Source organism: Talpa occidentalis, unplaced genomic scaffold, assembly GCF_014898055.3.
Source record: "Talpa occidentalis isolate TD23 unplaced genomic scaffold, MPIMG_talOcc4v2.1 talOcc4.10, whole genome shotgun sequence".
NCBI lineage: Eukaryota > Metazoa > Chordata > Mammalia > Eulipotyphla > Talpidae > Talpa > Talpa occidentalis.
Window position 1 is genome coordinate 103,776,902 of NW_023600993.1, and position 140,119 is coordinate 103,917,020.

A 140,119-nucleotide genomic window follows, 5' to 3' on the forward strand; every position below is an offset into this window, starting at 1 on the left:
GAGCAACCGAGGCTGAATTTGGTGTAGAGAAAGGTCGGCATGGAGGGCAAGGATTTCTCTTCCCTAGGATTCTAACGGGAAATTCTAAGCATCTATGGGAAGAAGCCAGCGCTCACAGCCCGCCCTCGTCGCCACAAGAGGTACGTGATAGCTGGATGCCCACTAGGTCAAATGAAATACAAGTGAAACGGGTCCAGACACAGGGAAAGGTCCAGAACACTAAAAATGGATCTACCATGTGATCCAGGGGTTTGACTCCTAGGAATCTACCCTAAGGACACAAAAACACTAATTCGGAAGGAAACCCGCACTCCTGTTACGGCACTATTCACAGTAGCCAAGACACGGAAACAGCAAATGCCCCACATAGACAAATGGATCCAAAAGTCGTGCATATTCACACGATGGAACACTGGTGAAATAAGTCAGAAGGTAAAAAGAAAAATACCGGATGTGTGGAATATAGCGAGACCAAAGAAAAGGTCAAGAAATAGACAAAACTAGCTAGTTGACCATAGAGCTGAGGCATGTGGTTAGGGAGGGGTCAAAACAGGGCAGGGAAGAGCACAAGGGACTGTGGTGATGGGTAGGAGAAAGGACCGACAGGGTGACACCGAGAAAAAAGGTACATTTCTCAGCCTGCCCTGCAAAGGCCCACCCAGCAGCCCCATGCGGTGACTTCCCCTCACATCTCGCCAGCCAGTTCTGCATGCCAGGAGTCATCTAGACTTAGTCATTCCACTGGCACATTATTACTCAGAATAAAGTCAGGTTCTCCTAGGAAGGCCAGAGCAAGAAAAGGAGAAGGAAATCGAGAAGAAAAGAAGGAGGTAATATTGGTTATGCACTGCACCTGGCCCTGGGCACACATGGTGTGGGGTGGAGCCAATTTGCAGGGTAGGAAATTCAATTTGCTCACTGGGGGTGTGGGTAGGGGTGGGTGTGCCGCCAACAACAGTGCTATAGAGACCAGGCGTAACAACAGGGAGCGGTGGGGACTGTGGCAAACTGTGGATCTATGCCCTATCTCAACGCTAGCGCCAGCCTGTCAGCCCCAGTTTTTCTTTCAAAGAGCGTTGAGAAACCTCGGTGGTGAGTATCATCTCTCAAATTTTGAATGCTAAATTTTCAAATGTTTAAAAAATATTTTTAAAAAATGTGAGCAACAAATACAGTTGGCAAGGCCATTTTTACACTTTGATCTCAGACGGGGAAATGCAAGAACCCCACCGCACAGAATTATCCAATGAAATCTGTGCATTAGTGAGGGGGAGAGGGGTGCACGGCACATCATCAAATCCACCCAGGTTGGGAGAAACTTGCAACTTTGATGCTTGAAATGGCAGCCAAGAGAGGGCTGGGCTGCCCAGAGACCCAGGTGCTCAAGCTACAGGTGCTCGGGCTGCTTCTTCAGCCCTCCCTGAACCTGACGAGTGCCAAAGCGGCAGAGTCTCCCCACCTCCCACTGTGCTGGGGCCAGGCCTTGCGGGGGGGGGGGGGGGGGGGTGTCACACCACATCATTTCGTGTGTGCCTCAGGGGAAGGCAAACCCTATCAAGTCGGAGCCTGCTTTCCTGCAGCCAGGCCTTTCCCAGATTCTGGGTGGATTATTCTGGGGACGAGCCAGGTCTCAAACTTGAGGTCCAAGGTCCAGGGCCTGCATTTCACAGAGATGTGGAAGATGCTCATGTCGAAGCAGAGCTGATGTCCAAGTCCAGGGAGGGTCTTCCAGGCTTCGCACTGGTTCTCTGGCCCTCCATGGTCTAGGTCAGTACACCAGGCGTCCCCGGATGTCTCGCTGACCAAGACGGTGCCAACTAAATGCGATCGCCGACGTGACATTCTGTGGGGCCTGCAGTTGGCCTGCGTCCAGCCGCCGCCCGAGCCTCGGCAGCGGCCCTGTCCACCAAGGGCTGCGTGCTGGGCCAGGCATTCCCCAGCAGATGCAGACTCCTGGCTCTGGCACTGACGGGCCTCCACGAAGGGGCGAGGGAAACTGCCCTCCACCCAGCCTGACCGAGTGTTCCGTTTGCCTCGGTCTAAGGGTTCCCTGCATATGGGACCTTCCCCTTTAAACGGGGATGAGCTGGTCCCCCTAGCTCCAGCATGACGGTCCCAAGAGCCTGGATTCCCTTGATGGGGGACTAGCAAGGAAACAGGTCAGAGACCGTAGGCCTCTTTTCCAGAAGGCAGAACTCAAGAAGGCTTAGCATCATCCCAGCCTCCGGAGACCACGAGGGAAGGGGCAGGAGACTACCCCCCACGCAGAATCAAGGGGTTCTGGGAGAATCGCCCTTCCAGGTTATTATTATTTTAAGGTGCTTATCTTAGTTCAAGACCCTGAGAAGGTAGGAACCAGCCCCCGCAGTGCTGAATATTCTTCTTCTCAGGGGCAGAGCTGGAGAGAGAGAATGCTCCACGGCCGCTTGAAACAAAACAGAGCTAGCATTGCCTGTGCGTGCTGGTGTGTGTTCACTTGAGCTGGCGTGTGCTGGCATGTGCTGACTTGTGCTCACGTGCACGCACATGTGCCAGTGTGTGCTGGCGGGCTCACGTGTGCTCCCAAAGGGCCAAGCCTCGCCTCAGCTCTCGCAGGGCCCCCCTTCAGCAGGGTCAGTGTCTCTCGAGTTCGTTCACCGAGATTTGAGACCCGCCAGACCTGGAGCCAGGCCTATCATTCCACCCAGCTTACGGGGCTTCGTACCAAATGCCGAGCAGCCGCTGCCTGAGCACAGAGGTAGAACGTCACTGCGATTACAAGCAACATCCCAGGCTGCAGATATCTGCTGAGAAGGTTCTGGGAGGGTTCCCGCCGAGCTTTGAACATGTTTGCACCCAAGAGAGGGGAAGTGGAGGAATTAACCCAAGTGCCGCTTGGGTTAACTTTCTTGCCCCCAGAGAGCACCTACCTGGGTTCCTCTTTGGTTGAAACAGTGTATAGTGAATCCCCAGCTTGCACAGCAGGTGGCCCCCCCTTTTCTTTAAAGATTTATTTATACAAGAACCGGGGTTCAGGCCAGATGCGCGGGAGGGTGAGAGGATTCACCAGAGGCAGAGCGGGGCCCCCTTTTTAAGCAAAACCCAAGTTGTGGAAACGCCAAGTTCTCAGCGCCGCAAGAACCACAGGGCTGCTTCCCACAGCCGTCGCCCGGCGCCGAAAGGCACCTCGCTAGATACCTTTTCAAGAACAAATCCCTCGTGTAATTAATTAAGCCTATAATTACAGACCAATCTTTAAAAATGTAATTTGTAGTTTCTCTACAATCCCGATTCCCAACCTAACTTCTGATGTGGGTAAATTACATTGGAACCCATTTTTACTACTTGGAGACTCAGGATAGACCAGGCTTCGTTTGGGATGGAGCGAAATAGATTGTCGTTTCCGTGGGGACCGCGCAGCAGCAGCCCTGCCCCACCCGCCCCGGACTCAGCTGCGAGCGGCCGCCCGGCCAGGGAGCCCCGGCTGCTCCGCTCCGATTGTTCTTTCTGTGCCGCTGCCTTCCGAGGATGGGGCATTCCACAGGCCCACTTTCCCTCGGCGGCATTTAAATAACATCTCTCTGCGCTCGAGCAGTTCCCTGCGTGCAAGTTAGGAAAGTGGACATTTCTCAAAAGAGGGCTGTGGGGTGTGGGCTCCGGGGGTGACTGAGACGCTGCCCCAGCCCCATTCTGCAGCTGCGTGGCTTTGGGGCAAAACGCGGCAGGGCCCCTGCGCCCTCGGGCTTTCTGTGGCTTTGGGCTCTCTCCTGGGCGGGAGGACACCCTCCGAGGAGGTTAGAAAGGGAAAGTCCCTCGGGGGCAGGTGACTGGGCGGGAAATCGCCGGGCTGGGCTGCTCCGCTGGCGGCTGGCAGCTGGTCACTGGCCGGGATTTCACGTGTGACAGAGCCGGGTCCCCACTTCCGCTGGAGGCCGGAGTTCCGAACTGCTGGGAAAAATGGGCCGGTTCCTGGGGAAGGGAGGTCAGGCTGGGGCTGAAGTCTGTTGGCACAGCCTGGCTGGCAAGGCCCCGAGGCCCTTTCTGGTCTTTCTCCTCTGAATCCAGCGGAGAACCGAGTGCGTGACTGGCCTTAACCTTGTCCTTGGTCTGAGTAAGGGGCTGGGGGTGCTGCTACCTGCCCAGGGAGGGTCCTTACCTGCGAACACCATCCCAAAGGGGCACTGAGACCCAATCTTCCTACCCAAATCATTTCTCATTTTGGACTTTCACCCTGGAGATGGAACCTCATGACCAGAGGGAGGAGCCATCCCCCAAAATACCTTTAGAGTCATCTGGGGTTTCCATCACCAACTTTGAATTATTGCACCAACTTTGCAACCTTCCTTGCACCAACTTTGAATTATTCCCTTTATTGAAAAGATGATGGCTGGGGAGCCGTCTGTGTGGCTGTCACACCGCACGGCAGTGGGAGCCCCAAGAGTGTGGCGGGGTTTGCTGGAAGAGGCCTCTACCCCCAGGGGTTCTGTCTGCAAGGAGCAGCTGCCAGCAGGCCCACTGGCCCGAAGCCCAGCCGCAAAGTTCCCAGGGGTAGGTCAGCATGAGACCCAGGCCAGATAAGGGCAAAGTCTGCGGAGGTGAGGACACTGCCCAAGGACCCACACACTCGGGGCCAAGCATCAGCTGGAAGTTTCTGTGCTGTGCTGAAAGCTGTCCGTCCCTAAGAGGGCCCTTGGCAATCCATCGGTCAGTCAATCAGTCAACCAATCACACGCTTGCTGAAACATGAATCATATTTTTGGACAGCAACGTTTCGGCAGGAGTTTTCAACCCCTTAAGATTAGAACCAAGGCAAAGGGCCAGGAGCAGCAAAAATCCTGACACTCAGGACTCCCACCCCCCAGCCAAGAGAATCAGAATTTCTGGATATTTTATGTTTTTGAAAGCCGTTTAGGTGCGTCCGGCGGGCAGCCAGAAGCCTGAGCACTCCGACTCAGAGCCAGGCGCTCCAACCCCAGAGGGCCATGCAAGCCCAAGTGCAAAAAGGAAGGAAGCGCTGTCAGGCAGGATCCCCCAAACTGCAAATCTAGCCACTCATGAAGGACACCCCAGGAAGCAGGGAGCAGAGGGCCCGCCCAAACCTGGCAGGACCCAGCCGAGGGGATTCGGCACTCTTGGGGCCCCCTCTGCTGGCCACGAACATCAGCAGGTTCTTCCCTCTCCAGGAGGGAACTTGTGAAGGTGTCTCCCTGCTGGTTCCCCCTTGAGGGGGTGGGGTGGGGGGCAAGTGTTGCTTCTCAGATGCTGGAGCAGCTGCAAAATAGACAGTATTTTGCCTTTAGAAATAAATGTAACCTTTAGACAAACCTTATCGCACTGTTTATATTTTTCTTATTTTGAACCCCGTACTGAGACTAGAGTTTGGGGCCCACTGGCTGAAGTGAGAGCTTTGGTTAAGAATTGGTCCCTGTGTAACCTCCCTGTGGTGCAAGGGGTTAGGGTTAAGACACAACCTATGAAGCTGTCGGCAGCCTCGGCAGCATGAGTTTGATCCCCGGCCAGGGAGCTACCCTCATGGCGCAGCAGACCTCTCCTGTCTCCCCGCTGCGCCCCTCAGCAGTGGATTTCAGTGGATCTGCCTGTTCTGTTCCCCACTCTGTCTCTGGTGAATCCTCTCACCCCCCCCCATATTTCTGGCCTGTACCCCAGTTCTTGTATGTACAAATAAATACATCTTTAAAAAAAAAAAAAAGAATTGTCCCTGTGTAATCAGTGCCTGTATCACAGGGGGTGGCTGGCGGGGGCGGGGGCAGGTCCTGTGCTCAGTAGGTCTCTTCACCACGTCCACTGCTTTGCTGTCTTCATCTTGAGATTCTGAGTCGCTTTGGAACAGAGAATTCTGCATTTTCATTTGGCCCGGGGTCCTGTACCATCGCCCACCCTGATTTTAACTCATAAATCAGTGTGAGCATGTGGTTTCCAGTTGTTCAGCGATACTGATTGAGCCCCTGTGGACGCCAGGCCTGAGGATACAGCGATGAAAAGAACCCAGTGCTGCCCATAGAAAGCTTTCCCTCTAAAGCAGGCAAACTGCAAACCTTAGCACTGGGATGCCAATAATAAGAGCACTGAACTGCTGTGAGCTCTGAAGGCTGTCTCTGGGGATATAACATGGTGGCCAGAGCTGGGGAGCAGAAACCCCGGAAGGCTTCCAGAAGGAGGTGCCGTAAAGTGCACAACAAGGGAGGAGGCAATGTGGAGGCCGAGGGTGGACCTGGGTTGATCCACAGAGTAGAGAAGGGCCACCGAGACGGCTTCATCAGGGGAGCACAAGGTTGAAGGGACGATTTAGGGCTGAATGGGGCTGGGAGGCCAGCTTGCGGGGCGGCAGGGTGGGTGTTAGTCACGTCAGGGTGGAGAACTCAGCCTACACCAGGGCACGCAGCTCTGCACGACTGACATTTGGAGCCTGGTAACTGGCGGAGGTCTTGGGCAGTGTGGGATGGCAGATCCCAGAAGCACCCCCAAATGTCCCCAGGCATTGTCAAATGTCCCCTGAGGGCCAAAATAGACCCTGGCGGGAATCCCCCGACTCAGGCTGATGTTGTTAGATGGAGCCGAGATGAGTTCAGGGTAATCTCGGAAGCAGGCCTAAGAACACTAGACCTGACAGAGTGAACTGAGGGGTGGGCAGATGTTGGGAGTAAGCGCCCCAGGGGGACTCCCAGTTTCCCAGAAAATGATGAACAGCAACACATTTATGCTGAGATCCAGTGCGAGTGGGGTAGGGCTGTGCTGTATTACCACGTGACCAAGGACTGTTGCAGGCAAGTCAGTGCACTTCCTTCCCGCCACAAGGAACCACGGCCTTCTCCCCGGGAGAGAAACCCAGACTCCAGATCACCTCACTAGGGCTGCCCGAGCAATTACAGGGCACCCTGTGAAGTCTGAATTAAATCTAAACAACAAATAATTTTTAGCATCAGTAGATCCCAAATATTGCATAGGACATACTCATACTAAAAATTATTTGTTATTTGGATTCAAATTTAATGGCTCATGTTTCTACATGTCTATCACCTGTCTAGCTGCTGTGTGTCCATCTATCTGTGCTAAAGCTGGAGCCCTGTCACCCCCCACCTTGTTGGGTTCAGCTTTCTGGAAGCCCTGGGCTCTCTAGGAGACTGAGTCCCAGGTGTGAAGTCCGACTGGTCCAAACCTGTTGCGGGAACTCCTTTTCTTGCCAGTGACTGGTTTCGAAGGAGCTTACAACCGATGAGATGAGAGGAAGTCTGGGGCTGGGGCGCTCTGGGGAAAGTTCTGGGACGGGCTCCTGAAGATGACGACTCACTCAGCTACAGGTTCCTGGCTTCTCAGCCTCCGCCGTGTCCACAGAGCCTGGTGGAAGCTCCATCTGGCCTCTTGCGTTTCACGCCTTCCGCCTCGCATCGCTGCCATCTTCGGCAGTGGCCCTGGCCCTCTTCACGGAGTCCCTTTCTAGGATGTGCGCAAACAGCCCTGGAGGACAAAGCTAGTGTCTCCCTCCAGGGCAAAGGTGGCAGGTTGCTCAGAGCTTGTCATAAAAGATTGGACTTTCCTGAGCTGGGGATCCCCCAAGCCCCTGCCTGTGTGGCACCCCCGGGGCAGCCCCTCTGCACCCACAGACTCGGACGCAAGGGAACGGAGGCAAAAGCAAGCTCACGCTTCTGCTGCCCGAGACTGGGGGTGCGTCCACTGCCTCCTCGGCCCAGGGGCTCCCGCAGAAGCTCACCTGTCGCTGCTCCTGACCTCACTCTCCTGGGCCTTCAGGAGACTTGACCGTCTGGAGGCCAACTGGTGCCGCTTGACCTGTTATACATTAATGAGGCTGGCGGGAGCTCAGCCCACAATTTCAAAGGAGGTGCTGGGAGGTGTGAGCGGCCGAATGTCCTTCACGGAGGCGCGTTCACCCCGGCAGCTTCGTGGCCCTGGGGGAGTCACGCCACTCTCAGAGCCTCGGCTTCTTCACCTGCAGACAGGCTGTCTTCAAGGCAGAACCCTCTTGAGGTGGATCGAGCGGGGTCATTTCCACAGCAGGGGCCTGAGGAATTCGGGGGCTCCAGCTGCGGGACACTCAGCCAGTCCTGAGATGACCTGGACCGTTAACCAGGCAGAAGCGCAGAAGCTGCTCCATCCTCCCCATTCTCTGACGAGCAGTTGCTTCCATCCCGGCTGCCCACCTGCGTCCCTCTGCCTCCTCCGTCCATCTCCCTCCTCTGCCCGCCCCGCCGGCTCTGTCAGCTCACCCAAAATGGTGGCCTCGGCCCAGACCTTCCAGCCCGGTTCCCCGTAGTCACCCCGGAGCCCGCCTTTGCCTCTCAGATTCCCAGGAAGGAGAAACGGAGGCCTCCACTTAGGCCCAGGGTCGTTCTGGATGCCGTGGGCTGTCTCGTGGGGCTGAGGGGCTGCCCTTTCAGGGAGAGCAACTCTCTCAGTGGGAAGTGACGGTGGAAGGAAGACGCCACTACCTCGGGAGTCAGCACGTTCCGAGGGTGCGTGAGTGCTGTCAGGAAGGAGGGACATAAAGCCACACCTTATGGCCCAACACAAGTGAGGTGCTCAGAGGAAGGCTTCTGCAAAGATCCCACTCAGGAAGGAGCAAACATGGACACGCTAACACATGTGAGCACAGGAGGCCTCGCGGCCTCCTGACACTCGGTCACCACGCTCGGCCTTGCAGCCATGAGAGACGCCATCTGGGCCGCGAGCCAGGGAGAAGGGGCTGGGCAGACACGCCCCGGTTGTCTGGGAGAGTCCAAGGGCCTTGTAGCTGGGAAGGGCTCAGGGGGCGCCAGGCTCCAGCTTGAAGCACCCCCTCCTGCTTCCTGTTGACAGCCGTCCCGGTGGGGATAATCACAAGCAGCCCCTTCCAGCAGGCCGCTCGGCTCCCTGGGGGTGTTTTATCGCAGGTGGGGGGCGGTGCTCATGGAGGGGCCAGAGGAGGGGGCCCAGCTCGGCCCAGCGAGGACCCTGAAGCCAGACGAGGTTCGTGTCCAGAACCCACCGCCTCCTCGGGGATCTGGGGCCAGCGGCTTTGCCTCCGCTGCCATTTTGGGAAAACGTGCGCGTGAGGAAGCTCACCCCGCTGGGTCGCCCTGAGGATGAGTCAGTGGAGACCGAAGGCCCTTGGCTCGGGGCCGCAGTGATGGCAGGTAAAGATGGGGTGGCTCCTGACACCCCCTCCCCCACGGCCGAAGACGTGTCAGTGCTGGTCAGCCCTTGCTGTCCCTGGGGAGACTCGGTCTCTGTCGAACCCTTTGGCTTCTGGGACCGTCTTGTGGGGACACCGAAGTGCGAGGGCTGGAGCTGAGGGGAGGAGGCAGGATGCTTTCAAGGGCCGGACGCTGGATGCTGGACGCTGGGGCAGCCTTCTTTCTTTTCAGGCCAAACTCCGAGCTGTTTGCAGGCGTCTGTGGGCTCTGCCTCTTCCTGCCTCTCCATTCCTTCTTGTCCTGAGCTCTTTCAACGCGGGTTTTCCCCAGGACTTTGTCCTGAGACCTCTTCTCTCTCTGTGCCCCGCAGTGGCTTCCACTCTGAAGCCTCAGCAGCCCCAGCCCCACTCGCCTCTAGTCCTCAATGGCCCCCAGGGAAGCCAGGGCCCAGTCCAGGGGCTCAGGCCAGGTCAGGGGACAGGGTCTAGGCCAGGCCAGGGGCCCTGGTGAGCTGGTCTTTGGGAAGTCACCCCAAAGGTGAATCCCTTGTGTAAATAACACGAGGATCCTTGGGAGTGGATGCCAGCGGTTCACAGAGGAAAACCACATTTTGTTTAGTCTTCTCAGCCCAGAATGCCTGGTATTTAATAAGCCCTGGAGCCAACCCTGAGGGGGGACCGGCTGTTAGAGGCTCCAGGCAGCGCTGTGTGCTCCTCCCAGGTGGGGGTTTGACCTGTTGGGGGCTGATTAGAATTTCCTTCCCTCCTTCCGCTTGGCCTCCCCATGCTGCCACCTTCTCATAAGATAAAAGGAAAAGCTGCTCCTAGAGACTTTCTCCTCTGGAAAATGCCCTGGGGCAATGTCTCCAGTTTAAAGGACCCCCACCCCCAAGCTACTCAGGGCAGCCTTTGACCTCTGGCTCCCTGATGTCACTGCACTGCTGTTGGGGTCCTGACACCCAGTGAGGGCGTCTCTGCTGGAGAAGCAGCTACGGGAGCAGATGTCTCTTTCATGGCGGGGGGGTGGGGGGCGCGGTATTTCAGGGCATCAGGCCCACCCACACCTCAGGGCCCCAGTGCAGAGATGGATGGGGCACACTGGCACCCCGGCTGTGCCTGAGGCACCCCCATTCTGGGTCCCACGCTAGAAGGGGACCAGCGGCAGAGGCTGAGAGGTGATCAGTTCTGAGCTGTTGAATTATGGGTGTTTCACTCCCTGTCTTACCAAGATTTAGTACAAGGAGAATGTTTCACTTTTATAAACTTTTAAAATTAATTCCTCCACGTGAATTGACTTCTTTCACGGACATCTATGCAATCATCTGTTCAGCACCCCATTTCTTGGGATGCTGTGATCTCTGCACCCCACCTCCTCCACTCAGATATAGCTCGACCCTGACTTCCTGGTTTCTTCTGATTGGTCTAGAAATGAGCATGTGATCCAATCTTAACCAATCAGAGCCCTTCCCTGAGAAATGTTCTTTGGGTCCCAAGATGATAAAGTGTAACCCTTGGAAACTGGTGATGGTAGTGTTTCCTTCCAAGTGGCCTTGAGAAGTTAAGAAAGTTAGTCTTTCTGGAAAGAAAAGAATGAGGCAGATGTGCAGAGAGGCGAGGTGCTTGTGCCCTGCCTGGGGTCCTGACCTCGGCTGCATGCGGCCCTTTATCAGCTTCCCCTGGAATCAGAAGGGGGTTCAGGCTGGAGAGTCTCTTGCTGGAGCCACAGGCCAGTCAAATGCATTGTTAGTCCAAGTTGACCCAAGAGTTGTGCCTACCCCAAGCACAGGGCATGGGGAGCAGGTCCAGGCTGGCCTCCAGGGAGCACACGGACCTCCTAGCTCATGGGGATCACAGCTTGGACTTGGAGGTCCATGATGCACTTCTCTGCACATTGCCTCTCAACAAGCCAGCCCTGCGGCAGGCCTCACCCTGGCCATGAGGAGCCCAAGTCTCAATAGACCTGTCCCGCCTGTGGCCGTCAGAGCGCTGGGGTCCCCCACTGCTCCCAACTTCTGCACATGGGGCCCCTTTCTTTCCCCTAATCTTAGCTGCAGTTCCTATCCTGCTGACACCGACACCATGCCCAATTCGGGTCACGTCCCAGGATCAGAGTTTCTATGTGCTGACTCACTGATCCCCAGCTGAGCCAGGTGCACGGCCAGCTCCCTGCACCCCGCCCAGACCTCACTGATCAGCAACGAGGAGGCCACACCTGTGGCCACTCCCCAGGGTTTGCTGCCCCACAGCCAATCTAGGCCTTGCTCCAGCTCTTTTGGGTTCCTGTGACTCAGGCCCTGCCCATGAGCCAGGAGCACAGACACCAGGATGCCTGCTCAGTGCTGCGAGTCACAAGCTGAAGGCAGCCGGGCCAGTTGCGCTGGTGGGCTTCTCAGTGTGGGGGCACAGGTCACCTTGTCCTCGTGAGGAGCAGGGGCCCCGGCTCTGGCTTCATGAGTGCCATCTGCCTTGTGAGGCCAAATGCGGACAGCAAGCCAGCAGCCCAGCCAGTTCGCTGCCCCCCACCAGACTGCTCCCGGGGCCTGGAGCTGGGGAGCTGGGCACAAACTCACAGGCAGCTGTATACTTCAGTGAAGACCGTGATGACCACCAACCTAGCCCGCTGCGGGGGCAGTGTGGACGGAGTGTTCAGGGGAGGCTCCCTGGAGGCAATGATTTAGGATATCAGGTCTAAGTAACATGAAGGGAGCATGTGGCTGCCCAGACAAAGAAGGGAGGGAGCTGACCAGGCAAGGCCCTGTGGCGGGAGGGAGCAGGGTGCCCTGAGACACGGGAGGGTCTTGTGGCTGGGGTGAGGGAGCCCCGAGACCATCAAGGGGGACGAAGCCAGAGACAGCAGAACCTAGTGGCCAGCATCTGGAGAGCCAAGGAAGGAGTCTGGGTTTTGCCTGAAGAGGATGAGTAGTTGTTGGAGGACGCTCAGCAGGGCTGGCTGTGGCCGCTCCGAGGCCTGTGTGAAGACAAAATGGCGGGTCCAGAGAAGGGAGGCGGCCAGTGCAGCCGCCGGGGAGGGGTGGAGGCGGCTTGGGCGTTGGTGCCGGGAGAGAAGCACGACCCCTTTGAGACCTATCTTGGAGGAGGAATCAGCAGGTACCTGAGGGTGGGCAGGACTTGAGTGGATGAGGGAGACCGTACCAAGAGGAGCTACTGGTCAAGTGCAGAAGCTGGCCTGGAGTGGAACCCCCTTCCTGCTCCGGGGCAGAGGCCACAGCCAGGATATGTCAAGACATCTTAGGATGTCCAAGTGTTTCTGCCTCAGCCAGGAGAAGCCACTGACATTTGGGTGGCCCTTGGGTGAGGTGGGGCCAGGCCCCACAAGGCTGGAACATATGCTGGGTGTTAGCTGGGCCGGGCCCCCCAGGGCCAGGGGGAGACAAAGCCGCCCCAACTCGGGCACATCCCATCCTCCTGGGAAGCCATGAGGGGTCATGCCTGCCTGCCGGCGATGTGGGGGCAGACTCTGGGACCTCAAGTCGGGGTTTTCCGTTGCATCAGGAGCAAGCAGGGCTGCCAGCAGGAAGGAGGGTGCAGACCCTGGGCGGTGGGTGGGGCTCGCAGCGGGGCTGGGGTTCCCAGGGCCCCCTACCCAGACGGGGGCATGCGGGGACACCATGCTTGGCCGCGCCAAGCCTGGATTCACTTTGCACCCCACCTCTGATCCGCGGAGACCCTGGGCGGGGGCCGGCTCAGCTGCACTCAGGGGCAATTGTGTGGCTTCTGGGAGAGGCTCTTTCTTCTTTGAGTCTTCCACTTATTTTGTTTTTAATTGTAATTTAAAAGGAACATAAAAAAAACTTAATGAACTGTGGGAAGCCCTTCTTTTGTACCATGAAGAAGAGTTGATCGAGTCCCTGGGGCGGCCGGGGAGGGGGGCGCCTCCTCTTCATAGAGAAGTCCTGGGTTTGATGTTAACACCCACCCCGAACAGTCCTGGCAGCCAAGCCTCCTCCCGTCCCCGGGCCTCATCTGCAGCCAGACACCCACAGCAGGCTCTCGTCGGGGGCGTCTAACTCCCACAAACTGGCTCTGCCCTTCCCCCCAACATGAGACCCCCAGGAGTTGGGGCGGCAACCCTGATAGCACTCCTTGGTCTGAGAAAAATCTCGAAAGAGCGCTCCGCTCTCTGCGGCTCCGCCCAGAAAGGACTGTTTCTCAAGCAGTGGCTTGGGGTCCTCCTGGAAAGCTTCGTAATTTATCCAGCTTCCAGCTGCAAACAACAGACACCCCCACCTGCATTGCCGGGAGTCAGCAGGAAAGGGGTTCCCTCCCGTCCTCAGGGGTGGGGGAGCAGCCTGAGGTTGCTTAGTTCAGCGGCCCCGAGCAGCCCCGACCCTATTCCTTCCAGTTTCCCCCTCTGCACCCCAAAGCTCCCTCGTGTTCTCAGGATGGTTGCTGCCATCCCAGGGAGTGGGGCGGGAAAGGCCCAACCTTTCTGGGGGTCTCTTCGGGAGAGGAGATTCTCCCCAAATCCCCCCCATCAGACTTCTTACTCTCACGGACCAGAGCCGGGTTGCCCACCCCGGCTTCCACCGGTCAGAACCGGGTCACTGCTCCACCCACGACCCTTCTCCATCAAGAGAATGCAGATCCCTTTACGGGGACCGGTGGGGTGACCTCCCTGAGGTGGAACTAAAGAAACCCGTTTCTAGAATCCCTTCAGTAGACACTTGTTTGGGGCCCTTGGGCCGGACCCCTTCCTAACAACACCTGGTGGGGGGCTGAGCACCCTACTTGGCTGAGACGAGGCTGGCTCCTCCGGCCGGGGAGCCAAGTCCTTCTCCCCACTACGTTGTAAACAGCTCCACCCGTCCACGTCCAGGCCGTCCGCGGTGCCTTCACGCTGCGTGCTGGAGACCACGGACCAAAAACATTTCCAAAATGGCCCTTGACGGAAAGCGGGCCCCGCCTCTGGTGCAGATCGATAGAGCGTGATGCCCACCAGAGGGTGCAGCCCGCGCACACGGCTTGTCCAGGGCGACGGTGGAGAGGCAGGTGGGGTGGCTTGGATGGGAACACAGGGGTGTCTGCTTCGGCCCAGCTTTGCCCATTTCAAGCTGGATGTCTCGGGGGGGGGGCACCCCTAATCATCCTGCGGCTTGGCTCCCCAGCCATGAAAAGTCAGGCCTGTCTGCGAGGATGGAACGAGGCGACGGCCTTCGACGGGGGGCACAAAGCAACCCTAACGTGTGAGGTTCCCTGCAAGAATTTTCTAATGGATCTTGTGCCATTTAGACTTACCCCAAAAGAGACGGCCCAAGGGATTTGTGGTTTACTAATAAGAGTAAAAACATTGCGCTGCTCTTACAACAGCCAAATTACCCAAACTAGAGTCGGTCCTCGGAGCTTTGTTCCAGCAGAGCGGGCTGACCATAAAAACTCCGGAGCAGAGCCAGACAACGCGGCGGTGGTGGGTGGGGTGATGGGGTGACCTTTCTTGGGGTCTCAGAATCCAGGGCTGTCTCACTTCCTGGGGTCTTTGCTGTGGGTTGCTGGGTGGGGGGGGCTGGGCGAGGTGGGGCCTGGGGAGGCCCCCCCAACAAGTATTGAGGCGGCACCCCCGGAGGCTTTTTTAATATCAGAGCCGCCCCGTATTCTGAAAGATGACTGCCAAGCAGTGTTTTCATTCATTAATTTATTTTCCCTTTATTTCTAAACAATCAAAACCATGTGTATTGGCCAATCTGCTTTCCTGCTGGGACGGGCGGCCGAGGGACCGTGAGCACAGCACAGGCCGGCCGCGTCCTGGCTCTCTGCTCCCGGCTGCGCCCCGGGGACGCCCCCTCGGGGACTCAGCGCCGCACTGTGACATGGAGACCGCGACAGGGTCTCCCTCCTCCGGTCCGGAGAGGACTTGAGAAGGGCCCCTGAGATGGGCACACGTGCCGCCCCAGCGCCAGCGCCTCCCGCGCGCTCCACGGCACCAGTGACCAGGCGCCCGGCACGTGCAGCTCCCCGCTGCCAGGCAGGTACGAACCCAGTTTTCAGAAGAGCAGCCTGAGACTCAGAGAAGCTAAGTAATTTGTTCAAAGCCACACAGCCAGAGCGTGGCCGCGTGCACGCTGGATGGCTCCGGGACGCCAGCGAGCAGAAGCGCCGGGGCCACCAGACAGCAGCAAGGAGACCCGTGGGCGTCATGGCCGCGCCGCCCGAAGCAGAGACCCGGGACCGGTGGTGTTGCCGGCTTCTGAGAAACGGCCTTCTGCCCTTTCCAGTGCTGGCGGGAGCCCACTCAAGGCGGAGGCCTGGAAGACACCCTCACCCCAAACACAGCCCCAGCCAGGAGAAGGGGAGGCAGCCCAGGCCCCTGCCGCCCGCACCCCTTGCGGCCAGCAGAGGGCAGCAAGCTCCCTGCAGGGAGGCGGCCAGGCTGCGCGGCAGGGCCTGCCCCACCTGCTGTCACCAAGACCAGGAGCCAGCGCTGACCCTCCTGGCCTTGACTGGGGCCAGAGCCAAGAGCCAGACCCGCCTCTGTCCTCTGGCGCAGGCGGCCTAGTCCCGCGGCAGCCCCTGGGTTCCTCACACATCCCGCAAATTCCCAGGGCCCTGGGCGCCCAGGAGCAAAACCCCCACCCACTGGCTCTGCTGCAGGCCCGGATAGGGGAAGGCTGGGGTGACCCTCAAAGAGGACACCCCCGAGCCAGCGCCCTATGACTGTCCCCTCGCCCATGAGGGCAGCGGTGGGTAGCTCAATGGTCCAGGGTGTCACAGCAAGAGTCCTCCTGGGAGGGGGACAGGAGGGGCAGCAGCACAGAGGGCCTGTGACCCGGCCACAGAGGTGGGGGGGACGCACCTGGCAGGGGAGATGGCACTGGCAGAGCTGGCTCTGACACTAGGGAGAGGGGCCACCCCCCACCCAGGCACATGGCAGCTTCGAGGGGCTGCAGGAGACCAGGGGCCAGGTTCTGGGCAGGCACGGGACAGGAGTCCCCCAGGAGGTGGCAAAGGAGCAGCAGCAGGAGAGCACAGGCTCAGGTGACCGACCTAACTCAGCCTCACCAGTCACTCCGTGCAGGCGACTCGCGTCACTGAGCCTCAGTTTCCTCAGCTGTAAAAAGGAGAAGATGCTGCTTTTCCAATAGGGGCCGCAGAGCCTCACACTTAGTGGGTGCTCAAATAATGGGGGTGCACCTAAAGGCTCGCTCAGTGAACGGTCTCTCCTGTTGTTTGACTGTTACCAGCTGGGTTGACGCTGCCCCAAGGGTCCCGCAAACAAAGACCGCCAGGACCAGGCGCTGTTGCCCACGGGTTTCCTGGGACGGGGCGAGACAACACCCTGACCGGCCACCGGAGGGCATGTGCGCACGCTCATCCCTCTGCCGGGGCTGTGATCCACACCGTGTACACACGCACACAGCATCACAGCACAGGCATATACACATGTACACACACACACAGCATCACGGCACAGGTGTGCACACACATGTACACACGTACACACGCATACAGCATCCCAGCGCAGGCGTGCACACACGCACATCTCAGCAGAGGCATGCACACACAGTCACACAGCATCCCAGCACAGGTGCGCGCGCACACTCACACCTGTGTACACACACACAGCATCACAGCATTGGCGTGCACACACACTCACACACGACACAGGGATGGGTGCACACTCCCTTGCACTCACACAGCCACATGCCCCTTGCACATGCCTGCCACGCAGGACGAGAAGCCAGCGCCACGCAGCTCAACCTCCATCCCACAGGAACGAGGGGCGCGGTGGGGGTGTCTGAAGCCGCGCGCCGGGGCCACTTGTCATGTGGCGCTGAAAACGACGCAAGGGCGAGTCCAGTCCTGCGTGCGCCGAGCCAGGAGGGCGCTGGCCCAGCCCTGGGCCCCACCGTCCTGGCCTCCTTTCTTCCAGAATCTCCTCTCGGCACGCGAGGAAGCGGCCCACCCGCCCTCGCTGCTGTCACCCCCCATCCCGGTCAGCACCTGCCCACAGACGCCGTGACCTGGGCCTCCTCGCCGAGGGGGCAACGGAGCGACCTGCGCTCTCACAGGCAGGCTCCGCTGGGGCCGGGGCGGGGCGGCCGGCCCTGCCAGCCGGTGAATGAAGGTTTTTAGTCTGGGACAAAGCTCTCCCTTTGAGGACTAACTGCCAACAGGGAGTGCTTTGTTTTGAGTAGAATTTAAGATGATTGCCGGGGAGACAAGGGGGGAAGGCGACACCGCGGAGGCCGCGCCGTGCAAACCCGGGATCCTACGGAACAGCTTTTTTCCCCACTTGTTGGCAAATATGGACGCATCTCGCGCTGACACTGAAATGTCCTGGTCTCGGGTTTCCCGGGCAGGCGATCCCCTCAGAGATACGCGCGGACATACGTGGGTCCTGGCGCAGAGGAAAGGCCGCTTCTCACTTGTCGGCTTCCCAGGGGTTATTGTCGTTGGAGAGAGGAAGCCCGTCCTCAGGACCCAGCCAGTCCTTGGGACCCAGCCCTGGGCGGGGAGAGGCGGGGGACGCGTGGGGACTCTGCAGGCTGAAGCTTCTGCTCAGAAACCAGCCCGCGCCTGGAGACGGCCCCTGCTGACAGCCGCCCTGCCCTGCCCTGCCCGCCCCCACCCCGGGGCCCGGGCGCTGACCACTGCGCTCCTGCCCGTCAAGGCGCAGCTCCCCACCTTACCCAGAGCCAAGCGCCCAGACCTGTGTTCCTGCCTCAGGGCCTTTGCACAGCCACTCTGCTCCCTCCACTCCGGATTTTGCTTCCCCAAATATCCATCTCCCTGCCTCCGTTCCTTCCAGCTCATGCTCGAGAACGTCCCCAGAGGGGCCTCCCTGATGCTCCCCTCTCCTCTTTACCTGCTGGATCTCCCAGGTTTTGTTCTTACTTCTCTCCCTCTCTGCACGTCGCCCCTGGCCTGTGCAAGGATTCAGGTCAACTGAGGAACAATTACAGCGCTGGGAAGCTCCCGTCTTGGTCCCTGCCTTCCTAGGCTGCTGTTCCAGGGCAGGTTCTGGATGCTTCTGGATGCTGCAAGAGAGGGCGTGTGTCAGCAGGCAGGGGTGGGAGCCCCTGCTCCTTGCCTCCTGCGTCTGCCAAGAGACCCGGTAGGTGCAGGTGCCGATGACCTGCTTGGTCGTAATGGTGGGACCCTCCATTTGTCAGCTGCCTTTTGAAGCTCATGGGCGTGGGCTCCAAGTTACGGTCACTCCTCAGTGACCTCAGCCCAGGGAAGGGAGTCATGACACAGATAATCCCGAACAGCTGCAGACCCAGCCCGGTGGAAGCGCTGAGAACAACGCTGGTCCGGCCTGCCCTTGGTCCTCAGCCCTGGGCGAGCATTGACACCGCCTCTGTGTTTTAATGACTGTTTCTCATTGCATGCAAAGCTGTTCTCCTGCAGAAAAACCTTTTCTCCCCTAGCTGCTATTGCAGGAAGAATATTCTTTAATATTTTTATGAACTTAAGTACCCTTTCTTTACTAAACTAGGACTTACACAGGACACATCGGGTCAGTGTTTTGACAAATGCCTGCCATGGTGTCACTGCCCCCGTTAAAATGTCAGGTCATCCTGGACCCCAAACTCAGTGGTTTCCAGTTTTCTGGCCTAATCCGCACAAAGACCCAGAGAGGCCACTTGCTGTTGGCACCAAAAGGGCGGGGGCTCCCACCCCGAGACCCCTGCCCAGCACGGTGCTGGCGTGACGTGGCTGCTCCGTGCACGTGAGTCGAGCGGCCGCCTGAGTGGCCTGGGGTTACGTGAGTTTGCAGAAGAGCAGACCCGCCCGGCTGACGGAGGCAGACCCGCCGCGGCCACTAAAAGCCGGTGCAGGACGCCCTCGGGGGCGCGGTCACCTGCGTCTCCAGCCCCCCTCGGGGGCTCAGCGCCAGAATGCCCTCGTGTGGGACTCGGACGTGCGTGGGCCAGGGCTCAACGTGCGGCCTCCGGAACCCACGGGCTGTTTCCCCTTGGTCCCCAGGGTCATGGGCATTGGTGGAAAGGACACTGGGGCTGGGAAGGAGGCCCACGGGCCCCCCTCACCACAGGGAGGAGAAACGGGTCCCTTTCTCAGGTCCAGTCCTGACCTGGCCAACGTGCTGTGCAGCTTCACGCACGTGTCAGGGCGTTTCTGGGCTCTTGTTTCTTCAACTATGCAACCAAGGAGGGGCTTAAGCCTAACGGGCCCCAGTTCCTGTCGCATGGCCGCTATGTTTTATAGGAATGAGGACTTTCCGGACCGCAAGTGACAGAAAACCCCACCTGCACTGGGTTAGGAGAGGACAAGGGGGGCTTCCTGGGCAGTTGAAGAGCTGGGAAGTTTGCTGATTCAGGTACGGCTTGATCCAGGTGCTCTGGCAATGTCGTCTTGACTCAATCTCTTGCCACCACCACCACCTTCTCTTTCATCTCCCAGCCCAGGTCACCTTTGCTGGGCAAACCCACCCCATTAGAGCCGAGAAAGCATCATAGGTCCCTGCTGCCTCCTGCACCCCCAGGGCTGAGACCAGGGTGCTGCCAATCAAGCAGGAAGCCAGAGGGCTCCTGGGCCCGGCTCCAAAGCATTCCCCCATCAAATCATAAGAGCCGCCGTGGAAATGGCCAGGAAGCCCCACAGCCCTTTCAGAGCGGATCTTGGGTGGGCCGTACCAGTAAGGATCCTTCTAGATTGGCAATGTAATCTGACCTTAAGTTCAACCCAGTTTAATGAGTGTGTGAGGCTGACAAAGGCCCGGCATGGCCTCTGGAGAGGCTTTGGGGTGAGGCCTCCAACACTGGGGCTGGCCCTGCCCCGTGACCTCAGGTCCCCTCCCAGTCCCCACGGAGCCCACGGGGGCAGCCATAGGGCGGCCGTTTGGGAAACAGACCGAGGCCCTCTGAAGGAGGAGGAAAATGCTGAGAACGGGAAGCAAGTGCCGCGGGCGGGAGAGTCCGGCCACTCAGCTGGACTTCAGGGAGCCCACGGAGGCTCGCGTGGGGCCGGCTGCTCTCCCGTCACTTGTAGGTACCACTGCCTGGCTGGGGCACGTGGGCAGGAAAGACACATGGAGAGCTCACTGGGTGCCCGGGAGAGATGGCTCAGAGGCGCCCCCATCCAACCGAGACAGTGGGTGCAGGCCCAGCTCTGGTCCTGCGGCTGGGGAGCCCACCATGGGAAGGACCCTCCCCACAGGGTGTGGGCCAGGAGAAGCCCCAGGCGGTGCCCCCCGACTAGAGTACAGATCAGCCTGGTTGCTCACCCACGTCACCCGTTCCTCGTCCCCACAACCCCGCTCTTCCTGAGATGTGGTCCCCAGATGAAGACCCCACCCCCACCCAACTGAAAGGTCTGTGACCCCCTGACCAGGGCCTGCACTTGCACAAGGTCACTGACAGGATGGACTTCGAGGGCCGGACTGCGCCGCTCCTGCAGACGGTCCTGCTCCCTATCTAGAAAAACCTTTAGAGAATGGAAACTCCACTCGAGGGGTCCAGGGTTCCCCTGCTGCTGGACCCCAGATCTATCTGGGCGCAGCCACATGAATGGCCTCTTGCCTCCATCTTTGTGTGCCGGGCCCTAATTTCCAGGGTTTTCTTTACCCAGTTGCTCTTTCCTTATGAGGCCCACTGGAAGGCCAGGGTCAGCCCAGGAGTGCAAACTGATTCCTGCCTTCTGGCCTAGCCGAGGAGACTCGGGGCTTCTGTCACTCTCAGCCGGGAAGCCCATGTGGCAGGGTCTGCTGCTGCCTGATCTTGGGAGGAGAAACTCGGATGCAGGCAGCCCTGAAGGCACGTTCCAGCCTCCTGGGTTTAGGGCTCCCTTCCAGGCCCTCTTCAGACACTATGTGTAAACAGTATCTTCCAAAGCAAACCTCCTGCCCCCTCACTTCCCTGACCCCCAGCGCCTCCCTGACCCACAGCACCTCCCTGACCCCCAGCACCTGCCGTCAGGATGCAAATGTGATATGGCCCCGGGAGGATGCATGCAGCCCCAGCCCCCCCAAGCTGGCCTCCATCACTGCCTGGGGGAGGTGGGCGCCTGCACCCTGACGCACACGGTTCACTGGGGGAGGCCTGGGAAGGCCAGGCAGCGGAAACTAGAGGGAAGCTGTGATGGGGCCCGTGAGAAACCAGAGAGCATGAGCACTCCCTGAGCTCAGGTGTCAGGCCTTGTGGCTCCTGCGGCTGCTAAGGTGGGGGTGGGAGGGCGCCAACTCCGTGCAGGACTGTGGGTTCCGAGAGCCTCTGTCTGCTGGCAAGAGCTCTGCAGAACTTGGGGAGAAGGATCTGGAGTTGGGGGGGCTGATAGGGCCAGAGATGGGGAAATGGGAGGGGAAGGTGGGTGCTGCATTGGTGCCCAAAGACAGGCACAGGCCCTGGAACTGCTGGGCAGCACCTGGCCAGGGTATCTGATGTGCCCAAGTGGGCTCTTTCTAGAGACTTGTACAGCGGTGCTTCGACTAACTCATCCCAGTCAATGTCTCCTTATAAACTTGAGGAGGAAAATAAAAAACCAACATCAGCCAGTGCTGAATGAAACAAAGACCTGGGTCTGCCTGCATTATTCTTACTGAGGGGGTGAGGGGGACTCTTTGCGTTTGCTTTTGTTGTTTATTTGGGGTTTCATGGCAAGACAGAAGAAAAAGATGGGGCACAGGAAGACTGAACAGGCTTTCAGAATCACCTTCAAACTCATCCTGGGGGCAGGGCCGGGGCAGATGGCATAGGGGTCCTGCGGGGTCCTATTCCTGGTTCCAATCCAGCTACTGGCTACACACCAGGGACTGGATGTGAGGATCACGTGGGAGGTCAGTGCCTGCCATAGAGTATGTGCTCAATAAATGGGAGGACTCACAAAAAGCATTACCATCATGCCAGTAAGATTGATTTATGTGGAAATAGTTCTACCTCAGCTGTACCACTGTCCCAGGTTAATTCAAGATGATGTATCTGCCCAACGCTTGGGTATGAAAAACGGAAGAGTAGAGCAAGAGACAGGGTCAGAAAGGACCCACCCCCCACCCAGAAAGGCCGTCCATCTGCGTAATGAGAACCCGAGAAAGAGGAGCATGGGGGACATGCTTGGGGGTGGGGTGGGGTGAGAGACTCCAGATGGAGAGAGGGGGATGGGGGTTGCTTGAGGATGTGGGGATAGAGAATTGGAGAAATGAGGTTATGGGTGTGATGTGGCTCCTCTGTTGTTCTAGAGATGTCAACGTTCCTGCTTAAGAATTTCTGGCCCCTGCATTGTGCTTCCTTATGTGAGATTCTGCTCCAAGACCGGGCCGCAAGGAGTCCCAGCTTTCAGGAGGGTTACACTGTTGATTCCTTTTAGGACATGTGATGCAGAGGGGCATTCAGGTTACAGTGGGGTCCGAAGAGTCAGGGAAGTGAAGACAGAAAACAATCTTAGGAGCCAGGCATGAAGGAGTAAGCAGCTGATTCAGGATTCTCGACAACCCAAGAGTCCTAGTAATGTTTCCCCTGGGTAATGACTTGTCCTGAGCTGCGCGAAAGGGCCATTATCATGAGCCAGCCATGGACTCCTGCCTTTTGCATGTTCTCCCTCTGAGCTCTGAGGAAGAGAGGGTCTACTAGTTCGGCCTTCTCCAGCAGAGCTGCAATCCCTGCGGTGGGCCGGGGGTCAGGGGGACTAGGAAGGGCACAAAGCCTTCTCAGCCACGCCTCTAGCAGCTTCCTTTGAGGTAGCCATGTAGCCCTGGCGTGGAAGTCATGATGGGCCACTGGGATCCCACCTTGAGGGCTATGAGGGTACCAATGGCTGACAATCCTTAGCTGACTCCCTCTCCCAGAATCATCCTTAGCCCCTGACAGCCAGACCCCCAAGGTCAGGTCCTTCATGGTTGTCCACATTCAACAACTGGCCAGTGAGAAAGTATAAAAGCCCAAGACCACTGCCCCATGCTCATGGTCACTCCACAGGGGGCCCCAACTCCAGAGCTCCTGAAAGGCTAGTGGAGGACCTTGTTGTGACGGCACCACCGCCCAATGTCTCCAGCCCATGTTTACCCTGAAGCACCCCCAGAGAACTTCCCTCGCTCTGACCTGACTCATCTTGGGACCTCCCTCTGCAATAACCCTCGTCCAGCTTGCGAGGGGTGGCTCTAGGGTTGCCAGGTCTATCTAACACGAATCCAGGTGCCTTGTTAAATGTGAGTTTCAGAACAATGGCGATAACTTTTCAGTGTGAATATGCCCTGTGCAATACTTGGGGGCATATCCATCTGTAAACATTATTTGTTGCTGATCCAAAGTTCAAATCCTACTGGGTATTTTTTATTTGGCAACCCTACCAGGATCACGGGGTTCACAGCATGGGGCCTAGGGTCACAGCCTGTCTGGAACTTCACACACTCACTTCTAATATGTAGGTCAGCTTGAGTTTTTCTTATGATAAATGTAACAACTCAAACATGACCCTATTTTTGCTTAAAAGAATAGGGAAACTAATAGCCACCATATCTTGAGGACTGACACTGTCCTCCATTTGGTAAGCATTTTAAAGTTGCTAACTTGTCTCTTCACCCATTTAATCTTCACAATAACCTTTTCCATAAATGTATCAGTTTGGATCAACTTTATACTATGATCGAGAGGAAACCAAATTATAAGCAGCTTGAAGAAAATTTTTAAAATTCAGAGATAAGCAATGCAAGGCAAGGAATTCCTCTTCTTCTACCATGCATGGCCTCCATTTCCCCAGGTCACCCTCACAGAGCAAGACGGCTGCTGGAGATCCAGCCATTACATAAAATTCCAGTCAGCAAAAAGGAAGAAGTAAAGGGCACAATCTTTCCCTAAGAATGCTTCTAGAAGGTGCACAAGTGCACCTGTAGTCATATGATTTAAGGGCAAGGAAAGTTGCAAAATACAGTTTTTATTCTACCTGGTCCAGTTAGAGTCAGAGTTTTTCTTGCAAGGCAGTAGGGGAAAAGCACAGTGAGAGATAATTAGCAGATTTCCCCACAAATAGGTACTATTATTATCCTCATTTTTGGATGAAATTGAGGCTCAGACAGATTAAATCACTTGCCCAAGGTCACTCAACTGACGCCCACCCCAGAGCCTGTAGCTGTACTAACCGCTACGGTATAATTTCACTTAATTAGGCTTCATAAATGCCAATTACATAAGGAGGGTCTGATGGTTGGCAAACACTGTTTTTGAAAATCTAACATTCAAACAAATCCTAGCAATGCAGAGATGAGCACTCTGTAAAACATGCCAATGATTGTAGCACATGCAGAAAACGATCAGCAGAACTTGTTTAAACACCACACACAGAGATATGAAAAAGACCAGTCTTCACACAGATCAGCAGTCCTGCCAGAGAAGAAAAAGCCCATCCCTAGTCTGGGAACACAGCTGACAGGGTGATCAAGAAGAAACAGGGGCCTCAAGAGTGGGGGTGGTGGTGTAAGGTGGTCGAGGGGCCGCGAGGGTGGGGAGGGGCTGCTGGAGATCAGTAAGAATAAAAGTCCGAGTGTTTGGGCATGAGTAAATATTAAGCAGCTCTGCGGGTTTTAAGAAATACAACTTGACAACACCCTGCAATACCTTTGACCTCTTGGATCTCAGGGAAATGGCCTTGGCAATAAGAAAATTCTCCAAGAGAAATATTATTTGTGTTCCACAGTTGTAAAGTGAATAGCCCTCCCCCATCCCAGGCCGGAGGAAGGGAAATTTGAACATGTAATTTAGAAGCTGCCTACAAGTGGGTGGGCCCCACTCCCAAGGTAAAGCTGCCTGGGACCTTCTGGAAGCTGAGCAGCTCTGTCAGGAGAAACCTTCTGAAATTCCGCAACCTGCTCACCTCTCTCCTGTTAGGATTAGATCACTCACACAATCATCATTTACAGAATGCAAAAATTAAACAGTGATTCGAGGGCACCCAGGCCTCCTCATTCCCCTGGGGCTCGCCTTGGGGGCCAACTGCCCCTGGCTGGCCACAGCTGCCCAGGTGCAGCAAGTGTGTGAGCCTGAAGCTGGAGTCAACGAGAGAAATGATGTGCTGTAATTGATTGGTCATGTCTGCTGTGGGCACAGAAGGGGCCAGGGAAGCCTGTGTGCTATGTTCTCTGATTCTGAACTTGGTGAAGCCCTTCATTTTATGAAGGGGGTGAGACTCCCCAGAGAAAGCAAAGTGCCTGAGTCTTTAGGGAGCTGAGTGAGAATGAGAGAGTAGTCTTCCTGACTTCTTAGTCTTCCTTTTACCATGAGCATCTGGGTTAGCAGCTGGAGTTTTCCTAAAAGCAGGTCCTAACAGGCCATCCCACACTCAAAAAGAATCTCTGTCCTTCACAGGAGGTCAGTTTCAATTCTTCTTGATTCATATTTGGATTGGAGCCTGCTTGATCTCAGGAGTCACCCCTCCCCCTTGGGCACCAGTAGGAGTAACCCCCAAACCACAGTGACAGCATGGCAGATTGAAGAAGGGTCCCTCATCCTCATTTTTGGAACCTGTGAGTCAGATTTCATGCAAGGCAACAGGAACTTTGTAGGTGCAACTTAATTAAAGATGTTGAGATGAGAAGATTCTCCTGAATTATCTGGAGGCCGAGGGTCCTCATAGGAGAGAAGTAGGAGGTCAGAGGGAGGGAAGGAGACACGACAAGGCAGGGGGTGGCGGGGCCAGTGAGGAGCCAGCATCTACAATCTACAGGGCTGCTCACCTGGCTTTGCAGCTGGAGGGAGGAGCCAGGCTACAGGCAGCCTCTGAAACCAGCAAAAACAAGGAAACACATTCTTCCCAGAGCGTCCAGATGGCAGCAGACCATCCAACACCATGACCTCAGGACGTCTGACCTCCGGAACGGTGCAATGACAAACGTGTTGTTTTAGGCCATGGAGTTTCAGGTAATTTGTTACAGGAACGTAATACACACGGTAAAAGTTTATTTTCTTTCCTTGTTTGCATCATAGCCTTCGAAAGGGGAGGGACTTTCCTCCAAGGGCCAATCAGGTCTCTAGGACCTTCACTTCAGGCCCCCTGGGGTTCCAGCCCGTGTGCCCAGAGAGGGTGTGAGGGCAGATGTGCCCTGGAAGGTTCCAGGTGCCGGCATGGAAGTCCATCCCACCATCCTGCATCCAGCGAGCCAAGGGTCTTCTGGCAGCCTAAGCTCAGAAGGGTGTGAAGAGCATGGAGCGTGGTCTCCGTGCCCGCTGTCTCCTCTCCCCGCCTTGCCGTCGCCCCTCTTCAGGTCTTCGAGGCCAGACAGAGATGGTTCTGGTCCTAACTTGCCCCTCAAAAACCACGAGCGGCTCTCTGGGCCTTTCACCCACCATGTCTTCATCTATAATATGCAGGCGGGGTCAGTTATCACAGTTATGCAAATATTATATGACTATTAAAGCTGTATCACTCAGCAGATCTAAAAGTTAAAACGGACAAGGAAGCACAAAACATAACAGCCTACGGAGGCTCTCAGCCCGCGACACCCTCGGAATTGCACAGGGACTCTTTCAATCCACTGACACTGGGCAGCTCCAGCTGGGGGAGAGGTGCTCCACGTGGGAGGACTCAGCAGCCCCATCACTGTCAGGAACATAAGACCCGCTTTGGAGAAAGTACCTGCCGTGCCGCGAGCTTACCATTCCCAGGAGCACCTGCGCTGTAAATCGAAGCTCAAGCTGGAAAACGCGATGCTGAGTGAAAGCAGCACACAGACGGTCTCGGAAGCCGTGATTCCACTTACGCGCGTGTCCAGAGGCGGTAACCCTGCAGTGACAGCAGGGGCAGGGGCCGGCCGCTATCTGCTGGGGCTTTGACGACGTTGGGATCCAGAGCAAGGCTGGCCCAGCTTGGAGAATGTGCTCAGTGTGTCCCTGAGCGGCACGTTTTAATGTTTTGTTACATGAATTTCGCTTTAATGTTGAAAAAGCTCATCATCCCCCACTGCAGGAACTCTAGGGATGTAGTTAGAGGCTGGGATGGTCCCCGGGAGCCCTGAAATTGCCTGGGCTGTCCACCAACAGTTTGCTGCCACATGAAAGGCTTTGCAGTGCTTGTCCTGCCCCTCGCAGGGATGGTCCCCGCTGTTCAGGGTCTGCCTTCCGGCCCCTGCCTGGGAAGTCGGTGCCATGGCTCTCAGCTGACCCTCTGTGGGGCCAGTCATGTTTTTCAAAACAGGTGAACAGGGGCTGAGAGGCTGGGTGCCTGGCTCAAGGTGGGGAGCTCGGTGGGGGCATCCTAGCTCAGAGCCCCTGGGGCCGCCACATCACCCTGGAGCCCTGTGTCCACCCCACTGTGCTTGTTCCCCACTCGTCACACCAGGACGCCTCTCCCCCACAACCTTCTGCAGGCACATCTTCTTCCAGCAGCTTCAGGACTTTTCAAGCATGAGACAGGCCAGCAGGACCCAGAGCAGAGCTTCCCAGTGGGGCCCATCGCACCCGGACACAGGCCAGCTGGCTGGACACGGGCCATGCCACAGCTCAGGGTGGGTGCTCCTGCATCTAGTGGGATGAGTCCAGGGGGGCGGCGACGCAGCCCTCCATGCAGAGGACAGGCGCCACAGGGATCACCCAGCCCAGTGTCCATCATGCAGAGGCTGAGAAACCCTGTTCCAGAACATTCGCTCCGTGTCAGCAGGGTCTTTCTTGGTCATGTGCTTTCTCTGTCTCTGCAGCCAATGAGCACCTGGGGCAGCAGCTGCCCAGCAAGCGCCTGGCGAGTCAGAGTGCGAACAAATGTTGGGGACGAAGCATGTGAGCGAATACTGGGGACCAGGCACGGCACGGCCACGTCTTCAGGGGCAGTCTGCTCAGAGTGGGCCTCCCCATGGGAATTCAAGGCTTCCCGTGGCCTGTCTCTTGCTCACCACTTGACTTTACTTCATGTCCTCCCTGCCCACGGCCTCATGGCCTCCTTGCTCTTCTCAGGCCCTCCAAGATGCCCGGCTCACCCAGCTCCCGAGGGCAGCCGCCGCCAAGTGGGTGCTTCCTCCAAGCACCTTGCAGGAAGGCCTGCCCTCCCGGGAGGCTGGCCCCGCTGCTCCACTCCTTGCGGCACAGCCCGCACCATCCCGCGAGTCCCATTCCCGCCCATCTGCTCTTCCTGCTTTGTCCCTGGCCGTCCCTGTGTGACACGGAGGGTGCTTCTCTCTGCCCCCAGCTTGCCAGAGGTCAGCATGTAGTAAAGGCTCGAAAAGTAATGGTCTCCCCTGGCTTGGGACACCCAGGCAGCCTGCTGGGGCCCATGCATCTGGGTGACACGAGTCACCTCGCAGGTGGCACTGTAAGGAGACTTACTCTGCCAGGCTGTGGGGGGAGGTGGCCAGAGCAAGGCCAGGGAGGTGGTGCTGGAAGGTTCCACAGGCCGGATCTGCTTTTACGGGGAGATGTCACCTCCACATCCCCACGTCAGAGGATTCGTAACAACACGGCCCAAAGCAGGGCTCGTGTCACCTGCGGCCCCACAGGTGTTAACATTCCCCCTCACAGATTTCGTCCTCCCCCGAGAGTCAAATGCATTTCACGCCCTGAAGATAAACTGTGTGTTTTATGGGGTCAGCCTGACTCCCACGGGAAAGCAAGCAAAGGCGCTGCACCGCGTCTGGGGATCTGCGACGCCTCCCTTCCACCGGAGACACGGTGTCCTCGAGCGGAACACAGCCCTTCCCGTTAAGGATCTGCCTGCTGCTTCCCACCCGCAAGGCCTCTGCCCCCTGCACCCCTCCACCCCAGCAGCCTGTGTGCATCCAGGTTTCACTGGAGGGGCCCGAGCTCGAGGCAGGGTGTGGGTGCAGCGCTCTCATCTGGGGCCTGGAGAGAGAAGGTAGTTCCAAGAAGTTGTGGGCTACTATGTCCCAAAAAGCAACTATTGCAAATCCCTGCTCCCCTGTCTACCAGGGAGAAAGCAGTGCTGGTTCCAAGGCCATGGCAGCTGCGACCAGCCGGGCTCTGCAGTGGAAGATGGATGTTCAGAAAGTATACTCAGTGACCTGGGAAGGGCCTTGTTTCGAGTCCCAGGGAGGCGCTGGAGGGAGCAGTGAGGAGGGGGCTAGCAAATGCTCAGGGGCCTACCCTGTCCTCTTGGCCTTCTTGAGCACTGACCCCAAAGCTTCAGTGCCAGCACCTGCCAGCGCTCCCCAGATGCCAGGATGCCATCCTCCAGGGCTTCTTCCTCACTTCCAAAGATTCGTTGCTCGGGGCTGTGCATAAGGACCTGGACCAGAGGAGATCAAGAAACAGAGGAGTCAAACCCGCATGGCATCAAGGGCAGACTTTCTCCCTGACAAGAGCAGGAGTGGGGGAAGATCCTACCTCGTTCTCCTGCTTGGAATGCTGTCATGTAAGTATGCTGGACTTGGAGCTTGGCAGCCATTTTGTCACCACGAGGCAGTGCCAGGCTCTGGAATGGCAGGTCTAGAGGAGCCCACCAGGAGGTCAGTGCCAATGGCACCAAACCCATCCTGGAGCCATCTGTCTGGATCCAGATTCATTAGTGGGATACCAGCCCCCCATTACTTAAGCCTCACTGAGTCTCCTGTTCTTAGCTGATGCAAGTTTTCCTCACAGATATGCATGATGATTGTGATTGTCTGGATTATTGTCGAGCAATAGTCGAGCCCCTTCCCTTGGCACTACGGGCAGAAAACCCCTCCCCACCCTGGTAACCGTGGGCTTGGCCCTGTGACTTGCTTCTGTGCATGCGGTACATGTGGTACAGGCCTGTCTGGGGCTCCGTGGGGCGCCTAAGCGATGCTCCAGGGGAGCAGGAGCCCAGATGTCTAACATCTGGTGTCTGCCACCTGCCACAAGGGACTTGAAAGAGAAATTAAATTCAATGAGAGTTACCTTCCCTGCGCGCCACAGACCGCAGATGGAAACCCCCGCCCGAGACAGACAGCATTTTGTTCCCGGGGGAGCGGGCAGCTTGCTTCAGTTCTGTGTGGCTGCATTCCCACTGGGCCAAACGGGTTGGCAAGTCGGGGCCCGCGAGCCACATCCCACCCCCCGGCCGTTTGTGTAAATCAAATTTTGTGGGAACGGCCACACCCATTTATTTACATACGTCCAGGGAGAGGGTGGACTCACGCCAGAGGGTCTGGCCCAAGGAGCTGAAGATATTTATTTTCCGGGGCTTTGAAGAAGACGCCGGTCAGGTCTGCACCGATCTGTCCCCAGTCCTCACCAACCCCCCCGCCCCACGGCTTCCACCACGGCCCCTGGACAGCGGAGAAGGATGCGCCCACACGAGCAGGAACACAAGCGACTTCACAGAAGGAAGCCAACCCCTGGAGGGGCCCGCGAGGCCTTCCCCATATACCACAGAGTTCTCCAGACGCCCCCTCCGTGGGGCCAGGCCCGTGTCAGGGCCCTGCCGGACAGCCCGGCACTTGTCCCCAGTCCCGGCCAAGAAAAACGACCCTGGCTCGTACGCTCGCGTGGCCTCCCCTCCCCCGGCTCCACTTCCAGGCCGCCCTGGCCTCCTTGCTCCTCGGGAGAGGCTGAGAGGAGACGTCTTCGGGTTTTCGCTCTTCATGGAAATCTGCACGGTGGGTGCCAGCAGAGACCCGATGTTTGTCTCCCTTCATCACAAGCAGAATCTGCAACTTGAGCCCGTGCAGCAGAAAGGAACGGAAAAAGTGCAACCTGACCACAAAAGTATTATTTTATAAATAAGGCCCTTCAGTCGTGGTTAATTGGATACACATTTTGCAAGATTTGGGGAACATTAAAATGATCGTACTCAAATTGACGGGCCAGGCTCACGTTACTGCTGTGGCTGTTTTCTGGGCACAGCCAGGCCCCAGGTGGCACATTTTAGCTCAGACACTGGGTTTTCCCTTAAGGATGTCACAGCTCCACCCCCACCCTTAAAAAAAAAAAGAGCAGGACTGATTTAGGGTATGTTTAACAGCTCCATAAATCACTCAACAAACTCGAATCTCATCAGAATTCTGCCAGAAATGATTTTCACAAAAGCAGATGGCCTGTGTGGGGTACTTGGCACGCTTTCTCGCCACCAAATTTCCACGCGCTCCTACTGTGTGTCAGCACACACCTAGCGTGGGAAGGAGCCCAGGCAGTTGCGGCCAATTCGTGGCTCGACAGCCCAGAGGAAATGAAAATGGTAAGGGCTGGAAGGAGAAGAGAATGTTCAAGAATCCAAGAAATAAGCGGTGGAGACGGAAAACCACGGCATGTGCCTGTGTGTTCGGAGGCGGCCTAAGAGCCCCACGGTCAGGTCCAAGGAAGCTCGGGGAGCCCGGCCTGCCCGGCTCCTGCTCTCAGGAGCACAGGGTCACTGAAGAAAGGGGATCCCCTTCGCCCACAGGGCAGACAGGAGGGGGCTGGAAGAAAGGGGGATGCGTTGGGCAGGTCAGAAACTTGTCAAGTTTTCTTGTTGGTTCCTCAAAAAACGACCCCGTCAGGTAGGTGCAATTGTACGCACTCCCCACGCCGAGGACCAAGCCCCTGGAGTTCCTTAACATTTCCACCAAAATGCTCCCAGCAGAAGGGAGCTCGCCAGATCTTCCTGCAGCAAAAGTGAAATTCCTTTCCAGTCCTGGTTTTTAGGAAGATTTGTTTCTTATGCTCTGCTGTAGACTGTATCTTTGTTTAATATAAAAAAAGCCTTTAATATTTTTTAAAAAAACCTTGATTGTCTATCAGTGCAACTCCACAAAATCTACCCCACCCCCGAGAAAAACTTCTAATAAAACTGAACTTCCTAGGGGCCGTACCTCATCTCCGCTGAGGCATGTCTCATTCCTCCACCCACTGATTTGTGCCCTGAGACCAAACAAACTCTAGTTCGAGAAGCTCAGTCAGAAAGCAGGGTTTGAAACGTGGTACCATCATGCAGAGGCTGAGAAGCCCTGTTCCAGAGCAGGCAGGATGACTGAAATACACTGCTGAGGGGAGCAGCAGGCGAGTCAGGAGAGGTCTGCCGTGCCATGTGGGTAGCTCCCTGGCTGGGGACTGAACTCGTGCTGCAGTGACTGCGGACAGCTTCATAGGTTGCATCCTAACCCCTTGCGCCACCAGGGAGGCCCCCAAATGTGGTACCTTTAAATCTTTATTTTTGCTTGGCCCATGTTGTATTTTTATAGTCTTCTCTCGCTTTCTCTCTCTCTTGTTTCTGTCTGTCTGTCTGTCTGTCTCTCTCTCACACACACACACGCACACACACACGCACACACACAATTTTCAGGCTCTTGAAAAATGGTCCCCAAATGCCTATTGTGTGCGCTGGGCAGTGGCGGCCCCTTCTGGCTGGCACGGGCTCAGCATTTTGCCACAGTCCTCATGCCTCCCTCGTGTCTTATACCCAGTGGATGTCACTGACTTACATGCTCATCTGGACCCTGGAGGTTTTGAGTATGTGCTCTTGTTTTGAAACTGTTGGTATTTGGGGTACAAAGCACTGAAAAGCTATGGGGTCCTCCCTGGGGAGAGAGAAAGGTGCCCAACAGGAGAAAGTCCATTCACAAAACAACCCTGCAGAGCTCCTGTCCCCCAGGAGGGAGGGGAAACGCACATGGTGCTCAGGGAAGTCTGCTTATTCCCATCTCCCTCTGATGCTGTGGAGTGATGGATTGGAGAAGCTCATTTCCTTTGGTTGGGGGAAAAAACCAAACAAACAGAATGCAAAAGAAAAAGGCAGTGTTCGGGAGAAGGCGGAGGAATGATGCAAGGCCGCTCAGAGCCCCGGAGCGGAGCTGTTAATTACTTCCTTCCCCGGGACGCTGGTCAGCCGCTCTTGGATGTGTTTGTCAAAGAAAGTACCACCCCCCCCCCCAATAACTCTCCTAAACGATACAATACATCACTTGAAAGTAAGCGAGGATCAACACGTTGTTAACCGTTTGATCTCACAAGTCAGAATTAATGATAGGTATTTTGCACAAAGAGAAAAAAATGAATGTTAAAAGCCTATTTACGTTAACTAAAGACACCCTTGCCGCATCAGGGTCGAGTTGGAGGCGATTTCCTGGCACAGCTGTTCCACGTTTGTTAGTCTGCGGGTGGGTGGCAACGGCTCGTAATCAGAGCCAGATTTAAGGGTGCGGGAGCTGAAATGATGGGGGTCAGGAATCTTCAGATAGAAAATCCCAATGATCGACTGGTAACAAGGGGTGCGAGGAGAGAGGTCACCAGTTAGAGTTCACCAGGAACTCCTTCTGAACTTTCGGGTTCGTTAGGGATCAGTTTCTTCATCGCAAAGATGGACCTCACGCCTTCACTCTGAAAATACGTAGAATCTGGGCTGGGCACAAGGGCTCCAGAACAGGCTCCCTTGTGGGGAACAGAACAGGTCCCTTTCCTCATGGATCTTCCCTTCTGGAATAGAAAAACTTTTACCCATCATGAAACAAACAGATTTACAAATCAGAAGAGTCCAGGTCATGACGATATCATGTTGAGAATAAACCAGAAGGCACGTGTCCCGATGGGACCAAGGGGAGGTCTCGCTGAGGAGTGAAGTGAAGATGGAATGAAGCAGGAAAAGCCCAGGGTAGAATGTTCTAGTAGAGGTCAAAGTCAGTGCAAAGGCCCTGAGGGGGGAGGGGTGTTCCAGTAAGGAAACCACAGGAGGCAGCAGAGTGGAGGAAGAAGCAGCTGGAAAAATGGGACCACAATGTGTCAGGTGCTGGAAACCATAAGTCCTATTGCTGAGTGTGAAGGTTCCATTAGTGGGGTCTGAATGGGAAAGTTGATGAGATTTGGTTTTCACTGAAAAAAATCTTTCTGGCTCTGGCTGGAGAACAGACTATGGGGTCCACTAGGGCAGGGAGACCAGGTACAGGCTACTGGAGTTGTCCAGGCACCTGGGGTGGGGGGGGGGTGTGTGAAACGCAGCCCAGGGCCAGCACCACTTGGCTACAGCTAGAATAAGGTCAAACAAAGAGTTTAAGATGGAGGCTGGGGTGCTGCTAAGGCCACAGGATCAAGATGAGTAAAGACAGATCCAGATGATGATTTGTTCCTTTGCCTTTGGCTGCACAAGGATGGGCTCTTTGTAAAGTATTTGGTTTTCTAACCATGGATATTTTTCCATAATTTTTGATTTTTGAAAACATTGCATTAAAATACTATATTGACAATGTCTTTCTACAAGCTAGACCGGATGCTGCCTGATTCGTGAATTATTTAATAAAGCCAATTAGATCTCTAAAAACATGGATGGATGGATGGATGGATGGATGGATGGATGGATGGATGGATGTTTGGATGGCTGGCTGGCTGGCTGGCTGGATGAGGGAGTGAATGGGGAGGGATGCAATTTATCTGGACAACCGAGTTTTTGGTGCCCCGTTATATTTTCCACCCTCACCCTAATCTCATCCCTGCTCCAAGGCTCATCAAATATGAACAACCACCGTCATTACTCGGTTTACAAGCAAATAGGCAAAAACTGACCTGATCACCGGGGGAGGCAGGTGCAAGATGGCTTCTGGAACTTTCTCAGAAAGGGGGTCACTCTGTGGGAAGGAACCTAAGGCATCTGGTAGTGTTAGGGGGAGAAGGATGTCCGGCTGCTCCGTAACAGTAGAACATGAAAGGGAGCTGGACCTGTGCTGGTCGCACATGAGCCCCACCTGGGGGCGCTGAGATTACTGGGGTGCTTGGGAGCCTCTGGGACCTGGCTGGACACCGGGTAATTCTAACTTCCAACCAAGTCGAAATTCCCTGAGCCTGAGAAGCCAGGTCCCAGCAGGGTGTCTGTGGACTTGCACTCTTCTACGTCCATTCAGCAAAGACTCAGGGGTGCCTTTGGGCTCCAGGGACACAGCCAGGAGAAGATCTGAAGAACAGGGAGAAGTTCACCCCATCCTGGAGGCTCTGGGTCTCTCCGTTCAAATTCCACAGAGAGAGCCTCTCTGATTGGCCCACTGGGGGTCACGTGTTGCTCCGGAGCCAATCGCCTGTGGCGATCCAGGGAGGCTCGCAGTGCAAACATGGCTGCCAAGGCCACCACGGAGAGGTGGGTGCGCTCTAAATGTTGTATGTTTTTACAACAGTATTCCCTGCTTCTCAGAGCTGGTGGTTAGAATTTTAGCAAGACTGGGGAAGTTTAGAAAAAGCTATGTCTGAGGGGCAGAAGGGGAAGATGAAGAAGCCCTGAGCGCACCCCCAGAGGGCCCTGCCTCTTCCACAAGCACCCTCGCCTGTCACGCCTCCTTCCCGCTCTGACCTGAGGGCTTCTTGGAGCGCCCTTTTGTTTCTCCAATTCATCATGTGTGTTGTGCCCGCCCAGAACATGAGGGGCTTTCTGCAGGAGTCGGGAAGCACTAGAGAGGACCCCCTACGTGGGGGTCCCAGAGGCAGGAGGAGGGGCCCCCATGGGACCTTAGTGCGGGCCAGGAGGCAACACGTTGCATTTCAGAAGTGGCGCTTTCTGTCCAATCTGTTACAGGGCAGGGAGAGGGGCAGCCCAAACCCCGCAAACCTGCCTATTCTAAATGGGTTCTGCCATCCGCCGCAGCAACACAAAACATGAGACTTTAATGGGAAGGAACTTTATTTTTTTATTTTTTTTAACATTTATTTTTATACAAGAATTGGGGTACAGGCCAGAGATGCACAGGGGGGTGAGAGGATTCACCAGAGACAGAGTGGGGAATAGAACAGGCAGACGGACCAAAGTACACTGCTGAGGGTGTAACAGGGTGGTCCCCAGGTTTGGGCTGCCCCTCTCCCTGTCCTATAATAAGGGGAGCAGCGGGCGAGACAGGAGAGATCTGTCCCACCATGTGGGTTTCTCCCTGGCCGGCTGGGAATCGAACTTGTGCTGCAGTGGCTGCGGATTTCTTCGTAGGTTTTGCCTTAACCCCTGCGCCACCAGGGAGGCCCTGGGAAGGAACTTTAATACAGTTAGGAAACAAGACAGGAAAGGCAAAGAATCTAGTTTCTAAATCGAGCACCCAAAGGGACCCGTGCCCTCGTGGGTGAAACTCCAGTCATACTGGATCGGCCCAGAGCAAGGCCCCAAAGCCTGCCCCAAGTCTAAAGCACCTTCCAGTGGGGACCCACAGCAAAGGGTCAGAAACAACCGGACAAGCCCGGAAGGAAAAGAGCAAAATCAACATCAAGATAAAAGCTGCCATTGTCACCTCCCCACGGGTCTCACCCACATCTGTGTCACCCAGTCCACGACCAAAAGACAAGCGCAGTTTCTTCACGTGTCTCTAGGCTCCATGCGCCTCCTCCAGGGCTCCTGGCTCCATCCTGCTTCCTCCTTCCTCAGTCTCTTCTGCCTCTTCTCCTCTCCCTGCTCAGCTCCACCCTCCCTTGGGTGGGGCAGGGAACCTGGAACCTCCCCCTTTCCTGGGGACCACCCTGTTACAGCTCTATGGTCTAGTATTGGTTCAGATTCATCAAAGTCATATCTTATGTTTGTATTATTTTGTTTTGCACTGCAGAGGATTTTCACCCGTGAGTTTTCCCTTTTTGATGTTCCTCAGGTGCTTTTCTGGACACCCCTGGTGGCATGCGGCGTGGCTCTAGGCAGGACACAGGCAGCTTTCTGTCTGTATCAGCTTGTCACCATACTGGAAAAAATATAACGAGCACGTCAAACACAATTTAGGGGCAGTTGGCTAAGTCGCACCTACAAGGGTACTGTAGTGAGGAGCAAAGAGAAGGTAGTGAAGTTGTTTTATTTAAACCATTGAGCAGTGATGTGCTTATTTCATGGACACAACTGAAACCATGAAGGTGGATGACTGGAGTTTGGGAAAACCTAGTCACTTGGTGGTCATTACTTTGGGAGGTTCCATCTGATGTGGCTCTGGTCTCCAGGGGTCGGGTGACCACTCAGGAGGGCCCTGGGAAATGTGGGATTGTCAGCTTGATGGTGTGAGTGGGAAGGTTCTAGAACTGTGCGGGGCCTCCCCCTTCCTTCCTTTCAGGAATTGGAAGATGCCAGGCATGTGTCACGCACCCCAGGCATTGCTTTGGCTCAGGCCTAACTCCTTGGGTAGATAGTTAGGTTTTGATGTGTATCTGGGGTATAAATCTGGGCCTCAAAACCAGAGCTGTGAGAACAGGCCCTAGAGAAACTGCAGCTGCGCCCTGTGACCCCCAGCCCGTTTTTACTTATCTTAACCTTTATCTGGTCTTGGTTTCACTCTTGTTTATCATAAAGGAAACGTGTTCATTGTAGCACAAAGCTGATTTATATCCTTTAAAATCAAGGATATAAAAAAACACAATTTGTGGCCCCTGCGTTAAGTGGCTCTGACTTTGGCGGGTTTACCGTCTGTGAAGGCGTCGGTGACCCAGCATGCGGGCCGAGCGAGCGGGGTTTCACCGCGCTACTCCTGGGCGCCAGGACTGTCCCTCAGTGGCCAGGGGCTGCGGACTGTGAGGCCGGCCGAGCTGAGTATCCAGGAAGCTGCTGTGACCCTGCGGCGCTGAGTCCTGGCCAGCAGGGACGGCTACCCAGAGCCGCAGCAGCCGCTCCCCTTCATCTGAGTCTCAGGAAAACCGCTGTTTCCCCCTCCCATTTTGTAGATGAGGAAACTGAGGCTCAGCTCTGTGAGCTGACTTGCTGGACAGCAGGGAAGTGGCTGGTGTGGCCCCAATCCACTGCCTGGCCAGGGAGGCTCTTGACTATGGACTTCAGCCCCCCAACACCTGTGATCGCATCTCTGGCAGCGCAGGGGCCGGGGACACGCTTCTCCCTGGCTCTCCATTCCCGTGTGAGTAGCTTCTGGACTTTCACCCCGATTAGCTGGGTGACGGGCTTCAGTCTCACATGCATAGGCCTAGATTTCAAATCCCAGCTCTGGGCACCACTTTTTGCAAGGTGTTTTCAAAGCAGTTGGAGCAGGTGCTGACGGGCTGCTGTGCGAGGCCGCCCCTTAGATGCTGGACTGGGGGCTGCCGGGGCGGTCCTGGGGCAAGGCAGGGCCACTCCGGGCCTCAAAGCATCACTCTTTGCCAAGCTGAAGTTTTCAGCTTCTTTCATAGTGTGCGTGGAGAGCTGGCCTTCCCATGTCTCCTGGGAGCCACGTCGGGGCCCTGACTCCCTCCCAGTGCAGCGACCCAAGCAGGGAGGTAGACTCTGGAAGGTGTCCGGCTCCTGAGCAGCTGCGGAGAAGCTGCCGAGGGACCCGGGGGGGGACAGGCTCAGATGCCCACCCCGCCGTGTGCAGATACAAGACGGGAAGCAGGAAAGCACCTCAAAGTGTCAGGAGCCCAGGCTGCAGCAGGAGGGGACCCCAGAAGTGTACAGCACATGATAAAAACCCAAGCCCCACAGAGCCACCACCCTGAATGGGCATAGAGCCCGGGCTGGCGAGGCGGGCAGCTGGGACGAGCAGCCCCTGCTTCGGGATGGTGCTGAGAACCCCGGCTGGCTGGTCAGCGAGGCCCGGCAGGATCGCAGCACCCCCATTGCCAGCAGCAGCCTGGATTCAGAGGACCCGGATTCAAATCCCAGTTAGTCAATCAATAGGATTAAGCCTTACATTAGTTATTAGCCTCTCTGGACCTTGTTTTCTCCATCTATAAAATGGGAATGGCAGCACCTACCTTGCTGGGGTGGGGGGGTCCAATGTGTGTAGCACAACAGCAAGCTGTTTGGGGGCTCTAGGATGAAGCACCCCAAGGAGCAACCCGGGGCTGCCACAGCCACTTGTGGTCACCGCTCTGAACACCTTGCTGACCCCGAGGGCCCACACCCTGCCCTCGGACGCACTGTAAGTCTCAGGGTCACCTCAGGAGGAGACAGCAGTGACGTGGGCTGCGGCCAAGGCACCGGCTCTTCCGGCTGCAGGTCAGACTTCAGTTCAGACCCTGTTCTGACACTTGCTGATGCCCAGTCAGGCCGCATCTGCTTCCAGAAAAAGTCTAAATCGAGAAACCCAAAGGCCAGAAAGCAGATGAGTGCTTTTAAGGTCTGGGTGTGGGGTGGGTGGGAATGGGGAGTGACTGCCAATAAGTAGGAGGCTTCTTTCTGGAGTGGTGGGAATGTTCTAGAAGTGATCGGGGTGAGGGTTGCACAAGTCTGCCCTGGATGAAACGTCCAGTCGTGCCCTGTGTGGGGGCGGTTCGTGGGGCAGGTCGGCCTCGATTTTCTGTGAATCCCCGCATGCTTGGGGATGCCTGTGATGACCACCTCAGCTCAGAGCCCCTGCCCATGCACGTGTGCCCACATTCACACCCACACAATGTGCACAAGCACACACGTGCACTCACACACGCCAGCCCCGGCTGCCTGTGTGCCAGACCCACACCACTTCCTGCAGGGCTGATTCTGTTTATTCTTCCTCTTTAGGAAAAACACATCTGATGCCAAATCCTCCAGGGAGAGGCCCCGAATAAACACGCCCACCGGGAGGAATCCCCCTTCCTGCTGCTCCCTCATCCTGCTCCCAAAGCAGAAACAGATCAGGGAGCGCCCTGGGGGGAGACTGGTGTGGACCCTCCAGGCCACCCTGGAGCAGGGACAGCTTTCCAGCCTGGCAGGAGGGTGAAGAGGCTTCCGACCTTGATTCTGGCTGCAGATGACAGAGGACTCCATGGTACCCAGATGGCCGGGGGCCTCCCAGGGCGGCCAGCCTTCAGAGAAAGTTGTAGTGGCTCCTGTAGGGTCAGCTCCACTCCTCCCTGCTCCCTTCCTCTCCCCCTCCCCATGTTACTGTGTTTGTCTCTGACCCTCTGCCTCCCTACCGCTCCCCTAACCAGCATGTTTATCACCTCACGCTTGCAATATGGTGGCCGCACCTCCAGGCATCACACCCGCATCGCTGGCCTGCTTGGTCCCTGACCCAGGATGCTGGACTCCTGCTGTAATGGCTGGCCCAGCTCTCCTCCGAGGTCAAGCCCCACAAAGCAGGACTGGCCCCCGTCAGCTGGGAGCACTTCCCAAGCGACGGAGGCAGTGTGGGTGCTCTGGGAGCTTGGCTGGCCATGTCCACTTGCTTGCTCTCTGGGGGGTGGAGCGGGGTTATGGGGGAAGCAGGACTGTGGCCTCACTTAGCTGAGGGCTTCACTTAGCTGAGGGGTGGCTGAAGGTCTGCTGTTCCTGTGTCTTCCATGGTGGGCGAGGGGGTGATTTCTGCCGGCGGAGTCAGGTGGGTCCCCAAAGAATGGCAAACAAGGCTGGTGATGATAGTCACAGCAAGGACAACAGTGACCCCACCTGCTACACGCATCACCGCCCCATGCTGGCGTGTGATGTTTGCTTCTCTTGTCATCACAACAGCTCCGTGAGGCAGGGTGATAATTATAGTCGCCTCGCAGATAAGGAAACTGAGGCTCAGGGAGGCCAAATAACACACCTTGGGACTTAGCTCAAGGGGTTCCGCCATCAGGGTGTGAACAGAGGGTTCCAGGCTCCCACCTGCCGCCCAGCGACTCTGTTCCTCCGGCCGCCTCCCTCTCTGTGTAAATTCAATTATCCTGATGTGCGAGTGACTGCTCAGCCCAACTCAGCAGCATTGATTTGAAGTGGCAGTTCGTCCACGTGCAGACGGAGCGGGTCGAGGGGAGAAGCATCAACCAACTGAAAGGCGCCTCCTGTGAGCCCACAGCCTCGGCCAGACGAGGGGCGTCACAGGAGTCCTGCTAACACCACCCCCCCGCTACAAATGCTGCTGCAGCAGAGCCAGTGAGAACGTCCCCCACCCCAGGCCGCCCTTGGCCCGGAGTAGGTCCTTCCAGGCGCTTCCATGGCAGCCGTTAATCTCCAGCCCTAATGACCAGCCTGCTCTGAGCTTCCAGGTCTTGTTTGGACTGGAACAATTTGAAATGCTTTCTTATAATTACAGAGGTTGTGCGGGCGGGGACTGTGCCGCCAGGAGGCCATTGGGCTTGCACGTCTGTGCCGCAGCCAGCAATTTCAGTAATGATAGTCATGCAGGCGTTTATCTTTGGGGTTTCCAGAAATACAGGGACTTTTCCAGACACCCGTGAGTGTCTGTGATCTGAGTGGTCGGGTCCCGTCATTCTCTGAGGCTCTGAGCACTTGCTCCCCGGAGGAGCTGGGCCTCCGTCCAGGGCACAGGAACTCGTGGGTTTAGACAGCTGACAGGGCGACAAGCCTCAGGAGCAAGCGGGGTAGCTCTCCCCAGACCCCGGGGTTTCCTGGGACATAGGAAATTCACTTCTAAAACCAAGAAAGTCTTAGGCAAAGCAGGAGGATCAGCCCGCCGTTCCTGGTGAACTAGGGGATTGGACATGGAAGCTTTTCTTTGCTCTTTAGACCTGTCTAAAAAGATTTTTAAAATATAGGTGTAAGCATAAAGAATAACAAGAAAAGAGGGAACAAGAGCAGATGAAGAACACCCACAAAATTTCAGCAGGTGCAGAGCAAGCCAGGAGGACAACCCACGTAACCCCACAGAAAGCTGACCTCTCAGGGGCGATGACAGGAGGCCCAGAAAGCTCCAGTCCCGATTCTCTCCCTGCCCTGGGGTGGGGGGGCGTCTACTTTGCATAGAGGTTACACCCCAGACACTCCAAAGCACCATGCAGAGAAGGGCGGGGCGGCTCTACTGTGAAAACGACCCTCAAGTGCAAGTCCTTGCAGAAACGGTGGGCCTTGCCCTTCTGCCATACAAGGAAAGGCTCCGCATCAAAACCAGAACACACAGGCAGAAATTCACGGGACGCAGGAAACAGGCAACGCAGAGAGACCCACGACTAAGAAACGAAAACCACGATTAATGTTCTCCCAGAGATAAAACACGGAATTCGTGAGACAAGAGGAAAACGCTATTTTTATAAAAAGAACCTTCAGAGAAGCGAGTTTTTTAAGCTATAATGAGAGTCAACAGAATAACAGAGATAAAAGTGCAGAAATATCCCCAAACTTGGCATAAAAACCCGGACATGGAAAACTAGAAGTAAGAGATAAGGAAGTTAGGGGTTCCATCTTGGAACTCCACTTCCAACAAGTAGGAGTTTCAGCGAGATAGAATAGGTAGGCCGGAGGGGAGATTATCATAGCATTAAGCATTCTCAGAAGACCAGAGGTAAAGAGGATCCTGCACACTTTCAAAGAAAGAGACGGGAAGTTTCTAGGTCTCTGCCCAGCAGCAAGGGGTCTCTGTGGGCTGTGGTGAGGTCACCACCCCTCAAATTGACCCCATAGACTATGTTCTCCAATGTGGCCCTTTGCTTCTACCCAACATCCTCCCACCTCCCTGCCCAAAAGCCGCTTGACAGCTTGACGTGTATGAGAAAAACAGGCAGAGGGAAGACGACAGTGATGATCGTGGAGGTGCTGGTGCTGGTGGAAGTGGAGGTGCTGGTGCTGGAGGTTCACGGTATTGGGGATGACGGTGGTGGTGGTGGTGGTGGTGACAGTGATGGTTGATAGCAACGGTGATGACATTGGTGGTGATGGTGATTATGATGATTCTTGATTGTGTTTACTTGAACCACCCTTCCATTGAGTCAAGCTCTTCACTGTGTTAATCCTCACAACACTCCTATTATAAATCCCATTTTCCAGAGGAGAGAACCAGGACACAGAGAGGTGGAGTCACTGGCCCCAGGCCACACAGCTGGCAAGGGATGGAGCCGGGTGTGAGCCCAGGTCAAGGTGCACGCAGATGATAAGGCGGGACTGGAAGGGGTCTGTGAGCCTCGGACAGGATTTCTGTCTGGCAGGGGGAAAATACCCAGACGCTAAGTACAACACATCTCCATGGAGCTTTACACCCAGGAGAAGGCAGCTGTGTGCCTGTGTGCTGTTCTTCGTTTCCAAATCCAGACTCAGACATGATCAAGTTAACCAAAGGCGTGTCCGACGGCAACACCTAATCACCTTGACAAAGGAGAGCACCCCATAACCAACGGCTGGGACGGGGGTCACAGCCGGGCCAGCCTGGGAGGAAAGCTGCTCAGGGTGAGTCCGCTCGGTGGCCCACTCTGGCCGGGGACACCTGGGCAGAAGCCGGGGCAGTTCTCGACACACACGGGGCTCTCCGTGGGCATCGTGGACCAGGCGTGCCAGCTCCACTGCTGCCGCCCCCGTCACCCCTGCAAGGTCCGGCAGTGACCCTGCGTCTGTTTATGCCCCTTGGAGTGTCAGCAGGCCGGCCGGGAAGCGGAGAGCCTTGTCGTCACCGATGCACGGAGCTGCGGCCACCGCCGGCGCTTGGCCCAGGGTTTCCCCGGGACCCGCGCGGCGTTATCTGCAGACCCTCCAAAGATAAGGAGCCTCCGCTCAGCCCCGCTAATGGTATTATTTTAGGGACCACTCAGGACAGGACGGGCGGCGCCCAGGTCATCTGTCATCCCTTCCCTCAATGACACACTCGGCCGGGGTCGAACAGAGACCAGTGCGTGTTTGGGGGCGGGAGAGCCCACTGAGCTGGAAAATTCCCCTCCCCAAGGCTGCTGGGAAAGGAGGACGTTTCTCAGAGCATCGATTTCCATGCCCTTCCGCACCTCTGGGCTGCCCACCCGCCAGCCAAGGTGGGGTCGGGGTGCTCGCTCTCCCGGCCGATGGAACGTATGTGCTGCTGGAACCTCCCGAGACAGAGGCCCAGCCTGGATTCCGTCACGGAGGGCGGCCTGCTGGCTGTAGCCGTTGGGACTGCTTTATTTTGCATTTCTGTAACTTACATTGGATACGCACCATCGAGGGTCAAGGCCAAGGGGGGGCTAGAACCTTCACCCCACTGGCCCTCCCACCCCCCACCCCTGCTCCAGAGCTCACACACACTTTTCTTATTTAGTGTTACTTGGCCGCTTGCTTACGGCTTTAAGGAATGATGTGCGTTTGGGACAAAACCATCAAAGGTTCGAGGCATCCTCCCTAACTGTCCCCATCCACGTCCTTTTCCTAGGAAAGGCGGAGAAAACAGCTGCAGGGTTTGGGATGAACGTTCCGACCCTCCAGCCCAGCATCCGACAGGAGCTAGTTATGAAAGGCTCCCCTGAAGCTCCTTCCCGTCACTCAGCAACCTCCGAAGGGCTTAGAGTTTCCATGCCAGGAACGGGAACAGAGACCAAATACTCCTCTTTGATTGTAACCCACCTGCCAAGATAACTCTGCGCCTGTGGTGAAGGACGTGGCGAAGGGAGAGCAGCCTGGGCGTGGGCGAGCCCAGCGTCCTCACACGGATCCCTGCAAGGGGCACGCAGGAGGGTCGCGACATGGGAGGGCGTTGAGGAAGCCGCTGTTGCTCTTAAAGACAGTGAGGAGGCCACGGCTGAGTTCGGGGCGAGGTGGGCCCTGCTCCCATGAGCCTGCGGAAGCAGCCAAACTGAGACCCCTGGAGCCACAGAGGATCCGCGCGGGCTGCTTTAATGAGCTGGGGCGTCACGCGGGGCTCCTGCCTTGCACACCATTGTCACGTTGCTTCCTTCAAACTCCTCCACTGATTTGGGTGCTTCTGTGGCCTGTGCCAGCTCTCACCCTGCACCAGACACAGCACGTGGCCGGCCCCTTTCCCTGACTGTTCTTGGCTCGCCTGCTTGCTCTGCCCTGGGTGGGCTGTCCAGAGAGGGGTCCCCTCCCCTTTGTGCACAGGGCACCCTGGAGCCCAGAGCACTGTCCATGCACGGAGGTGCCCACAACACGTTTGCTGATGCACAAAGGTGGTGGTCTGAGCTGCACCCTGGGTCTGGTGCCAAAATCCTCATTCTGTCCTCTTGGCACAGGACCTGCTACAGCATCTGCGGGGCCCAGTGCAAAATGAGAACTTGTTCCAAAGGCATTAAGGATTTCAAGACGTCAACAGAGCACATTCAACTCAACTCGGGGTCATTCTGAGCACGGAGCCCGGGCAGCTGCCCAGGCCACACACCTGCAGAGCCGGCCTGGCCCAGCCACAGTGCCTCCTGCCTCGAGCCCTGGTCCTGGTGCTGATTTGGGAACACAGCTCCCACAGCCACATTTGTGTTCATGCACCCAAGCACTTAAAGAAGGGCCCGCTCTGTCCCTGGTGTCCTGTGGAAGGAGGCTTGAGACCCTGGCCCCCATGGCCCCTCTCAGCCCCTAGAAACCTCGGGAAGGGGGTGGAAGGCTGGTGGAGGAGCCCTAGCTCTCCAGGCCCAGGTGCACTGCGCCTCAGTCCAAACAGCTGTCGCAACTCCAAAGGCTTTGGAGAGTTCTGTGTTTTTCCTCTTCTATTTTTAATTCCTCAAATCTAAGACCAAAAGAGGCTGGTGCCAGAGTCCTAAAGGGTCTGAGCCAGGAGGAATTGATCCACAAGCGAAGGGGAAAAATGTTTGCAAGAAGTTCTTGGACGTGTCCTTGGCAGGGCCCAGCGCCTCCAGAACCTGGGTGGGGGGCTGGGTCCCGTGAGAGAGGACTGTCCTACAAGCAGATATCCCTGCCCTAGGGCGGGGGCAGGACTGTCTTCCATTGCTCCCTCCACCCGCAGAAAGTGCCATAGTCATTGACACTTAGGTGAACAGCACTCCCTGGAGTTGTGCAGGGTGCAGCGTGCTAACACGCAGGGAGCTCTAATGTGCTTTTTCATCCCCATGTGCCTTAAAGAGGGAAGGCAGTTGGAGTATGCAGCTTGGGCTCATCCTAAGATGCAGTGAGGTCAAATGTAAAAGCACTTTCCTGCCTCTGAGAGGGTCCCGCCCAGAGGAAGAACGAGGTGCTGGTACTGGTGTTTGCAAAGTTCCAGAAGGGCCCTTCTGTTGTCATTCCCAGGTTGCATGAGAGCTGGGTGGGTGAATGATTTCACAAAGTCTCTGGGCTTTGTGATTGCAGGCACATGAGGGCCACAACTCAATTGTTCAAAACTTTTGGTGAGGCGGAGGGATTCTGGTGGGGGCGCCCCTGTGTTCTGCGGTACTCTGTGCGTCTACTCTATGCTAGGTGCTTTCATGTATCTCCAGTACTTTCTATGACCCAAGGTGTGTGTTACAGCAGAATGACGAGATGGTTTCCAAGATTTCTGCCCAATATTTGATCATCACCCCCAAAGATGAAGGTATTTTGCTGATGTAATTAAGGCCCCTAATCAATTGATGTTGAGTTAATCAAAAGGAGATCATTCTGGGTGGCCTTACCTAATCAAGTAAATCCTTAACATTAGCCAGAGAATCTCCCCCTGGCTTTGAAGGGTTAGGATTATATTGCTATGTTGGAGAGGACTGAGTGGAAAGGACCTGAAAATGGCTTATAGGGGCTGAGAGTGACCCATGCTTGACAACTGAGGTAGTTGACCAGCAGGCTGGCCATAGCTCAGCCTGGGGGGTTAAGGGGGTCAAAGAGCAGGGTGGCCCTAGCACAGCCTGGGGGCGGAGAGGGTTGACCAGCAGGTAGGCCCCAACTTGGAATGAAGCCTCAGGAGGTGAACCTTAAGGCAGCCACCAAAACTCTCCTGGAGGCTGAGGGGGTCGACCAGCAGGCCTACCCCAGCTCAGCCAGAAGGCTGGGAAGTTGACCAGCAGGCTGGCCCTAGCTCTGCCTGGAAACTGAGAGGGTCAACATGTATGCCAGCACTGGATGAGCCTAGTGGCTGGGAAGGTCGACCAGCAGTCTGGGCCCAGCTCGGATTGGAGGCCAGGTAGGTCCAGCAGGAGGCATGTCTCGGCTCAGCCAGGAAGCCGGGGATGTTGAGCAGCAGGCCTGCCACAGTTTGACCTGGAAACTGAGGGGGTGGACCTATAGGCCGGCAAGGCTCAGTCTGGTGGCTGGAAGGTTGACCACCAAGCCAGCCCCAGCTCAGCCTGGAGGATGGGGAGGTCGACCAGCAGGCCGGCTCCAAGTCAACCTGGTAGCTATGGAGGTCCATCAGCAGTACAGCCCTGGCTTGGTCTGGAGGCTGGGAGGTCTACCAGCAGGCCGGCCCTGGCTCAGCCTAGAGACCAGGGAGGTGGACAAGCAGGCGGCCCCGTCTCAGCCTGGAAGCTGGGGAGGTCAACTAGGAGTCTTCCTCGGCTCATCCTGGAGCCCAGGGTGGTCAACTAGCAGGCTGATCCCAGCTTGGCCTGGAGTCTGGGGGTCGACCAGCAGGCCGGCCCTGGCTCAGTCTGGAGGCCAGAGAGGTCGACCAGTAGCTTTCCCAGGCTCATCCTGGAGCCTGTGTAGGCTGACCAGCTTCCTGATCCCAGCTCCGCCTGGAGTCTGGGGCTCAGCCTGGAGGCCAGGGAGGTCAACCAGTAGATTCCCTTGGCTCATCCTGGAGCCCAGGTAGGTTGACCAGTATGCTGATCCTGGCTCAAGTTTGAGTCTGGGGGTCGACCAGCAAACCTGTCCCAGCACAGCCTGGAGGAGGGGAGGTCGATAGCAGGTGTGCCCCTGCTGGGCCCAGAGGCCAAGTTTGTTGACCAGCTGGCCTGAAGAATGAGACGTGGACCAGCAGGCCGGCCTCTGCTCGGAAGGAAGCCTGAAGAGGTGAACCAGTAGGTCACCCAAGCTCTCCTGGAGGCCGAGGGGAGCCATTACCCAGCCCCGGGGCAGCTAAGAACCCAGCGCCACAGTCACCAGTGCAGGCCTTCAAACAGCTCAGAAACAGGAGGCAGCCCATAGGGCTGAGCTTAGCCCAGAGATTGAGCAGAATTCAGGAACTGACATTTGGCCCTGGGGAAAGACAGAGGGCTTCCAAGGGGGACCCGGGATCCTTGCATTTCATGAGCAGCCCCAGGAGTTTCTGATTCTGGTGAGCCTGGCATGGAGCCCAAGTTTTGGGGTTCAAATTTCAATTCCAACAATTAATAGCCAGGGACTTTTGAGTAAATTTCTTCTCTCAGCACACTCAGCTTGGCCAGCATTGAGGTCAGGCAAAAAGGTAAACACATCAGGAGAAGAGGCAGTGAAAATGTGCTCCAAGATGGCCAAGATGAACCCACAAACACCCTTGCTACTGGGGCCCAACCAGGATCCGGACAGGGAAGTGGGCCAGGGACAAACTAAAGAAAGCCTATTCTTGCGTTTCCTTCTTGAAGCACATGGCCCTTTCAGCCCAGGTCTTACTGCTCTGCTCTTAATAGACATGGTACCAGTAAGGAACCATCTACAGTATCAAAAACAGCACCTATGTGAGAGGCAATAGGGAGCAGTGGAGACTGTGACAACAACAGCTCTTTGGTTGGAGCCAAGAGCTTCTATACAGTAATGGGGCCCAGAGGGGTCAGATCTGCTTATTTCTCAAAGAGAATCCAGATTTGGAGATTTTTTTTCACCCCAATTCTCTGATTTTTCAAAAACACGTTGGCAATAAATTCACTTTATAAACATCATGCGGAGGGAATAGGATACATCTGCAGGCCACATCTGGCCCTCCGGTTTGCTGCTCTGGTCTTTGGCCTGGAAAATAGAACAAAAGCTAAATGGCCCATCAGGACAATGACAGAAGGGTTTGGAAATCACAGAGGCTGGAACTTGTTAGGAGCGGCTGCTTCGTTGGAGGCAGCAGGGGAGGAGTGAGCGACCTGGCAGGAATGGGCACAGAGGGCAACTTCTCTCTGGCGACCTGGGTGTGCACTTCAAAGCAAAAGAAACCCCCATTGCTGCCCCAGGTTTTGGGTACAGTTAGGCAGAGGACCCCGTTTGCCTGCCCCAGGTCTGCTGTGGCCATCCAGGGCTGGAGCTGGGAGCCAGCAGCAACACCCCCCTACCCCCGCCCCATCCCCACCACTGAAGTAATTTGCACTGGACAATGTCGGCTTTGGGGCCTGCGCGGCTTTAAAGTTTAGGGTGTACCCCCCCCCAGCCATTTTTTTTCTTTCTTAGGCCTCTATTTTATTGGGATGACTAAATCTTTCAACTATGTTAGCAGTAAACACAGCTAATTTACCCCCTGCCTCTTTGAAACAGCTGCTGACAGCTGCACTGTAATTCAATCAAGGGTCTTTGTAGTCAAGCCTACCAAATTCACATTTGCTGTCCGGTTCCAGCTCTCCTGTCCGGGGCCCCACACAGCTGCACCCAAAACTGACGAGCGAGCGTCCCCGTCTCCCCTGGGCCTGGATGATAAAGGGCATGCTAATGGCGGAGGTCAAGGCACGGAGTTCTCAGCCGACCCCCAGAACTGCCACGTGGAGGAGCTGGGAGCTGCACACACTCACCAGACGCACACAGGCCCAAGAACAAGAGCCAAAGTCTCCTTTTATTGCAAAGTCAAAACCCTTTTTATTTTGGCTATTTATACAGACTTTTCGCTGAGGGCTACTCTATGCAACAGCTGAAAGTACATGGGTCCAACCGTTAATAAATAGTCTTAAATAGGAAAACAAACAGGTTGAAGGGAAGCGAGCTCGTCTTGACCGAGGAAGGGGTTGAGGGGCCTAAAGAGAGCTTCAGAGGGACATAAATCATTTCTTTACATGGTTCCATCTACAAGTGGCGCTGATCAGAGGCCAGGGGCTGGGGCACTGGTGGTGAGAAAACTCACATCAAGAGAGAATCACACAAAAGCCCCAGACCTGCCAACAGACAAAACAAAATGTGAAGTGGGGACTCTCCCCAGCGTCTCGTCAGTGAAGGCTGCAGCCCAAGCTACTGAAGAGGAAAAAAGAAAAGCGCAAACGTTTCCAGGAAGCCTCTACATCAAGGTGGAGACACAGTTCCCCACTAGATGGGATTCCAGGGGTGTGCGCCTCACCTGCCAAACCCCCTCTTTGTTCTGGACAGCCCCATCCTTCCCAAGGTCTGTGTCACAGCTGGAGATGGGTGCGCGCCATTTAGGGGACCCACTGGCCGAGGCAAGGGAGGCTCACAGGACAGCCGTGTCAGAAATGCTACCTGTGTATGGGCCAGGATACTTGATGAGGAGGTCACTCTTGAAATGACTTCTAGATACTTCCATTTGATATTCATGTCCAGCACACCAGGCACCCAGCAGATCACCCCCAGGCCACTTTCCCTTCTTTTGAGGAGCCAGTTCTATTTGCAGAGTCCTCAGGGAGGTCTGCAGACAAAGAGGTGGCCACAGAGGGTCAGAACCCTGACTTCAGAAGGTTAGTATCAAAGAACAAAGGAGAGGTGCACTCAGAGGAAGGGCAGCACCCCCCCCCACTGGGAGTTAGGTGCCCTTGCCGCCTTAAATAGGGCCACGTGGGTCAGAGTCCAGGGTCAAGCGGCCAGTGCTGTCCACAATGCTTTCCTCCTCCACGGCCACTGACCCTACCACAGGGGAGCGGAAAACCAGCTGCAAATGTGCCCCGTGGGCCTACGTGACTCTGAACGCTGCCCCACACAGCCAGCTGGGCAGTGGGTGTGTTTCCATCGAGGACAACGTATCCTCTCCGCCCAGCGGAAATGTGCCCACTCCCCTCCCGACCGAAGCTCGGATGTGGCCCATAAACACGAGGCCTGTGCAAGCCTCAGAAGGAAAACAGAATGGAATGGAGCGGGGGCACCCACCCCCTCCGTCGGCCACAGATTCTGTTTATGAAATCAGAGTGAACCGAGAGATGGGGATAAACTGTTTAGGAAAATATATCTGTCACATCCTAACCATTTTCATTCATTCGTTTTATTGTGACATTTAGTACAGGAACTTCCATGTCAGCTTTCCTTGAGTGCAGACTCAGACGCACCCACCCCTCTGCGTCGCGGCCTCCAGCTGCGCGCCAGGCTTCGGGGTGCTCAACACCACCCAGGGACGCGTCTGCGCAGGGCTGAGACATCCAGGCCAGGACGTGGCCGGGCCGGTTTTCTCTCGATGTGTTCTGCTAGGTTGTGCTGGCTGCAGCTTGTAGGATCTTGTCCGTAGGATGCCGGAGAGAAACTGATCAAAGCATTGCCTCTCGAATTCCTTCATGTTCCTACACCGTTCCAGGCGGGGAGGGGACAGGGACAGTCTCACAAGAGGAGGTGGGTTTGCTGGCTCCTTAAAGGCAGGGTGGTGGGAGGCAAAGGATCCAGAAAAACATGGCCCCAAGGGTGCGGCTTCCAGGAGGCTAGTGGCAGCCGCAGGCCCGCACGACCATGTTCCTGTACTTCTTCAGGATGACGTTGGCGCTGTCGTCGAAGTAGAGGACGGAGATGGCGTTGAGCTGCGTCGGGGCGCAGCAGGGCTTGGGCACTGTGTCCGGGTTGATGAAGTGAACCTGGACACACAGCAAACGTTGGCAGGGGTGAGAGTCACGTCCCTCTGGCCTCCTGTTCCTACGAGGAACCCTACGAGGAACACACACTGCACCCCCAGACCCAACTACCTTACATACCTGTAACTAATGCAGCTCTGGGGTCACCCCCATTTCACAGACCCAAGGGTCCCCAGGTACAGAGGGTCACACCACTCACAGCTGCTAAGGTAGGAGCTAGATCACATACTGGGGCCCGGAGGGTGCTCTGTGTTGGGGTGTCCTAGCCTGGCGGAGTGTCCACCGGCTTGCCTGGGCTGTAGCTTGCAGAATTCACCAAGCCCCCCGCAGTGACACCAGAACTATCTCCAGACAGCACCAAAAGTCCTTGCTGGACAAAGATGGCCTGGAAGGATGCTGCTGGGTCAGACCAGGGCGGGTCTGCAGGCAATCCCGACCAAGCATGTGTTTTTAGGAATTAAATTTTCTGGGCACACAGCCACGCCCGTTCACTTGCATACTGTCTACCTCCCCTTTCGTGCTGCGGTGGCAGGTCCAGTATTTGAACAGAGACCTTAGAACTCTTAAAGTCGAAAATATTTACTCTCCAGTCCTTTTGCTGACTGCTGGCCTAGACTTGGCCTAAGAAAAACACAACTCAAGTCACATGTGTAGGGGCCACATTTAAAAAGCTAGCAAAGAAACAGGTGATGTTCACTTAAAGACTGTATTTAAACCAATATTTCAAAAATACTGTCATTTGAATATATACTTAACATTAAAAAATCTTTAATAAGATTAATAAAATAAGATAAAATTAATTTATAACTAATCATTTTATTAATGAACACATTTAATAAAAATCCAGTGTGGATTTTTAAATTTACAAAACATCTCGATTCTGGCAGGGCATATTTCATCTGTGCAAGAGCCACGTGTAAAAATGGTTCCCACATCGGCCAGTGCAGGTCTACACTATGTTAGACTCTCCTGCCTCTTGAGCAATAAAAACAAGAGGAAAAAGGAACCAGGGAGACCCTCGGCTGGACGTGCATGAGGAGGCGGTGGTCAGAGGAAAAACAAACCCAAATGCTTGCAAGGGCGACATGAAAGCCCTGGTGAGCATAGTAGTTCAGGTGTAAGCAACAGGGAACAGTGAGGACTGGGGCGAACTAAAGAGAGAAGTCTGCCGGCTGACCACAGCCAACCAGGGCCAGAGCAGCCAGCCGTGCTGAGGCTTCATGACCAGCCAGAGAGCTAGTTCTGTGCTGGCTTTATGAGAGACTCCAGGCGCCAATACACCACACAGGTGGGCCAAGTGAACGTCGTCTGAGGACGAGCCCCCGCTCACAAGCCTCCAGTCTATGACCTCTGACGAGGGCTGCACGTGTTTTAGCTACACGTTTTAGACTTTTTACCATGGATAATTTCAAGTCCTACAAATCCAAACCTTCCCTCATCTCCTTTATCCTTGAAGAACTTTAAAGCAAATCCTGGATGACTCTCATTTCTTCCATCTGTGTCTCACTAGGACTCCCCAGAGGGCAGAGATGCACCTGCTTTTCAACCATGACCACAGAACCCTCATGTCACAATAACTGGGCAGTGCTGGTCTGGAGCTCACCACTGAAATAGGCGAGCGGGCCATGAAGGCAGGGGTCGCAGGAGAGTAGCGTGCTCCCCTCCCCTGCCCCCAGGCAGCTTGGGAGACAAACTTTCACCGCTCAGGGTCCTCAGAGCAGACTCTTATGGGGACACCAGCACACAGGGAACCAGGCCCAGGCCAAGGAAGGGAGGGACCATCCATTTCTAATCCTAAATAGAGCGTTTGGGTTTACTTTCGGGGCCCTGGGAAAGCAATGCTAAATAAAGAGCTCTTGCCTTCAAGGTCAAGACTGGTCCCAATAACAGGAATCTGATCTTTTCCTCCAAGATGCATCACACGGAGCAGGGACAGGGGAGAGGGAGAGACAGCTAAACGACCAGGGTGTAAAGCTCACAGCAAACAACTTTGGGTTCAGAGGAGGATTCTGGGTAGTGAACTCACTCACTAGATATGTTCACACCAGGAAGGGTGACCAGTTAATAGAAAGGCCCAGATAATGTTCGTGGCAGGTAGCTAAGGTAAATAACTAAGGTCCTCAAACCTCCGGTTGTAAGCTAAAAAGCAAAGTCCCTCACCCTCATCACTGGGTGGCGGTGGCAGAGTGTCACCAGTGCTGGGCACAAGCTAACCTCAGATCACACTGAATCCTCCGGTGACCCCGTGGGAGGTCAGCCTGGAAGCGCCCCATGGTCACCAAGCCATTTCTTTGTCCTGTGGTCCTGTCTTCCTAGAACTCCCATCTCTCTGACATTTCCTCATTTGTTTACTTGAGTGTTTCCTTCCCTGAAAAATGAGGCCCTGAGGACAGAGACCACATCTGTGCCGTTCTCTGCGGTGTCCCCAACTCCCCACAGGGTCTATACACAGTAGACACTCAATAAACACAACACATACCCTTGAATGACTAAGGCGCCAAGTTCAAGGCTTAGGCAGAGAAGACATGAGCTCTGGGGGGAGACCCTTGAAGCCCAGACATTGGGGGTGGGGTGGAAGAGGCCTATTGAAGTGGAGCAAGCTGTGCTGACAACCAGAGGGTCCCCCAGGCAGAGGCTGGCAAGGCCACTCTCTGTTAGGCAGTGACCACTGCCCACAGGATCTTTCACCCATGAACTGTTCTGATATCTGTAAAACTTAGAAGAAATAATGAACTTCAGGGTCTAAGATTATATCTGTCTCTGCCAATAGTCATAAAATATAATTTTAAATCTTTTTTTATGGAGGAAGATGCCCATGAAGGCAAAAGTGCGGGGGCAGGGGCAGGCCACGGAGCTTCAGAGGTGGCCTTGGGCAGATGGCTACTTTGGCCCCAACTCAGAGGCCCAGAAGGCAGGGCCCCTGGCCTGCTGCCCCCCACCCCGAGGTGCGCAGGCGGCACTCACCAGCGTCTGCACAATGGCGTGGTTGGTGGCGTTCATGTAGGAGTTCAGAGGGAAGGCGCACTCCCCCTCGCAGTAGTAGGCCGCATAGCCTTCGGGGGCGATGATCCAGTCCTGCGGGGAGAGAGGCGAGGGCGGGGGAAGTGTGAGCTCAGGCCGTGCTGAAACCCTCCCCTGGGGGTCACACGCCGGCGCTCCCAGCCTCTGCAGAGGTAGGAGAAATGGGCAGCGGCCATTCATGTAAGGACACCCAGAGCGGGGTGACTAGGGGTGCCATCAACTGTACCCCTCCCTGGTGGTGATACACGTGCCTTAAATGAAGCCTCCACGCCTCAGTTCACCTGCTTTGGCTCGGGAGAGAATTAGGGGGCAGTGGACGCTGCCCAGCACAGGGCTTGGTCGGACGTATGGCCCAGTAAGGGGCGCACGGGGCCGTCCCCCTTCCCCTCAGGCTCGGGTAAGCACAGAACTAAGTTGTTAAATCCCCGGAGTCTCCCAGCGAGGCACCGGCGCCCCGAGAGCCTATCCTGACAGGTCCCAGAGGGGAGACTCTCGGTGCCCCCATATGTGTGGGAGATCCATGCCATCGCCCGCTCCGGGCATTCTGGGCCCCACCGGGCCTGGGCCGTCAGAGAGGCTCATAAATCACACTAGCGTGTAACCCGCAGTCCTTTTCTGGGATTCCGGCCCTGCCCTTCGCCCTGCTCCATGCAAATAGTTCCAGAGGGGGCCGCCATGTTTCTATCACGTGACTCCATCCTCGAAACAGCTGATTGGCCTAGGAGTACCACCTGACCCCAGCTGGGCCAATCAGGGGCAGCCAGGTAGGGGGCGCCTTTGTAGGCAGCTGGAGTCCAGCCGAGAGGCGGGATCAAAGCAGAGAGCTGACTGCGAATGCAAGTGGGGTTCAGAGTCAACATGTTTGGGTTCCTGTTCTGGTTCGACCACATGTCTGCCCTGGGGTTTCCTGACATCCCCATATCCGTAACCCTAGCTCCCTAGCCTAGCCAGGCCACGTGATACCCGGAGCCCTGGCAGCCGAGACACGACTCCGTCCTGTGAGGGACACGGTCCTGCGTCCACCCAGAGGCCCCAGACACCCCCTTACCTGCCAGCCCAGGTCTCGAAAGCTGACATACAGTTCGTGCTTCTTGCAGGCCTGTCTCTGATCGCTGCTGCTGTTTTCTGCATTGGCGAGGAGGTGGGGGGAGAGGGGAGGAAACAGAGGTGGTGAGGGGTCCTGGTGTAAGTGGGGGGTCCACACAGCTGGCCGTGACTTCTTTGACATGAGAGACATCTGAGAACCTGTAGCTTAAAACTCATTTCTAGCCTTGAAACAGCCCATTAGGGAGACATGAACACCCCCACCCCTCTCTCAGTACTCTCAGTTCACAGTACTTTCCGGATCCTTCTGTGGACGTGGTTTCTTTTATATACATGTGTTGTTTGGATGCTGACATCCGCCTGGATCCCACATGGGATGTAAGCCCCATCTCCACCCCACAGTGCCAGCTGCAGGGGCCTGCTCGGAGGGTGTGCTTCCAACAAGCCTGCCTGGGAGGCCAGACCAGCCCACCCCACAAGGCTCAGTGGGTTGGAGGGACCTGGAGGGGGCTCACACAGGGCCTGGAACCAAGCCCCCATCACCACCACCACTGAACATGGGGGCAGAAAGTCAAATCCCACTGACCTTCCAGAAAAACACACCGCTGAGGTTCCTGTGGGGAGCCCAAGTGATGCACTGGGGTTTTCCAGAAGTATGTAAGGTTTACCAGACATTTGGGTCAAGGATACGCACTCATAAACATGTAGAAGTTTCTCTCTCTCTCTCTCTCTCTCTCTCTCTCTCTCTCTCACACACACACACACACACACACACACACACACACTTGCCTTTGCACACTCTTCCCTCCACCCTGTAGGTAGAGGGATTATTTTCCTTCTTAGCCACAACTTGTCTTACCCCCACCTAAAACTTTCCAGGGGCTTTCTATCTTACTTAGAGCAATTCTCCTGCCCTTGCCCTGTAAGACCCTGACTCCTGAACCATCAGTCCCCAAGTTCCAGTCCCCTCAACCCTTTTCCTGTGCCATGAGCATGCTGTCAGACCTGTGTTTACTACAGGGCCTTTGCTCCTGCTGTTTGCTCTACCTGGAATGTTCCTTCCTGTAAGCTTTCTGTGTTTGGCTCCCCCCCCCCTTTTTTTTTTAAGATTTATTTATTTATTTATACGAGAACTGGAGTACAGGCCAGATGTGCAGGAGGATGAGAGGATTCACCAGAGACAGAGTGGGGAACAGAACAGGCAGACTGATGAAATACACTGCTGAGGGGAGCAGCGGGTGCGACAGGAGAGGTCTGCCGCGCCATGTGGGACCCTCGCCGGCCAGCTGGGATCAAACCAGCGCTGCAGAGGCTGCAGGCAGCTTCACGGCGTGGCGCTTGACCGCCTGCGCCACCAGGGGAGGCCCTGGTTCCTTCTTGATGTTCAAGACTTGGCTCTAACGTCACCTCTTCAAAAAGGCCTTGTGAGGTCACCATTGTATACCCAGAGCCAGTAATGGGAGGGATAGAGCCTAGAAGGGTAGATGCTGAAGCTGTAGATGCTGTGGTCAGGATGAGGTAAGAGGGACCACTCTAGCTCTGAAATCAAACCTGGTTCTCTCAGGCCTTGGGCTCCTGGTTTAAAAGCGGGGAGGTCTACACTTACACCTCCAAGGGCAACCTCGAGTGTTTGAATCCACTCAGCACAGCACTTAGCTCAGAGCAACCAGCTATTTGTTGTTATCCTTCCGGCCCACCTGTTAAGTCTAAAGCTACACGCTGCCTTCTTACATGCACATCCTCTAGCTGCTGGGAGTTAATGACCATCTCCTCCACACACATTAACACGTCACCAGGGTTTTTGCAAAATTGAAACTTTCTACTTTCTCCTGAGTCACAAGACTTCGATCTGCAAGGCTTCTAGATTAGTGAGAAATGATAAGCCAAGGAGCACGTGGCTGAATTCCCTTCCCTGGGTTTCAATGTCCTCATCTGTAAAGTGGTGGAGTAGGGGTTGTGTGGGCGGCTGACTCCACAGCCACGAGCCTGGCGGTGATACAGCCAGGAAACCTGGGACATAACCTGGGACATACCCATTTCCAGGGCTGTCCTGGAAATCGGTCTCCAGGCAGCTGAGCTACCCCATGGTCCGGAGAATCCTGTAAAGAAGTGGAGGAGAAGGGGTGCGCGGGTGGGAAGGAGAGGCTGAGAAGAGAAGGTGGGGATGGGAGGGAAGAGGTGGGGGCAAAGCTTGATCAGGAAGCAGTGCCCCTGGGCTTCCTGGAAATCGTCAGTCCAAGACGGGCAAGCCTTCGTGGCTGGGCGTGGCTGGTCATGTGCACCTTCTCTTTCATCAGCTTTTTTGACTATTTCCAATCTTATGCGTATCTTGAGATCTCTCCTTCAGAAAAGCAATTTTTAAGGTTTGCAAACCAAGGAGGAAATCACATTTACTTGACACTGACGGAGCTGCGTGTGTGTTTACAGGAAAGAGGCTGCGACCCAGGAGACCCTGGAAGCCAGAGACCATCTCGGGAGGGCGGAGCACAGCCAGCCTTCTGGGGGTGCCTGGAGCATGCGCATGGATGGCGCGGCCCCCGAGGCCCGTGCTAGGGCACCCCTCATTCATCCATCCGGACAAATGGTGGGAGATGCCTGCTGGGTGGCAGACATTTTAGGGATTGAAGCTGCAGGTGTGGACACAGCAAAGCTCTGCTGGGGGGCGGGGGGCATGCTGATTCCCGGGCCAGAGCGGGCGTGATGGACAAACACGAATGATGTCCGTGGAGTGGGGTGCTCTGGGGTAAGCGAGATAGGAGGGCAGGGAGGGATCCTCCGTGTCGAGAAGTCAACAAAACCGGGACAGGAGTGGCTGATAACAAAGGCACAGAGAGCCAGGCGCTAGAACCTTCCAGGAATGAGGAGGCCTGAGCCAGGGTCAGGGCGGGCAGCGTAGAGGGACTTGGGGAGGTTAAGGAAGATGGAGCAGCAACGGGGCGTTCCGAGTCCCCTTCCCCACCTCTGAGCTGTGAGCGAACCAGCTGCAGGGCCAGGTGGTCATTAGTACAGGAAGGTCAAGTTCAGGGAAGCGTCGGCGAAGAGCCTGAGAAATCTGCCGGCTCTTCCACGGGCCCATCTGGTGGCAATGGCCGAGGCCACGAGGAGCGACAGCCATGAACCTTCTCTCCCCAGGCGGGAAGGCAGGCGTGGGCCCTGGAGGACTGAGCCAGCAGGGAAGAGCAGGGCGCTCGGCCCAGTGATGTGTGAGGTGTGGTGAGGGGCGAGGCAGCGACACTTTGTGCTGATTTTCGAGGTCCTGGGTAAAGGAGGCACTGGGGGCCCAGTGGGAAGTGTCACGATGGACGAGCAACGCCAGCCCCATCTCAAAGCAAAGCCACCCGAGCCCCGGCAAGCCACGGCTGCAGGCAGCCCCGCGAGCGAAGCTGTGGGTGTAGGTGTGTGCTGGGCCCCAGCCCACATGGGGGACCCCAGCCCCGCATCGGGGACCCCAGCCACCTGCACCTCCCCTCCCGGCCCCGAGGCTCGTGCTGCCCCAAGAGAAAGCGGTCGGGACGCGTCGGTTCACCGCCACCCCTGCTCATCAGAGAGGGGGCACGGGAAGAACAGAGGGACCCCCAGGAAGCAACCGCGGCTCCCGTCCCTCGGGGCCGGCCCCTCCCGCCCGGCAGCAGCGCCCGTGGACGCCAGGCTGCTGTGGCCTCGGCCTCCTCCACACCCCCCAGCGGCAGCGAACAAGTCGCGGCGGGTGCACGCGGGCCACCCCCACGGGTCATCCGGTGAACACGGCTAATTACCGGGGAGCTGGGCCCAAATGTGAGTGGGAGGAGGAAGTGGAAGGGAGGCGGGGGACCCAGTTTCTCCGCCCCAAACCACAGCATCTGAGGAACAGTTGCAGGCCGGGGCTTCGCCTGCGGGGGAGAGGGCGCGAGCGCTGCAGGCCACGGCTTGCATCCTCCCCCCACGCGCAGAATCGGCCTGTGTGGCCCTCGGCAGGGCCCAGCCACGTGCTCACAAGCACACACACACTCCCACACGTGAGCACACGCACACACATGTGAGCACACACACACATACACACAGATTCTGGTCCACTCACCTGCAGGGGGCTCGCGCCTGGGTATTGTTTTTAAAAGAAACTTCAGAGTTTAGAACTTCAAACCAGGCCAGACAGCAGGATTCCCCAGGAAGGAGGGGCCGCTGCCCAGGATTCCCCAGGAAGGAGGGGCAGGAGTCTTGGGGTTATGTAAGTGGAGGCTTGGTGGGGCTTTGGTGAGGAGGTGAGGGGGGAATCAGGTGTCAAATTCTAAGAGTTTAAAGACCTGGTCCTTCCCCTTCATCATGAGACTCACGCAAGAGGCTCGGGAGTCTTTGCCAGATGGAATATGCTAGCATTTTCCACCTGCTTGACAGAAAGGCCTCTACCAAGGCCCCCTCCTCCCCAGGAGACCGGCTATGCTCCCGCGGCCCTCAGAGCAGCCAGAATGACCTTCTCGTCATCCCACCCCACGCCGCAGCTTGAATTCTGCAAAGCGTCTACGTTTGCTTTGGATGAGGGGTCCCCTGGGCAGAGCCTGCGGGGCAGAGCCCTCGACCCACTGCTCTCAGCTGTGTCTTCTCTGCCCTTCCCCAGGCGCATCAGTCCCTGTCACTGCCCCGACTCTCCCTTTTAAGGCAAGTGTGGCTGCGGGTGACAGCCAGCTCCTGCCTGTCTCGACTTAGCTCCACGAGGCCGCCGGTGGCGGGGCGCTCGCCACTGAACCCCCACCCCCAGGAGCCCAGCATCGAGGCAGCTCCCGACAGGAATGAAGCATTCCGTTGGTTTTTGATTTGAGGGATCACAGACCCTTTCAAGAATCCTAAAAATAAACGGAGCCACCTGCCAGGAAAGTCCCTACAAAATCCCTGCACACAAACTCTGGGGCCGCCCACACCCCCTGGGGTCACCTGCCCCCCCCTCCCCCAAAGCCTTACTCTTGGCACTTCCCCAATCAGCTGCATTTTCTTTCTCCCTCGAAAAGGAAAATGAACAGAGATATCAAAGTCGCTGTGGCAAGGGGAAAGAGACAACCAGCAACATCAGGTTCGGGGGGGCCGGGGCAGCATTGCCACCCACGACCCTCTGGAGACAGGCACAGGCCGAGGGGGCAGGGGAGCTGAGCCCCTGGAGCCCCCACCCTGGGCTGGCTGGTCGTGTCCCTGCTCACCGGCATGGGGGGGGGTGGGGTGGGGGGGGGAGCGGCTTTGCAAACAGCGTCCATCATTCCCTGGGCGGCTTTAACAAGCGATCAAAAGCAAAGCGCTGCAGTTTGTCACACGAGCCTTCCAGCCCTGTGGCTCAGGAGTCCGCTCGGCTCTCCAGGCCAGGCCAAGGTGTTGGCAGGCGCTGGGGTGGGGGGAGGAGCTGTTTCCTGGTCTATTCCAGCTTCTAAAGGTCACCCCATTGCTTGACTCACTCACACACACACCCCCTCCTGTTTCCAAAGCCACATCTCTGCCCTCCCTTCTGTCCTCATGTCTCTGTCCACGGCGAGGAAAGCGTCCCCTTCTCAGCACCCAGGTGAGACACTCCCCCTGGCTGGACAAGGCCGGACAGCCTCCCTGTAAGCTCAGCTGATTAGCAATCTTAATCCCCCCTGCAAACGTAGCCCCCTGTGCCCCCACGAGGACATACGCTCCGGTTCCAGCACGTACGACACAGGCCTCTGGGGGCTGCCCACTGGGGACAGCTGTTATTCTACCCGCTGGGGACAGCTCCGAAGGTGGTTGGAAACCCCGAGGATGGCAGCACACCTGGTCAAGGTGAGGGCGCGGGGAGGGAGCCAAAGAGTTCTTGCAGTCACAGGCTGGGCTCATATTCACTGCAAAAATGGCTCGCTGGTGAAGTTAACGTATTTGAAGTTTTCTTTTCCGCCTGGGGGCTCCAGATGCCTGTGCAGTAGCAAAGGCAGTGCTTCCTGTGCAAGGCAGCGCCAGACTGAGGGGTGTGGGCCCAGCCCAGCCCCAAAACCCGATCCAGCCACCCCAGGCCACCAGATGCCATCAAGGTCCTGCTCTCTAATCAGATCCCGAGGAAAGAGACTGCTCCCCAAATTCCCAGGGTACGGGTCCCAGGGTTACCACTTGCTTGCTCTGTGACCTTAGGCAAATCACTTAACCTCTCTGAGCCCCAGCTTGGCCCCCTCTATAAAAGGGGAGGGCATCAGCCTCAGGAGCCACGTCACTTCTTGGGGTAAAAGCTTCGGGCACCTGTAATGCAGACTGAAGTGTGGGGAGCCCTGGTGTCCCCTTCTGAGGACGCAGTACGTGGTAATCTTTGAATTGTTTGCTAATGAAAATATAACTTTTACTTTTCATTCCCTTTTACTTTTAATAATGAAACGTCTCGCGCAATCCTGAACTACCCCAGTACCCCACGACAGCGTCCGCAGCGCGTCCTCGCCTCTCATAACAAAACATTTTTCAAACAAACCTAACGGTGTCCTAATTAATACCCAAAGAAGCCTCCCGCCTGATACACAAAGAAGCCTCCTTACCCTGAGTTTCCTGCAGGGGTTTCAGATGGTTTCCACTCTAACAGGTGAGATTAGAGAGACCACGGACTCTTCTGTTTCTCTTCCCCCCACTGCCCCAGCAGCAGCCCCCCAGGGAAGCGTGGGCGCCCCCCACCATGCTTTCATCATTTATTAAGTGCTGTGGTAGGTGTGGTCCCTACTGAGTCTATTAGACACGTGCCCGATTGGAATCTACCCTTCGCTCCTTGCATTTCTCAATGAACTGAGCACGAGGCGAGCTCTGCGGGACGGGGCTCAGGGCTTGGTCCCCTGTGCCATCTGCTGGGCACCTCCCCAGATTCCCAGTCTCTCCCCTGCTGGGTCCTGCTGGAGCTCCTGGGGCTCCTCGGGCCGTGCTGACCTCCCGCCTGGGCATACCTGCGACGTTGGCCACCCGCAGGGCCTCCTGGTTCTTGGGTGTCTTGGAGCGGTTCTGGCTGCGCTGCTTGCCGCCCGTGGAGCGGGCGCTGCGGAGGTGGACCTCCGTGGCCTTGAAGAAGGCCACCATGAAGGGCTGCTTGTTCTGCGGCCCGTGCCGCCCGATCAGACCTGCCAGCTTGGGGTTGATGCTCTGCCCTAGACCGGAAGCAGCCAAATACACAGGAGGTTACAGGAGAGGCGGGGGCAGGCCAAGGCCACGCAGGCGCGGCTCCCTCACGCCTGCCCCTCCATGCGCCCATGCCCTGGCCGCCCAGCCCGCATCTCTGCGGCGCTGACCCTCAGCCGGGCCGTCTGAGGAGCTTGGAACACAGCGGGCAACCCCACAGTGAAAAGCCGTGTCCTCCAGGCAGGGGTGCTGGTGCAGGCAGGCGGGGACACAGCATCGGGCCGGGTCCGCAGGGCGGGGACGGAGCCGAGATTTCCGTTCCCATTGCATTGGCCGAAGCAGCTCCCAGAGCCGCCTAATTTCAAGGGGTGGGGGCGATCTTGCTGGGTGCCAAGAGGGTGGGGCCCGCAGCGGCGGCCTGGTGACCACTTTCTGTACAGAGAAAGGTACTGTCTGAGCAGGGACCTGGGTCACGCTAAGGGAGGGAGCCACGTGGAAATCTGGGGAGTGTGCAGCCCGGGCCTGGGGCGCTGCAGAGGCAGATGCCGGCTGGGAGCGAGGAGAGTGGGCGCGAGGAGCTGAGGAGACCGGCCCTGGTTGGAGCAGAGCTGGGGACACGAGACGTAAGGGGGGCAGAAGGAAAAGTGCTGGGGGTGGGAGGAAAACAGAAAACAGGGTCCCGGGGGCAGCAGCAGGCAGTCTGGCTGGCTCTGATCACTGGGTTGAACAGCGTCCCCCCAAACCCATGTCCACCCCGAACAGCCGGGCGCGACCTCACTTGGAAGACGTCTTTGCAGATGTAATCAGTTACGAGAGGGACACACTGGGCGAGGGAGGGATCCAGTGCCGGGGTCCTCAGGAGGACGCGGGAAGACCCAGGCACACGCGGGGAAGACAGAGGTCGGGGAAGCGTGCCCAGGGAGGGAGGCCCTGGGAGAGCCTGGGCAGGCAGAAAGGGGCACCCAGAGGGCACGGGGTCCCAGCGACTGGGGGTACAAGCGGGTGGAGCAGCCAAGGTCACGGGCTGGGACCATGGCCAAGACAGTCCACCGGCTCCGCAGCCGCGAGGTCACAGACCAGGACGTATCTGATGTCAAGTCTGGGGGCGACACGTATTGCAGGGGAAGATAACGCGAGATGGGGGTGAAGAGAGCGCCCGTCTCGCTCTGGAGAGAACCAGCCCACGCCCCGGAGGACATCGGCCCGGGACGCGACAGCCAGAGCTGACCCCAGGCCGGTGGCGTAGCCACAAGATCAGACACCTGGGGTAAGTGGGGGTCAGAGAGCCAGCAAAAGCGGTGGTTCTGGAGACACGGGGCCCATCCACATCTGGAACTAACTTCACCTGGAGCCCCCCAGATGTGCTGGAAATCAGGAAACCTGCCCTCCCCAACAACCGCTTGGTACCAGGGGATTCACTGTGGTTTTTTAACAACTAACGTGTAAAGGAGCAAACTTCCCCTGCCCACCACTATTTTACCTTCGCCCTTTTAATGTTCAGCTTTCCTGCATTCTTTAGCGGGGTTTCCTCGAGTTCACCCATCTATAATTTGAACAATTCTATAAAAGAAACCATTAAAACGGAGCCCCTAGGAATTGGGTTTCCCTTCCCCCTGAAGGCTTTTAGGGCAAAATAAAAACGCCTCGCCTGAAAAGCTGATGCCGTTCCAGATACAGTAAATCCAAGCGCCGGCCGCCGGCCCGACAGCCAGGCCCCAGACGCACAGCCCGGCTGAGCAACGGCAGACGCAGCACTGAGAAAGGGGCTTGAAACCCACGTCTGCTGCTGAGAGCCTCTGCGGGCTGAGGGGGGCTGCGTGCTGGGGCCTCAACGTCCTCATCTGTAAAATGGGGAAGACACCATTTCTCTTGTCGAGGCCCACTTTCCTGGGACACACCCCACTTTTCACTTAGGCAGCTGTGCCTTAGCTACCCCACCCTGGCCCTTGATGGGGTGGGATCTGGGTCTAACAAGTAACCCCCAGCTACAGTGATCGTTCAGGGTGGGCACGTGACCCTGTGCGGCAAAAGAATGGAAAAGAGGTATCCTGGAAGTCTCTGGAAAAGAAGCTGACCACTCCAGTGTCCCTCCCTGGACAAGACTGAGGGAGGAAGATGGTAGGTCCCTGGAAACTGGCCCCATCCAGAGATCACAGGTGAACCACGGGTACAAAGGGGCTGCCCCGGTGGAAGGGAGAACAGAGAGACAGACAGACATGGGCTGCACAACACCCCTGAACCCCTGGATCAAGCTGTCCTGAAGCTTTCTTCTGGCCCCAAGCATCAAAAAGAAAAAAATCTTTTTACTTATTCTGAGCTGCCATTTGGGGATTCTTCTCGCCTCCCCCTCCCTGCCCTTGGCCAGGATCTGAAGCCTGACATGTCGGAAGTCAGAGCCGTCTCCCAGTGGAGCCATCAGCATGTCCTGCTGCTGAAACACACCCAAGCCCCCTCCCGGGCCTCCCCACATGCCGGGGCTAAATAGGCTTCAAGATCCCCCAGTGTGGGGCAGGGTGCTGCAGAGGAGTGCAGAGGCCCTTGGCCCAGGGTCACCCCTGAAACAGTCCAGACCTTCCTCCCAGTCCAGACCTTTCTACCCGCTATGCCTCGACTTGTCAGAGAGTGACAGTTGGAAGAATCTGAAACAGACGCCTCTGACCCTGCTCCTTCCTCAGTTCTTCTGGGAGAGGGAGGCGTTATGCCAACTTGTGAGACAGCAGTCAGGGTGGGGCAGGGACGAGGGACCCTCGGGGAAGGCTTCTCAGCCACGGGGTCCCGAGGGAGCAGTGCCCCCAGCAGAGGGAACAGCAAATGCCCGGCTCCCAGGGTGGGCATGCCCAGCGTGAGTCTAGGAACAGCCAGCAGGGCGGCAGAGCCCAGCAGAGCGCGGTGGGCAGGGCCGGGGTGGGAGCCCCGGGCCAGGTGGCTGGGTCAGCACCCATGGAGGAGCTGATGGGGATGGAGGGGGGCACGGCCAGAATTCTGCAGGGAGAGGACCACAGGGGCAGGAGTGTGGGGACAGGTGGGGCGGGGAAAGAGGAAGCCAGAGGGGTTCCAGACACGAGTCTCCCCACCCCAGTGCGGGGAGAGCTCTAAGACTGGGCCCAAAGCCTGTTACCCAACAGGAGATGGCACAGGCAATGGCTCCGCTGTCCAGCATGGGGCGCCTGGACCCAGGGGTGGCGTGGGCTGTCCTGGAACCCAGGGAAGCAGCAGCACCCTGGGCTCTCCCCCTTATTGGCACTAGCTCCCTCCCCTGGGGACACAAGTGTCCCCAGCCATGGCTCAGGGTCCCTGGGGGGGGGGGGCAAAGCTTAGCAGGCAAAGAGCCAGGGCTTTCCATACACCCCAAAATAAGACAGGCAAGATGGGTACACAGAGATAAGTCACTGTGTCAAGCTTTTAACTGCACACCCCTGGAGCCGGCGTGCACTTTATCAGGAGAGCTCAGTTAACAGCAGCGACCAGCCACCCAACAATCCATTCGTCTAACAAATATCCAAGGCCACGCACTGGGGACTCTGTGCTCTGGGGGCTACACGGGGGACAAGACAAACCCCAGCTTTCCTGGGCCCAGCGGACCCGAGGAAAAGACACCCACGCCCACAGTGTGACTGCACGTGGAAGGAGAGGAATTTAAAGCACGTGCCAGCATAGGTGGGTATGTTCATACCGGAGCTTTTAATACCCCCAGAAGGGCAGAGGAAGGTTATGTTGGGGGAGAAGACCTGTGGGCGGGCTGGGAGAATTCTCGTTGGTTTTACAATGTTCCAATGTACAGACTTGACTTCGCACGTTTAAGAGCCTGTTTGGATTATCTGGGTCTGAACGTCCCCGGCACGTCCCTCGGCCCAGGAACCCGGGCCACCGTATCAGGCAGAGGCAGAGGGGGACGGACTCGGCCATCCAGGCAAGAAGACAAGATAAACGTGGTATTTTAGCCATAATGTTTGTGTCTTTGGAAAGTGGGAAAAGATTTATATTCCAGCCAAGAGCTAATAGGTTAAAAAAAAAAAAAAAAAACCCTGAAGATTTCCCCAAGAATAGGGCTGCCGGACTGTCCAAGTTAAGAATAGAGAATGTTTGGTTTGGCTAAAGGGGAATTTCAGGTAAATGAATAAAGTGTGTAATACGTGGGACACACACAGACCATCCGCTGCTGTCTATCCCTGGGCACCCCGCATTCTACCTGTGAGTCCTTCCTTTCCCCCCCCCCCCCCGCCCCGCTAATCATCGCCGATCCCCTGCAGGCTGCAGTCTTGGGTGGGGGAGGCAGGCCCTGCACCCACCCCCCGGGTGAGCTACCCAGGGCCCCACCAGGGGCAGGTCAGCTGCTGCCGACTCTGTGCGGTCATGGGGCGGGGAGGCCTCTGCCTCCATTTTGGATATTTTTGGATTTCACAGCTTGGGAGGGAGCTCCTGGCATCCAGCGACAGGGGCCGGAGAGGCGGTGGACACCCACCACGCACAGCAGCCCACCCCAGCAGAGGATGACATGGTGCAGACGTCCATGTGCCTCACAAGAGAACCCCGCTGTCTCGTCACCCCCCAGCCCCTGGCAGCTGCTGGCCGCCCTCACCTCCACAGCCAGACACTCCCGGGCACGGACACCCGCGGCTCTCCACAAGCTCACTCGAGCGGCATGTGGTCGCGGTTCCCATGGCATTGCCGGTCCCCAAGCTCCTTCCTCCTCACTGCTGAGGTCACCCCACCACACGCAGGCCGGCGGCTGCCCCTCCCTTCACCCGACGGGCCTGGCTGCGTGCAGCCTGGGCGGCCCCGGGACTGATGAGAGAGCCCACATGCGGGCTTTTGCGGGACCTGCCTTTTCACCCCTGGAGGAGCAGAGCTGCGTGGTGCTCCCGCCCGCTGCCCAGCCCTTGCCTGCTGGGTGTCCTCACGCCCCTGACCTCAGGCCTGCCTTCCACGCCGGCACAGCTGAGAGGTGCGGGGAGTCGTTCGACCAGGTGGGGAGGCCCTGGGGGGCCCCAGTGAGGCAGATGCAGCTAGGGCAGCCCCACCAGAGCCCCGAGCCTGGTCCTCCTCCCCCGCAGGAGAGCCTCACCAGCTCCCCGCGGGGCCCTCTAAGGATGGGTGCTGTGGCCTCTGAGAAACGCCTTCCTCCCCACACAGGCAGGCAGGAGTGGGGAACCTCCTTAACTGAGCCTATCTGCGACTCCCTCTGTGCCTGTGGGGGGCGCTGTGTGGCCTCTGGTGAGGAGAACCTCAGTACACACAGCATCTCCAAAGGGCGGGGCCAGGAGGGAGGCAGTTTTGACTGCAGTTGCTCCTCTCCGGGGAGGGGGCAAACTGCAGCCCGCAGCTAGACCCAGCTCACCGCCCTTTTGCAAATAAAGTTTTATTGGGACACAGTCACGTGCTTCTGTGCAGATGGCACTCCCAGGGCGGGACCCACAAACCAAAAAACTCACTATCTGTGGCTTGACAGATAAAGTTTGCTGGCCTCTGCTCTAACCCACCCAAATGCCCTTCCTGCTAGACTTGAAAAGAAAACCACAAATGTCCCCATGAGCTAAGGCGGCCATATTGTCGGTTCTCAGCAAAGACAAGAACAACCTTTTGTCGAGTGTTTGCTCTTGGTAGGGCTCATGACCCCACGTTTGTGACAGTTGTCACGGCCACCAAGTCACCTCCATGGGGCCCACCACCAGGGCGGAGGCGGAGGCTCACACCCTGTGCAGCTGACTTGCGCCATCACACTTGACGGCCAGCTGGGGGCCGAACCCTGGCGGGTGTCGGGGAAGATGCAGAAAGGAGATAGTCCAGGTGGGGATGCGGGTCCCCTCTGGGAGCCCTGAGGGTAGGAAGGGTGCTCTGAGGCACAAAGGTGGCGGTGTGTGCTCATAGCATGCGGGACAGTGAGCTGAGACCAGGGATGAGCCAGGACATCAGGACGCGGCTCGCAGACCCCGGGTGGCACGGCCAGCAGGAGCAGGCCCAAACCAGAAGACCCGGGAGCCCAGAGGGGGCCCCTCAGTTAGGAGGGGACACCTCCCGCCCACTGAGAGGGCGGCAGCTTGGTTTTCTTGTGGCTTCGTTGTTTTCCAGGCCCAGAGCCATCATCTGCCCTTTGGAGGCCCGAAGCACATGAATGTTCCTTGTTAATCGTGCAAAGTACATTAATTCCAGCCACTTCTCTCCAGGGGCTGAGGCCCATGTGACAAGTAAGAACACTCGGCCGCTGCTGGCCCCAGTTGCCCAAGCCGTCCGCGTACCATGCCCGCCCAGCCTGGAAGGACCGACCCAGCCTCGGGGTCACCAAGGCCTCTCCTTTCCTCTCTTGCTCTGGCTTCTGGACAAACAGGATGTGAAGCAATCACAAGGGTGAAGGCACCTTGGAGCCAGCTGCGTCGTGGGCGGAACTGCTCGCTAGCTGGCTTCATGGGGCTCAGGCTCGGGGCCCCAGGGCCCAGGGCTCACCTCCGGGGTCCCCCTGGCTTCCACGGCCAAGCCTGACACTCGGCACCTGACACTCTCCGTGTTGAAATGCTGGGCGATCCTACTTGCCCTTCTGGGCTGGTAGAGAACAGCGCAAGACGCACATGTGCCTCTGTGCGAGTCCAACCTCAGGAGGCAGAGGCGGGGCGAGCTGCAGGAGAGGGGCCTTCTGACCTTGTGTTCCGGGGTGTCAAGTGGCAGCTGGAGGTCCCCATGGGCAAGGGTGAGACGGGGAAATGAGGCCACCAGGTCATCTTCTTGGCTGAGAGAGGAGGGGCTGGTGGCAGTGCCCTGGTCTCAGTCCTCCGTGGTGAGGCAGAGAAGGGCCCCACACGAGAGGACAGGATGGAGGCGTCCTCGTCTTGGGGCAAATGACCAGGTGCTGCACACTGCAAGGATGGAAGAGGGTCCAGCGCGGCCATCTCTCCGCAGCTCTGGCCAGAAGGAGGCGCCTGGAGACCCGTGCGGTGGGGAAGGGGCTCTCCTGAGCCTCCCAGCCCTGCAGAACGTGTCCCCAAGCATCTGGCATCTGCATCTGTCCCTTCTCCGTGGCCTTTTCCTACTCGAATACAAGCGACTGACAGTCCTGGCCTGTGTGGGCAGGCCCCGGTGCCCACACCAGTCCCTGGCATTTCGTGGGGACGCAGAATTTATTGAGTAAATAAATGTGTGGGTGGAGAGGTAAGAAGCCATTTCGAGCATCCAGCTGTGGGGCCGCGGGGAGCTCAGCTTTGCTCCCCAGCCCAGGATGCAGGGCCCGAGGCCAACTTGTCTGTACTTTTAGGGGCCTGTGAAAATGCTTTAATGTCTCTTAAAATCAAGACAAAATGTGAAATTTTTAGGGCCAGAGAAAATGTCTTAGTTTTTAATTCGGCCAGGATTATATTCATCTTTATACCAACATGTTCATCAAACATGAGTTTCAATATGTCCTTCATGCAGAGGAGCCCAGGGATGTTGAATGTCGCTGCCCGAGTCACCGCCCCCACCCCCTGCCGGGATTCAGGCAGGAAGGCGCGGTCTTCTAGGTTCTCTGTCAAACTCTTTCCTTCCCGAGTGAGGGGACGCGGGGAGATGCGCCAGGCAGGGGCCAGGACGCCGCGGGGGCCTGGGCTCTCGGTCTGGCTGACCTGCCTGGCCACCGTGTTCCCAGCAGGGGCTCCCTGGCTGCACACAGGTCCTGGCGAGCAGATTCCTTGCCAGCTTCTCCCGCGGAGAAGGGGGGCTGCAGTCAGAATCGAGGCAAAGCCCAGGTGGATCCAAGGAGCCAGCGACCTGAGCCCAAGGGGCTTCACTTCCCTGACCCGGTGTCCGCATCTGTGAGATGCAGCAGTGACCACCGTGGGCCCGGCAGGGTCACCCCGTGACAGCTCAGCATCAAGAACAGCAATGTCGGCAACCGTGATCATGTCTGACGCTCGTGAGCCGGCCCAGCGTTACACACTAATCACTTGTCTTCCTCCCGACCACCCACAGGGAGGGTCCAAGGGAATGGGCCCCCCCCAAGATGAGTCCGCATGCCCCCAGGAGCCGTCACCCGACCGGGCTTCAGGCTCCTGTGTTTGTGCGGAAGCCTCGGCCCGTCCCTGCTGGTCCTGCAGGGGCCCAGGCTCGGGCCAGCCTGCAGCCAGGGCACCTCACCATCATGGCCCGGGCAGCCCCTCGCAGCTGGTTAACCCTCCACTCTGATGGGACCGGAGTATTCAGGATCCCCCCTCCCCACCCCACAAGGGAGGCCCTCCTCTCCCACTGGCCCCGGAGTCGGGGGTGAAGGGGCACAGCCTGTGTGGCGTGGGAGGGAGCAGGGCAGCCTCCCCTCTGTACAAAGAGAAAGACAAGCAGACGCCAGCCTGGTCCTGCCGCGTCCTGTCCCTGGGGGATGAGAGGAGGCTCCGGGTTGGCTCCTGATGAGCTGCAGGTGCCCAGAGTTTATGGGCTTCTCTCCTGCAAGGCACCCTCGGAGCCCGGCCAGCTGCACCACTGCAAGGGGCGGCCAGCAGGAGGGCCGCAGCTGGGGAGAGGGGGCCGCCCGCACGCTTCCTGGGTGGTCCCGGGCGACATTTAGACACCCGGTGAGCGGGGGCGTCCATCAGGCCCAACAGGCTCTGTGAGGCCCATGGCGCCTGCGCCACAGGAGAACAGAGCCCCCCGCACGTGTAATGAGGCCCTCGAGCCGACGGGCTCTGCATTCTGGCAGCCTCGGGGGACCCCTTTCCTCCAGGGGGTGTGGCCTACTCAGGGCAGGAGGAGGTGTGGTGCCCTGTTGGGGTGCCATCCTAGATAGGGCACTTGGCTGGGCTTGGGCGCCACGGCCCTTGTCCAGGCCGGTTTGTCCGGGTGCTGTGTCCTCCGAGTCAGCGAGGTTCGCCGAGTTTCAGTTAATGCCGGCAAGAGCCCCGAGGCAGGGACCAGGCTGCTCCTACCGGTTGCTCAGAGCTGGCCCGAGGCAGACGAGAACCAGGCTGCCCGGCAAGTGGACCCCAGAATCCACGACTGTCACCTGGGGGGCTTCTAACAGGAGAAGGTTCACAGCCAACACCTGAACAGAGCCCATCGGCCTCGGCGCCATCTTGTTAACAGGGAAAAACAGAGCAGAATCACCAGGCCAGGCCCGAGCTAACTAAGGAGCAAGTGAGAAGAGGCGCACCCCAGGCCCGTGCTCGGGACAGGTCCTCAGGACTGGGGCAGGGCCGGGAATCACTCGCCTGAAGGACAAAACAGGCCATGGGAGGGAAACAGAACCAGGGGCAGCAGCCTGTGGTCTCGGAAATGCCAGGCTCCCTTGCTTCTTATCCCATCCCCCAGAAAGCCCTCAAATTCAGACCCGCATGATGGTCTGAGTGGTGGTTCCTCCCTGGTTCAGGCACCAAACCAAAGCCACTGTGCCTGGACCACTTGAGCCCCAGGGTGGTGGAACCTGCCGTCCCCCCACGCCCCAAGCTGGGGGGACCACCCCTCAGTCTGCCCCGACACTGGCCGGCCACCTTGGCTGCCGGGCCCACCCCCACCCCAGGGAGGAGGAGTCCCCAGAGGCTGGCAGGACATGGAGTCTGGGCCCCGCTCCGGGCCTCAGTTTCCTCACTGAGCCACCATGTGGCTGGACAGCCTTGGCCGCAGCGCCCCCGGGAAAGGTGGGGATCGCAGAGACATGGCACAGAGCGCTGACTCTGTGTCAGTAGCTGCCACATGTTGAGCAATTAAGCTCTTCACTCGCATGAGCTCATCTAATCCCTCACAGCCACCCTGGGAGGTGGAAACTATTATTAACCCCATTTTCCAGATGAGTGACATTAAGTGACTCACCGGGGTCATATGCTCTTAGAGATAGTCAGCTGGGCTGGGGTTTGAACTGGGGAGCCTGGCTGGCTATCAGGCTGAGCTCCCTCAACAAACAGTCTTGTCCACAGCCTTGGGGGGAGCAGAGGCTGGCGGCAAAGGGCCCCAGGACCCTGACTTTGGGGAGAGAGATGAAAGTGGGGCTGGCCCAGGGGAGCGGAGCTGAGGGTCACATAAGAGGAGAAGCTGGGCCACCCGGACAGCCAGCAGGGCAGGCAGAACAGAAGCACAGAACATTGGGGCCAAGTGGGGAGGGCCCGCCAATACCCATGAGGCCAGGCAAATGTTCACTCTGAAGAGAGGAATTCAGGCTCCTGGCCTCTCTTCACCTCATTCCCCTTTAAGGAAAAAGAATTGAATGATTCCATTGCCAATGAAGTCTGGGATTCCTCTAGGCCACGTCCCCTATCAGGATATTTGCAATGGACATCGGCACAAAAAAAGGCTCTGATAAGTCCCGCAGAGAAGCCAAGTTAGCATCTCTCATGCTTCAACCCGTGAGCAGAAGCAGATGTCGGGGACGCACCTAGACAGCCGACCCAGGGGAATTCAAGCAGTCAAAAGACAATGTCCTTTGTCGTTGCTGAATTCAAGAAGTTAAGTTATAATAATAACAACAGCAGCAGCAGCAGCAGCCTCCACTGTTCTCCTTTAGGACCTGCGTGCTCTAGACAGGTGCTGTGGTCAGCCCTTGGGAAGGTGAGGCCCCAGCCCGGGGCCAGCAGCCTCTGCATCGCCAGGTCTTGTGTGGAAACAGGCTGCGCCATGCCCCAGACCTGCTGAATCGGAACCTGCATCTCACCAGACGCCCAGGATGCCAGGCACACCAGGCACTACTACAAACACTTCTTGATTTGATGCAAGAACTCTAAGAGCAACCGAAAGGCCAGGCCTTCTTATTCCCTGCGGGTTGAAGGTGGCCAAGGCCACACAGTGAGAGGCAAAGCCACATTCTCTCCTGTGAACAGAGCATGGAGCAGCCATACCACGAAGAGAAATTTCTCTAATGGCTGAAAAGGGCCCGTCTCCAAGATAAGTCACCATGTGAGAGAAAGCCAGGTGGAGAGCACTGTCTACACTGTGCCATTTTTGCAGGAGACCAAAATAGAAAATGAAAGAAAGCAAAGCAGAAGCTGTATGTGCTGCTTAGACCCACCCCAGGGAGTATCTCTGAAGAGAGATGCAGTGACACGGACATGGTGGTTCCCCTGGGAGGTGGGACTGAGCAGCCGGGGACGGGAGGCGGAGGGAAGTGATTCAGGCTGCACGCACCTGTCACTGGGACTTTGAGCCTCAGGCATCTACGAACTATTTTAAAGTAAATAATTTTTAATTTTTTCCTGAAAACTGATGCCAGGGAGGAGCTACACCATCCCCATTTACTAAGGAATACACTGAGGGGTGGAGGAACTGGCCCGTCCTCATTCCCACTCACCTTCCCGTCTGTCCTCAAAGCAGACAGAGGGGGCATGTGAAGAGCGGGGGTGGGGGGTGGGGGCGGCGCTAGCAGTGGGTTCTGCGAGGATTTGGGGCTCAGAAACATGGTCGCGGCTTCTTGGAGGGGCTTAATGCCTCCACTCCGCGATGGGCCGCATCCAGAGCAATCTCGCCCTGCAGGGGACGTTAGGCACTGTCCAGAAATATGCCGGGGCGTCACCACTGAGAGATGCCTCTGCATCTACCAAGTAGGGGCCTGGTATTCTGTGGAAACTCCCACAAGGCAGGGACAGCCAGGATGTCTGTGTCTGGCCTTGAAGAGCCTGCCTCGGCGCGTCTCGGACCCTTAGGTGACCAGGTGTCACCTGCGCTGTTATTAACATGTTGGGATCAGCAGGCTGGTGCAGCGGGTCCAGGGTCCCCCTTCTGCCAGGAGGATGCACCCCCGCTGATGGGGGGGCCTCACCCTGAGCCAGGCCGTATCCAACCCAGCTGTGGCCACCTGTGTGGTCACGAAAGGAGCCAGGGGCTGCTTTGCATTTGGTTCTAAAGGCCGGGCACTGAGTGTGGTTGGGGGAAGGCTGCTGTCGACGGGACAAGCAAGAGGCTCCAAGATCCTCCACAGTCCTAGAGCATGGGCTGTGCAGACCCGGTTGGGGAGTGGCCAGGGTACCTACCATCCAGGGTCTCCACGGAGAGCTGCAGGCCCAGGTTGTGCCGTGGGTTGACCACCCAGTGGTTGCTGGTGGCTGTGATATCAAACACCAGCCAGCCCTCCTCTGAGGCCCAGAGGGTGCGGCTGTCGAGCAGAAACAGGTCTGACTCCCTGCAAGAGAAGAGGAGATGCTCAAACTCCAGGTCAGCCAGGCCGGGCTCAGTCACCCCCCAGGCCAGTGAGCCACCAAAGGTGAGGAGGGCCTGGCGGGTGGGGTAGGTGGCAGGACACCCCATCAGCCAAAAGTGGGCTCATCAGACCAAGATCCAGGCACGAAGACCCATTAGCAGCAGTGTAGGGGAAGGGAGCGCCGAAGAAGCAGAGAGAGCTACTATGAAGTAAATCACCCGTCAGATCTGTTAAGGGGGACACGAGTGGGATAAGCACAGGGAAGCAGGAATCTCCCAGCCTCCGGGACCTGGACATCTCAGGGAACAAGTTATATAATTCACCATTCCTCAGGCACTGTCCCAAGTCTCCTACACACATATTCATCCAATTCTCACAACAAAGGTGTGGGGACATTTTCTTCTTTACATGGCTTGTCTAAGGTCATGGAGCCAGGAAGCTGCCAACTGGGGTTTGAACCCAGGCAACTGCGTACCAGAGAAGAAGCTCTTTTTCTCCCTGCTTCATCAGCCGCCTGAGACCTGGGAGACAGATTCCTGGAGATATCACTAATAGAGGCAGCCCGTTGGTTCTCTCTGCCTCAGATTTTGGAATAGCCAGATGGGTAAAACTACGGTGGGTCTTGTCATGCCTGGAAGCCAGAGGGGTGGATGGATGGATGGATCGGTGGATGAACAGACGAGTGGCTGTTTGGATGGATGAGGGACAGACAGGTGGGTGGATGGATAGATGGATCAGTGGATGAACGGACAGGTGGCTGTTTGGGTGGATGAGGGACAGACAGGTGGATGGGTAAATGGATAGATGGATGGATGGATTTTTGTATTCTTGGATAACAGAATTCTAATATATGAGGTATCATGATATCTCTTGTACACTTTTAATTATACAGATTCAAGGTCATTCAATATTCAATTAAAATATTTGGGTGTCCATGTTGTATCAGCCCTGGAGCATAATAACGGGCAGCACCCAAGCAGCCCCTCCCCGGGGCACTGATAAAGTCTGTCACATTTGGAGTGATCTAATTTCCCTGGGAATTTTCTCTGATGATTCTCAAAGTATTAAGCACTTATCACGTGCCAGGCTCTGGGTTGAAATGCCTGACCAGGCCATGTCAGTGCGTCCTTACAACAGCCCCTGTGGTGGATAATATTACCCAGGCCTTATGCAGACCTCAGAAAGCCACGGTCATTTGCCCCGGGGTACGCTTCTCTAACATAATCAAGGCAGAATCAGAACCCAATCAGGCTGCCTGTCAGCACAGGCTTTCAACCCTACATAAAGCTAGCTCTTCTGGACATGACATCTGCTCAGGTATGGCTGTTACCATTTCAGAGCCGTTATCAAATCAAACTTATAACATAATCCACTAAGCCAGCAGCTGGACGCAAGGAACAGGTGCCCCCTTACATGATGGCCCCGCTGCCGCCAAGTTTCCCTCCTAAATCTATTGCCAAGCATTCCCATTAGCCTCTCTGTGTTGCCTAGGCATCTCCAAGTGTGGGAGTTTGGCTGGATTATAATTCCTTTGTATGTCCTAACACCTTAGACGTTTACCAGGCACATGAGTGTGTGTGAGAGTCAGAAAAGGCAGATGAAAATAAATCGGGAATGTCAGCCAGTGTCTCACATTTTCTGTAACCCAGAGCCCACTGGAAATGTATTGGGAGAGCAACAGATCATTCGGAGAAGTCTGCATAGGGATGGAGAATCAGGCTCGGAGACAGACAGGAACCGAGCAGATGTGGAGGACGGGGGGCCGAGCCAGCAGGAAGTAGACGAAATTAACTTGAGGTGCATTTTCCTCTTTGCATTCCTCCGTCTGAAGATCCAAGGGCAGAGCAGCTAGCTGGCCCGGTCAGATCCCGCGCCCAGGCCATCTCCACGGTGGTGGACCGCGTCGCCAGACCACAAGATGGGAAGAGGGGCCGCCCCGTTCCAGGCCCCCTCACATCCCACTTTTTAAATAACACTCAACAACCTCCACCGCCCGATTCAGAACATGCCGAACCACACAATGTGGGGTGTGCGGGGGGAATATGTCTTCTGGATGGAAGGACCGACAAATCGCACCCACAAAACACCAGCTGCACCGAAGTCCCCGGTGGTCTGAGGAAGCTCCCCGCAGCGAGATGGGAGAAGCCAGGGAAGACGTCTGTCCCGTAGGACCACAAGAGATTTTGCAGACCCTGAGCTTGACTTTCACGTCCAAACTAACTCAAAGCATGAGACGACCTTTCCCGTCCCGCCTCCTACTACTTCACATTCTTCTTCTTCCCCAAATGCTTTTCGAGGTGGCTTCAGAACCAGCCTGTGGGCTGTGCACCCAGATTTTAAACTTACAAGCAAGAATTTCCTGCTGTCCTCATCTCTGATTTGCCTTGATTTCCTGCCTAATGGAGCGCTACCAAGAAACAAACGCGAGAAGTTCCAGCCCGCGTCGGGACAGTTCCACTCAGTCAGACACCGGGGCCCAGGAGAACACCCACAGCACAGCACAGCAATCACAAACCGGGGTAGGGCTTTACTGGAAAATTGTTATTTGCAGGAAAATGTGACCGGAGATCTGGAGAGGTGTGGATAGTAACGCAGACAATGAATAGTAACGTAGGGAACAGACACAGCCTTTGAACAGCAAAGGCCTTGCCAAACGAGCCTCACATTTTCTTGTTCCAGCCGGGACACCACGGCCCAGATGTTGCCGGTTGAGTCATCTTGGATCTGCAGCACCGACTCCCCTCCCCCAGGCCGCAGTTTGTTCCAGGCACGCTGGGAAGGGCCCAGCCCTCTTGGAGGCATCGGGACAGGAGAGCCTTGTTGAGGTGGGGAGAGATTCTAACACACGCTCGCTCTGCTTTTAGACCAAAGGCCCAGGCCCGAGGGCGGCCCACGTGGAAAAGGCCCAGGGAAATGACTCAGCAGCTAAGTCCAGACGGACAACCGGGAGAGTGGGAATATTCTAGTTTCCACCTGAGCATCTCGTTTGAACACAACGGCTTTACGACCTGGAGGAAATGAGCAAGCCCTTTGTGACATTTTTATTTACCTTGAATATCTGGCCTCTGACCCGGCCCCAGGCTGGGAGTGGCAGGCCCCAGGACCCCGGTTCCATTCCCTCCCCTTGGCCACTGCTGAACAACACAAGGGCTTCCCTCACGGGAGTCCTCTGAATGTCTCCAGCACAAGGTCATTGTTCCATTTTACAGAGACAAGCGAGGCTCAGCGAGGTGAAGCCAACTGTCCACACTGATTGACCTTCTAAGCAACAGCATAGGAGGTGTGACTTGCGAATTTGAGCTCTTGAGCACTGTCACATCCTTAACTCACCCTCTCACCGAGGACAAGGGACCCCAGGTGTTGTTGACTCCAGCTCGCTGTGCGCTGTCTCTGCGACACTGCGTGGAGCAGAGAAATACTTGAGGGAGAGGCCATCTAGGTGGCGGGGAATGAAGAAGGCACACGGGTGAAGCTGACTGGCCAGTCAATTCCTGAGCCTCAGTTTCCCCCTCTGCTAAACAAGGGGTGATGCCATCGCCTCAGTGATTGGGGAGAGCCAAATCACTGCACTCCCAAGGCCCTCTACCAAGCATACAAGCTTGACCTACAGTCCCTACCAGACCGGGGAGTTCTAGGACAGGGACATTATCTGTCTTGGCTTTGCAAGCTCTATATGTCCAGAGACCATGGATCCATTCAAAGAATGCTCAGCTTTGGTCCCAAAATGCCTCAGACAAGTAAATCAGGGGGTTCAAAGTTGTGGCAGAGTGTTTGCAAACATGGCCCCCAAAAGTTCTCTCCACAAATAGGTGGAGTCTGCTCCCCACCTCTGAAGTCTGGGCTGACTGCCCGAATTGCGGTGACCATAAGATCCAGTGGAAACAAGGCCTGGCCAGGTCCAGAGCTAGGAGGTGACAGCCTTAGCTGGTCTGTTTTGGCCCTCTGGAAAGCTAGCCATGCCACAGGTAAACCCAACTACCCTGTTAGGGAGCAAGACCACATGAAAGAGTCGGGGGGCAGAAAGAGAGAGGAAGCCCAATCCAGCCCCAGGTGCTGTCTGGATGTTCTAGCTCCAGCTTCATCAGCAGCCACAGTGGACAATGCAAAGGGTAAAGAAGAACCACCCAGCTGAGCCCTGCCCGCATTCCTGAGCAATACTGTGGGTGTTGGTTTAGCTGCTGAGTGTGGGCGGTTTGCTCCCTGCAGAGATAGTGCTCAAGCTGCAGTCACAGCTGAAATAACCTCAGCTGGGCAGGACCAGTGAAAAACACCAGGGCATGAGCTTCACCGTCCACACAGCTGCGTCAAAGGACCAGATGCAGCCATTCTCCTTGACAAGAGGAAATAGGGGATTAAGCAAAAAGGTGTTATAAAATAGGATGCATCGTAAATACATTTCTGAGAATATGCAAGATGCTAAAATTCATGGAAAGAAATGGAAAATTTGAGCCATCCAAAAAAAGGGGAAGAAAAATTTCTTTCCTACTTCCCATATCCTGGATGGTTTTGTACTGAGTTGTTTCTTCTTCTTTTTTTTTTTAACCATAATATCAATAGATAATTCCTTCTTATGCAACTTGATCAAGAAAATGGAAGCAGGCCAGCTGAGAATCCATATTGTAGAGTCAGCATGCCGTGGATCCTCAAAACAGACAAGGCCAAGTTGAATGGACAGTTTTCCAAAGATAAATGGTTGGTGGACACAGAAGGATGATCAATATCCTCAGCCGTGAGGGAAACGCAGTCAAAGCCACATAGGCACGTTTCTCCTACCAGGACAGATGCCGGAAAACATTACCACACGCACTGGCCAGGATGTGGGGGATTGAAACACTCCTATTCGGTGGGACTGTGAAATTGCCTCCTCTGGACAACAACATGGCAGTTTTTCAAAAGGTCAACATAAGTTACTGTAAGATCGAGATTGTCATTACCCAAAAGAAGTAAAAATCCTGTGTATGAATGTTCACAGCAGCATGATTCCGCTCCCTACCAGCTGAGGGCAACAGCCTACGGTGGAATATTATTTGGTAGTGAAAAGGAACAAGGCACAGCTCCCGCAGCAGAACTTTGAAATCATGATGCTGAGTGAAAGAAATCAAACCCAAAAGAGCAGAGAGTGGGATTCCTCTTATAGGGAATGCCCAGAAGAGGCAAATCCAGAGACAGAAAGTAGAGTTGCTGCCAATGGCTGGAGCTGGGGGGAGAGGGTCAGCCTATTTTCCACATTCTCCCTGATCTGGGGATAAACCTGGTGGGAGGGTGTCCTGTTCTCACTCACTCCTCCTGCGGCTTGAACCCCAACCCACTCCCCCGAGCCCAGAGCCAGGTGGCGGGGGCAGCGACAGGCATGGCGATCCTTTTCTCCAGCTGCTTCTGGTGAAAGAAAGTCAACACCTCTCCTCCTAAACCCAGTTCCCCCAAAGCCCTGCTCTGTGTGGTGTGTAAACCACTGGTGACCCCAACTCTGCGGCATGGAGGGGTGTTCATCCTTAACCAGGATGAACTGAGGCTTGTGGGTATAGGATGGCTGAGGCTTGTGGGTGCAGATGGCTGAAACTTGTGGGTTTCTCCTCCAGGGTGAAACCCAAACCAGCGCGAAGTGGGAGGAAGCACCACAGGCGGGTTTCCAGCCTCCCGGCCCACCTTCCCCTGGAGTGTTCTCCCCCGGTGGAAAAGTGGGTATTTTAAAATCCCCAACGTGGGAAGGTGGCAAGTCCCTTTTTTTGCCCTCTGGCTCCTTGGAGACTATTTAGAGGGTGTGATCTCAAGGGCCTTCACCCACAGGCTCCTCCCGAGCCGTGAGGTCCCTCCATGGGACGCCAGCCGCCCAGACCACAGGACTGGAAGAGCATGGCTTCGCGCTGTCTGGAGGCGCTAAGTTTGCTGTCACCCATCACAGCAGCCAGAGGAACTAACAGCCTCACTCCCAAAACCACCCTGAGCCCCCCACGTCTCAGGTACCTGCTGGGAACCAGAGAAAACACAGCCAGGGTGGGAGCTGCGGCCTGAGGCTGTGCACACCACACATGGGGACCAAGTGCCCGATCAAGAGGCTGGGGGGCCAGGAAGGAGTCCCCAGGGCCAGTGAGTGGAAGGAAAAGAACTGGGCCTCATGTGAGTGTGTGAAGGGAGAACGTTCCTCAGGCGTCGCCCAAGGGAGGGCGGGGGGATACTAACTCAGCCAGGCAAGTGGAAAGGGCATTCCAGCAGAGGGAACAGAATGTGCAAATCGTGGCGAGGGAGGCCCATGAGGTGAGGGTGCAAGTGCAGGGGAGCACGGGGTGGTAGGAGGTAAGGGGTGGCCTGGAACCTGTGGGACCTCTTAGGTCAGGTCCTAAGAGAACTAGGAGGCTGGGACCTTGTAAGCGAGGGGTCGAAATAACCGGCATTTGGCTGACTCCCCCACCCCTGCCCTCACCCTGCCCCCACCCTCTGGCTCTCTGGGACACGGCAGGGCTGGACACTGAAAATGGGCCTGCTGGATCTTCAGCTGAACCTCAAGAACAACCCGCGGAAGGCAGAGGGAGTGAGTGCCTGGGGCAGCCGAGCCTCCCACCCTGGTGTCAGAGGGGAGCAGGCCGCTGCCTGAGACTGAGTCAGACCCTACACCTGGGGTGGGAGTGGGCAGGGCAGCAGGGGAGCTGGGAAGGAGATCAAAGCAGCCCAGGAGGAAGTCGGGCGGGGTGCGGGGTGGCTCTGGGTCCAGGAGGGCCCCTCCTGAGCCCCGGGCTGGCGCGGGTGCAGCCAGGTCCACACCCCTCCTCGGACCTCGGGGAATGCCCTGCCTCCCTGCCGACTCACCCAGACCATCCCCAGCGTCCCAGGCCGGGAAGATGAAGTCACGGAGGTCAGAGGCTTATTTTAAACCCGCTTTCTTTAGAACGACTCCCGTCCGGGAAGACTAAAATCAATTTCGGAGAAATGAGGGAAAATAGAGACAGGAGAGCCTCAGACTTTCACCGCAGCGCAGGTCACAGCCCGCAGTGCCCCCCGGACTCCCTCGCCCACTCTCCTCCTGCCATGGTCTACTCTCGAGCTCCCTTCTGCATCAAACTCCAGCCCACCTTAGGCCTTCGCACATGCTGTTCCCAGCACTTGGAACACTGTCCCTTTTTCTTTTACCTACATCGCACCTGCTCATCCTTCAGCTCCCCGGCGCTGTGATGGGTTTGACCTCCCTCAAACTTCCCCCTTGGGCACTCAGGCTGTGCTGAAATCTGTTGGCAACGTTCTTTGGATTTTCTACCAGGTTTTAAGGTCTTTATCAACAAGAACCAGGTCCTTTCTTCCCTGCTGCGGCAGCTCCAGCACGCAGCCAACAGCATAGCACACAGTAGGTCTCAAATATATATTGAATGAATGTGCTCTTATCTTTGGGGTGTTCTTGCCAGCCAAGGATGTCTCCTGGCTGTACTTTCAAAAACGAGGAATAGATGTTTTTTCAAAGGACTCAGGTTCCTCCGCCTGCTGGCCCCGCCTGTGTCCACTGGGAGCCAGACTGCCTGGTCACACACCCCGGCCAGCCCCAGGCGCCTCCAGGCCCTACGCCTCCCACGGCCTGCCGGCCCCAGCCCACTCTGCGGGAAGCAGCCCCCTCCACGTGTGCCCACGTCACTTTATCCATCCCGGCGAAGAGACGCCGAGAGGCAGGCAGGGATGCACTGGGGCGGGAGGCAATCCATCGCAAATTCACTTTGGACCTAACTTTTGCTCCCTCTGGATTAAGATCCCAGAGTCTGAGCCCCAGAATTTCCAAAAACCTGGAGACCTGCCATCGCAGCCCATGCAGGCACCCGCCGCGCAGGAGCGGAGACAGGAGAGGCCAGCGGCCCGCGCCTGCAGCTCGGGCAGGTCGTGGCGGACACTGGCCCCTGCGGTCCCCCAGAAGGACGGGGCCTGGGAGCACCGCAGCCGCCTGGAGGGCTCGGGAAGCCCCGCGCACGCTGGGGCAGCCTGTCAGCCTCCCGGGGGTGGGCGGGAGACTCCGGCAGGAGACACTCATCCCTCGAGGCTCCCTGGTCGCCCCATGTCCTCCCGCCCCCGGCCCACACCAGAATAGAACGCGGTAACTCGGCCTCCTTCACGCACACGCAAGGAATAAACACCCAACACAAACATGGTTTCCTGCTGGGAAACCTCCCCTGCCTTGTTGTTTTTTTTTAAAGAACCACAGACTGTTTTGAGACTTCAACCCCAGAGTGAAACCAGCGCAGGGCGGCGGGCAGACAATGGGGAGGAAATGAACTTAACAGCGGAGTCTGGAGACGGGCGCGTCGGAAGGACGGGGTTCAAGGCTTTCAAAAGCAGAAGTCAGTCCCGCAGGGCTCCACGCAGCGGGGGAGGGGACGGCTTCACTCTGGCCGTGGATTCCTGAAGAGTGTGGGGGCACAGACAGGAGCCCCAACAGCCCCACTCCCACCTTCTGTCCTATTTGGGGGACCCCAGAACAGATCCCGAATCAAGGATTGAAATGCAAGCGGTTTGAGAGTGATCACCTAGAGGCGGGCGGGAGTGGGCAGGGACAAAGAGGAGCCAAAACAGGGTGCTATGGGCATCTGGGTGCCCCTGGGGTGCCCGGGACCACTGCTCCACGCGCAGCTTCCTCGGGTGACAGCTGGGGCTGCATCCACCTGCCCTGCCTGCTGTGAGGGAGGGCTGGCCCAGGCCTGTGCGGGCTGCACACGCAGAGGCTCGGAGCAAGCTCCTGAGGGGGCCAGTGCAGGGAGCACACAGGCCAGGGGCTCCATCCAGCCATCCCTCTGGCCCCAAAAAGGCAGCGGTCGTCTACTCGGGGCGGCCAGAGCAGGGGTCCAAGAGACCACTTTCTAGACTCAGGACAGGGGGCCGTTTATCCCCAAAATGACCCTGCTAGAGAAAACACAGGGGTGAAGGGGAAAGCTAGGTCCCCTGTGCTCCTCAACAAGAAGGGGAGAGAGTTCTTCTCCCAGGGGACATTTGGACATTCTGGACAATATCTGGAGACATTCTGGGCTGTCACACTTGGTGGGCATCATCTAGTGCTGCTAAATAACCTACAGTGCATGGGACAGCTCCCCAAACCTGAGACTTAACCGCACCCATGTCAGCAATGCCAAGGTTGAGGATCCCTGCCTGAAATCTTACTGATGCACCTAGAGGGACAAATATCCCAACTTCTTGACCCCTGACTGGGATAAGGGAGCCAGGCCACTGTCTCTCGCACACATCACCTGGCCACTGTTTTCCCTGGTCTACTTCCCCACGCTCCATTCACTTTCACACATAACCTCGTCTCAGGGTCAGCTTTGGGGAAACCCCACCTGAGACCAGGGACCTGCAAGCTGCTCTCAGTGGCAAGGTCAGTCGGCCGTGGCTGCACCTCTCGGCGGAGCTTTACTGAGGATTCAGGCCAAGTCCAGCTTCAGCTGTGATCCATTAGCAATGTCTGCCTGGGCTGGAAGTAGTATCGTGATCCATTAGCCATGCCTGCCTCGGGTCCCACATGAGGAGTGCAGGTTCGTGTGCAAGCATGCAGGCCAGGTCGGCTTTCCTTCTTTCATTTTTGGAGTGGCAAAATAGAAAGTGGAGGAAAAGGAAGAAAAATAGTGCAGACAGGGACTGGCACTAGGAAGACAAAGGGAGTGCTTGGAAGAACCTCAAATATTTATCCAGATGCCTACATCCGCCCTGAATTTGACATAACCAACGACTTTCTTAACCGTGGTTGAATCCTTCAAAACATTGTCTTCCTGGTGAACCTGCAGCCCCCATCCTTACTGAGTTCATTTTTGAGCAGGCACTTCTCTTCCCAGCTACAGATGACCGCTCGTGACCAAATTGAAAAATATTAATTCTCTTTGTCTCCTGCCAAAAAGACTAAAGTAATTACAGGCCCTGATATGAAACACAGATGTTAATACATTTGGAAAAATAAGCTCCTATAGGCGAGCAGAGGTCCAAGTATGAAGTGCTTTTGGAATTAAAGTGCCAGATGAAGTTATACACCAGCCCCCAATGCTAAAGCCCACTCTCCCCAAAACTCACTCCAGGAGAAGGAATCTGGAGTCCCAGCATACTCCCCAACATTTCCCCTATTCACAGATGAGAACCAAGTACCCGCTGGCATACAAGAGCCAAATAATGTAATTATCGTCATCACAGAGAAACTTCCCCAAGATGGAAAAGTATAATTACAGGCAATTTTCACTTTTTGGAAATTGGGTTCAGATGCTAAAGATTGCAAACAAGGAGTTCTCGGGTTTCAGTTCTGGAGAGAACACATTGGAAGGTTTACGGGGATGGCCTGACCCAAGGCTGGAGATGCTGCGAGAGTGGGAGTTCGGGAGCAGAGCCTCTCAGGCAGCACCTACTCAGCCCACAGACACCCAGAGTGTGACTCCTTGTGCCGGGTGCTGTGTCAGGTGTCCGAAACACTATGCAGAGCTGCTCGCAGTGACCTGTCCGCTCAGGGAGCCCACAGCCCAGAAGAAAGGCCAGCTCACCCTCATCATGCATACACATGGGTACTGAATGCCTGTCCCTGACAGGCTCCAGGTGCAAAGGTGACACGGTAGCAAAGCAGACCAGAGTCCTACTGAGGCAGCATGCAGCATCTCTGTCCCCCTCCCCAGATGGACAACCACCAGTCACCACAGTCCCCCTCAGACCCGCTCGACTCTCAGGAGGCCCGAGACTGGCCTGGCTCACGCGGCTTCCTATCGGGGGAGGAGAGGTGAATCCAGGAGTGGCGCATCCTGGCCCTTGGTCTTTCCCTCTCTCCACACAGCATCTCTGGGCTGAGCCGGAAAGGTCTTCTTGGTCTTCTCAGCCCCAGTTTCTTTGTGTAGAAACTAAAATTTCCCCATCATTCCTCAATTCCTCATATTGTCAGAAAGGGAAAGGGAAATGTGTCTCCACAGCTGAGGACACGGGGACTCTTTTCTCCATCCCTCACTTGCTGGGACCCCAGTTTTCTTGTCAGTAGAAGGGGGTGGGCAATGGCACCTCCCGGGGGTGGCGGAGCGAGGAACTAAAGGGTGCGCGCAAACAACACCATCTGCTTGGTCTTCCTTGCTGTTCGAGAAGGCTGCCAGCTCTCCACCCGGTCCAGAGAGCTGTCATCCTGGGGAGCTGGGAGCACATCGTGACCTGGAAGGCACCCGCCAAATGGACAGGGATGCGAAGGAGGCAGCCCTCCCCCACTGAGGGGGGGGGCCACTTCACAGGGACATCTGGTCCACCTGACCTCACCATCCAGCCTTAAGTCCACGTGGAGCGACAGGATCAGGGCGGAGCAGAGGATGCATCTTGCACATGCTCCTGTTGTAGCCACTCGTCTCATCTCCCCCAAGGCAGCGAGGTCATCACCACTCACCGTGGGGATCCTACTCCCCTCACCAGTGTCCACCCCACTGAACTGATGAAGTGACTCACCTGAGGACAGAGCCGGGACAGTCCACTCCGGGGAGCTTTCAAAACTCAGTGCCAAGGGGATAGTGGCACCGGTTACATCAGATTATTCCCTGGCTTTGAATTCCACCTCTGGATTGTGATGGGGTGGGGGGCATTTGACACCCTGTGCCCCAGGGGCCTCCTCCTGGGAAGAACTGGGACTTCTTGAGGGTGCAGTAAGGAGTGAGAGCTGCGTGGGCTCGCTGAGCTCGGCCTGGCGTCGCCAGCATGCACCCAGCAGAACCTGTCACCAAGGCATCCCCGACCACCGTCCCTGTCTCCCGGGGAAACCAGGCTTGGGATGAATTATGGAAGGAAATAAAAAGCATGAAGATTAAAAACCACAAAGTCCACCCGATGACCTCAGCCCGAAGGACAGGAAGCCAGTGGGTCACTTGGTCCCAGGACGCCGAGCGGGGCGGGACGTCTGGGCTCCGACTGGCACTAACTGGCCCGGACACGCTGCTTGCCACCTCTGCCCAGAGGGGTGTCTCTGAGCACGGCTTCCTCAGAGAGCCTTGGGAGAGGATCCCAGGGGCGCCGAGAGGTGTTAGTGGCCCTTCCTTTTGCACCAGCAGCTCTGAACTGGGATTTGGAGTGCGGCCCAGAGGAAGGCAGCAAGGCAAGTGCCAAGGCCGCCTGACCAGGCTGCGCCCTGGCGAGCTCTCCCCGACCTCCGGGACGTCCCGGCAGAGCCCTGGCAGCCAGCTGCCCGCCCTGTGCCCTCTGTCAAGGCTCCTGGGAGCTGAAGCAGCAACTCCTGAGAAAGCAGCCCAAAACCAGAGCTCACGCCCTGGGGCTGAGGTGTAGTGGCAAGAGGTGGAAGCCAGGAAACGAGGAACCGGGCACGTAGGCCTTCAGGAGCCGCGGGAAGGTTCCAAAAGCTTCCAGAAGCCTCCAGAGCCAGAGCCAAGAAGGGCTCTCCACCCTTAACCAGCCCCTCCTCTGTGTCGCTGAGACCATCACGCAAGGTCTGGACCCCACCTTGGGCTCAGCCCGTAGGAGAAAAACCGTCTTGGATTAACCAAATCAAACGAGAAGAAGTGAACTGGGGGTTGCCCCTTCCCTCGCAGGGCATCTAAGAGGCTCTTGTAGTGCGGGGGATCCCCCCCCTTCGCAGGGCCCACACAGTTGGGGGATTCCCCTTTGTGATCTCAGGGCCCTGCCTCAGGGGCACACCTGAGAGCTTTAAAAACTGCCAGTGCCAAGGCCAAAGCCCAAGCCAGCCTCAGAAGACTCAGGGCCGTGAGAGGCCCGCAGGGGAGCAACACACCTTCCCAGCTGAGTCCAAGGTGGAGACCCTGGGCGTCCCCGGGGGGCACGTCGGAAACGCAGAGCTCAGGCCCACCCCGGTGGCCGGCCGGGGCCCCGCGCTAAGCCAGGCCGTGGCAGGGCGAGGGTGAGGGCAGCACTGGATGAAACCACCTTCTCGAAAGAGAAGGTAAGAGCCGAGACAGGTGTGTGTGCTCCAGAGGGTTGGGGGCCCTGCTGAGGAAACAGGAGCCATCTGGGCGGCACGGGCTGGGGGGCACGGGGGCTTGCCTCCCCCCTCCTTGTTGTTCTGTGGGCTGCCTTGGGCGGGAGGGGGCGGGCGAGCCACGGCCCCTGGGCCTCCCCTTCCACGCATCCTGGGGACAGCGCCCTCTTCCCCAGTGACCGGGGCCGCAGCTGATCCAGGCTTGGCCCTGAGGTCACGCTCCCAGCAGCCCGAGTCCTGGAGACAGGCCAAGAGATACTTTCCACCCAGCTGCCCACAGCACCTGGACCTTGGCAGTGACTGACTCCCTTTGAGTGAATTCCACGGCTCTGGAGGGCCTCTGCCCCCCACGAGGGGTGTCTCCTACAGAGAGGACAGTGGGATGAGCAAGCGTGCGGCCCAAGGGAGAAGGGAGGGAAGAGCAAGGGTGGAAAACGCCCAGCCCAGGTTTAATAAGTGACACTGGCTCAGGAGCACAGCCCCCATCCCAGACACCCTCACCTAGAGTTTGAGCCCATGGGGACAGAATTAGTCCAGCTGCTGGAGCCAGGCCCCACCTGGTCAGTCCCCAGATTTGGGGTGCAGTAAAGGGTACTAGACCCCAATCACTCTGTCCCCATCACAAGGAGCCCAGGCCACTGTCCCCAGACATGCCTCTCAGCCCCCGCGCGCCCCGCGGCCTGCCAAGGGCGGCTCCAGCAAGCCGCTCCAGCTGTCTGGGGCCAAGCTGCAAGCAGGGCCCAGGGCCGTGGACGGACTCCAGCTCAGCTCATTATCGGAATTTAATCTGGATTCCGAAAGATCAAGAGGACTCGATGGAAAGTGGCTGCCACAAGGGGCGAGAGGCTGAGGCCAACCCAAAGCCGGCTAATCCCCGACACCCCCCGGGCTTTCCTGGAGCTCAGGCAGAGGCTCACCAGAGAGCCAGATGTCCCAGCTTTGCACAGCTGGGCGGCCAGAGGCAGCGAAGCCATGGCTCTCTGAGCAGAGGGAGCAAGCCGGGCACACAGCACAGCGTGGGGCCCGGATCTGGGCTCCTCTCCGGGCCTGGAGCCGCCGCCGGGCACTCAGCGCACAAGCGCACACATGAGGACGAACGAGCTGGCCTTCTCCTGGGCAGGCACAGTGGATGGCATGGCCATGTTGGGCTGAGAATGCAAACAAGGGCTCCGCCTCCACACAAGCTCAGGCCTCCATCCCACAGGGAGGCCAGTAAATTAGGGAGTTTAGCACAGAGGGATTGTCCAGAGAGGTTTCTCTCCATTCCTGGTGGTGACGGTGGTGGCGGTGGTAGAGACAGAGGTGGTGGAGGTGATGGTGGTGGAGGTGATGGTGGTGCTGTGCCGAGGATGCCGGCGGTGCCGCAGCGAGCCTGCATGCACAGGAGGCCCTGCGCCGGCCAGCCAGGGCAAGAGCTCCTGCTGGGAGAACGTGCAGGGAGAGCCACATCGGGGCCCAGGCCACCCTGCCAGTTCTGTTCAGCCAAACCCACTGGGGGCAGCAGCCTTCCTGAGCTTTGACCTCTGGCTGGCCATCTCTGAGGCAGGTGGGGGGAGCCTGCCATGAGGCCAGGGCAGCAGGGAGCAGAGCTGGGGTTTGCACAAGCGAATCGATCAAGTGGACAAATGACCTCTGGGTACCTGCCTCATGCCCCCCGAATCAGCCTGGATGATAAAGGTCTTGTTCAAGAAGCCCGGGACACTCGCCAGAGTGCAGCGCAAGCACAGGCCACACCCCGAGAATGAGCTCCACACTGCTTCTTGGAACAGGGCTGAGGGGCCAGGGCACAGCCTAAGGGGCACTCTGAGCACTTTTAGGAAGACACAGAGGTGAAGGGCGGGCCAAGTGGTCTACCACGGCCCGGCACTGGCACCCATGCCCCTTTCTGGACCATCGCCATCCCCCCTCTAGCATCTCTACACACTGAGATTCACGGGTCACCCACCAGACGACAAAGATCAAAAACGTCTGGTAGGAGGTGGTGTTGGTGGGCACAGGGGCAGAGCCTTCTTCTGGGGTGCTGGTGGGAGCGCAGGATACGCTGCAACACCTCTAAGGAGAGCATCTCAGCAAAACCTACCCACTCACCCAGCAGGGAGCTCTGGGGCCCCGCCATTCTGCTCCAGAAGGCACCCAGCTGACAATACAGCACAAGGGGGAATAATGCGTCTACAAGGACATCCCCCGCCCCCGCCCGGAGCAGTCGCAACTTGGAGAAATGGCCAAGCCCCCCCACCCCCTCCAAATGCCCCTCAGCACTTGGCAGATGCTGACTCAGGATGCCTCGTGATGGAGGGTGGCCGGTAGCACAACCCAGTCCTAATTCGGCCATCTTGTCTCTGGGTGGGCGGCCTCCCACAAGGGACTTGCCCTTGGCTTTGACCTTAATTCACCCTCTTTCACAGATGTCACCCTCTTGGTGGCTGCTGCAAATATGCAATGCGTTGACAAATGACCCCAAAATGGCAGTGCCCAGCCGACAAGGTGGGGAGCTCCCACGTCCCCGAATGGGGTGACAGTCCCCATCCAACTGAAAACGCTCGGACAGCCCATCAGAAGGAGGTGCCCGCACCACTTTGTCCCGCTAATTAGTGAGGAATGGCACCTGGGGGCACAGAACGCCCGGGATGTCCCGACCCAGCCGCCGAGCAGCACGCCCGAGTAAGCATCTTGTGCTCTGAGCCTCCCTGACTTTCAGAGGACCTGGATGCTCAAACACAAGCCTTTGGTTCCTGACTTCACAATTCTGGGAGGCTGGGGATTTTCTGCCTGTTTCTTTTGGGGGGATGGGAATGTCTATGCTAACGTGTATGACGCATGAGCGCTGTCGTGGGCCGCCTGCTGCCAGGTGCTGGGTTGCAGAGTATGAACGGAAGAGGGAAACCTCCAACTCGTCCCCAGCCCCCTCCACGTGTCCATATGTGTGCAGCACACATGCCACGCACACATGCCCACGCCTCAGGCTGCCTGGCCACCCCGCTTTCCTCGCGGGGTTTTGTTGACAGTCAGTTTTAAGACCACACCACACACCTCCTTTAAAGAAGACTCTGGCACAGGCCTGCGTGGCTGGTGTGCGGAGGAGGAAGCAGCCATCACGGGTCCTGCCTCCATCTGCCCCCCCACCCGCCGGCCGCCACCCTCTTCCCCATAACTGGGGGCAGCTCACCCCCCCCACCCCCAGGTCGCAGCCCAGCACCCACCTGCCCAAGTGCTCCTGCAGCACCTGGTACACGCTGATCCGGAACGTCTCATTGTCAAAGCGTTCCCTTATATAGTCCTTGTAGATCCGGAATTCAGCGGCCGTCACAGCCTCTCCCTCGGGGATCTTGGAAAGATCAAACCGGAACTCCCGGTGGTGGTAGCGCGGGTGGAAGAACTCTTTGTCGTGCTCCACTGGAAAGGAAGAAAGCACACGGGGCCCCGAGAGCCCGTCAGGGACCGGGCTCTGCTCTCCCGCTGAGTCCATGCCGCCGGCCCACGCCACGGAGACCTGCCTGCTGCCCGCGACCCCGGCTGAAGCTTCCCGTTCCACGCTGACTGCTGCAGACTGGACGGTCACAGGCACGGACCCCAGGGTCACCTTGAGCCATGACGGCACCCAGCCAGCGGGAAGAGTGGGCGCTGACCATGGCCATCGCAGGAGCCCTGGACATCGCAGGGGCCTGGGTTTGTATCAGCACTAACTAGCTGGAGAGCCCAGACAAGGGGCCAGGTAACTTCCCTGGACCTCAGTTTCCCCACGCAAACACTGGGGATGAGGGCCTCCCAGGTGGCGCTGGCAGTTGAGCGCCGCGCTGTGAAGCTGTCCGCAGCCTCTGCAGCGCAGGTTCGATTCCCAGCCAGCCGGCGAGAGAATCCCACATGGCGCGCAGACCTCTCCTGTCTCCCCCGCTGCTCCCCTCAGCAGTGTATGTCGTCAGTCTGCCTGTTCTGTTCCCCACTCTGTCTCGGGTGAATCCTCTCACCCTCCTGCGCATCTGGCCTGTACCCCGGTTCTTGCATAAATAAATGAATAAATCTTAAAAAAAAAAAAACAGCACTGGGGATGAGAAGCACACTTTGTGGGCAGCTGTAAGAGTCACGTGATCAAAATCGTATGCACTCTCGCGTCTGGTACGGCTAGACCACGGAGAGCTAGACTGGCAAAGATGACCCCGCGCCATGGGGACCCCAGGCCAGCAGGGCACAGCCCGGGCTGCACCTGACAATCATCCGGGAGCTTTGAAAAGCTCTCCATGCGGCGGACTGGTAAGTGCTTGATAACTGGGTCTCTGGGACCCCGTCCACTGCGTTTGCCAATTTCCATCTTGGCAGATTCCAAGTTTCCAAAGTGAGGTCAGTGAGACAGAGGTGGGGGCCAGCTCGGCGGCCCCAGCACGGCGCTGCTCTCACCCCACCCTGAACCGACGGCTTCAGCTCCTTCAGGGAGGAGCCCAGAACCTGCACTTGCTAAAGCAACCAGATGTTTCCAATGAGCTGCCGGGGTTTACAGCCACAGTCTTAGAATAAAAAGAGGTGCATGGCAGAGTCAGGAGGCGACTCAGGCCAAGGCCCCTTCTCCGTTACACGGTCAGTGCAACTTGAATGAACTTGTTTGCCCATTTCATAGATGAGCAGCGCCGGGAGGGAGTGAAGCCCAGGTACGTCTCCCCTGGGCCAAAATGGCGCCGGGCGAAGCTGGGAGGCTGGGAGGAAGATGCAGGAGGGCCGCGTCCAGGTCTGCAGCATCTGCAGACACTGCTCCTGTCCGGGAGCCACAGCGCCTTCTCCGCTTCCCACCTTGGGGGCAGGGGCCTGAGAGACTGCGAGAAAGTGGAACCGGTTTGGCCAGAAGACAGAAGCTGGGGACCTGGGACTCCAGGCTGGGCTAGGGCTGCAGCACAACACAGATGTCAAGGAGGGATCCACTCCCCCTCCCCCCCACCCCACCCTGGATGGCCATGCCCACAGCCGGGCATCGGCCCGGCTCCCTGTGACACTTTCATTGGTGCGGGCATGCCTGCCGCTCAGCAGCCACCAGCCCCGGAGCCTCCTCCCAGATCAAAGCACGCATCAAGGGCCCTTCTCTCAACTTCCTCTCGCTCCTCCGGCTTCTCAAACCCAGGGTGAGTGTGGCTGGCACTTGTGCCTTAGGTGTACACCCCTGTCCCATCTGTGCGGTTCACCCAATTCGCGGGGCACGCCCTCCCCTCTCCACCGCACGACATGCCAGAGTTGGGTGAAACCACACGTCACAAGCCCATGCTAGGGGTCCCGGCCCCTCTGGTAATTTCTACTGTGGGTCCCTTGAAGGAGCGCTGCTCTCAGCATCCAAGTGCGCGGGGGCAATGGCTCCTGCTGGCAGACACAGCCATCAACCTGAGCAGAAAAGGGGGCTCGGAACCCCCAATTTACAAATGAAGATGGTCCCAAAACTCAGAGGTGCAAAAAAAGCTCTTGCACTGCAGTGGGTCCCCCCTGAGCACACCCGATTCCCCCTGCTGGAGCCCAGTGCAGGGAGCAGGTGCCTTCCCCACCCCACTCTGCACGGGGAGGAATGGGGGGTCAGAGGGGTCACAACTCTTGCCCAAGTTGGGGAGTTATGGGAGCGGCTGAGCTCTGCACCCACACTCTTCCCCTCATGCTCTCAGGAGCCAAGTGTCCTGAGCTCGAATTTCAGCTGCGCACTCACCAGCTGGGTGGTCTCGCCCAAGTAGCACACCCTTCTGTGTCCCCCTCCCAAACCAGGCTGCGCCCCTTCCCATAAGTTTGCTGGGAAGCTCACAGGAGGCAGCACTTGCAGCACCGCCTGGCAAATGGAAAAACACCCTCGCTCGCTGTGCCTGCCTTTGCAACCAGCACAGAAAGCACAGTAGGTGGCACGGATGTTGGCGCAGCTCCACCGTGATGACTGTGCTCGGAGCCACGGCAGCCGATCAAACAATAAAGGCACATCTGAGTACTAAGCATGACAGGCATGAAGAGAGAAAGTGGAGACAGAACCATAAATACAAAGTTTGCTGCAGCAGGTCCGGAGGAGATAAATTGTATTTTAACTTTTAAGAGGGTTAGGATAGCAGCGTTCAAATGTTTCTCTTTTTTCAGAGCCGCATGGGTAGAGTGTCCAAATAAATTTCTTGCAAACATCTGCAGGCTTTCTGAGGGAATTTCCTTCATTGATTATTTGAAGAGAATGAGAGGGATAAACCAGCCGCCATCCTGTTCTTCCAAAACCCACATCACTGTGTGTTCTGAAAATACTTCTGTGATTTATCAAAGAACCGTTTTCTTTTTTTAAAGGGCAGTGAAGAATTCCAACCAAATTCCAAACCCTGCCTTCCCAAAGTCTCCATTTCACACGGAAGCCACGCCACAGCGTGCAATCGACCCCATTTCTATCCCAGGGTTCAAGGTGGTTTAACTGTCCCTACCACCGTAGACAGAAGCACATCTGGACGTTCAGGGAGACAGCAGGTCTTGATTCTTCCTTCTTATGTTACCAGAGTTGATTACTCAAGACCTGGGGTTGAAAATAAATGTCCAACGTTGATATCTCCCTGAGCCCTTAGAGAAAAGCTTCCCAAGGAAGCCCAGGGCCTAGGAATCCAGCCCCCCCTTTACATTCCAGCACCCCACCAGCTGAGAGAGCTCACAGGCATTAACAAAGGACTTTCATCTTCAAAAGATTAAAAGGGCCAAATCCTTGAGACCAAGAGATAAGTCCAAAGAAAATGGATTCCGGAAACCACCATCCCCACAGCAGCCAACCCCGTGACCATCCCCAAAGCCGACTCCAGCGTCCTCCTTCTACAAAGGCCTGAAATAATAACCCCAAAGCTGAGAGGGGTGGGACCTGGGGCTGCAGGGTGTCAGCGAAGGGTAGTGGCAGGTGGGAGATGAGCCCCCCCCCACCTAGGCGACCCTAGCTCGGGAGACCTCTGCCCCCGGGCACATCAAGCTGTGCCCCTGTGTCCCCCAGGGGCGTCTGTCTCTCAGGGCAGGGACTCCCTCCATTCACATTACATGAAATGCACTCGGTCAGAGGAGGTATGGGGGGGTCACGGTAACCAAATGCTCCCACTGTGTGGATTTGCCAAGGGAGACGTGTACACTCTCCAGAACTGTTCTAACACCCTCATTAAAACAAGGGGTACAGCCCCTGACATACACTCCCTATATGCATCCCTGAGAAAACACGAAGATAAATGAATTATAATCAGCTCTTGCAAGTGGGAGAAAATATGGCCACTTTCTCCTCCCCTGGGGATTATCTAGCCAGGTGGGCAGAGCCCTGGGGACATGGGCAGTGGAGGCCACGTCCCTGAGGCTCCTTTCTCTAGGCCAGTGTCACTGTCGCGCTCCCATTTAAGCCATGTGGTCCTAGGGGAGCTGCCATCTTGTCCCATGACGTCCTCCTCACGAGTGACCCCTCCCAGGGGAGGGGACAGGCCTGTCCCCGCTCATGTTCTCTGCTTTGGACTCTGGGGAGGTGACTCCACCCCGGGCAGCCACTCACCGCTTGAGAGAAAGCTGGTCTGTGAGAGAAAAGATTCCAAACAACTCCCCGTTGGGTCATTTTGGACAGACCTTGGGGTGCTGACACTCGGTGGAATTGGTCAGAAATAGAAGGGCAGGGACTGGACGGTTTCTCTCATCGACGGAATATAAATAGCTGGTGAAACTTAACAAGAACAACTCCTGGGGGCCTCCCCGGTGGCGCAGCGGTTGAGCGCTGGGTTGCGAAGCTGCCCGCAGCCTCTGCAGCGCCAGTTCAATCCCGGGTCACTGGGTGAGGGTCCCACATGGCACGCAGACCTCTCCTGCCGCCCGCTGCTCCCCTCAGCAGTGTATTTTGTCAGTCTGCCTGTCCTGCTCCCTGCTCTGGCTCTGGTGAATTCTCACCCTCCTGACTTCTGACTGTACCCAGTGCTTGTATAAATAAATAAATAAATCTTTTAAAAAAATAAATAAATAACTCCTGGGCTGGAAAGCACGGTGGTCACCAGCAGGCATGCGGGGGAGGTGAGGGCCGAGCAGGGAGGTGACAGGCCCTGGCTCGCGAGTGACGCACGTGCGCCTGCAGAGGGGAGGCGTCCTACTCACAAGATGATTACTTTGTGAAGGAATGGCAAATCAATACAATTTTAGTAGAAAAAAAGGGTTCCAGGCAGACGGACAGAGATCAAAATTGAGGGAACCCTCCAAGCCCCACCCCTGGCTGGTGGGCCCCATCCTTTCTGAAGTTCAGGGTTGCAGCTCTTGCCATCTGTGAGGTGTGTGCAGACCTTTCAAACGGATTTCCTTCAAGCGGAGCAGAGCCGGGCTGCTGCCATTTGCTACTGAGGCAAAGCAGCCATGACCTCTGTCGCATCTTTCCATGGTCTGTGTGATTTTCTCACAAAACATCCATCAACCCAAACCAGCAGCCCCAACCTGTCGCAAGGGGCTCCCAGAAAATGCACAGGCAAGTAGCTCGCCAGGTAGCAATGGTTCCTGGTTACCTCCCAGTGACCATCTTCCATAAAAGCTGCTCTTGTTCGACCTGGACAACTTCCAAGTACTGGGGGACCCCTGATCGGGCTCTGCAGAAACAGTGACAATGGCAGTGTCTGCCCTGCACCCCCAGTGCCCAGCACGGCCTGACGCTTAGCCGGGCTCCACCGTCGACTGGTCTGAATACGTTACTCTCTGTGTGGCTCTGGGCTCGTTCTTCTTTTTTTTTTTTTTTTTAATTTTTTTTTAATAGAGGCGTGTTTTATTTATTTATTTGTTTGTTTGTTTGTTTATTTATACAAGCACTGGGTACAGTCAGAAGCGCGGGAGGGTGAGAGAATCCACCAGAGCCAGAGCGGGGAGCAGAGCAGGCAGAAGGACCGAAGTACACCGCTGAGGGGAGCAGCGGGCGGCAGGAGAGGTCTGCGCGCCATGTGGGACCCTCCTCCGGTGGCCGGGGAGCAGCCGGGGATTGAACCGGCGCCGCAGAGGCCGCGGGCAGCTTCGCAACCCAGCGCTCAACCGCTTTGCCACCAGGGAGGCCCCAGGCTCGTTCTTAAGTTAGCTATTTTATTCATGTCTGTTGTGAATCGCAAGAGAAAGGCAAGTTCGTTTCTCATTGGGAAGGCTCTTGAAGGCCACGCCAAGGGGTCAACCCCTGACCCACCAACCATAATCGGTTTAGTCCATTGTTATGCAGGGCAGAGCCCCAGTAAAACCCAAGGGGGTCAGTGACTCTGGAATAGATCATGGGGATGAGGGCAGAGCCAGGACGTGCGGGAGGGTGTGGTCCAGGGAATGTCCAGCACACACCCGCCGCCCTCCCTCCCTGCACCCGCAGCAGGCATCACCAAACCATCACAGCACTCCACAGCTTCAACCCCACACTCAGGCAGCCATTACCAGTCCTGGCTGCCTGAGAAAATGGCTGTACTTTGCCACCCTGGTCTGGAAAATGGAAGGAATGAAATGGACAAGAAGCACCTCACCAGGAGGTGGTCAGAAGCCAACAGCAGATCAGATGCCGGCTTTCAAGGAGAGGGAATGCCCAGAGGCTGTCCACTGCTGGCTGGTAGGCCTCGTGGGCAGTCATGCCACCCAGAGACAAAGCCAGGAGGAAAAGTCCTGCAGGTGCGGCGGGAGGGAAGGCAACGTGGGCCAGACAAGTCAGGTGGGGACCGGTGGGGAGGTCAAGAGGAAAATATGAGTGGGCAGCTGAAAGGGAGAGGCCGCAACACGGACGAGATGTTCATGTTGGGGCTGTTGGTTTGGGCTGATGGATGTTTTGTGAGAAAATCACACAGACCATGGAAAGACGAGCCCCGCCTCAGACCGTCACTGGGGGAGCTGCATGGGCGGTGGAGAACATGGGCCCCTCGGGGGGCAGAGGCCACCAGAGAAGATGACTGAAGGGGGGTCGGATTCAGAGCAAAGGGACGGAGAGGCCACTTGCTGGGTTTGGTCATCGGCTGCTCGGAGACCTCAGGCCCTGTCTTGGGGGCGGTGGCAGGGGACACGTGAAGAGCAGGACAGCGGCAGGCTCAGGCGAGAGGCATTTCCATCCACCAGTGGGGAGCGGTCGGCCTTTACGAAGCCACCTGCAGTTCTCCCTAAGCCCTCTCCAGGCCAGAGCCAGGAAGGGTTGACCAATGAGAAGCGGGCAGTAAGCACGTTAATCGCCAGCACCAACTTGCAAGTTTATGGTTTTCAGAAAAGACTCGGTTAACCGTCCGAACTACGTCGTCCCCCTCTGTTCCCCAAAGATGCTGTCGGGATGAGGCCAGATGAGGTTATTCTGAGCAAGGGAGTGCTTTCCAGGTGAAAATTGCAAATCCAGCATCAGAGCTCTGTGTCCCCGCTCAGGTGTGGTTTCCATAAGCTCGGACTGGGGCAAAGAGCTCCACTTAGGGGTTGAGGACAGTCCGGAGCCCCTTAATCAAGGAGGTGGCATTGGGCACCCATGGGACCAACCTAAGTTCACGAAACAACCAGAACTGAGTTTTTAAGGATCCTTGACTTCTTAGGATCAAGGCGTCCTCCATCCTGGTTTAACTCTGAAGCTCCCGACCCAAGCTCCTTCCCTTCCTGCCGGGTTATGGTTCATCCAGAAGGTTCTGGGAGACCAGAACTCCTGGAGCTGCTGCTACCGAGGCTGCCGTCGGTCTGTGATTTATGATCCTGAGGCTTCAGGGATATAAAATTCAATGTTGACTCTTCGTTCACGCCAAGATTTACATGGCAAGATTACAGAGCTTGACTAAGCCGCCATAAATTGGGAGCTCTGGAAAACGGGGCAGACGTAGCCAACTACATGAACAGAAAAGTGTTCCCTTCATAGCCTCCGTGTTGATTCCTCTGATGCGGGCTCTTGCAGGAGAGGCGCAGGCCACCCCCTCCCCCCAGAAGGAAGGGGCAGGCTGGCCAGTGCCAGGCCCGTGCAGCCAATAAGAGACCCCGGTGGGTCCCCACACCCCAATGCTTCCTGCAACGTCTTCCTGGCCGCCCGTGGAGGTATTAGGGTGCCTCGGACCTACTGTGCAGAGAAGCCAACAGAACCTCAGTCCACTGCAGCTCTGCCAGTCCAGTGCCCAAGCTGGGCATCAGTCACCGTGTTTGCAATGCGTAGTTAATGGTGTTGAAACAACACACAACATGACACTCACCATCTTAACCGTGTTTTTCACCTTAACCCTTTCTAAGTGTCCAGTTCAGTGGTGTCAAGTGCATTTGCACCGCCGGGGACCAGGATTCTAACCTTGCAACACTTCAATTCCCCACTGGACATCAACTCCTCAGCCCTACGCAGCTCCCACAGCCGCTGCGCAAGCGCCCTGTGAATCTGACGGCTCCTGGCGCCCATGCAGGGGGCAGGCCCACGCAGTGCCTGTCCTGTGGCGGGCTTGTTTCACTAGCGTGGTCTTCCAGGTTCACCCCGGTGGTCACGGGCCATGTTGTGTGATTCCAGTCACCCCTCCGAGGAAGCTGGGGTTGCGCCCACCTTCAGGCTGCTGTGGAGAATGCTGCTCTGCACACAGGGGTGCACACAGCTCCCTGAGACCCTGCTTGCCAAGCTTTTGGTGCACACTCTGAGTGGCGCCCAGGACCTCCTGGCATGAGCGCATGCCTTGTACAAGTGCCGGCCTGTTCTGCAGCAGCCGCTCCAGCTTGCGTACCCACCAGCACAGCACAGAGGCCACACTGCTCCACACCCACCACGCTCTTTATCTGCCCGTGTTTGCTGCCATCCACCTGGGTGTGGGGTGGACGGTCCCTATCATAAGTGCCCCCCCCCCACAACCATCATGTCCACTCCTAACAAACTCGTGGTCAGAGGCAGGCGTGTATTTAACGGGAGGGGCACACTGAGGCTCAGAGGGGTGAGGGCACAGCCCCGTGGCCACACAGCCTGGGCTCACGCAGGGTCTCCACCTCTCAGCCACCGCGACTGCCCCCCTGGCCCCAGGAGCCACACCATGTGGTACAGTGGCGGCCGAGGGCCAGCTCTGAAGGGCGCCGGCTCTCGCACGAGTGACACTTCCCAGCGCTAATCTCCTCGAAAGCCGAGCTCAGACAGTGGCCGCTGCCTGCGCCTCTGGTTGTCAGTTTTGCCCCCGTGCTTAGACCACCTTTGAGGAAGGCTGACAGCTTTGTAGCATTGAACCCTCTCCCCGTTATCCCTCCCCGGTCCCCCAAATCAGGGAGCAGGGCCCTGCCTGGCGGAGGGCACACAGGCTGCATTGTCTGCCCCTGCGCCGTGGCTTCAACTCTCGAACTTTCCACCAAATGCTTCGGCTGCCAACAAGGCCACCTGGAGTCCCCGCGCCCGGCCCTCCGAGAGGGTCTTCGGAGACACTGCCTCCTTGTTAGCCGCGGGCTGCGCCCAGGGCAGGCCGGGCTTTTTGTCATCAGCGCTGCCACCGCACAGATGCAGGCTGGGTGGGGGCGGGGCGGGGGTGACTGTACCACAAGATTAAACACTTCAGTGTCAACATGTGCGCCGTGCTGCTGAACAATGTTATCATTGTGAGCTGGCTGGACCAAAGGGTTTAGGGGATGGGCGGGGAGAGGGAGCAAAGATGGGTTTAATTATCTCTAGGGCTGCAGCCAGTTGTTTGCCTAAAAAGACCCAGACGCTGGTAGGGCTGAAAAGAAAAGGGCTGGAAGTGCGTGTGGATCTTTTCGACGCAAGCCCAGGCAGCCAGAGGCAGCCAGCACCTACGGGCCCTCTCCTTGGGGGGCGGGGGGGGACAGGGCTTGGCCCCAGGGTATGGAAGGCCATCCTCAGATGATTGAAAAGGAGCAAAAAGAATAGAAACGAGAGACTATTTGCAGCTAAACTGGTGATCCTCACCCAGGGTGACTCTATCCGCCCCCACCCCAGTCCCACCACGGGACTTTGGGCAGGGCCTGGATGTGTTTGCTATGACTTGGGGACCGGGTTGGCTTCTCGTGCATCAAGGCCAGGAAACTGCTAAACGCCCTGGACAGCCCCAAGGCAGCGAGCTGCCCAGCCAGCTGCCCAGCCCTCGTGCCAAATGGAGACTCCCTGAGGTAAAGGGACGGTCTCAGGAGTCAGGACCTGGGCCCCATCTGGGCTCTCAGCTTGCTGGGGGGGCCCCGCGCTCACGGCCTCCGTTCTTCCCTCTGTAACAAAGGAATGAGTGCAACAGGGCCCAAGTCCCCTCACCCTTCCAGTGGGCTGTGGCACAGAAAGGTGCCAACATTCTACTTCTTCTGACCTATGGACGGTTCAGCCCAAGACCCCTGGACATGAATTCTGATTCCATGCTGCCCAGCCAGGCGCCACCAACCACACTCATCTGCCGAGCGGGTGAGCGTGACTGGCATGGCTGGCGTGGCTGGGAACAGAGCGGCACCCTTGCTCCAGCGCAATCACCCTACACAGCCACGTGGACGGCGGCAGGTGGAGAGCACGCCCTTCTCTGCAGAGAGTTCTACGGGACAGCACTGCTCTGTAGCCCCCTGCGCTGGCTCCTCAAGGCAATGAGAGGGACACAGGGAGCTTGTTGCCAAAGAGGTTCTGAATGTACAACCTCAAAAAAGGGAGCTGGTATGAGAAATCATGGAGGTGCGAGCCACTGAAGGCATCAGAGGCTCGGTGGACCCGAGGCTCCACCTTCCGTGTGTAAATCAGGCATGGCAACCCCTTCTCCGGGCACAGGGCTGCCCGGGGAGCTTGTCCCTTGGTGGGTGGCATCATGCTGGATATCAATCATCAGACACCAAGTTCTGGAGCGCAGGGCAGGGGCATGGCGGCAGACCCGCCCCTTGCCTCCGCTGCGCTCGGCCGGCCACCCTCCCTGAAGCTCCCCTCCCCTCCCCGCCCCTTCAGTTCCTTCCTAGAGCTTAATCCCCTGATTTCTTTCTTGATTAGCCTGTTTATTAACTGTCTGCTCTTGCAGATTTTAACTCCCAGATGTAAGATGTGAGCAAGAGGAGAGAACATGAGAGGTTTCAACCGTGGAGCCGGTCCCGGTGTTGGGGCTCCAGCCCTGCATCCAGGGGCACTGGAGCAGGTGGCTCCCATCTGCAAAACGGGACAGGGGTGACAAGATTCCTGACTTCATCCGGTTGTCGTGGGTTAAGACAGGCCAGGGGCTGCTCTAGGACCAGCGGGTGGGGCCAGCTCCCAGGCTTCCAGGGTCCGGGGTCCAGGGTGGGAATCAAGAACCCACATTCTAACATGTCCTCAGGAAATGGCTGTGCTGTTGGTCTGAAGACCCCACTTGGAGACTCACTGGACAGAAACTGGGTGTGGGGCATACCCCCAAGTCTCAGTAATGTTAGCTGGTTCTCTTCTGCTGTTCCCAGCGTTCCCCACAGATCCAGCTACCTCCTCAGTTGCCTGGCACTTGGCAGTTTCTCCAGTGTCTTAAAGAGACTCTGGAAGCTTTTCCCACAGGCTCTCAAAAGAGGACAGAAAGCCCCCTCTTGGCCTTACTCATCCCGAGAAGCAGCAGGGAATTGGGGTTCTGGCAGGTCATGGTGGCGGAGGGCTAGCACTCAGGCTCTCTGACATCACTGGCAGCGACTCAGGACAAGGTGCCCACCTCTGGCAGGCTCAGCTTCAACCTCTATGACACGGGGACATTAAGAAAACATAGGTGATATGTCCCGCGGTGTCAGCATTAGAGACTTCTTTGGGGGCTGACCCCAATGGCAAGGGAAATGAAAGCACAAACATTTGGGACGCTGTCAAATCAAAGAGCTTCTGTATGACCAAGAAAAACAGCAGCAGAATAAGCAGGCAGCCCAGTGAATGGGAAGCGAGATTTGTACATCGTATATTCCGTAGGGGCGATGGTCCAAGATATAGAAGGAATTCACACAACTCAACAGCAACCCCAGAGAAATCATTAAAAATTGGGCAGAAGATTGGTCTAGACATGTCTCCACAGGAGACATGCAGATGACTGACAGGCACATGAAAATATGCTCATCAGGCGAGGGCCAATCAGGACCACACCTGCGAGAGCGGCTCACGTCAAAATGACGAGTGACGAGAAGCGCTGGCGAGGGGTCGAGAAAAAGGAACCCTCGTACATTGTTGCTGGGTATGTCAGTGGCACAATCGCTTTGGAAAACCACAAGGAGCTACCTGGAAAAACTCAAGACTAGATCTCCCACATGCTCTAGGGCTGTATCAGAAGAATATGAAATGATGTTTAACTCAGAGAATTATATGCACCGCAATGCTTATTGCGGCATCATTTACAACAGCTAAGTTAGGGAAACAACCCAAATGCTCACTGAGAGAGGTCTGGGTAAAGAAGATGTGATAAAGATATAACGGAATACTATTCAGCCATGAACAATGACGAAACATGGTCAACTCAAGCAAAACGGGAGGAACTTGAGGGGTTTATGTGAGGCGGAAATGAGTCATAGGAGAAAGACAAGCACTGGATGATTTCACCCGTGAAACATAAGGAAACAAAGCAGAGGAACACACAAAACAAAATAAAAATAACCCAGTGGACGTTGACAGCACAACTGAGGTTGACAGCAGGGAAGAGGGTGGGGGTGGGAGTAAGGGCGGAGGAGGCATAAAGGATGACAGCAGGATTTTTGTTTTTATTCTTAATAAATGTTTTAAAATAAAGGTAAAGCTAAATGGCAACATTACAAGGCCCCATAATTTCGTGTGGGAATTCAAGGTGGCCACGGCAGGCTGGCAGTCATGGCCCATGCTGGCGACAGGTGCCCGCTGCCGTCAGCAGACTGGAGCAGGCCCTGGAGCGGCAGGGGTGGGAGAGAAACCACTGTGCCCCTCCTCCTTCCCAGGACAGGGTGCCTGCCCAGACCTCCCCCCAAGGCAGCCAGAGACTCCTGGGTCAGCTGGGCAGGCACAGCTGGTTTAAGGTATTTTAGAAACAAATCAAATCAAACGAGAATTTATAATCCTTCCTGAGGTCTGGGTTCCATCAGCCTAAACTCATTAGCCCTGGCGGTGCAGGTGCAGCTAAGGAAGAGCTGGTTCTGCCTCTACTCCCTGCCGGGCTCCCACCTCCCTTTCAAAATAAGAGTACGCAGGGCCCGTACCTGGACTGCACAGCCATCAGCATTCATTTTTAAATGAATAAATAATGGGTGAGTGTGGAGATGGCTGCGCCGGCAGCTGGTGGGTGAGGTTTGGTAGAAAACAGCGATCTTAAAGGGCCTCATTCATTTCCTGTTCGCATTTTAACAAACTGAACTTGAATCCCCAAGCTAAACTACCAACCTCCTTCAAAGTGCTGTCCTTTGAATCTGTTTCTGGCAAGGGACAGAGAACCCAAGGTCAAACCAAAGAACCGTTTGGAAATTCCATTTGAAGCCTCTGTTGAATGGAACCAGTGGGGTTCCAGAGACCCCCAGAGTGAGGCTCTGGGGGCATGAGATGCCTCCACATGGCCATCTTTCCCAATCTTTGCTCCTATGACTGGTGATTTAAGAAAATCTTATATAATTAAATTTATATAAAGTGTATAAACAGGCAAGAATAAACTATGCTGTTAGAAGAGAGGACACAGTTCCCTCTGGGTGAAGGTGGGAGGGGGTTCCAGGAGCTGGTCACGTTCTGTTTCTTGATCTGGGCACTCACTGCCCAGATGTGACCATTTTGCAAAAATACCAGAGTCTATTCTGCGCTCGCTACACTTCAACAACCAGGTGAGTTAACATGAAGGGTTAACTCCACAGGCTTCTGCATCTCTGGTCCACTCAGTAAGTATCGTCACGGCTCCTCTCTTTGTAAGAGGTGCAGTCAACTTAATGCAGCTCTTTGGGGGAAAAGACATGATGCCTTGATCAGCTTTAGGACATCTTGGTTTTAGAAACATTGATGAACAAAGAACTGGGCTAAGATGCCTGAGGCACTCAGCTGTCAAACCCTTCTGTGGATTCCACCCACCAGGCTGTGGGGCGAGCCGGGCTGTGAACTCACCTGCTCCGAGCCCATGCTGCCTGCCGGAGAAGTGGCCCAGGATCACGTCTAAGAAGAGCTGGGCCTCCGAACTCAACTACACTCCGTGGCTGTGTAGCCTGGGCCAGCTACTCATCAGTTTTCCAGCCAGTTGGAAAAACTGTAATGTCCATGATGAAAATTACATGTCCACAAATTTGGATAAAGAGGGTAAAGGGAGCCTGACACAGAGAAAGCCCTTGACAAGTGTTAGTTACTAAGACACTTGTTCCGATGGCCAACGTAGCAATAACCCCCAGCTCCCAAGCCCAAGTCTCAAAGGGTGGGAGGCTGACTTGTCATGTAGCATGATCTACCTTCCAGACCCAATGCACTGATGAGTGAACAGATGATTGTAGGAATTTAAGAGCGCTCCTCAAGAGTTTTAGTTGGGGGGAGTAGTTCAACCATGTTACCAAGAACCCAAGTTTCTCTGTCTTTTTGCTCTGCCATGGTCTGTACATTGACTTCAGTGAGGTTGTTGCCTCATGATCACAAGATGGTTGCCATGGCTCCAAACATCACATCTTCACAGAACCACATGATGCAAGGCAGGAAATGGGGGGAGAGGACAGAGTTCTGTTTGCTCAGCTTTCGCTCTTTAAGAAAAAAATATATTTCTCAGAACTACCTTCCACTCTGTTCTCCCTCCAGCAGATGACACCTTGGGTCTCACTAGTAAGAACATGCTGTGGCCATTCCAGCAAACCAGAGAAGCTAGGAAAGCAAGACACTGTTGTGCAAGATCATTACAATTACAGGTTGCTGTGGGTGGCCATCATTCTCAGACAGAGTACAGATGAAGCCAGCCAGGCCCGGAGATAAGAGGGAAGCTGCTCATTGGCAGAGATGAGGGGTGGGTAGAGAATAATCCCTGACTTCTCTGAAAACCTCCCAGTTGCTGGTGTGTCTTTTCCTAAGGTCTGAGAATACACTGATTTCCTTTTTTCCCCCTTTGGGTACTTAAGCTAATTTGAATAGATTTCTGTCACCTGCAAACAAAATATTCAGAACAATATTTTGTTCACATCAAACATACACTGCCCAGAACAACCTCTGAAGATACCTTCTACCTCCTCTTCCCTGACCTTCTCTACCAACCAGTGGGCTTCTGGAAACAAGTAGAAGTCACCGAAGTGCCAGATCCAGCGTCCTGGAGTTCTTGCAGGTTCTCGGGGGGCAGGTCTGTCCTCCCCCATGGCCAGCCACCCTGGGCTAACAATGCCGCAGCTTCTTAAAATGCCTCAGGTATCTTGATCTGTTCATTCTCGAACCGGAAGGAAACAAGAGCCACCTGCCACACAAGCAGAGCACAGACCAAGCCCCACCCAGGCCTCTGCTTCCTCACAAGGGACAGCGATTCTGACCTTCTGGTTCATTCCCAAGGGCTTCTGTCCCCTGTCTAAGGAGCTCAGGAAGGTTCCATTGATCAATTAAAATTTGTTTTCAGCAAACAATTGGCTAGAGTCCCAAACAGCCTTCAAAGTTGAGGCTAGTGGTGTACTGACATCCACCCTTAGTTTAAAGGGAATCTGACATCTTTCTGTGGGAGCAGAGCCTTCGATTAAACACGTGTCGACACGCAGCCAACCTCCCACCTGCATGGCTGGTGGCACGCTCTCATTTGGAGACTTTGAAAGCCAGCTTCAGGGACTCTGTGTGCGCAGATCGTGCAGGCAAATCACAGGGGCAAGTCACTTAAGTCAATTCAACTCCATATCACAGAGAGAACAGTAACAAAAAGGAAAAGGAAACAATTTAAATCATTTGAATGTGGCTACCCAACAATCACTGCCAATACTCTTCCTCCCTCTGCTTCCCACCATGTGGGCCGGAGGTCAGCAGTATAACTTCCCTCCTTCCTTGCAGGAAGACCAGGCCTTCGGAACACAGTTGGTGGGACTTCAGGAGAAATCTTTTAGGGAACTTTTAGAAAACCAAGAGATAGACAAGCAAGGCGTTCTCTTTGGACCCTTCCCCTTTCTCCTGCCTTAACATGAGATTATATGAGGATGTGAGGTCTGGGGCAGTGGCAGCCATCCTGTAACCATGAGGTAACAGGAATGAGGAATTTGAGGATAGTGGAGGAAAGATGGATATTTCAAAGCTACCTGGATGATGTCACTGAGCTGCTTCCCCAGCTTGGAATCACCTCCCTGAAGACGTGCTGTTATGGGAAATAATGGCAAGTTTTTAGTGCTAAAGCCACCCTCAGGCAGGTCTTAGAACAAGTCCTAATTGAGACGTCACTCCTCTCCAGAGACAGGGAAAAGGCTTCAGGAGGGACATTTCTCATAGTGTCTTCTGAGGGCAGCGCTGCTGCTGTTTAGAGATACGATAATAGCCCCAAGCTTAAGCCTGGCCCAAAGCACCAGACCCCTGTCCCCAAATCTGGGCAAGGGACTTGTCACCCCCCAGCCTCACGTGTGAAAATAAAGGTGGGCATTTTGTTGTTTGATGCTATGGGTAGGTCCTCACTTAAAATGGAGACGTGTCAGTTGTCTATCAAAAAATGAGGGGAATGCCCCCTACTAAAGCTGACTTCAACTGAGGTTAGAAGGAAAAAAAAAAAAAAAAAAAAAAAACAGCATCAGTTAACTGTGAAATTTTGTTTATTTGTTTGCTTACTTATTCTTTAAGGGTAGACCAGCCCATCAAGTGGTCTAACCCTGGGGGCTGCCAGGGGAAGTTGTGCCCTAAGCTGGCAGGTACAGGGAGAGCTGGTCTGGCGTTTGCTGCGCCTTCGAACTGCATCAGTAAGCACAGATTGTGATCAGCAAGAGGCGACTTTCTAGTATAACAGGATTCACGGTGAGCACCCCGCTTCCTGGTTAGCGCAGTCACAGAGAGGAGCTTCCTGGCTCTCCATAGGGTGTCACAGGACACCCCACCCCCAGGACACCTAGTATAGCGTTCCCAGAACAAGCAGCTCATCCAGGCCCTGGACCCATGGGGCATTCGGCCCCAGGGGCGTCCCGTTCTGTCCTGGCCAGCGACACCCCCGTCAGCTGACACCACCCACACGCGCTGCCCTGCACAGGCCCTCCTGCCTTGGCTCTGGGGTCCCTCCTGGGCACCGATACGAAGGAAGCAGTGTAGACCCGGGTCTCGTCACCTGACCAGGGCATGAGCTAACAGTAGCAGAGTGGGGTGCGGGCTCACATGGTCCCACCCCAGGGGCAGCAAGGTCTTAGCCACCCAAGAGACGTTTTAGGGGAATTTTTTTAAACCAGGACATGGGGAGAGGGTGCTGGGGCCCAGCCAGCGCAGGAAGCCCTGGGCAGCCTGTTCCTCGGCCTTGGCCTCGGCAGGGACTCAAAATGCACGCCCTGCACTGAAGACACTGAGAGGCCACCGGAGAAGAAATCTGTTCGAATGCGGAGTTTATGTAAACCGGGAGGCAGGGGGTGCAGGTGATGCTCAGGGGCGTTTGCTGTCTTTCCCAGGTCTAGTGCCCAGACAGCTTTAAGGCACTGACCAGCAGGCTTCCGGCCGGGACAGGTGGGCAACGCGTGTCCCAGGCCCCGGAGGGCCGGAGGACCCAGCTCCGCGGGCCATGCCCGGTGCAGGCTGCTGGTCCAGGCCGCTGCGCGGGTCCAGGGAAGCCCCCGGCGTGGGCATCTGAATGGCGCTGATTGTTTCTAATGGAAGAGTCTTCATTAGAGTCGACATGGCCGTTTGAAAAAGTATAAAATTACTCTCGTGCTGCAAGTGCAGACAGCGGCAGTGGGCTAAAGCGGCGTCCCCCTTCTGGGCAGCTGTGGGATGTGGACATCGGGCCACCCTGCTCACCGCGTACCCCACTAGCCTACCTGCTGAAAGAGGGGAACAAGAGGGGGACTGGTTTGCCCCATGAGGGCAGTTGCGGGAGGGAAACAAGGAGCAGGCTCAGCTCGCAACGTGTGTTTAATACTCTTTCAGTGGCACCAGGCAGAAGGTGCTGTAAAAATATTTTGGTTCCCGGGGGGGATGCCACCCCTTGGAGAGCTGACCTCCACTTTCCTCGCCAGCCCGCTGCAGCGGGGCAGAGCTGTGTTCCCAGGAGAGGCTCGTGTCTTGATTGCAATCTGTGCTCCTTTCAGCTGGAAAATAATCCATCAGTCTAGAAACGCTGCTTTCCCCTCACTGCCCTGGGCTGATGGGCTTGAAGTAAAAACTCTCAAATCAATTTCCAAGTTTGAGGAAAGTTATCCTAAATCAGTGGTTCCCAAGGAGGTGGGGGTTACCCCCCAGAGGACATTTGGCAACATCTGGAAACATTTTTGGTCCTCACCACTTGGGGGAGGCGCACTCCTGGCAACTAGTGGGTGGAAACTGGGGGGGGGGGGCTGCTCAACACCCCTGAGTGCCCAGGATGACCCCCAAGTGCCCAAGATGACCCCACAGTGCCCAGGACGACCCCCAAGTGCCCAGGATGACCCCCAAGTGCCCAGGATGACCACATAGTGCCCAGGATTCATTTACCATGGAGAACAGTCAACTTAAAAGTGTCCATAGTGCCAAGGTGTCTGAACCACAGGAGACCCAGAGATCTCTGGACTCCCTCGCTCACTCCTGCTCACACACACCAGCACATTGAGATGAGGAGGTACTCAGGCTGAGGAGGTATAAAGCAAGGAGCTTCATTTATTGTTTCCTCCTAAAGGAAATGACCAACCAGTGCCTCCACCCTATAAACATTTACTAGCCCTGGAAGGTTCTGAGGGCCCCCTGCCATTTTTAAGGGCTTCTCTCTCAACCAATGTGAGGTCAAGTCAGTCAGAAAATGGAATCTGAGAAGGGGCATTTTACAGAGTTCAGGACCAAGAGGAAAACTGGATGACCTACAACTACCCCCCGCCCCCCCAAGGAAAGTCGGCTCTCCCCAGAGCATCTGTGAATGGCGTCTTTAAAGGGCCCGGCCTGGCTGAGTCCCTGGGGGCGTTGGTGGGGCTGTAGATTGCTGAGGTATTGACCTTGGGGACGTGCAGGCCGGACACCCCCAGAACCCAGGCTTCAGACATTGTGGTACCTCAAAGAGACATCTCAGGGCCAAGCGACCGCCCAAGACGTTTGTGTGTCTAGAAGGAGGGCTTTCTGCTTCCCTGGGGCCTGGAGAAAGACTTGTTCACGGAGAAGAATGCGGAGTAAAGGTAACGAGCAGGTATACACAACTAGGAACAGTAACAAGAATGAATAGTGTGGTTGATTCCCTTTAAAAAAAAAAAAAACACTTTATTTTAGAATAACTTTAGATTTACAGAAAAGTTGTGACGAGACCAGCGTCCCAGTGTAGCCGTCACCCCACCTCCCCCGGCGCTGACCTTCTCCACCACGGAGGGCCCCCGTCAACATGAAGACACTAGGCTGGTGTGTTAGTAGATTCCCCACTATTAAAAAGGAAAGGACCCCTTCGAGGGCACGGCGAGTGTCCCCAGCCCCTCGCCTCCCAGCGGCAGCTGGTGTGACCTGCGGTCACTTTTCCAAGGTATCTCTAGCCATGAAGGAACCCACAAGCCACACACAGGTTTACTCGGAGGCCCTGTGTGTTTTGATGACAGTGACAAATGCTTACACTCCAAACATCCTTCTGCATTTTGCTTTCTCCCCCTTGACGTTCTGTTTTGACTCTACACTACTACATAAAAAAGAAGACCATGCATTTGATCTCTCTGTTGCATTCCCTCCCTGTTTATTATCAACTTATTTCTCCAACCCCCTGCTCAGGGACATTTAGACTGCTGGTGATTTATGCTGTTCCAGACAATATGCAATGTTTATTCTGGTGCACATGGCAAAGGCCATTTCCACGATCTTTCCTATGCAGTGTGTCTCAAGACATTGCTATGAAGGTCCCAATCCCAAGTTGCTTCTAAAATTCCCCATCATGGGAGTGGGGTGCGCGTAGGAGCCCAGCTCATGGGCACTCAACCCTTTAAGCCCTAGAGGCAGAAAAGAGGAGAGTTACAGGCATCCTGGATAACAAAGGGGGGGTGCTGCTGCTTGCCTTTATCTCATAGAGGGCCTGTACACAGAACTACATCCAGGTGAAAGGCTCACTTCTATTTGGCTGGTCTCAATGTCACTCTCCTTAGACCCACTGCTTACCCCATTTTCATCCTCCCAGGGGCCCAGGGAGAGAGTAGATGCCTTTATATTTAGCATGAACTGGGTTCAAATGCCAACCCCACGGCATCCTAGCTATGCGAGTTCGGGTCCCTGGTCTTCCCTCTCCCTAAAATGGGCGTGATACTGGTCACTTGCAGATTACTAAAGAGTGAGCTAGGAGCCCAATGAAGAAGGTGATTGTAAATCCACTGCTGCTACAGAAAGATCTCAACCCTCCAATTCATGACTGTGATTTATTTCAGCCATGTGACTAGTGCGTCTGAGGCTCAAGAAGAAAAAGCAGCTTCCACCCAGGACAAGGATTCCTGACAAGGCAACACCCTGCAGAGCCAGACAAATGCCGCTCTTCAGCTAGGCCCAGAGTCCAGCTCCCTGATTCTCTGGGAAGTGAACTGGACTAAAGCTGAAGCTCATTTTTGCTGAAAGACAAATGCTGAAGATGCAAATCATTTGACAAGTGGGAATGGAGAGAAATGGTTATTCTTGTTGAACCATGTGACGATCTCAGTGATTCGGAAGCTTCTAGAAACGCTATTCTCCAAAGGGTGTGCACATACTTGGGGGAGGCAGGAGAGATCCACTGGGATGTGTGTGTGGGGGTGGGTGCAGATACTACAATTATACTCAAGTAAATTTTAAGAACTATGGGGCAAAAGAGAAGATGGAAATTTACTAGCTAAACTTTAACAAAAATCTCTGTATAATTGGTGGATGAGATTGAAAAATAAGGATCTTGTTTCTGTAATGTAGCCAAGAATTCACTGTTCCATTTCCATCTCTTTATCTGGTAGGACAGCCTACAAGAGAGTGGTATCCAGTAGTCTACTTCCCAGCTCTTCCCAAGCTTGGAGTAGAATTGCACTTTCCTGCCCACCTTGGCTCAGGTTGGACCATGTGACCAGCTCTGACCAATGAAATGTGAGAAGTACTGTGTCATTTCCAGGTGGAAATTGTAAAAGCTCGTGCACAATTCGCAGTGTCTTTCTCTCCCATGCAACAGTTGGTGACATATGAGAGGGTGACAGCTCCAGCAACCTGGGTGTCTGAGCGCCCTCCCACCCTGCTGATACGCAGGTCCTCCTACCAGTTAGCAATGGAGCAATAACTGGATAGGGGAGAGCACCAAACCTTCGCTTATCCTGTCTAGACAAAGGACTGAAGTAATCAAAACTCAGCCAGACCTTAGGCTCACAAGTCACAAACTGCTGAACTGTGACATAGAAGATGCCAGAACATTCCAGCACATTGACCATATCCATGATAGTGAACTTGAATGTGTCCTATTTATTAAAATTACAAACTTCCATTAATAATGATCCATTGGTTTTAAAATCTGTATCCATTCACATTGGAATTGTGCACTGTTTTTCTCTGGAGCCTCAGGCTTAAACTTCTATTTTTTGTCTATGTTTTATAAAGTGCAAACTTTAGTTAAATGATGGTAGTTATAAGATTTGTTTCTGTGTAGGCTGTGTCCTCAAAAACCTACTAGTGGGGATGCAAGATCACTTAGGAAGAGACTGTCTTTGAACATGTTCAGCTCTCACAGGTGCACAGGCAGCCAACACCTGGCACAATGGATGGCAAAAAGGGCTGCGAGCAGAGAAAAAAAGTCAAGAAAAAGTCCTTTATCAAAGTCATTGAAAGCACCAAGGAGTGCCTGCCTGTGTGTGCCGGGCGAGCTGTGGGCTGATGAGTGCGGACCCAGGAAAGCATCATTCTGGGCCAACCGTCACGCTAAGTGCTTAGATTTTTTTTTTTTTTTTTGTAAGCTACATGAAAGCAGAGAAGGACTAACATTACAAGACCGGACAGGTCTGCCTCCACCGCTTAAAACCCTGAAGTCGTCGATTTTGGAAACAGTGCAAGTTTTTATTCACAGCCAATTTTAATTAAGCCAGACAACAAAAGATTGAAATTTGAAAGCTACTCTGGGGAGATAAAGATGGGAAAGAATAACGCGTGACCTCAAAGGCGCAGCGAAACTTGATCCTCGCTAAGTCCGGTTTTTCCAACAGTATAGAAAGAGCCGGAGGGAATTTAGGAGAAGCCTGAGTGACAAAGCCCACCCCGGTCTCTGGACCCTGGAGATGACTCCATCATCCTCTGGGGTCCAGAAGCTTGGAAAGGCACAGGGTCCCCTCAGGGCTGTCTTGTGGCCTGACCCCAGCTGGGAGCAAGTCCGTCTGGCACCTGCCCCAGTGCGAGGGGGAAGCGGGGAGTGCTCTGTTAATGACCGCTTTGGGCTGTCACTCCCACGGAGGAAGAGACAATTTGTACTTTGACCATCTTCCAGAAAAGGGTGGGAAGAAATACTTGTGATGTTTTTGAAATTAAAACTTTTTATTTGGGAATCATTTTTGAACCAGAGAAAAATTGCAAAGACAGCACAGAGGTCCAGTCCACCACTCACTCAAGTCTGTTTCCCTGCGAACAAAGCTTTCAGATAGCCACAGGTGCTGGAAGTGAGAGCAGAAGTCAGGACTGTGCTGTCTTTATCCTCAGATCAATGGGGTATGCTCGTGCAAATTTCCTTCTCTCTGAAAGTGGAGAGAAGCGGCTATCCCGAGGGCCATCTCCTTGACCGTCTTTAAAATATCATGGTGGCCGCGACTCGTGTTTTGAGATGAACCACGCCAAAGCTGGCACTCACGCACCAGGGTGAACGTGGACCTGGCCACCAAAGTGAAAACAAGGGCCGCCACTGATTGTGCACCTCGGGCATGTGACGCTACACACGCGTGGTGTAACTCCATCTTCGTGAGAATCGGTGGAAGGAGGGTCATGAGCCAGCTGTGTAAAGTGAGGAAATACACTCAGAGATGTCAACGAACGAGCTCAAGGACACACAGCGAACAGGCGACCATAGTGCAAAAAGACGCGTGGGTTTAAGCTGTGTCTAAAGAGCATCGCGGAGGATGCCGATCGCCTCTCCTTGGCCAAGTCACACCCTCCGTTGTCACTGAGAACTTCCGTTACACAGCACTGAAGCCCCCCCAGCCCCCACCCCATATATCACCCAGAATTAGCTGCAAAGTGTCAGGAAATTTGGCCAGGCAGCCCCAAGCATCAGCGAGGGCTGGAAGCCTTCACTGTGAAGCCCTTTATAGAAAGCCGCAGTTGGCAGCCCCGGCTCCTGCATGGGAACAAATTAACATTGGCATTCCAAACACAGGAAAGGAAGGAAATTGGAAACACAGTTTATACTTGGCCAGCCCTTTGAAATACTGTACCAGGCTACCGACATCAATTAATGAAAAGCAGGGTTGTGCTGAGAGGCTCTGGTTTGGAAATGCATTAACACACGTTAAACATGTTTGTACAGGAACCGGATTATAAGCACCCTGGCTCCAAAACAATAAAGCAATTACCCTAAAACTGGTGCGCTCGGAGTTGTCATTAATTCAATCCACTCCACGCGGATCAGCAAAGGCTTTGCACAGCTCCCAACAATGCCTTCCGACATGAAGGCTGAAAGCGCGGCGCTGCACATGCTACTCAGAGTTTCACAGAAGTGTCAAACTCCATGCACCCCTAATGCCCCCCAATCATAAACACTCACGCTGGAGCGGGGGGGGGGCCCACAGTGGCGGCCCTGCCATTTCACGTCGGGGTTCGAGCAATTTTTCGCTGGGGAGGAAAGTTAACTACGAAATAGCTGTTCCATATTAGGAAATACCAAGTCACATTTTTGTCAAATATTATTTGTCAGATGCCGTTGGCTGCACAACCCAGAGCTCAAGGGCAGCTCAACACACAGCTAAACCCCCAGCTTCCCATAACAGTTGAGGTCAGACCTGGGAGGTGGCCGTGAAAGAGCCCCGTCCTCCATAATCTGTTTCAGGAACTGCCAAGGGAAGCATCTGATGCTCTGAGATAAAGCTCTGGGCCGTAAGCTGCCCAGCACAAAGGACTTGGTGCCCAGAGAACAGACCCCAAACAGCCAAAAGGCAAGAGCCCCCAACAATTCTCTAACAATGCTTAAGAGAAAACGTGTGTGTGTTGGGGGGAGGAATCTCAGCATTTCTGACTGGCAGTGAAAGACCCCACCGGTTTCTCGGGGACCAGCCTCCCCGGCACTGGCCCCCAGACACGCACCTGCGGCCACATGCAGGGTCTGAGCAACCAGGGTCCCGAGCCGTCGTCCTCAGCTCCGCATCGCTCTGGGATCCACGGGGTCGGAGCGACGTGGGCGTGTAAAGCCAAATGTGTTATCATTTTCCCTACACATTAGCAGCGTCTATGTAAATATTGGGATTTCTTCACCCCATGAAGGCGAGAGGAGGCAAAACGGCCCCAGCGCATTTGATTTAAACTAATTAAAAGCAGAGGGTCGTGCAATTCAATATATTGATTTTACCAGTGGGACTTAAATCTTCTATAATAAGTGTACACAGCTGCAGTCTCTCCCACCGCCGCGTTGCACAGGCTAATCCTCGCATTCCTCCTGACAATAACATGACAGGTCCCACACATCCCTGGCCGTGCCCTAACCCGAGGCCGCCGCCAGGGCACTCCCAGGCGAAGCGCAGCGGTGGCCTGCCCCCCAAAGCGAGGTCTGAGGGGTGATCGGAGAACGTCCACATGGCCGGTCAGCCATCTGCTGCAGGGCTGTCCATGCCAAATGCTCCACCGGTTAAGTGGACGGGCAGGCCGGGGAAGGGTGGGGACGGACGGGGAGTTGTGAGTCCTGCAATGGGCCAAATATGACCTTACCCGGTGGGGGGGAGATATGAACGCGATAGGGGTGATCCATCAGCTTAGATGGGGCTCTCCTTGGGATGAAGTCATCACTTGTCTCCCAGTCCACAGACATGTGATATTTGCTCACATCACAGGCACGCCGGTGGCCAGGGCTCACCCACCAGCTGTGCACGCCAGCGGAACCTCCCAGCAGAACCTGCACCTCAGGAGCGGTTCCTTCTCCCCGAGCAGTCACAGACTGGCCCCCGAGTTGCCCTGAGCCGGGTTTCCCTCTGGGCCGCCTCCCTCCCTCCTCCAGTGCACCGGCCACTCGGCCGCTAGACGGCCACCCGGGTCAAGCACCAAACCCGCCTCGCTGGCATGCAGGGCCCGGCCTTAACCTGCCTTGATTCCAGCAGGCAAATACATGGAGGATCCAAAAAGTTCAAATCGGGGTCACATAGATCCTTGGGAAGGGGGGAGATCTTTGATTTATCTAAGCAGGAAAAAGCATTTTAAAAGAAGTGATTTTGAAAGGGTTACTGAAAACACAGCTGTGGGTGCACTCCTAGAGCGAGGGCGCTGCTCGGCAGGGAGAGGGAAGGGAAGCCTCTGTGACATCTATATTAACCTCTGGCTGCTCACCAGCGAGGGCCGGCGCGCGCGCTGGAATGTGGAACAGCCCCTTCCAAATTTTAACACAAGCCAGGTTCCAGCTGCAAATGCCTGCCCCTGCTCCCTTCGAAGCACTCCCTGAAGGAAATTTTTAAACTGTAACAGAATCTTTTTCTAATACTCTACAGTGGTAGGGCCTGTTCTGAAGGGGCAAAGGAGAGAACTTAATGCCAAACACTTGTCAACAAAAAGAATAGCCAGATGGTAGAAAGCAGCAGAACTGCGCGCCTCCTCCCTGTGCTTCAGCTGCATTAACAAAAGCCACTTCTATTCACCCAGGCGAGTAGTGATAGGGGTCCAGCTCGCTCTCTTTTTCCAAATTTCGTTTTGAAGATTAAACAAATTGGGCTCCGTGACAACCGGGGCCAGAGAGAAACACGGATCGCACAGCCCTAATGCCAAGTGGCTTCTTTAGACCATTCCCGACGGAGCTGCTGGATTTCTCCAAAGAGTGGCAGGGGGCTCGCTCCGGATTCGGCCTGCAGAATCCACGTTGCCTGGGGACCACTGAAGAGAGGGTAGCCTGTTTTGAATTCCGAAATTAAGTCTACACACAGAGGAGTCAGGGGCTTGCTAAGCCAAACCAGTTTACAAATCTCGCCATTGAAATTAAGGGGCCTCGGCCGGGAAGATGGAAGGCCAGGCCCGCAGCCGAGCCAGCCTGACACACGCCGCGCCGCACAGCCTCGCCGCGCTCACAAGGTGCAGTCTGCAGTCCTCATTCCCAGGACCTGGTTTTGTCGTAAATTCTCCGCTAGTTCTCTCTCTATGTGAGATCCCGCTTAGCCTGGCAAAAAGCTTGAATTCCAAAAACGACTTATAGGAACAAAAAACAGTTTGGCTGCAGACAGGAGGAAGGATAAAAGCACCAGGTCTGCAAAAGCCTTCAGAATTCAGGCAGAGGGCCCCCAAGCACTGCAGGACAGCCGAGGTATGCAGAGGCGGGAGGAGGCGGGTGGAGGGAGGAGGGGGCACTGGGGAAAGTCAGTCTCCCTTCAAGGTCTCCATCAATGGCCTCCCCAACCACCCCCCCACCCCAGGCGCCCACGTGATAACAAGGAATAGCTTGAGACAAACGACATCGCCTTGCTCTTAGGTTAAGAGTGAGGCTAAACGCACCTTTAGAAAACTTTGTGTATCACAGATCAATATGATCAGCAACCCAAGGAAAAAACCTGCTTTCTCAGAAACTCAGCTTCCAGACAAATGTCCTCCATGTGCCCCTCCAAGGGAGAAATTCTGGAGCCACGACAGAACAGAGGGGACAGGCGGAGGGATCCTCCTGTGTGGCTGCTGAACAGAAATGAAAGGCCTGCCTTGTAGCATCTGCAGGAAGAGTCTTTCCCAAACTGGAGTGCAGGTCTTCACCAAGTAATTACCTCGACTTTTAGGGACAGAGAAAGAAAACAAGGTCAGTGAACTTTGTTAAAAGTCATTCCACCATCCAATTTGGAGTGATGTCCCAGAAAGCAAGACCTGAGAGAGTCAGGGCGGCCCCACAAAGCCCAAAGCCAGCCCCACCGATAAAGAGGCTCAGACAAGCCGGTCTTTGTCCTTTCAAGATGAAAGCAATGGGCTAACGGGGTTGAAAGGTGTGCGCAGAGCCTGAGGAGCAAAACCACCCAGCTGTGGCTGACCCACACAAGTCCTAGCCTGCTCTCACCAAGGGGGGGGGGCAAAGAGCCCTGCCCCCAACCTTCCCAGAGGCTCCCACTCTCCGACTGGGTCCTGCTCTCTGGGGTGGGGGGCTGGCTGTGCTGCTGGCCCTCGGCAGCAAGCTGCTGTTTGCACTGGGCTTGTGGAGCCTTCCACAGAAGCCAGGGCCTGCAAATGCCTTTTAATGACCCCAGCCAGGCTCTGAAGGCCATCCCTGGGACCTGCTGCATTTCTGGAGTCATGGGTACCCAGCAGAATGGAAGCTGCCATAAACCCCCAGACAGAAAAAGAACTCTGGGTAAGCCCAGGATTCTCCGGGAGGGCTGCAGACGTCTGCTTTATTTATATGTATGTATTTGGAATTTTTCTGTGGATTTTGGTACCTGTCATAAATACACATTGTAAAAACAAACAACAACAACAAAAGTCACCCAGACAAAAGGGCAGACCAGGCGGAATCAGGCCCAGTTCCCCCTCCCCAAGCCCCAGCCCCAGCCCAGCCCCGCCGGCCAGCAAGACCCACCGGCCGCCAGCTCCGGGGTCACCCCCTGCGGGAACGGTGAAGTACAAGCACATCTGTAACCCCGCTGAACTACACCTTGTTTTTCCACCTCATACATCTTGGAAATTGTTCTAAATCAGGACAGATGGGCTCGCGTCCTTCTAACAGGCTGCTTAGCATAATTCAAACTTTCTTGAAGTTATTTTGGCATCTCAACTCCCCACCCCTTGCTCGCCGAAACTCGTTTCACTGTTTGATTTTGGCGATGGCTGAGGACAGACAATGGCGTCCGGGGACTCCCAGGGACCTTATCTGGAGCGGGAAGCCTTGGGGCCGCCCGGCTTCCCGCGCGCCTCCCCTGCGCGCCCCAGGTGCCCGGCGGGGGGCTCCGTATCATTATTTCCATGTTGACCCAGCACCGTGGGCGTGAGCTTGCTGTCTTGACCGCCTCGGGCTTTTCGCAGCAAGTTACACATGCAGCAGGAAAGGGCTCGGGAAACAGCGCTATCCGGCCGTGTTATCTCGGAAGCCAAATATTTGATCATCAGCCCTGCAGCGCGCGGCCGGGGGTGAGTTTGAGCAAGTCTGGGGACTCCGCCTGCACCGAGGCGACCCGGCCGCGGCCCCAGCCTCCAGCCTCGGGGCCAAGTCGGCCTCGCTGGGGAGCCGGGTCCCCCCGACGCCCCCGGCGGCGCCGGCCCAGAGATCCCGCGCCGCCCAATCCCCCAAAGCCGTGGTTTGCGCTCCACACGTGATAAACGCTGAAAATGGATTCTGCCCTCCCGGGACCTATCATTAAATATTTAAAATAGAAAGCTCGCAATGGCAGCGTCTCTCTCCCAGCTCGGGTTGGGACAGCCGAGCGCGAGGGGCGCCTGGCGGCCGGGCGAGGGGCCCCGCGCTCCGGGTGGTGCGCCGTGCGCTCCGGAGGGCGCCGCGCGCGGGGGCAGGTAGGGCTCGCCAGGGAGGGGCAGGGGGCGCGACGCCCGCGGTGCCAAGTCCAGGCAGGGCCGAGAGGGGTCCGGAAAGGGCGGGAAGGCGGCCTCGCCGAGCGGGGCCCTTTAAATCCAGGTAGCGCGGGCCGCGCCGGCCCCGGGCCGCTCACATGACTGCGCCCCGCGCTTTGAACTGTGCCGCGGCTGGCCCGGCGCCTCCAGCCCCAGAGGCGCGGCCGCCGACTCTCCCCGGAGCGGGGTTTGGACCGGTCCTTCCTCCCCCCGTATTCCCACAGGCCAGGGGAGTCCGGCTCCAGCGCGCACGGCTTGGGGTCCCCTGGGGCCAGAGGTGGGCGACGCGGCCGGGCGCTGCGGCTTTGCCAAAGGTCGGGGGCGGGAAGATGAGCGGACTGGATGCGAGGACCGGCCCCTGGGGTCCCAGAGCACCCCCAGCCCGAGGCGCGCCCCCTCCCTCCCACGCTCACTCACCGAGGTTGACGAAGCTCATGACCATGTCGGCGTCGGTGAGGAAGTGGCTATCCTGCAGGCTGGCCAGAGGGGGGCCCTGGGTACTGAAGACGGCCTTGTAGGGGTAGGAGAAGCCCGGGCCGTCGGGCCCGCCGCCCTCCTCCACCGCCATGGCATTGTACAGGTCCAGCATGAACATGGGCGCCGAGTTGTGCTTGCCCTGGAGGTGGGGGCGCGGGCGGTGGGGCAAGCCCAAGATGGAGAGGATCTCGCGCTGCATCTCCCGCCGCTCCTGGCTGCGGAGGCGCCGGTGGATGAAGCTCGAGTGCACCTCGTTGTCCAGGCTGAAGTCGGCCAGGGCGGAGCGCAGCAGGAACAGGGGCGCCCAGAGCGCCACGAAGCTGCGGGGCGCCGGAGCGCGCAGCGAGCGCACGTGCATCGCGCCGGCTCTACCACCGGCTCTACGCGCCACCCGGGGTCCGGCACCCGGGGCCCGGGACCCGCGCCGCCCCAGGGGGCAGAGGGGGCCGGCAGCCGTCCCCGCCGCGCGGTCACTTGCTGCAGACCGGCCCCGCCGCGCCCGCGCCGGACATGGCCCCTCCCCGGCCGGCCGCGCTCTGCCCGGACCCCCGCCCCGAGCCGGCACTGCCCGCGGGCCCAGCGCACGCCCGGGCGCACCGAGGGGTTCGGAAGCCCGCTCCGGCCGGCGAACGAGCGAGCGAGGAGGCGGGCGCGGGTGGGAGGAGCAGCCAGCAGACCCGGGGCCGGCGGAGCGGGGGCCGCGCGGGGCCAGGCGGGCGGCGCGCTCCCTCCCGCGGGCCGCGGGCGCTCGGGCGGCGGGCGGCGCGCACCCACCCGCTGCGGATCGCCGGACGCCGGGGCCGCCGCGCTGTCCCGGCCGGAGCGCCCCTGATCGCCGCGGAGGCCGCCTCGGAGCCCCAGGGCGGCGAGCGCTGGGCCTGGGAGGAGGGAGGAGCGGGAGGAGCGGGAGGAGGACGGGCTTGCAGGGCCCTCCCGCGCCCGCGGCCTCCCACCTGCCCGCGCCCCGCCCTCCCGCGCGGCGCCCAATGGGTTCATTCATTCCTGCCCCGAGCTCGCTCGGCAAATATTGACGCAGTGTCCGCGGGTGTCCACGCCGGCCGCTCCGCGGGATGCGCAGGAGGACCCCCAGCCCCGGCCGGCCCCGCCGCACCTTCCGAGCCCCGCGGCGGTGCAGGAGGCTGGGGGGCGCGCGGGCGCGGAGCCAGAGGCGGCTTCTGCCAGGAGGGGACCCCAGCCCCGCCGGGCCCCTGCTCTGCCCACCTTCACCCCAGCCCAGAGGACCTGGCGCAGCCCGGAGCGGGTCTTTGCACTTGCTGCTCTCTACTCCGCCTTTCCTCCCTCTCTTGACACCCTCCTCCCCAAACCCCAGGCGGGACGCCCTCCACTCAGGGGCCACGTCCTCCCGGGCGCCCCAGCAGCTCAGTCTGTCCCACCCTCGACCACTCACACGTGTTAAAATTGCTTTAACTCGTTCACAGTCCGGGGTTTCTGTGGAGTTGTTCGTGTCTTCTTTATTGTCCTGTTCCCCAGTGAAACAGAAGCCCTGGGCGCCAGGGAGCTCCAAACCCTCCCACTTCTTCCTTCGCTGAACCCCCATTTATTTGCAACCACTCCTTACCCAGACACCAGAAGCCCTGCCCCTCTGCTACCCACACCCTCCCACCAGGCAGTGCCCGAGGACAGAGACCAGGTCACCCACAGGGTCTGTGCCCGAGACCTTGGCCAGCGGGCGGAGGTTCTGGGCATCTGCCTCCCTCTGCGCCTCCTTCACCCCACAACAACCCCGAGCCTCGTGCCAGGACCTCAGCTGGTCCTGGGCACACGCACACACAACTCAGAACCTGTTGTGGGGCCTTCGGTGAACTGCTGCTCTTCAGAGCCTTGGTTTCTCCACCTGTGAAAATGGGAGCAAAGGAACACTCCCCCTTGGCTGGCCGGGCGCTCGCTGCGGGTCAAGTCCAGCCTCGTCTCCTCCCGCAGGCCCGCCCCAAGGACACAGCCTGTCACCAGGGCTCCTGCACTGGGCTAGCGGCGTGGCCCCCCGGGAAGTTTGGGAAGAAGAGTGCAGGACTGAGTTTGGGGACTGGGTTTGGGGTTCCCTTTCTGGGGGGGCTGGCTAAGCCTCAGTTGGGGGTAGGAGAAAGCTCCAAGGGCTGATCAAGAGGAGCCTGGTCTTCTAGAGTTTTCTGGAGCAGAGCTGGTCCTGCCATGTGGCCCTGGGAGGGCTTTGGGACAAGATGGCAGGTTCAGGGGTCACATGGGTGGAGGCCGGAGGGGCTGGAGCCAGGCAGGAGAGAGAGAATGACAAAGAGCCGTCACAGCAGCTGGCTTCGGGACAGGCTCAGGCTGCCCTGGAACAGAACCTGGGCGCGGGCCGCCCACCGTTGGTCAAAGCTCCACAAGCCCCTTCACTACCAACTCCCTCCTTCAAGAAAGGTATGCCGAGCGCTCCCTGGGTGTCCAGCAGGGTGGGCGTCACAGGAGCCCAGGGTCCCGTGCTCAGGAAGGCCCAGCTCCGCTGTACTGCAGCCCTTCATGATCTGTGAGCAGGGGCCCCCACTTTCATTTTGCACTGAGCCCGGCAAATCGAGTGGCCAAGTACAGGCTGGGCTGGAGGACAGCGCGGTGATGCGTCCACGCGGCAGCCTCGGCAGGACGCTGGCTTCCTGGCCAGGGAGACCCAGCAGGAAACTTAAATAAGGTTGGGGGGGTGGGAGGGGAGACTGTGCTTGTACAGGGTTTCCCTGGGGAGCCCTAAGCAACCCCTTCCCAGCTCCCATGGCTCAGCTCACTGCCCTTTCACTAGGGGAACCCTCTGTGCCTCCCACCAGAGCCTGGTACATGGGAGGGGGCCGGGGTGCTCAGCCAGCAGCCAGGACTCCAGAGCGTGGACCTGAGGGGCTGAGTGCGCAGGCGCCAAGCAGAGGTGCCCCCACCCCTCCCGCCCCTCCCTCCCACACTTTCCCTGGGACATCTTTTCTCCTGCCAGGTGAAGCTACATCCCAGACCAGGGAGAGAGAAGTTTCTCTCGCCACAGTCCCCCATTTAACCTTCTTTCCCAAGACCCATGTCGAGAGAAGAGCAGGCTCCTATTCTCCCTGTTCCTGTCCCCAAAGGAGTCCCCAGTAAGGCACCAGGCTCTGAGTGAGTGAGTGAGTGAGTGAGTGAGTGAGTGAGTGAATGCCAACATACAGCCAAGAACCATCCAGCTGACAGCACAGCAGGTGCTGGTCTGAGAGCTGAGGCTGCCAGCAAAAGTTTCAAGATTGTTTAGGGAAAGCCTTCAAACACCCCAATTTTGTCACCTGCCATTGTGCACCTGGCCTTCCGTCCTCTCATTGTCCCCCAGCTCCCCCCAACACATGCCATCCAGGACCCGGGAACCTCCCGGGATGACCTCATGTCCCCAGCAGCCAGCTCCCCACCCACACACCCCCAGCTCCCCAGGCCCAGCACCCAGCGCTGACTTGCAGGGCGTAACCCGATCTGCCCCTACGCCCCACACCTGGGCCTGCTTCCCTGGAAGAGAGACAGCCTGGAGATGTGAGGGGTGTTATTGTGTCTGGCCAGCCCAGCGTCCGCACCCCTCGCTCCTGGCCTCGCAGGCCTGGCTAAGGAGTTCTCATTTCATACATCATCAGTCACATCTTGCCGAGGCAATTTTGACCAAGTCAGCATATGTCTCGAAGGCAATAAAAGGCGAAAAGAATTCTGCTGACGCGCACATTCAGCGGGAGCGGGACCTCATCCCCATGGCAGAGCCCCCTCGCATCTGCCGGGGGACGCGCGGCCTGCCTGGGGCCCGGCACCCGGAGGAGCCCGGGGCTGCTCCCTCGGTCTGCCGCCTGACCAGAGCCTGTCCACCCCAGCCTGGGACCCAGCTCCGGCAGCCCGTGCGCAGAGGTCTCCCTGCGGACCCAGCAGTTTCCGCGCACCTGCAATGAAAGGCTTTTCACGCGACTCTTCTGCAGCCCTGGAGGCCCAGTCTCGTGCTTACACACTCCGGGGGTTTTAAACAGTAGAGTGAGCCAGTAAGTAGTGTCTATCAGTCCTGAGGACACGTGCCAGTCACCACAGCTGCCAATGGAGATCACCCCCCCCCCCACACACACACACACACAGAAAGCCGAGGCCACAGCACAGCAGCCCGTCCCTGCTCTCTCGAACAGCTCAGGGGAAGCTGTGGGTTTGTTTATTATTATCCTGACAATTATTTCTTCCTGGATTGGAGGAAATCTGGTTTGGTTTTGAGCATGTACTATCCCTGGTTCCCCTCCGCCTTCCAAGATGTGAGGCCATCTTGTGTGAACACGCCCATGTGCCTGAGACGTCGCCCCCACCAGCACCTGCTGAGCCCCACCCTGCTTCTGCCACGGAGGGGCCTGTGCCGTCCCCAGACCACATGGAGACAGAGGGTCTGAGAGTGACTTGCTCAAAGCCCCTCTTCCTCTGGGATGGAACCGTAACCCAAAGCCACATCTGTCTACACATCTGTCTGAGAGCCCAGGCTCTTAGCCACCAGGTGGCTCAGTGATGCGGGAGTACCCCTCTTCCCGGTGCTGGATGCTAATGCGGGCCTTCCCATCCTGACCTTGCGCAGGAATCCCTGGGGGCCATCAAGACACAGGCTCCCCTCGCCGGTCCGCGTGGGGCCACCATTCTGCCCTGTTCCCCACTTCCCTGGGGTGGGGGCTGAATCAGCTGCTCTGAGGAGCAAGACCTTAGATTTCCAAAGTTACAACCAACTCCAATTGTTTGAGGCTCCAAATTAAAACTTCAACGGCTGCCAACTACTATATTCCAAGTGCTTTGCAGTGTTCCTTGCAGCCACCTGGCAGATATCCCCACTCTGCAGAGGAGGAAATTGAGGCTCAGACACTTGAGGGAATCCGCCTACAGCCCCAAGGCTGGTAGGAGAGCAATGAACTCAGAACTCTAAAGGCTGTGGGGAGGCAGGACCTGTGTCTGGTAGCAGCAGGAGGGTGGGGGGGCTGCACCCCAGAATGCCCTGTCAGGATCCAGCCACAACAGCTCCTCACTTCCTCTTTTCTGCACTTTGAAAGTCTATAGCCCCTGGCCAGGTGACACAAACACAATGAGGCCAGAGCGTGGTTCCTGGGGAACCCCAAGGAATATTTACTTTCCTCTTAATACACGACAAAGGCCCACGAGCCCTGACAGGAAGGCGGCAGGTGGCGAGGAACCTGCCACAAAACAGTTACGATAGGGAGCGGTGGGGACTAGGGCGAAGCAGCAGCCACATTCTCATGAGGGACCCACCCGGGGTTTGACTGTAATGTTACCAGACGGCTCTGATTTTGAAGAGAAGTTGCACATCTACTCAACGACAACTCCCATTTGTATTTGTTGGCAACGAATTAGATGCGTTTGCCAAGAAGTAGACCCAAGAAAACCCATCTACCAGGCAGATTCGGGAATCCCGTTTGCCCCTGGTGTTATCTACGGCTTGGGTTTGAGGAGGTGGCCCCCCCACCCTTCCCAGCCCCAGAATCACTGGGCTTGGTGCCTTTCTGAGCTGCTCCAGTGTACCCAGTGTTCAAGCAACACGGGGTGAGAGGGTGAACCTCCCACTCAATGTCCCTCCACTTTGGACCCTTACACTCTCCGAAGTCCCCTTCCCATGGACGCTCCTGCTATTTGCTCCTGGAGGCTGATCTAATAAATCCACTGTTTCTTCAAGCATCTCCCTCTTCCTAGCTACATCTGAGCCCTTTCTTAGGTTCCAGGGTACTCCATCTGGGGAAGCAGAGCCTGCCCCCCAAATAGGAGCTGAACAAAGATGCACTGTCCCAGGCTGCCTTGCAGCCAAAGCATTGAAATGTGACCTCGACTCAGCCAATCACAGGCATCTTCCCTGGAAACTTAGAGGGTGTCTGATAAGGAGAGTGATTTGGGGCCGTGTTACCAGCCATCCTGTGTCTCCTTGACCCTCCTGGAGGTTTGACAAGCCCCCCAAGATCCTTTGGTGAACCCCTTTCCTGCACCAGTCAATCCCAGATGGTTCGTGTTGCCCCAGCTCTGAACCCTGCAGGGTCCCGCCTCAGGGATCTGGAAGGGGCCACGGGAATCGTGTTGATGAAAAGTTTACAGGCCTCTTTTCTTCAGCAGCTGAAACTTTTTGGTCAAGGAAGCGTATCACCGATGCCCAACGCAGGAAACAGAAACAGCTCCTTGGTTAAAGAGAGCAGGACAGGGAGCAAGGATGGTCACATTTAGCACATCAGAATATCAGAGGCCCCATTCAGTTTGGATGGACTGTGCTTATACTAAAGATTTACTTCTCGCTTATCTGAAGTTCTAACGAAACTGGATGTCCTGCGTTTTTTCTGGCAACCCAAGCAGAGGCCCAGACCCTGAACTTGCTGTCCTTTCTGTCCCTCCTCTGGGGCTCCGCGCCCCCTACATCACCCTCCTTCTCGCAGGAGACATCTGTCTCCTCAAGGGAGCTGTCCTCTCTTCACTCACAGTCCCTGTGTTTCAGGCCAGCGGACACAGAAGCAGGCCTGGCCTCTCGGGACAGACCGTGTGATCGGCCCCATGAAAGCCTGTGACTCTGCTTTGAGACTTTTGCTGGGATTGCTGGGAAAGAGGGTTTCCCCTGCCCTCCAACTGGGGCAGGAAGGTCAGGGTTGCCACAGCCATCCTGCCTCCCTTCAGAAAGCGTCGGATGAGAGAGGAGTCCCTTACGGACACCGGCAATCTCAGGGAGCCCCTGGAGCCCACTGTGCCTGAAGCGGACCCTCCCAGACACTATAGTTCCAGGAGCCAAAAAAAGATGTTTCATAGATTAAGACACTGTGTACTGACTCTTCAGACCATCACAACCAAGTCCTGCCAGTGTGTGGTTCAGTCCCTTCATCTTGAAGATGGAGATTGAGACACAGAGGAAAACAGTGGGGCCCAGATTTTCAAGGTTAGTCAGCACCAAGCTGAGACTAGAATCTGGGATTTGCCACCACCCCACCTCCCATTTCTTCCTCTTTCTCTTGCCTCCTCACTGGGTTTCTGTTCGGTGTTAAAAAATTATTCTTTTAAGTCACGTTTCATCTTTACTGCCCGCCCCCTGATAAACCCTCGTTCTCAATAGGTTCATCCCGGTTCCTGTAAAAGCCTGGGGAAGATGGACAGACATGAGCTCTTCTTCCACAGGCTGCGGATGGTAGGAGTTGGCATCAGCACACAGCTGAGCCCCTAACTGGTTACCCGGATGCTTCTAAAAGACTGGAATGAGGCGCTGTGTCCCCGCTGCACAGAGGGAGGTGTGGAGGCCCACCTGAGCAAGACCACATGGCCAACGAGGGGCGAAGCAGCAGCCCGACCCTCGCTCTGAGTCCTGGTTTGTCTTGTCAGCCCACAACTTCCTTTTCCACAGCTCACGTGGTGACTGACCCCCTAGTAAGTTGCCAGATGTAGCAAACGAAAAATACAGGACAATCTGAATTTCAAATAAACCACGACTAATTTTTTTAGTATAAGTATGTCCAGTGCAGATTGGGATATTCTTATATTTAAAAATCAACAATTGTTAATCTGAAATTCAAACCGACAGGACATCCTGAACTTTCTATCTGGCAAATCTACACCAAGAGGCTCTTCTGGGGACGGCAAGAAGCGTGTGCTCTGTCCTGGGTTCTGCCTTGAAGTAAAAAGCGCACCTCAGGGCCTTTGCACTTGCTGTTCCATTTGCCTGGAAGCCGTATCTGCCGGTGTCCTGGCTCCCTCCTTCTGCTCCTTCATCTCTGTTCAGCTGGGAGCCTCCTGGCCCCGGGCCTGAAATCACAGAGCTCCCACCCCACCTTCCCTGGTCTCCGCTCCATGTTTCCCCCTCCCCTGTAATGCTCACCACCCCCTGACACGTCACAGTCATGTGTTCATTGATTTAGCCTCTTTCTCCCACCCTGGCATGTGGGTACAGCCTTCATTCTGATGTGCTCACCCCCGGGAAGCCAGAAGATCCTGTCTGCTCAACAGAAATTCACTGAATGAGTGGATTCCCTACCAGCACATCATGGTTTCTGTCTGCAACACCACCGGATGCAGAGTCAGGAGCTGGGATTCTCATGGGCACACTGTCACCTGGGGCTAAGGGACAGTGGGCACGCACCCGAGGGGCTGGCACCTTATCCAGGCCCAGTCACATCCCTGGGGTCAGGTGACGATCGGCCTGGACAGTGGATGCAGATCAGAACAGTCCCTTGTCCCGGCAGCAAGAGCCCTTTTCTCCTTCCAAGGCTCATGGCCCAGACAACTGAGTCCCAATGACACAAACCCTAGACATCAACCTTCCCCTTGTCCACCTGGTGTTCAGTGCGTGTGCAAGCTCCCCGGCTCCCGACATCACCGCAGGTGGTCGTGCAAAGCGCTTCTGTGTCAGATGGTGTTGCCAACAAGGCCTGATAGTCCAGGTTCCTTGACCTGGTCTCTGCATGGTTTCATTTGATCCTCACAATTCCCTTAAAGGGTCTTATTAATTTTATGCCCGTTTTACAGGTGAGGAAACTCAGGCTCAGTGAGCTGAAGAAGTTTTCCTAGAGTTACAGGACCAGAGAGTAATGGAGTCAAACGTGAGCACAAGAAGCTGCTCTCAGCCCCACAGCGCTTGTCCTCACCTGGACGGCAGGTGCCATGGTAAGGCTTCCTTGCTGGGGTGCTGTGTGAAGGGCTGCGTGGACCCAGGCAGGCTATGATGTCGGGTGCCACGAAGGCAAACTTGTCCCCTCCCCGGACAGAGGACTAGGCCAGAGGAGGTCATCTGAGGGCTACCATCCCCAGCTGGCCAGCATGGTCCATGACATGGCCTAGAACAAGACAACTAGTGAGACCTGTCAGGCTCACTCTCTTAGGTGTCTGAAATAGAAAATCCCTAGAAAATGAGGCTGTCCTGAGAAACTGGAAGTGAGGCCAGGTCAGGGGTGGAAAGTGAAGCCGGGGTGGCCATGATGGGTGGCGAATGAGCTGGCATTAGAAAGGAGCTCACCACCCACTCTTAGGTCACCTCTCTCATCGTAGTCTTTGAGAGTGGGGATCTCCAGAGCTGTTCAGCGCACACCTGAGCCGCCGTACCTGGCAGTTCTGGGGCTTTCCTTATTCATTGATTCATTCACATACATTTAGCTCATTTCTACCATGTGACAGTTTCTACTCAGGACCTGAGGTAGCAGAAGTAGAAAGACATTCAAAACTCCCTTATTCTAGTTGGGGGCAAGGATGAGATGTAAGAGTGACAGGTGCCACCGAGGACGAGAAAACCAAGCAAGGGGCTGAGGACAAAAGATGTGAGAGACATCTCTGAAAAGGTGATGTCTGAGGAGAAGCAGGTGTGTGACAAGGGAGAGGATGTTCCCTGTAGAGGCAGTGGCAAGTGCAAAGGTCCTGAGGTGAGTCCAACAGCCTCTGGGCCACTTTTCTCTGAAAAGACCTCCCTGGCTCCAACTTTTCCTGGGCCTTGATGGCTCTCTGGGCCTGGATCTCCAGACCCAGGTGTCCTTACATGCCACCACATTCTTTTGGGTGGCTTCCATGGGTGCCAGATCTTACCCAAAGAAATCAACCCAAGCTCCCAGCTTGGAGCCCTGAATCCAAGCAGAGCCCAGACGTGGGTACTGCTGGGAGCTGATCCACTTGTCCTGCTCAGCCAGCGCCTTCAGCAGCAGCCCCCAGCCTGTCCCTTGCTCCCAGGGAACAGCTGCAGTTGCAAAACCAGGAAGCTGATGATCCCAAGACATCAAAGAAGTTGCAAAAGATGCTGTCACCTCCACCCAGACCCTTCCCTGCGGCTGCTGTTTAGATATCAAGTCCGAGGTTTCCTCCTCAGGGCTCCAGTGCAGGGTAGGAGTTACCACTATCTCACACCATCCCCTCCTCCCCAGCACAGTCCCTCTCCACCCCCCCACCCCCATGGTAATCTGTGGCTCCCACCTCCCCCCACATCTCTGGCACTATTCTCTGATTTTGTTTTTATGGGATAATATTCTTTGATTCCCAAATGCCGAGTGAGAATTTGCTGGAGGTGGGGGTGGGGGGTGGGAACCAGAGAAACAAAAGGATGATTTACAGGGGTTCAAAAGTCTCATTATAAGCAGAAAATTTAATTTACAGACATTTCGTTCTTTCATTTCCATTCTTAAAAGAGGGGAAAAATCAACTGAGTTGGGCCACACGGAGTCCCCCCTCCTGGAGGTTAGTTCAAGGCATCCGTGACTTCACAAGCCTTCTTGGCTTTAAACAATAAACAAGCTGAACAGATAAAAACTATCCTGTGTTTAAAAGCAGATCTGTCTCTGAGGCAGAACTTTTATAGATAAAACAGCAGGACATGACTCAGAGACGTGGCCTGGGGAACACGGCCCCATGTGCAGACGAGTCTCACTTGGGAGCTGCGTCTACCAGGACAGGAAGGCCAGGGGGTCTAGACAGCCCTCTCTCTGCCCGACCTCAAAGCCGGTTTACTGGATGGGTCTCATGTTGCAAACACAACTCTGCTGTTTCCTTGCCTGAAGTGCATGCTCGCTCGCTCGCTCGCTCGCTCGCTCGCTCTCTCTCTTTCTCTGCACGTGTCGTGAGATAAAGGGACTTCCTGGTCAAGTTCATTTCAGAATTTGAGCTCGAGAAAGACAAACAGGTTTCCTGGCTCTAGGACTCCTCAGTCTTCCATCAGAATCCAGTGTTTCCCATGAAGTTAGGAGCCACCAGTGCCAGGGATGGCAGCCCCTGTGGGAACGGTGGCTCTAAGAGGAGCTGGGGTCCCGTGCCTGATGGCTGATGACCAAGCTGTCACTAGAAAGGAGCTCAGGGCCTCTGTGCTCAGGGCCTCTGTGTCCAGGGCTCAGGCTGTGTACTGCGCACTCCTGGGTCACCATTCCCAGCCTAGACGTCGAGGGTAGTGCTACGCAGAGTTGTGCAGTGCACACCCTGAGCAACCGTTCCTCGCAGCTCTGGGGTTTTTCATTATAGATTGGTTCGTTTACATGTTTATTTAGCTTCAATCATGTGAGGGCCTCGCTCTAGTCAGGCCCTGAGGAAGTGGCAGTACTGGACCCTGGGGCTCATGTGGCCTCCTCCCCTGGGCTCTGGTTCTCTCTCCCTAGTTCTGGCTTTCACTCCATTCTTTCCTGCCACAGACAGACTTTCCCTCCAGGGCAGGGCTTGGTCATGGGTTTTGTAGGTATCCAGTGCCAGCTGGTGGCCCTCAGGGGCAGGAGAGCTTCTTGCTCCCAGGAGCGCCCAGGTCTTGGCTCATCTCTGCTGCCAGTGAGCAGGGAACAGAGTCCCTGGAGTACCCACCTGAGACCACCTGCCCTCCCCCATGTCAAGGTCACTGGGGGCCTTGAATGCCACTGGACAGAGATACCCCTGATTTTTCTCACCTCCCTAGAGCGTGGGAGGGGCCTGTGACCTACTTCTCACCAACAGAATAATACAAAGGTGCTGGGATGTCACTGCGGGATGATGTCATGCAGGGTTAGGATTATAACTTCTGTTTTACAAGCAGACTCACTTCCTTGCTGCCTTTAATGAAATCAGCCTCCTGCCCCATAGAGACTCACCTGGCAAAAAAAGCAAAAACGGGGACAGCGTCTGGCCAATGGTCAGCCAAGAACTGTGTCCTGTCTGCTGTCGCACAAACTTGGAAACAGGTCCTGCCTCCGTTGAGCCTGCACATCAGGATCCAGGCTGGCCAATGTCCTCACTGCGGCCTCACAAAGAGCCCTGCTAAGCCAGCAGCAGCTGTCTGAGCCTCAGAAACAGACCAGCACGTGCGGTATTTTAAGTCACTCGTGTTGTGAGAGCATTTTTTCAGTAGCCATAGATGATCAACACGAGGATTTCCTATTTAAACCTGGAAACTATAATGGGTTTCAAGTAGGGGTTGTGGCAGGATTTTAATTATGTTTATTTATTTTTTTTAAATATTGTGGCTTTTTAAAAAAGATTTATTTATTTATTTATACAAGAACAGGGGTTCAGGCCAGAGGTGCCAGGGGAGAGAGGATTCACCAGAGACAGAGTGGGGAGCAGAACAGGCAAACAGACTGAAATCCACTGCTGAGGGGAGCAGCGGGGAGTCAGGAGAGGTCTGCTGCGCCATGTGGGTCGCTCCCTGGCCGGGGATCGACCTTGTGCTGCAGAGGCTGCTGATAGCTTCATATGTTGCGTCTTAACCCTTTGCGCCACCAGAGAGGTCCTTGAATTATATTTAAAGGCTCACTAGTTTAGGGGAGTAGTAGGGAACGCCAGGACCTGTTGGGAGGCTGCTGTAGGTATTCAGGGCGGGGGTGATGGGGGAGTGGGGGCAGTGATGTGGGAGAGAATGGGTGGATTCTGGATCCTTTTTGAAGGTACAGCAAGGGGATTTCAGATGGACTGGATGGTGGGGTGTGGGAGGAAGAGAGAATAGGGTGATGTCCCGGCTGGTGGCTGAGCAGCCTGGTGAGGGGTGTTATTCACTGAAGTGGGAACCATGGAGGATGGTGGGGCTGCGGGATCTGCCAAGAGCTGCGCTTACTAGGCCTCGGAAGGTGTCCTACAGAAGATAGTAGCAGGCTGTGTTTGGCTGCAGGGGAACCCCGGCTGATGTCTTTAACAGTAATGACAGTCAGTGATCTCAGAGGACAACAGGTAAATGGTTTTAGAACTGGCTCGGGGATTCAGCACGTCGCCAAGCCCTCAGCTGTCTCCCTCTCCCTTCTCTGCCTTCCTCTGTGGGTTGGCTTGTCTTTCTCTGCCTTGTCACCTTAGGTCACTGATGGCAGCCGCAGCTCCAGGTATTGTCCCCTGCCTCCTACATCCTGCTCCACAGACAGGAGTGGGACCAGGAGTCTTCTGTTTTTCTCTTCACTGGGGATGAAGATTTTCCCACAAGTCCCCACAGACCTCCCTTACACCCTGCTGGTCAGAGCAGTCACGTGACCGTGCTGGCTGCGAGGGAGTCTGGGAAAGTGAGCCCCATTATTTGGCTCCGCCGCTGTGGTGAGAAGGAGGTCCCACCAGCAAGGACAAGCAGGTGGACAGGGGCTGCCGGAGGGCCCCGCAAGGGTGAGGCGGCGGGTGTGTACTAGGGCCACTCTCTCTTCCGTAAAATGGACACAAGGTTTGCTTTATCTCACTCATCTTGCCAAGAAGATTCCTACAGATAATCCATGGAAATAACAATCGCCAACCTAATAATTACTTAAGAAATGGTGACTAATCGTTAGTATGGCCCTCCTGTCAGCCTCCCTCATAATCCACGGGGCCCCAGAGGGCACTTGGGAGTCACTCAGGGGATTGGAGAGACAGAGGCTCCTCTCCCGGATGCTGGGCACGGGGAGCAAACCATCGGGCACCTGCCTAGTACAGAATTCTCCCTGGAGCTGCCGTGAGACCTCACCCAAGGGGTTCCATATTGCTGTCTCCCTAGTTCTTGGGTGTTTGCATTTGAGGGTCCTCAGGCATGTTCCCCCAACATTGCATCCCAGGCAGTGAGACTTCTTTTTCCTTTTCTTTTCTTTGTTCTTTTTCTTTTCTTTTTTTGGACTCCTTTGTTTAGAAATTCTGGGAACTTGAGTGAACATGGCTCTGAGCTGCACGTTATCCTTGGCTCCCAGGGCTGACGTGCTAAGATCTGGGCAAGGAATCCAGAGGTCAAACAAGAACCTAGAAATTTCATCTTCGCCAATTTAGAAAAAAAAGCAGAATGAAAAGCTACTTTTTTTAAAATGTGAAATAATGTCTTTTAGGGGGAGTCCATTCCAAACTACAGGTGGCACTGAGCTCATTCTTTGTCCCAGAAAGCTGGTCGAGCATGTCCCCGACCTCCAGGACATAGGAACAGCTCCACTTTGGGGCAATTCTCCATGTTTCCGGAAGGTTTTGCAAGTTTCCCACAATTGCCCCAACCTGTTTGGAGCATCTTAACTGCAGAAAATCACTAACCACTAAACTTTCAGGGCGGGCCTTTAAAATCAACCCAAAGACACGCGTCTGGCACGTGTTCCTGCCTCTGGATTCTTTTCATAGTCCACTTGCACACTGTTCCTCGCAGGCAGGATCAGCATCCAAACCAGGCATTCTTCTAAGGGACTCTGAGCACATAAATAGGATCACCTTAAGCCCGTGCAGGAAGCAGAGAGCTCCGAAGCAGGGGCTTCCGAAGGCTTTTAATAGGAAACATTTGTGCCAAATAAAAAGGCTTCGCCCTGTGTTTTGCTGTAGTTGTAAATTATCTGCTCTGAGGATCCATCCAGAAATCTCTGCTGTGGCTGAGCTCCACGGAAGGGCTGAATCCAGATTTGTTGCTTGGTGCAGATAGATTTTCAGCTGCTGCATCCAAACGGCAACCGAGGGACAATAAGAACAGAACTCCTTTTGTTCTGATTAAACTGTTTTTAATAATCCCTTCTAGGTCGGGCCTTAGTGGAAGTCTCAACAAGGCCACTCATTGAGACGTCCTTGAAAGAGCCAAGTGGAGCAGAGGGAACGTCGGGAGGGGCTGGCGGCCCTTTGCTCAGCCTTGGTGGTCTTGCCGCAAAGGAGAACTGGGTTATTTTATTTGTTGTCTAAGATGAAAAAGAGGAGGGGGCTGGCAAGAGAAGGACTGCCCCACAAATGTCCATAATTAGTGCCTGCAAAGTAGGGACCCACACACGCGCGCACACACGCACACGCATGTGTGGACATGTACACGCACGCAGGAACATCAAACGGCATCCGGGAGGGACAGGGGTTCCCAAAAGCTGAAAACCCAGAAGCTGGTAGAGCAAATCCACTAAATGGAACAGCATGTGCCCCTGGCCCGAGACCTTGGACTGCATTAAGGGAGCCACATTTCTGACCACGTTGTTTTTCATCTGCAGGCCTGGGAGTTGCCTCTGTTCACACAGAACCCGGATCACAGAAGGGAAGAAGGGCACTGAAGTACAGCAGCCACGCACTGGGCACACAGGGCTGCCTGCTTGGCACCCAGGACCACACTGCCCTCTGAGGGTGTCCCGGGTGGAACCTGGAGGGGGCCGTCTGTGACAAAAGAGACAAGGAGACAAGGCTGCAATTTGTCCCCGGAGAAAGTCTCTCTGCTTTTAATTGTATGCAGGTGAGTGAGATTTCAAATGTGCTTATTTATCCTTTCGTAAAGAACACATTTGGTTCCCCCCAGGAGTGAAGTTTAGATGGGTGGTTCTCAGCCAGGAGTGATTCCCCCCCCACCCACCCCGGCCCCCCTGGGGACTCGCATTACTGTCTGGGGATACTTTCAGTTGTCACTATTGGAGGGGCTGTGCTCCTGGTGCCTGGTGCGTGGGGACCAGGGTGACGATCAACATCCTACAAGGCCCAGGACACACCCACAACAGAGAAGGGTATCCCCGAGGGCCCTTAGTAGGGAGGCTGAGAAAGCCTGGCCAGGAGACCTCCACCCACGAGCAGCAAAGCCCCATCCCCGTCCTTGAGATTGGAATTACCGGGTCCTCAGTTAGTGGAAGGTTACAAAAGTGGACTTGCTTTCTGACTGTGGAGAGGGAGGCACAATTTCTTCTTCCAAGTGCCTCAAAACAAGGGGACAGCGGCTCTTTGAAGCAAGGCTTTGGAGCTAGTCTTTACTTGGCTCTAAATCATCTTAAATTGCCCAGGGAAATGGAATACAATTCAAGTTATATTACTAATCAATCTTTCAGTGGAATAAATCACGTGTCATGATATTCTATTAAATCTGTAAGTAATTAAAGGTCATGCAGACTTCGTGAGGAAAATTCTGGACTTTCATCAAGTTTCTCTCGTGGTCAAACACCTCCCTCCCCCAAAACACACCTGTTTCTATCACCAGGGACTATCTGGAGGCAGAATGCGTGAGCGATTTGATATAATGATTTATTAATCACTCTGTCTCCTCCAAGAAGTAATGAGAACGGGATGATATCAGAGACCTTTGGGTGAAGCTTGGATTCCAAGACCCAAGGCTTGCCTCTCTGCCAGCTCTGTGACCTTGGGCAACCTGCCCCTCGGTCCCCACCCTGCCCCAGACCTTGGGTTTTCTCATGTGGAAAAGGGATAAACATAGTTCCTTCCTTCCAGGGTTTCTCCTGGCATTGAAATGAGGTCATGAATGGAAATTGTTCCGCCACTAGGAGGTGGTCAGAGGACACTGGATACCTTCGGGTCTCACTTTTGTCCCTTTGCAGATCTCGGGAAGCCTAGAATAACAAGGACAAGTTCCCTCTGCCATGTTTTTGGGGAAGCCTGCTTCTCAGTACCCACATAATTACGTTGGCCCTTAGGACTTTTGTGGTTTAGAGGCTTCCCTCCCCTGGAAAATGCAAGTCCTCTGAGTGCAGAGCGGGTTTGCTTTGTACCCAGGCACACAGTAGGCCCTCAGCTGATGCCTGTGAAGTAACAAAAGGCAAAGAGGACATCCGAGCCTTCTCAAGAGCTGGACAGCCAGTCTTCTCCCCGCATCTGCCAGCTGTGGACTTGCAGTGACACAGACACGGCCTTCCCGTTCTCTCTTGTACCTCCAGTCGATCCGCGGGGCCGCTGCCTCTACCTTCAGGGTGGATTCTGACTCCACCCACTTGTCCCACTGCACCTGGATCCAGGCCACCAACCCCTCAGTCCAGGCCTGGCCTGCCCTAGAAACCCACAGCACCATCCACATTGGCCCTCCGTTCTGAGAGTCCCTCCCACTGGGCTCCATTCCAGAGTCCAGCCACTCTGACCTGCTCCCGCATAGCACCTCCCGGCCCACCTGTCCAAAGCCCTCGCTGCAGCTCTACCAACAAAGGCTACTGCCCCAGAGTGAGTCACCTTCGAAATTCATTTTAGTAAAGGTCCTTCGGGAAGCGAAGGATTCCAGTCCACACAACTCCCTCCCACTGGACCCCCGGGTTCATTGGTCCCTTGGTGTTCTCCTCGGCCCCCTCCTCGGCCCCCAGAGGTCACTACTTAATTTTCCCCTTTTGGGGTGACTCTCAGCCCACTGGCCAAGCTCCGGCCAGCTGAGATCTCACTGTCCTAGCATCAAGGCCCAACTCCGCATTCTCTTCTGATTTCATTTTAGCTCTTGCAGATAGCAGTAACCAAGGGGCTGCATATTTTGCTATTTCCTTATTAGTTGTAGTTCCTCACTTACCCAGGGGACCAGCTTCCCAGGAATTGGCTGCAACTCTGAATTCTACCGGGGACTTTTACCTCTCGTAACTGGTTGCAGCGCAGCTGCTATCCCAAAGCATGGTGGTCACGTGGCCACCAGGAATGAGACGTTCCTCGCCCCTCCCCACCGCCACCCCGAGTCTTTCATCCTTTCTCCTCTCAGACACACGTTTCCATGGTTTAGGGCTGTTTGAACACAAATCCCACTTCTGACACCAACTGTGATCTGTTTCTACTCCAAAAGTGGGTGGGTTTTCTTCTCTACCGACAAAGTCTCCAATTCTCTGGGTACAAATTGGGCAAGTTCAATTCAATGACCCTGACCACCACAGACCCCACAGGCGAAGGCTTGACCCCACAAGATTCAGATGCCAATCGTAAGTCCTGGGCCTCCTGTACTTCTGACCAAGCAGCATAAATTGGGATTCCCATGTCCCCCTCCTTGGGTTCAACAGTTTGCTGTAACTGTTCACAGAACTCAGGAAACACTATTTACATTTACTGGTTTGTTATAAAGGATTTTACCAAGAACACAAACAAACAATCAAATAAAGAGGTCGATAGGGTGAGGTCTGGAAAGTTCCCAAACCAAGGAGCTTCTGTGCCTGCGGAGTTGGGTGTTTTAACCTCACAACACCAGGATGCGCTCCCCAACCTGGAAGCTCCCTGTCTGTCATCTTTTAGGATTTTTTTTTAAAGATTTATTCATTTATACAAGAACCGGGGTACAAGCTAGATGCGCGGGACGGTGAGAGGATTCACCAGAGACAGAGCGGGGACAGAACAGGCAGACTGATGAAGTACACTGCTGAGGGGAGCAGCGGGCGGCAGGAGAGGTCTGCCTCGCCATGTGGGCTTCTCGCCGGCTGGCCGGGACCAAACCCAAGCCGCAGAGGCTGCAGACAGTTCCACAGCAAGGCGCTCAACCGCCTGCGCCACCAGGGAGGCACATCTTTTAGGATTTTTTTATGGCGATTTCATCCCATAAATAGAATCAATAATTCAGTTTCCAACTCTAGCCCTCCCCTGAGATTAGGGAGAAGGGTGGAAAGTTCCACGCTTTTAATCAAGATTCGGTCTTTCTGGTGAGCAGTCCCCATAGTGAAGATATCAAGGGAGCTGCCAGGAGTCACCCCACTAAAACAAAAGATGCTCTGTCACCCCTATTACTCAAGAAATTGCAAAGGTTTTCAGAGGTGACCTGAGGATAAAAATCGCACATATATTTCTCATCACATCACAACCCCCCATCTCCTTCCTGTAATTATCTGTAATGCTTTACTCACCTGCTCTCTCTCCCTAGGGAGTGGGATTGTATCTTCCTTATCATTGTATTCCTAATGCTTAGCATAATGCCAGGCACATTTTTAAAAATTCAGTAACTGTTTCTTGAGTGAATGAACAGATTGCTTTAAGTAATTGATGATTGATTCATTAATGATGAAGCCAGTCTGCTTGGATTTGAATTCTGGCCACTTCACAATCCAGCCGAAAGTCTTAGCACACAGGATTTTTGCCATATGAACCTCAGTTTCCCCACCTACAAAATGAGGAGCAGTTACATCCACCTTGGGTCACTGCAAGGACGCAGCGGCCCCCACAGCCCCCACAGCACCTGCTGACTCAGCCCAGTGCAGGCACCTCCAAAACACAGTCGATGTGTTGTGTTAATACAGCACTAACCTGTTCCGACACTTGCCTTTTAACTGATTCAGGCAGGACTTTCTGGAATCACCGATATTCCGCCATGGTTGCCCTACAAAAATAGCAGTTTCATAGGGTACGGTCTAAGTAGGTCGGGAGGACAAGTCTATCACTTGATTCTGTTTTTTCACATTAAGTAAAGTCACGGTCCCCCCAAAGCCAGGGGCCTTTTCCCAGCTCACACACCTGGGGACCCGCTGGAACCAGCCTTAAGTCCAGAACCTCCTCTCAGTGTGCTCTCCGGGAACCGGGTCCTTCGGAATGAGCGGGCCTACCTGCCAAGGGCGCTGCAGGCCCCCTTTGCTCTCCTGCGGTTGCGAGAAGGCGGTCACTGCCAGAGAGGCCAGCAGCGGGTGGGGGCCACAGAGGGAGGGCCGCGGAGGGTCCACCTTCCAGCTGAGCGGGAAATGAACTCATTCGGGGATCCGAAGAGCTGCCCTGCCCAGCCCCAGGAGCCCTGTCTCCAGCAGATCCCACGTTCTCCTTTCTTCCCTCCCTCCTGCCTCCCTTCCTTCGCTTACTTCTTTCTCTTCTTTTCTCCATTTTTTAATTAAACAATGACAGGATTCCTTCCTAGCGCTTTCACCAGGGGTAGAATCACTTAGCAACCTTAATTATTTTCAACTTAATAACTTCCTGGGGTTGGGGTGGGGGGGCCGAGCCCCCAGTGGGTGAAATGCCTTGCTCGGTTAAGCTGCTCAGAGGCAGGCTCAGGAGCAAATGAAGCGTTTGACCAAATACTTCTCATATTTTCCCTCTCCCTGGTAAGAGCTTTTGTTTGGAGCGAACCTTTTCTCTCCCCCTGATAAACATGAGTGACTACAGTTGACTGCAATGTTTTCAGCTGGCTGTAGCTTCAAAGGTTTGTGGGTTTTGAATTCCAGGCTTTTAAATTACTTTTTAAACGTTTTTTGCTTTCAGACACACCTATGGCTGATAGTAGAAATATGAATTTCCTCTTCAAATCAAAGGGAAACAGGGAGGCGTGCTGTGTGAGTAGTTATCAGGGGGGTCAGATCGGTGTGGACGGTTTGCAGTGGTGGAAACCCCGTACATGATTGCAACCCACTGAGCAGTGCCGGGGGACAGGGGGCATGGGGGCGGGGACCTGCCTGTCAGAGGCCAGCCCACCTCTGCCACACAGCTGCAGGAAAGCAGGACCAGCACTGACTCCTGGGGTTATAAGATCATTGAGTCTTAAACCGCCCTCAGAGTGGGTGCCAGGGTTCCTAAGGGAGACACTGAGGCACAGAGAAGTTCAGCAACTTATTCTGGGTCACCCAGCTGCAGGCCCAGCTGACCCCAACATGGTTTGCCTACAAAGCTCTCCCGCCTCCCCGAAGTGCCCCCTTGCACCGCAGGACCCAGCTCTAGGAGCAAGCCCTGTAAATCAAGGCGGATAAAGTACCCGCTTTGAAGCGCCGCCGTGGTAATTCAGCGAGATAAAGGGCATGGATGATTCTGTGCAGTGATTCCCCAAGAAGCATTGGCCCATTTCCTGCCTCTCCCAGCTGGCAAGACACATCTGCAAATACCAAAGACAAAGATTCAGACAGACGAGGGTGCAAATTGGGCCCTCGTCACTAACTGGCCGGGCCATCCGCGTATGAGTCACTTAACCCTCTTGAGTCTCGCTTTTCCTCATCTAGAAAATGGAGCCAATGGCGGAGAGAGGACTGATAAATGCCTCCCATGTTTTTAAAATATGATAACAAGCAGAACCCAGGTGGACAGCAGGGACAGTGAGCACCGGCTGGTGGTGCCTTTGCTGGCACGGGATCCTGTGATGCAGGTGAAGATGGGGCCAGCGTGACTTCATTCAGCACTTGCTGGGCTCAGCCCTGCGTGAACCCCTCACTGCACTTTGATTCTTTCACTGAACTCTCGCAACTACTTAGCAGTGAGGTCCCGGTGTCAGTTCCGTTCTGCAGACAAGGAAACTAAGGCTGAGGGAGGGGACATCACTTCTTCAAGGTCGCACAGCAAAGGCTGGGCAGAGGGAGCGTGTAAAGCCAGGCTGAGCCAATGTCCCCCACCCACTTCCCTACCCTGGCACCGCCCCCAACCCCACGGTGTCACTTTCGGCCACATTTCTACTCATTGAAGCTTTCATATCCACAGTCCAGAGTCAGCTGTT

General features: G+C 56.1%; 2 protein-coding genes and 1 long non-coding RNA gene across 6 annotated transcripts; 1 reads left to right on the forward strand and 2 right to left on the reverse strand.

The window, feature by feature from the left end:
* Window positions 1–17,235: 17,235 nt before the first annotated feature.
* Window positions 17,236–34,883, reverse strand: LOC119237696 (uncharacterized). 4 transcript variants are annotated; one of them, XR_008553028.1, is made up of 4 exons: window positions 34,462–34,883; window positions 29,116–29,257; window positions 17,949–18,120; window positions 17,236–17,587 (listed from the first exon to the last, which is right to left on the reverse strand). XR_008553028.1 is itself a non-coding variant. In XM_054698415.1 (4 exons), the coding sequence occupies exons 1-4, from the start codon at window positions 34,629–34,631 to the stop codon at window positions 17,505–17,507; spliced, it is 486 nt and encodes a 161-aa protein (XP_054554390.1). In that variant the 5' UTR covers window positions 34,632–34,883; the 3' UTR covers window positions 17,236–17,504. The 4 variants fall into 4 exon arrangements, 3 of the variants coding, with proteins under 3 accessions (XP_054554390.1, XP_054554389.1, XP_037357542.1); XM_054698415.1 differs by having other exon boundaries at window positions 17,978–18,120; window positions 29,168–29,257; XM_054698414.1 differs by having other exon boundaries at window positions 29,168–29,257.
* A 123-nt stretch (window positions 34,884–35,006) lies between these two features.
* Window positions 35,007–39,431, forward strand: LOC129146382 (uncharacterized). Its single transcript, XR_008553030.1, has 3 exons — window positions 35,007–35,026; window positions 37,558–37,745; window positions 39,326–39,431. It is a non-coding gene; the product is annotated as an uncharacterized LOC129146382 (long non-coding RNA).
* Window positions 39,432–49,080: 9,649 nt separating this feature from the next.
* Window positions 49,081–119,670, reverse strand: BMP7 (bone morphogenetic protein 7). The gene is made up of 7 exons (XM_037500752.2): window positions 119,116–119,670; window positions 90,332–90,524; window positions 74,055–74,203; window positions 61,977–62,174; window positions 55,091–55,167; window positions 53,986–54,096; window positions 49,081–51,024 (listed from the first exon to the last, which is right to left on the reverse strand). Exons 1-7 carry the CDS (start codon window positions 119,531–119,533, stop codon window positions 50,875–50,877), a joined length of 1,296 nt encoding a protein of 431 aa, XP_037356649.1. The 5' UTR covers window positions 119,534–119,670; the 3' UTR covers window positions 49,081–50,874.
* Between the last annotated feature and the right edge of the window lie 20,449 nt (window positions 119,671–140,119).

What these genes read in the sequence shown, in the direction of transcription:
- LOC119237696 (XM_054698414.1), bottom strand. Translation starts at nt 34,631, where the DNA reads ATGTGCGACCAGCACAGGTCCAGCTCCCTTTCATGTTCTACTGTTACG. An exon ending in CATCTGGGGAGCGCTGGCAG is followed by an intron (nt 18,121 to 29,167) that starts GTGCTGGCACTG and finishes CCTCTCTTGCAG; the next exon opens with CATCCAGAAGCATCCAGAAC. An exon ending in AAACCTGGGAGATCCAGCAG is followed by an intron (nt 17,588 to 17,948) that starts GTAAAGAGGAGA and finishes CTCCCCGCCCAG; the next exon opens with GGCTGGGTCCCAAGGACTGG.
- BMP7 (XM_037500752.2), bottom strand. Translation starts at nt 119,533, where the DNA reads ATGCACGTGCGCTCGCTGCGCGCTCCGGCGCCCCGCAGCTTCGTGGCG. An exon ending in TTCGAGACCTGGGCTGGCAG is followed by an intron (nt 54,097 to 55,090) that starts GTAAGGGGGTGT and finishes CTCTCCCCGCAG; the next exon opens with GACTGGATCATCGCCCCCGA. An exon ending in ACGCCATTGTGCAGACGCTG is followed by an intron (nt 51,025 to 53,985) that starts GTGAGTGCCGCC and finishes CTGTGTGTCCAG; the next exon opens with GTTCACTTCATCAACCCGGA.